Source organism: Pteronotus mesoamericanus, unplaced genomic scaffold, assembly GCF_021234165.1.
Source record: "Pteronotus mesoamericanus isolate MK-2021 breed Mesoamerican mustached bat unplaced genomic scaffold, CSHL_Meso_final contig_105, whole genome shotgun sequence".
Classification (NCBI taxonomy): Eukaryota; Metazoa; Chordata; class Mammalia; order Chiroptera; family Mormoopidae; genus Pteronotus; species Pteronotus mesoamericanus.
Genome location: NW_026555006.1, coordinates 891,307 through 1,012,402, shown reverse-complemented (window position 1 = coordinate 1,012,402; position 121,096 = coordinate 891,307). Strand labels below are relative to the sequence as shown.

The 121,096-nt window shown below is 38.2% G+C and overlaps 2 protein-coding genes and 1 pseudogene across 2 annotated transcripts; 2 read left to right on the top strand and 1 right to left on the bottom strand.

Moving 5' to 3' along the window:
* Positions 1 to 14,246: 14,246 nt before the first annotated feature.
* Positions 14,247 to 39,820, top strand: LOC129069602 (putative selection and upkeep of intraepithelial T-cells protein 1 homolog). The gene is made up of 8 exons (XM_054572265.1): positions 14,247 to 14,322; positions 23,095 to 23,442; positions 24,781 to 25,062; positions 27,911 to 28,021; positions 30,688 to 30,777; positions 31,576 to 31,683; positions 36,171 to 36,293; positions 39,683 to 39,820. Exons 1-8 carry the CDS (start codon positions 14,247 to 14,249, stop codon positions 39,697 to 39,699), a joined length of 1,155 nt encoding a protein of 384 aa, XP_054428240.1. The 3' UTR covers positions 39,700 to 39,820.
* An 11,853-nt stretch (positions 39,821 to 51,673) lies between these two features.
* LOC129069267 (selection and upkeep of intraepithelial T-cells protein 1-like) lies at positions 51,674 to 111,122 on the bottom strand. The gene is made up of 8 exons (XM_054571904.1): positions 110,988 to 111,122; positions 108,322 to 108,355; positions 68,978 to 69,055; positions 66,064 to 66,408; positions 63,498 to 63,779; positions 60,353 to 60,457; positions 54,540 to 54,644; positions 51,674 to 51,804 (listed from the first exon to the last, which is right to left on the bottom strand). Exons 1-8 carry the CDS (start codon positions 111,120 to 111,122, stop codon positions 51,674 to 51,676), a joined length of 1,215 nt encoding a protein of 404 aa, XP_054427879.1.
* On the top strand, positions 58,410 to 58,536 carry LOC129071434 (uncharacterized; annotated as a pseudogene).
* Positions 111,123 to 121,096: the final 9,974 nt, after the last annotated feature.

The following is a 121,096-nucleotide window of genomic DNA, read 5'->3' as shown; positions in this document are numbered from 1 at the left end:
TTTTACCAAGGAGGTAAAATATTTTTACTCAGAAAAGTATAGGGCATTGAAGAAAGAAACTGAGGAAGATACAATTAAGTGGAAGCATATACCATGTTGATGGGTTTGAAGAACTGACATCATTAAAATGTCCATACTACCCAAAGCAATCTATAGATACAACTCAATACCATAAAAACAAAAAATCCAATTTTAAAAAATGGGCACAAGACCTGAATAGACACTTGTTCAAAGAGAACATACCAATGGCCAATAGATGTATGAAAAAAATGCTCAACATCACTAATTGTCAGAGAGATGCAAATTAAAACCACAATGAAATATCACTTCATACCTGTCAGAATGGCTGTTATCAATAAATCAAAAACAAGTGCTGCCCAAGATGTGCAGAAAAGGGAACCCTAGTGACTGCTGGTGAGAATGCAGACTGATGCAGCCACTGTAGAAACAAATATGGAGTTTTCTGGAAAAAAATTTAAAATGGAGTTGCCTTTTGACCCAGAAATCCACTTCTGGGAATATATCCTGAGAATCCCAAGACACCAATCAGGAAGAATATATGCACCCCTATGTTCAATGGTAACATTATTTATAATAGTCAAGGTCTAGAAATGGACTGAATGCCCATCAGTAGATGAGTGGATCAAATAGATGTAGTACATTTACACAATGGAAAAAAGATGGAAAAAGCTGGAAAAAAGATGGAACTCTTACCCTTTGTTACACAGCATGGGTGGACCTAGAGATTATTATGCTTAGTGAAATAAGTCAATCAGAGAAAGACACATACCATATGATCTCACTTATATATGGAATCTAATGAATAAAATAAACTGATGGACAAAATAAAACCAGAGGCATGGATACATGGAACAGAGTGACAGATCTCAGAGGGGAAGGAGAGGGGGAGACTGGAAGGGATTAGCCAAGAAATACATATGCATATATGCATAGCACATGGCCATGGACAATAATGTGCTGAAGGCCAGAAGCAGGGACAGGATCAAAGGAGGGCAAAATGGGGGACATCAGTAACAGTGTCAACAATTTTTTTAAAAAAAAGAGAAAATACTCATGAACATGAACAACAATTTGGTGATTGCCAGGGGTCAGGGGTGAGACAGCTGTAGAGGGGATAAATGTTGATGGACAGAGACTTGATTTGAGGTACTAAATATACAATATAGTGTACAAGTTATGCACCTGAATTCTGTATAACTTTGTAAATGAGTGTCACCCCAATAAATTCAATAAAAATGAAAAAAGAAAAAAAGGAATCAATGACTGAAGGAAAATGGAAAAACTCAAAAATATGTGGAAATTAAACTACACACTCCTGAACAACCAGTATGTCAAATCTAAAGATAAATTTAAAAGTTTCTTGAAATAAATGCAAATAACACAACACACAAAAATGTGTAAGATACAGCAAAATCAGAATTAAGAATGTTTTAGGGGGGTGGGTAGGGCAAGGGAGAGTAATGGGGGGAAATGAGGGCAACTGTAATTGAATAACAATAAAAACATGTTTAAATAAAAAAAGAAAGATTTCAAATAAACAACTCAATTTTATACCTCATAGAACTAGAATAAAAACAGAGCTTAAAGTTAGCTGAAGGAAAGAAATATAAAGTTTAGGGGACAAATACATAAAATAGAGAATAGGAAAAATAGCAAAACTATAATTAGGTTTTAGGAAAACCCAATAATATTGTCAAAACTTTAGGTGGACTAAGAAAGAGGAAAGTCTCAAATAAATAAAATTAGAAATGAAAGAGAAGACACTACACCTGATGACACAGAACTGTGAAATATCCTGAGAATTTTAAGAATTTTATACTCCAAAAAATTGAATGACTTAGAAGAAATTAATACCTTTCTGAAAATATACAATATACCAAGTGTAAAATATGCAAGATATTAATAATTGAGAAAACTAGGGTAGGGTTTGAAGGGGCATCTGTCTATCTGTACTTTCCTATTTGTAGGTTCCTAATTAATGGTAGAACAAATATAAGAAAGGAAAGCATCAGTGAAATTAAAGAAATTAACCAATCAGAATGCATAAAAAAGATTAAATAAAAATAAGTATAATATCAGAAATCTGTATGACATATGGCCTAACATGCATGTAATTGGAATCCTAAAAGTAGAAGAGACGGAATGGGATAGAATTATTTTTAATTCAGAAAAATATTTAGTTACAGATTTTAAAATCTCATAAAAACCTAGCAGTATAAATACCAAGGAACTCACATCTAGAAACATTGTAATCAAAATATTTAAATACAACAGGAACAATGAAAATAGTCAAAGTAGAAAAAAACACATTTCAAATAGATAAACTGAAATGATTACTGATTTGTCCTCAGAAACAAAGGACACCAGAAGACAAAGGAGAAAAATTTTCTGTGTTAAAGAAAGAAAACCTGTCAACCATTAATTTTTTTCATATTATTTTGGTTTTTGTTTAATTACTATCCAGTGATATTTACTTTTTCCTTTTGTGGTATACAGTTATATTAAACTTAACACATGTATAGACTACAAGCAAAATATCAAGAAGTTTCATCAACCCCCAAAACACCTTTATGTTGTCTCCTCACACATACCCCTAATTCCTAGCAGCATTGTGATGTTCTGTTTTTGAGAAAGTCACATAATGTAATCATGAAGTATGTAACCTTTGGAGAAAAACTTTTTATTCAGTATAAAGCTTTGAGGTTCAGCCATATTGTTGTATATTAACAGCGCATTCCTTTTTAATGCTGAGTAGTATTCCATTGAATGTACCACATTTGTTTATTTGTTCTCCCATTGAAGGACATAGGAATGAAAGGGTATCTCATTTCTACAATTTTGACTGATTGATTCCAGCTTCATTGAAGTATACTTGACAAGTAAAAATGGTATATATTTAAAATGTATAATGTGATGTTTGATATATACATATATATACACATTGTGAAATGATTACCAAAATCAAACTAATTGACATATCCATCACCTCACATAGTTACATTTGTGTGTGTGTGTGAAAATTCCAAGTATACAACACAGTATTATTACCTGTACTGCATATTAGACCTCTGGAATTTATTCATCCTGCATAACTGAACTTTTGTAGTATTTGATCAGATCTATTTCCCCCACACTGTCAGCCCCCAGCAATGAGCATTCTACTCTTTACTATGACAGGCTTGACTTTTTTAGATTTCACATACAAATGAGATCATACGGTATTTGTGTTTCTGTGTCTGGCTTAGTTCATTTAGCACAATGTCCTCAAGGTTTATCTATGTTGTCACAAATTGTAGGATTTTGCTTGTAAAGATTGTTTGCATAAATTACTACAACTTGGAAAAGCATTTGACAATATCTATTAAATGTGAACATATGTATAGCATATGAGCCAGCAATCCATGTCTAAGTATCTACTTAGTGTTTTTGTCCAAAAGACATATACAAAAACATTCATAACAGCATTATTTATGTATATAAATAAATATACATTATATCTACTAGATATCTTAACAGTTTTATTCCACAAGGGAGGAGAACTGGGTGTAGCCACCATCTGAACACTTTCATTCCATAAGGGAGCAGTGACTGGGTGTAACCTCTGCCTCTCCCACAGTACAGGTGACTCCCTCTCCCAAGCCTGATCACAGAACGGCTTTCTGCAGTCTCCTACCCTGCCTCCAGTCATTCTCATGAATAACCACTGTGATGATCTGGCAGGTGGCTGCAAACTCCCTTTACGACTGCATCTCCTAGGGACCTATATTCTCATGGTAGCCCACACTCAGCCTTTATCTACTCATTAGAATTTTAGCTCACCTCCCACCCTCAATCCTACCCCCGCTTTGGTTTTGTCCATGGATCTTTTATACGTGTTCCTTGATGACCCTTCCCCTTCTTTCCCCCATTATCTCCCTCACCCCTCCCCTCTTGTTACCATCAGTTTGTGGTCATTGAAATAATGATTTCAATGTCTCCAGTTATATTTTGCTTGCTTTTGTTTTGTTGATTAGGTTCCACTTATAGGTGAGATCATATTTCTTTCACCACCCAGCTTATTTCACTTAGCAATGCTCTCCAGTTCCATCCATGCTGTCGCGTAGGGTAGGAGCTCCTTCTTTCTTTCTGCTGTGTAGTATTCCATTGTGTAAATGTAGCACAGCTTTTTGATCCACTCATTTACTGAAGGGCAGTTAGGCTGTTTCCAGCACTTGGCTATTGTAAATTGTGTTGCTATGAACTGGTGGCGGGAAAATGGAGATAACTATACTTGAACAGTGGAAAAAAAAAAAAAAAAAGAAGAGCTACATACCTTAAAATGAATAGCAGTTAAAATAAGTAAAAGCACACTTTTTAATAAAAAAAAGAAGTTTAGCTCAAATCTTCATACCAGTTTCAGCATGGGGTCATAGTGTCTTCTCTTCTTCCTATGCTCTGCCCAGGTAAGTCAGTGCTTGCATCTCTTCTATTCTTGGAAGTTTCAGGCTACATTTTTCCTTGCAAATTGGGGAGTGTTCAAGAAAGAAAAGTTATGATTTTGTTGATCATTCAGGTTTTCTTTGTAGTTAGTCTTCAGGCAACATTCCAACTTTATGGATCCTAAGCAGAAACCAGAAATCTTTAACAGTATATTTGAATGAAAGGAAATTATAAATTTTAATAAGGTTTTATTCACCATTCTTTTTCTTTTATGGTTATTGCCTATGTGACCAATCTGATAAATAATTAAAGATCATGTAAACCCTCCTACATTATTGAGAACAGAGTCTTTCCATCCATCACGTTGAAACTCTGACTCTAAACAGAGAGTGAGAGCAAGTGTTCTCATTACTGTAGGCAAGAGATGGAGATAACAACATATGAAGTCACTTCTCCTTTGCAAAATGAAGCTTGTTCTTCCATAACAGTATAATCCCACTCTCAGAACTAGAGAATAAAACTTAGTCACTGAACAGCAGAGCTAATAGGATTTGGAAGATTCCCAGTACCAGTCCCAATACCCCCAGCTGAGAAAACTTCATTACTCTGCCTCTCAAACACTTCCTGTCAGAAGCCCTGACAAATTGTTAGGACATGTCAGAAATAGCCATTAGCTATAGAGGCATAGTTTTCAACATGGTTTGCACAATGCAATTACCTGGGGGAACTTTACAACTTGCCAATTGCATCTACAAAAACAGAACTTGTAGAAATAGAATAGAATGTTGCTTCCCAGTGACTGAGAGTTTGGGTAATTGGTGAGATGTTTAAGGGTACGAACTTGTAATGGTAGATAAATAAGTTCTGGAGATCTAATGCACAGCTTAATTCTTATGGTCAACAACTCTTTGGTATACACTCCAAAGTTTCTAGGAAACTGTATTTTAATTACTCTCACCACAAAAAAAGAAATGACAATTATAAGACAGATAAAGGTGTTAGCTAATGCTATGGTGGTACCCATATTGCAATATATAACTGTATCAATAGACATATGTCTTAAATTTATACAATATTATGTTAATGATACCCCAAATTTTTATAAAAGAACATCACTATAATGAGTGATGCAGAGTTAAAATGAAAAAAGATGAAAACAATAAAGTTTGTAAACTAGTTAACAGTTTAAAAATGTATATTCATAAATGGAATACTATTCATCCATAAAAAGGGATAAAATGCTGATACCTGCTGCAACAGGCATGAATCTTGAAATCATTTTTGCTATATGGAAGAAGCCAGTCACCAAAGCCACACATTGCAGGATTCCATTTATGAAATGTCCAGAATAGGAAGATCAGCAGAGATCGAGTAGGTCAGTGATTGCCAGGGAATAGAGCGAGGGAGAAATTGAAAAGCACAGGTTTCTTTTTGGGGTGATGATTCTACAGCACTGTGAGTATACGAAAATCCATTGACTTGTACACTTTTTTTCAAAAGAAACTTTTGTTTATTGGTGAGATTGGTAATAGTTATCTTTTTAAAAAATTTATTGTTATTCAGTTACAGTTGTCCTGCCTTTTTCCTCCTTGCTAACCCCAACCATCTGCCCCCCCATTCCCACAGTCGATCTGCCCCCATTGTCCATTCTCATGAGTCCTCTATTCGTGTTCCCTTCCTTGCCCCTTCCCCTTCTTTCCCCCATTATCCTCCTCTCCCCTCCCTTCTGGTCACCGTCAGTTTGTCCATTACCAAGTCTCTGGTTCAATTTTGTTCATTTGTCTGTTTTATTGATTAGGTTCCACATAAAGATGAGATCATATGGTATTTTTCTTCACTCCCTGGCTTATTTCACTTAGCATAATGCTCTCCAGTTCCATCCATGCTGTTGCAAAGTGTAGGAGTTTCTTTTTTCTTTCTGCTGTGTAGTATTCCATTGTGTAACTATACCACAGTTTTTTGATCCACTCATCTATTGGTGGGCACTTAGGCTGTTTTGAGCATTTGGCTATTGTAAATATTGCTCTATGAATATTGGGGTACATAGGTTCATTTGAATTGGTGAGTGAGGATTCTCATGGTATAGTCCCAGCAGTGGAATGGCTGGATCCAAAGGCAGTTCCATCTTTAGTTGTTTTGAGGAAATTCCATGCTGTTTTCCATAGTGACTGCACTAGTCTGCATTCCCACCAACAGTGTACTAGGGTTCCCTTTTCTCCACAACCTCACCAGCACTTGTTTGTGGATTAATGGCGGTCATTCTGACTGGTGTGAAGTGGTATCTCATTGTAGTTTTAATTTGCATCTTTCTAATAACTAGTGATATTGAGCATTTTTTCTTGTGTTTATGGGCCCTCTGTATATCCTCTTGGAGAAGTGTCTGTTCAGGTCCTTTGCCCAATTTTTAATTGGATTGCTTGTCTTCCTGGTATGGAGTCATGTGAATTCTTCATATAATTTGGAGATCAAACCCTAGTCCAAGGTATCATTGGCACATATGTTTTCCCATATGGCTGGTTCCCTTTCTGTTTTTTTGATGTTTTCTTGAGCTGTGCAGAAGCTTTTTAGTTTGTGACTTGTACACTTGCAAATAGTAAATTTTATGTTATGTGAATTATTGTCAATTAAAAATAGATATGCAAAACAAAAATAAATAAGTAAATAAACAAATAATTAAATAATGTCAATGGTATTCCCCACTCCAAAGCAATTCTAAAACATTTCCTATTTGATTCAAATGTGTGGTCTGGTCGAGCCCAATACAGGGATATATCAGAAGTGCAAGGCAGATGTTTTGGTGAGGCAAAGAAGGAGTTCCTGCCCCTCACTAAAAAGGGGAGCAAAGATAAACCATGAACCCTAGAAACAACCAAGTGCCTCTTGAACTTAACTTTCTTAGGATTCCAAAAGTACTTTAAAATAATTTTTTTCCTTACCAAACTTATTTGCAACCACCACATTTTGCCCTTACATATTGCTCCTCTTCCCTTAAGCCATATCTCAGATAATATTCTCTCCATTCACCTAGTCAGATAAATGCTGAACTCTGGGGTACATCCTGAAATTCTTCATCTCTCTCGTGCAATCAATTCTACCTTCAATTCTATGTCCAAAATAGATCTCAGATCTTTCCAATTATGCATTGTCTGCTCTGCCACTACTTTAAGTTCTCATTGTATTTGTCCCTGATTATTGATTTACACATGTATATATGTATGTTTTTATTTAACATATATCTGTATGTTCCACATAGTCCTTATGTTTGTGTATTCATAAACATAGTCATGTGTGTTCATATAGATATATATGCAAACATCATATATACATGCATTGTACATATATACACCATTAGGATAAGTATACATGTGCATAAAATACATAAATATGTATAATTCTTTATAAATATATGCATGTCATTATGCACACATGTCAATGCTTATATATATAGCTATATATTTTGATACTCATGTATGTATATTATCTATATTACATGAGAATTAGGTATTTATATGTATGTATATATACTTAAGTGTATATTACCTAATACTTCTTAAAAGTCAAACCACAACTTTACCTTTGTTTCTCTGTATAGCTCACCTACCTCATTCTCTGATTATGTCTCCCATTCTATTGACAGTGAAGTACTTGAAGTTTTCTGAATTGAACAATTTTCTCTCTCAAATGCCTTTCAAGCTGTCACTCCCTCAGCCTGGAAAACCTATTCTGCTCCTTCTGCTCCTCTTCTTAAATGGGCTAACTGTTCATTTTATTGCGACACTCCTCTCGGCCATGATCACCTCGCAGCTTTCCGTGAATGCCTGATCTGAATTTAGTGCCTTTTATTTGTGCTTCCACAGTTCCCTTCCTTTCCTTTCTAAGTACAGCACACCATTCAAAATATATTTCTTTACCACAGCTTTGTTATTCAGCACAAGTTACATAAAATACATAGATCAAATTGTGTGTTGCTTCCTTCCAGAGCTAGGCACGTCATGTTGGTGCTTGTGATACTAGCACCATGGTGCCAGGTGCAGTCACTGGAGCTGAACAGACACACCCACAGCCTGGAGCAGCCAGTCTCCTTGGAATTCCCCTTGGAAAGGAACACAAGGATCAGGCTGGAAGAATCAGGTGTCCAGGGCTGGAAGGCAGCTGTCAGAAGGAGCTTTGTTAAGTAGTCTGCCTGGTTCTGGTACTGTCAGAACTTCAGGTGACTCACCTGGAATTCATTCTCTAGGTACAGCAGTGAGCTGCCTCGGGATCACTGGTAAGTGTAAGATTTAGGATCCGTTCTCTCTCCACAGACGGCCATCGCTTCTTCCATCCCTTCCTCTTCCTATGCCTCCTGGGAGACTGCCTGTCCCTATATTTCAAGGGACTTAGATACATTTACAGATTAGTGAGAGGGTGTGAACAGAGAAGTCTCAGTCACCTCTAAGGAAAATCTTTTCTCAATGTTTCTTTGTGGGTCATTTGAAACTCACTCTGCGGTATTGTGTCACAGCAAATGTTGGGCTCAGTTTCTGGAGTCTGCTTTGTTGAAGCATAAGGAAAATACTATTCTTATGCATGCTATTCCCCAGTCTTCTAGTAGTTCAACCAGTCACCATCACAGTATTCTTTGCATCCTGAATTCCTGTTCTTTATTGTAGCTAGCCGAGATTAACAAAATTAGATAAGGAGAAATATCTCATTGTGGTATGTTTATGAAGAGTTTTAAAATATTAAATATCTATAAAATTATTGGCTATCAGAATATAACATAAATAACCTTCATAAAAATATTTTAACTCACATTCAACAGGCTAGGAGGGTATATCAAAAACACTTTAATTTTGTTTAAACTAGAAACAAAATCGACAGAAAATGGTTGAATTAGATACCACTGTTTCTATAAAAGGAAAATCGCTGTGATAATACTGGTTTAAAGGCAAGCATCTCTTTTTTTTAAGTTTATTCCTCAATTTTAATTTTTATTCTTGAATAAAAATTAAAGTTATCGTATCAGATGAAAGAATATGATGACCTAGTCAAGGTGATTTTTTTTCCTTGTGGTAAATATTTTTTTATTGTCGGTCCTATTACAGATGCACCCCATCCCCGCCTTCCCCACCCCTCCAGCTCTTGCACCCCCTCCAGCCTTCGCCATATTATTGTCTGTGTCCATGAGTCTAGGCATATATGTTCTCTGGCTAATCCCTTCCAGCCTCCCCTTCCCCCTGCCCCAAGATCTGGCAGGCTGTTCAATGTATCCAGGCCTCTGGTCCTATTTTTTCATTAGTTTATTTTGTTCATTAGATGCCACATATAAGCGAGATCATATGGTATTTGTCTTTCTCTGACTAGCTTATTTCACTTAGCATAATGTTTTCCAAGGCCATCCATGCTGTCGCAAAGGATAAGAGATCCTTCCTTTTTACAGCTTCATAGTGTTCTATTGTGTAAATGTACCACATCTTTTTTTATACCCTCATCTACTGATGGGCACTTGGCTGTTTCCAGATCTTGGCTTTGTAAATAATGCTGCTATGAACATAGGGGTGCATAGGTTCTTTCTGATTAGTATATATCTGTTCTTTTGTGATAGGATTTGCTTGCCTGTGAGGTCAAATGTGATTTGTATTACCTTTTATAGTTCCTTATTGGCATATTTGCTTTTTGTTTGAATATTTACATATTTTATATTTTGTTACAATATTCATAACAAAATTTATTATTTTAACCATTTCTAAGTGTATATTCAGAGTCATGACAATCATATGGCCGAGCAGCCCTCACCACCATCCACCTTCAGAACTACTCTATCTTCCCAAACTGAAACTCTGTGCCCAATAAACACTAAACCTTCATTTTTCAAATGTGTTTTAAAACTATTATATGTGTACACTGTATGAAATATGTACCTGATCATTTTCATTTGAGTGAGGTTAAAATTTGTGCCAAATTTCAAAAGACACTTCCTATTGTAAAATTCACTCCTGTTAACCCCCATTTCTAACATCCATATTAGTTTTCATTCCAATTTTCTTACAAATTCCCTTTGGAGAGGTGTGGAAAATGGATGTGGATGGGCAAAAGGAGCTATCCGATACAGCCCACCACATTTGCCTCTTAGCAAGAGCCTCGGCCACAATCTAGTCTTGTCCTTCAGCTCAGTAAAAAGTTTGCATTCTTACCAAAGACAAGCCCAACCTATAGCTACCATATGCTGATACTGGTTTGACCAGATTTCCTGCCTGGGACGCAGACCATCAGAGTCAATATTATTTATGTAAATTATTTGGGAAAATGAGCAAAAGTCATGGTTAATAAACATAAAACATTGCTGTCATAGACCCAGGTGGTCACAGAAGGCTAAACAAGACCGTTGCAGCTGCCTTCCTGCCCTGCTCGTTCTGTGTGCACCCTCCCTTCCATCAGTATCTCAGCTACATGCAGTTCTTAAGCGCATGGAGCCCTCAGGTCTTTGTTTCTATGGATCTGAGCCTTTAGTTGTCTTACCTTTATTTGAGTGGCTTCAACTTTTATTGACTGGGACACCTCTCTAGCCCCTGGATTCATCTCTCCAACCCTCCAGTGGCCCACTTTCCTGATCTTGATTCTGTGGTATAAGAAGACCCCAAGTGGCCAAGGGATAGTCTCAGCTTCCAAGTCTGAGGAGCATTAAGTGAGGAGATTATTTACAAATGTGTGAGCAAGGTGTAGAGAAACCCTTAGGAGTAATGCAGTACCCTGGAACTGAAATAGAGGGGTTGGGACCACACCTAGGCCAGAAGGAACAGGGGCAGAAAGGAGTAATTAAAACCTGAGGGCAGAGAGGGCAGCACAGTGAGGGTGGGTGTGTGTGTGTGTGTGTGTGTGTGTGTGTGTGTGTGTGTGTGTGTGTGTGTGTGTGTGAATGATGACTTTTAGTTGGGCACGCAGCTCACCACAGCAACCCAGAAAAAAAGCAAGCTGAGACAACAAATACTCCAGCCTCACTCTCTTTCATTCCTGCAATCTCCTGCTTATTATTTATTCTTACTAAACCTGCCCAGAACCCAGAGGGAAGGGACCAGTTGTTCAAATCATAAGCCAGCTCTCTGGGAAACAGAGCAGGGAGGAGCAGAATACAGATTAGATCAGCAAGAACGAACAGGAGATGTCCAGAGCACCTAGCGTACGTTAGACATACTGCAGAATTCCATGACATATTTGGGGATGAGAAAATATACTTCCAATATGTAAACACTTAAAGACATAATGGTGAAGACATATACACATGACCTAAAAACTGTAATGGAGTATGATGTATATAAAAAAGTAAATATAGTAAATTGAAACAATTGCATAAAAAGCTAAAATTTGACCTATTAAAATTTTGCTCAATTGGTTTTTTTCCCATTTCCTGCCAAGACAAATGACACAATTTATCCACATGATCACACATTCTGAAAACCCAGGAAACATGAAAATACATCCCTCTCATTCCTTACATTCAGAAACTCATTAAGTCCTAGCAGTTATATAATTGTTGTGTCTCTTATATCCTGATCTTTCATTCCTTACCCAACTTCACCCACTTGGGCTGAAATATTTGTTGCAACTTGCTCTGTGGTTTTCCTTCTCTGGCCTCTCTCTATTCTCCAGAATCATTTTTAAAATATGTAAATCTGAATATACTATGCCTCAAATTTAAAGTCTTTCTTAGTAGCCAGAGATAACATTTCTTGTGCTTTTGTTATGGTCCACTTTTTTAATCTGGATATTTAGCTATTTTAACCCTATGGAATATGCACTTTTATTGTCTGTGTTTTCCAGATAGTAAACTGAGGCACAGAGCAGCTACATCAATAACCCAAGGTGACAGGCCTGGTAAGTAGCAGAGCCAGGACTGGAGGCTGATCCCAACACTCCCCTTTCATTACTCTAAAATACCAAACATGTGTAATACTAGAACTGCTAACAAATATTATATGTTCCTCATATAGTTTATGGTGCTTTTACTTTAGTACTTATCAAGCAGAATTCTGACCACTTTAAGAACAGTAATTCCATTAATTTTAATAATAAATATGATGAGCAAGAAATTATTGTCACCTATTGACTGATGAAGAAAAACAGAATCAAGGAGAGTTTTAGTAATTAAACTAAACTCATGTAACTAAATAGTAAAGCCAGGATTTACACTGAAGCAGCGTCACTCTAGAACCTGGGTTGAACCACCATGCATACTACCTCTCAGACTTAGGAGTTCCCTGGCCTGGAGAACAGAGTCTAAATTCACTTTCTGGGCACATAAACTGCTTCACTATCAGCTTTCTGCTTTCCTCTTAAATCTTACTACACATGTGTTTTCCTCTATTTCCCTTTTCAGTAGTGCTTCCCTATTCTGAATCTGATGAATGTTCTCATTGCCTTTATACTTTAGGAGACAGCCACCTCATTTCTCAAAACATAGACACCACCTCATTGGTCAAGCCTTCTTGGATCTTCTTGCTGCCTTGAGGGTCCACACTGAATTGCTCTCTCCAGGGTCCTAAGAGCTGTTGCATGCATAGCATGGCATTTGCACATTATTGTAACCATTCACCTGTTTGTCACGTCACCATAACCCTAGCACTTTCCAAATCTCTTTATTTTTTGGGAGGGCAGAGGAGGGGTAGGAAAGGATGATGGTCACATCTGTGAGCTGAGCTAAACGCCAACCATTATAGAGCTGACAAAGAGCCTTCTTCACCTTTAACTGTGAAAGATGATTTCCTTCTTTCCTAGTTTTTCCTGTCCATAGGGATCAATCCATCGGTGTGTTATTATGATTTCTCCAGAAGCAGAAAATTCAGAGGGATTGTGCCCACTAAAGAAAGAAAGTCAAATTTCCTTCTAAAATGGTCACTAGGGTCATCCCTCCAGGAAAATAAGACTATAACTCTGTCTTTAAACTGTTCTATCTAACCCAATATAACTAACTGTGGCATATGCTTGAACTACTGAGGCTTGGGGGTCGGGGGGGTGGTTGGGACCTATTTCCTAGACCTTCTGCCACTTTCTCTGGGGCAGCACCTCACCTGATGGAGTTTATAGATTGGAAGACAATCAACATCTAGCCTGGAGGAAGCAATGCTCTATCTGGTCATGATAGTGGACATTTTTAAGAGTAAGGTTGCCAGATCTAGCAAATAAAAGTTATAGGATGAAAAATATTACATGGGAAATATGTATACCAGAAAATTATTCACTGTGCATACAGATAAAAGGGAGGTTCTATGGAAACCTTCCAAGCTAATCTGATCATAAATTCTTAACTGGGTAGGTCATGGTGGATAGTCACACCCCAGACATAACATTTTAGTGAAAGGTTTATCTTTTCCCCTTTGTTCATTGTTTCTGTGCATTTAGGTTAACACACCTTTAAAATATGCTACAAACATCAAGAGAGCCAATGATTTAGTTGGCTATCCTATAATCCAATCCCCACTTTGCTTTTGCCAACTTTCATGTAATCTTCTTAAATCTCCTCCTTAATTTCAAATGCACATAAGAAGATGCAAAATTATTATTCTCGAGAACATTTATACTCTTGCTCCCTGGTATATGTTATCAGTTTGGCTCAAATAAACTCATAAACTTTTTCTACAGGTTTGGACGTTTTTATATGAATAACTATTTGATATTCAAATTTAACTGGGACTCTTAGAACACTTTTTGGCAACACTGATTGAGAGTTCATTATTGCAGAAAAAAGATGTGGAAATATGTGATTTCTGGAACTTTTTGCTCCTGTTATCCCTGGTTCTGAATCCTCCTCACTTGTTATCACAGGTGTAATGGAATCTACAGGACTCTCTCTCCCCAAACACTTCGTTATCCTTCTCCTCCTTCAGAGGGTAACACCAAGTTCAGGTATGACTGTCTCTCCTCTCTGTATGAAACAAGGTAATATCAAATGTACAGAAAGTGCAAGGAGCAAACAAAAAGGTCAAGCTCTTTCGACTATTGTTCCGCAGGTTTCATACCTACTTATGTAATGAGGATGTATAGTGTAGGATCCACCTTATAGTTGGGAAAAATTATTCCTAATCAGTAAGTCTCCTTTACCACATACCTGAATTTGTGTTAAATTCCTGAGAGAAGCAGCAAATGAAGAACTAATGCTTGTCCTTGAGAACCCAATATTCATATTGAGGAGACATGGTTTATGTGGCACTTATACAATGAGGAAGTGGTCCAAGATATGGATCTATATCGGAATCCATGTGAGTTATCAGAACAGTAGGGCATCTGATGAGGAAGGAAAGAATGGGCTGGTGGGAGCTGGACAGGTGATAAAATTTGCATGTGTAAAGGGATCTGTGCAAAAGAGGAATAATTATAACTTATTTAGAGACAAATGAAAGAAAAGCCAGAAAGAACAAATGGCATGGAAGATACAATTTTCTAGCAAAAATAACTGGTTAAATGGCAGAAGCCTTATTGATGCTTATATATATATATATTTTTTTTTTTTTTTGGTATCCTGTCTTTGTTTGATAAAAGTAATGTTGCCACAAATATCTTGCACATGTGTTTTGAGCAAACCTGTGAGCACATATGTAGGAAATATCCCTACGAGTAGAATGGCTGGTCAAGGTTATGTGATATTTTATTATGCTGAAAATGTTCTGAAATAGTTACTAATATACGTTTCCACCACCAGCATATGTGAGTTTGTCAGGCGGTATCACTATTTCAGGTATTACAGGAATTACAGGTATTAGAGCTCTTTGTTTTTTCCAAAGTTACAGATGAGAAATGAATCTTATAGTGATTATATTTTACCATGTTATTAATGAGTGAAATTGAGTATCTTTCAAAAAAATGTATTTCTTTTTTCCAGAACTGCCTGCATATATTGATATGTTTGCACTGTTAATCTTTCTTATGTTGGTTTTTAAGAATTCTTCAATATTAGGAATTAGTCTTTCATCTATTACATTTGTTCCACCTCCAAAAGGCCAGAATAATTTTCTGGAGGGGGTGCCCTTTATAGTATAGTCTTCCCCTGCTCGGTGAGCACTCCAGAAACCCATCTTTGTCAGTGTACCAGCTGACATCATTATGAGAGGCTGTGTTCAGCCTCAGTGAATTTTTTTGAAGACTTTCAACGCATTTGCCCATTTCATGATGGGTGATTTGTGAGCCCACCTGCCCCCACTGTGCTGAGTGAGTGTTCAGCACTTTTTGGCCAAAAACAGCATGACCCCCACTCCCCACCCTCCCTACTCACCCGATCTTGCCCAAGCGACTTTTTTTGTGTGTTTGTTTACATGGATGAAAAAGTACTCAACGGGAAACATTTTGCTGATGCGGAAGAGGTGAAACAAAAAATGGCAGAAGCACTAAAAGGCTTCAAAATTGATGGGTTCAAAAACTGTTTTGAGCAGTGAAAAAAAGTTTCACTAGGTGTATTGCATCAAATGGAGAGTGCCTAGAAGGTGACTGAAGTTTAAACATGTGAGAATAAAGACACAATTTTTTATAAATAAATTCTGGGGTTTTTTGGGTTCCCCCTCATACCTGACCAGTTTATAGCTCAATTTATTGATTTGTTAATTATATTTTGGATATGGAGAATTTTATTTTATTTTGTTTTGACTTTTTATTTTGCTTTGTGGATTTAATATTCACCACCACCACCCCAAGTCCTCCTTTTTCTCCTCATTGACTTTTTAAACTTTACTAGTCTTTACTTTTTAGAGCAGTTCTAGATTTACAGAAAAACTGTGCAGAAAGTACATAGTTCCCCTATAACCCTATTCTCTCTTCCTCATCTCCCAAATTTCCCCTCTTATTATCTTACATTAGTGTGGTACATTTATTATAATTAATGAACCAAAATTGATAGAGTATTATTAATAAAGTACAAGTTTCCTTTAGGATTCACTCTGTGTGTTTTACAGTTCTCTGATTTTTAACAAATTGTTAGTTAAGTGAACTCAAATGGCCCTGGATATTGACCCCATGTTGCTTATCCCTTTAAAGCAGTCTGAGACCCATTAGCTCAAAAGTCTGCCAGAACAAAATTCAAAGTTTTACACATTCAATTGTTTAAATATATCTCCCATAAACATATTTTTAGCAATTTAATGACTGTCTGCTTTGTATACCCTATGAAATTACATCCAACAGTTGCTAGCCATAGATAAGCAAAGCCCTGTAACTATTGGGTTGGTCAAAAAGTTCATTTAGTTTCTTCTGTAAAACAAAAGACACGTTTTTCATTTTCTCCAATAACGCTTCTGATTTGGATATTTTGAGTATGTAGGCTATCCTCCACTACTTGGCCAGGGGTGCTGCTAAACATCTTCCAATGCGTGAGACAGCCTCTCAACAAAGAATTATTTGGCCAAAATGTCAATAGTACCAAAAAATTTCACAAACCACTTTTGACGTGTTTGATCAGTCACAGCACCTTCTCCATACACTGCACAAATCTTTTCTTTTGCGTTTCAGTTGCGTTTCTACCTTTCTGGAAATAAAAAAGCATAATACAGCCAAAAATGTTGCTTATCTTCTTCCATCTTCAATATTAAAGTGGCTGCACAAAAATTCACTAATTTTGTTAAGTTTTTTTTAATACTCACTGATATGACAACCTGTCATAACACAACTTACCAAAATTGCTTCAAATGAAGTTAAAGACAACTAAGTTTCACTACAGCCAACTTATGGAAAAAAACTAAAGGAACTTTTTGGCCAACCCAATATAAAGACCCCAAGCCACTGCTTTTGTTCAGAGCTCTCCGCTCCCCACGGTGCTGTGAGCGACATTACCTAGACGCAGAAGCCCCTCTCCAACCCACTTCTCCCCTGGGAGTTCCCTTGTCCTCCTCCCTTCTGGGTGGTGTTCCCTGGGCCTCTAGAGGGTCTCATGCTGGGAAGACTGGCACCTACGCTGCCCTGTCAAGCGTTGCTCAAATGAGCGTTCATTGTGTGACACTGCCACCCTGTGGTTGTCTTTTTCCTGTATCAGCCCTGAAATCCTCAATTTACCACCTGCATGCATGTTACATATCCACTGGTAAAGAGTCATACAGAATCATTTACCACTTTAAAGATGCCTTAAGCTTCACCTACTCATCCCTTCCTCTCCCTGAAGCCCTGACAAATATTATACTGCCTGCATATTTTTGCTTTTTCCAGAATGTCACATCGTTAGAATTAATACAAGTGTCTTTTCAGACTGGCCTCTTTTACTTTGCAATATGTGTTTAAGCTTCTTCCATGTGCTTTCTTTTTTTCCTTTTTAAATTTTCAAAACAATTATTTCCCAATTTCAGTTTTTGGTTAGCTTTTCAAAGAACCAGCACTTAGTTGCATTGATTTTCTTCCTATTATTTTTTAGATTCTCCGCTGTTTTTCCACTCTAATCTTTATGTTTTCCTTCCTTTTACTGACTTTGGGATTTGTTTTTCGTTTTGGAGTTCCTTTAGGTGTAAAGTTAGGTTGTTTATTTGAAATTTTTCTTGTTTCTTGAGGTAGGCCTTTATTGCTGTGAATTTTCCTCTAAGAACGCTCAGGCCTTGTCCCATAGAATTTTGAGGCATCATGTTTTCATTTTTATTTGTCTCAAGGAATCTTGATTTTCTTCCTAATCTTATTGTTAACCCCTTTATTGTTTAGTAGCATATAATTTAACCTCCTTGTGTTTTCCAGTTTTCTTTTTGTTAGTTTTGGGGCATTTTTGTTGTCATTTTGTTTTTTCTTCTTGCTATTGCTATCTAATTTTATACTATTTTGCCAGAGAAGATGCTTGATATGATTGCAGGTTTTTTTTAATTTATTAAGACTTGTTTTGTGGCTGAACATGTGATCTATTCTGTAAAATATTTTATGTGTGCTTCAAAGGAATGTATATTTTATTACTTTTGGGTGAAATGTTCTAAAAATATCTGTTAAGTACATCTGCTCTACTGTGCCATGTAAGGCTATTCTTCCATGTTTTTTCATGGCTGGATAGCTCATTTTTTAAAATTGCTTAATAATATTTCATTGTATGGATGCACCACTATTTATTCATTAATCTATTGAAGAACATCTTGGTTGCTTGCAATTTCTGGAAATTAGAAATAAATATACTGTAAACATTTGTGTCCAGGTTTTGTATGGATATAATTTTTAACTCACTTGGGCTATATCTAGGTGTATGATTGCTAAATCATATATAAGCATTTCTTTAGCTTTATAAGAAGCCGTTACATCATCTTCCAGAGTGGTTGTATCAGTGCGTATTTGACAAGCAATGAATGAGAGTTCCTTTAGATCTACATTTTAATCAGCATTTGGTGGTGTCAGTGTTTTGGATGTTAGCCACTTGAGTAAGTTTGTGGTAGCATTGTATTGTTGTTTTAATTTGTGATTACCTGATAACATATGTTGAGCTTCTTTTCATATGCTTGTTCCTAAATCCATATAGCTTCTTTGGTGAAGTGGCTGTTCAGAAGTTTTGTCCATTTTTAATCGCATTGTTTACTTTCTTCTTGTCAAGTTTTGTGTTCTCTTCATATTTTGGATGCAAATCTTGTATCACATATATTTTTTTCTCAGTCTGTGGCTTGTCCTTTCTTTCTTTTAAGCCTCTTTAGAGAAGACATTTTAATTTTAATCAATTAAAATTTTAAATTTAGTGGATTAATGTTTGATTTGTTATACCTTTTGCATATATTCTTGACCTGTTTATAACTCAATTTATCCACTTTTTTTTATGTTGTTTAATTCAACATTTTCTTCTTATTGTAATTTCCAGGTACTCTGTTTACTTAGAAAGTTTTCCAGACAACATTCCAAGATTATAACAATCACTTTTTGTATTTATTTTATACTTTCAAATTAATCCATGAAAAACAATTTCTTTTATAAGGATTGACACTGAACTGTAACATTACTTTTTTTAAGAATACCTAGTTATCCTTTCCATTTATTAAATAATCCATCTTTCTGCACTGATCCCAAATGTCATCTTTGTTATAAACTAAATTCCCCTATGTATTTAAATTATTAAACTCTCTCCCATTGAACTCTCTTCTCATGGGCCAATTTCAAATCTTAAAAGAAAAAGATTGCATTTATAAAATACATTTTAATATCTCTTAGAGATAATTCATGATCAGTACTCTTTTTTAAAATTAATTTTCTGTAAAAGTTTAAAGATATATATTTTCAAAATAAGTAATTATTTTTACTTTGGTGACTTCAAATTGCTACAGTGAGTTATGCTTGCCATTCTGTTGGTTGTAATAGAAAATGTCCCAGTACTTTCAATTACACTTTTCAGAAATTTTTTTTTTTGTAAAATTGTTGTAAGCCTGAATATTTATTAAAGTGAGTATTATATAACCTTAAAATGTATCAGATTATATATTCAGTTATATATATGAACTAGTACAGAATAATAATTAAATAATTTAACCCACATAATTATTATATATATTAAAATAAATACAAAGGTTCATTTGATGATTAGCTTGTAATCACTCTGTGATTTGTTTGTTATCTAATGCACTTAAAACACACTAAAAAAATTAGTATTTTAGATCTGCAACTGAAGTTTAATTGAGGGAATAAAATTAACTTCATTGACAATGCTCAAATACTTCAAATTATTTTCAAATATTTATTATATAAGCCCATAATAAAATGAGAATTAAACTATACATAAAATAGTATTCCTTTCTATATACAAAATAATTTTCAATATTTAAAAAATAATTGATTAATCACACATTGGTACTGAGACTCTTGAACCTCTCGGGGTGAAAAAAGACTAAGTTGTCTAAATTTACTAAATTTAAAAGACTGAAGACTAAATTTAGGCCATCTATACCAACTGGAAATATAACAGAAGAGATGGGAGAGGCAAAAAGCCATTGCACAGCCAAAATGAAGAGTCCTCAATTGTCAACTTTTTCTGCATCCTTCCCTCAAAGAGCAGGGCAGGGGACAAAAATGAGAGCATTTTATAAAGTCTCCTATTCCCACAGCTTTTCTAGTCAGGAACTAAATATCAACTTTGAGAGTTTCTGTCTCTAAACTGAAAGAACATCTGTTGTAGCCCTGTTGTACCAGAAAGATAAAACAAAGAATACAACATCTTAATGTGGGGACACTCAGAGGAGAAGGTAGTGGTGGTCTAAGACATCTTGCTGGCAATACCCAAGAGTTGTGAGCCTACATATTGAACAAAAAATTCATATAATAGAATATAGAGCATAAGAGAAGTACTGAAATTAAACCCGTAATTGGTCAGAATTTTTCGGTTGAAGAAAATGAGGATTATCCAATTCAAGAACCACTGTGAAGCTTAAGCCAGAAAAAATAAATAAATTTATATATAGATTTATTGTAGTTAAAATGCATTAAATCTTAAAAGCAACATAATAGAAAGTTTATCAAGTAAGGAGAAACAATTAGAGAAACAATTTAACAACAGTAAAAGAAATTGTATTGAAATTGAGAGAAATTAATCTCTCAAATTAAGCTGTTTTCAGGAAAACAGGAAAATTCATCCTCAATAAAGAAAAATTAAAATGGACATGAGCTCAGAAAACTAATTATGAATGATCAGTAAAAAAGTGTTTCATGAAACTAGGGAATCGTAGTAAATTAGATGGTTTAATGTTAAAAAAAAAGAATTACAAAATTTTGCTCGAAATAAAGAAAACCTTTCTATGTCAATGGCCATTTAAGTTGGTGAAGTGGAAAAAATCTTATCAAAGAACTGTTCTAAAACAAGTTTAAAATTTTAGTTTATTGTTGCTCTTTTCAAAATTTTAGAGTTCATGTCCCTGCTTTGTGAGGAATTCAAGAGGATAAAGAAAACTAGGAAGAATTTTAAATGATATAACAATGACCATTAATCCTGACATCACAATCTGAAAAAGAAATGCTAAAAAGCAGATAAATTTCATCTATGAGTGTGAATTTAAAGCTATAAATGGAATATTATTAAATGAACTCAGAAACTTGTTTAAAGTAATATTTAATAATTCCTATATTGTACTGATCTCCAAACTGCTAAACTTTATTGTTAGAAAAATAATAATACCTCATATTAAATAATTCTAATTAGAAAAAATAGTTCAATTTATATTAAAGATTTTTAATATGTTTCAAACTCCATTTTTTCTCTTTTTTCTCTCCTCCTTTTTTATTTTAATTCCATCTTTTTAATTCTCATGCATTTTTCCTCTCTTCCTTTTCCCTGGTTGTGCTTTGGCACTCCTTCAGCCTTTATTCATCCACATTGATTTGTGTCTTGTCAATTTTTATGAAAAAATTTTTGGGATATCGAACTATATCGAACTTATACTTTATTGGGGGAGGGATATTTGAAACTTTTAAGGGATTGATTTTTCCCATTCATGAATATGGTATATTGTTTTTCATTTATTTATTTTTTTAGGTTTAGAATATTGCCATGTATATTGTGAGTGCTTAAAATATTTTAGCAATTACTAACTACTATTACTTTCTTAACAGTGTCTAAACTTATCTTTAATTTCTTCCCTATTCTGTTATTGGATATCTTGTATCTAAATGTGGACAATATTTCTCTAGCATGTAAATTTGGGACACCTTTATTTTCTTACTTAAATAATTCTGTATTAAAGTCTTCTCATATGAACCTATAATATTGCATAGTTACAAAGAAACCAACTTAAAATGCATACATGAATAAACAAATATATTTTGTTCTTTATTACATAAAGGTATAACATACATCCAAGCTTTATTTTCCCTTTCAAAGAGTTGTGGTGTGTGGCTTTGCATTGAAGGAAACAAAAAGCTAACAAACTCATTTTGGAAGACATATATAAGGACTTAGTAAATTTTTACACTTTTTTAAGTCCAAAGATTAAAAAACCCTCTACCAGAAGTGCAAAGTAACATAGTCTAGATGGTGCAGAAGTCTATTACAGTGAGATATTATCTTTTGAGAGATACACAGATAGTGTCTCTTTTGAATTAAAAGAATTTTCCTACAGAATAATTTGTGTTCAAAAGAGTTAAAAAGAGTAATCTGTAAAGTACTGAAGTCAGTGCAGATTTCTGCAGTCTAAGCAAGAATGGTTGGTGGTTGGCCTGAGGGTGAGAGAGAGCAAGAGTAATGGTTACAAATATTTTTTGGGGAAGATTTTATTCTCTTGTGCTGGTCAGTCAGCCTACATTATTTGATTAACCACTTAGTATACAGAGTCCCTTGTTAAGGCCTGGAGGAATGCCCCTTTTAATTGCTTTTTTCTATTTTCTTGAAATTTTCATCTTAAGCTTAAAGAGACTCAAACTGGGAGTCTCTGACCAGATACTAAAACAGTAAGGTAATCCTATAGGTGGTATTGGTAGGGGATGTTCAGAACCCATTGCTACCTAGAATGGTAGAAACACAAATTATCCTTATAAGTCAAGTTACAACATTAATGTGGAATTATTAGGAATAGAAATATATAATATGTATATATGCATATTTGTACAATATATAAATGTGGTAGAATAGCCTCCAACACCTCACTGAAACATCTGGAATGTCATTTATGTGTGTGTAAATAGTGTGCATGATTATATATACGTATATAGTGATTCAAATACAAAGTATGACATCGCTCATATTCTCGGTCTGGTTACCATCTCCCTTCCCAGAACAGTTTACAGTGTCTGGCTTACAGGGGATAATCTTGGCTCAATTGGGTGAAGTAGTTGAGCTCAGCTGTCAGCTGTCCCCGCCACAAAACGCAGAACACATGGAGATACGCTGGTTCCGGAACCGCTACACACAACCTGTTCACCTATACAAGAATGGTAAAGACCTGTATGGAGAAACTATCTCCAGGTATGTAGAGCGGACGGAGCTCCTGAAAGGAGATATCAGAGAGGGTAAAGTGACCCTCAGGATCCTCAACGTCACTGTTGATGACGATGGGCAGTACCACTGCTTCTTCAGAGACGGTGATTTCTATGAAGAAGCCATTGAAGAAGTGAAGGTTACAGGTAACGGTGGATCCCTTTGAGGCTTCTGCATCCATGATTCTCAAAGCATCTGAGGCTGAATATTAGGAAAATTCTCCGTGTTTCTGACAATTTTTATATCGCATGGTTTGGTTAGCAAGTTCAAATCCATGCATTTAGTCTTGAAGCTGAGAAGAGTGTAGGATTAAGAATGCAGATTGTGTCTGCACATGTTACTTTTATCAAGGTATGTTATCAAAGATAACATATTACCTTTATGTTTTCCCTGCTACATAAACTGTTAGATCTGTAAAGTATCAACGGAATCCTTTCAGGATTTATTACTGTCCTTCTAATTATATCTGAATACATTTTCGTGAAACCTTTCTTTGTAAACTACCTAAATCTTTACAATGGCATACATAATGGTGATTTTTATTCCCATTTCTCCCTGACTCAATTCACTGACTATTTAGTTTCAGACCAAGTTTTCTTAAATCTATTTCAAAAAGCCTTCGTCTACAATCTTTAGTGTCCTCCAGTATATATGCCATATTTGTATTGTATGCAAAATATGGTATTTAAATTAGCCACCTCACCCTTGAACTATTCTGAATGACAAAGGAACAGTGGCGAGATGGAGGACTTGAAGTAAACTGGAAGGTTTCACAAATGTGAGGGCCCTAGTGAAAGGTGCAAGGCCCACTCACTAACTTAAGGCGGTCATTGGGTAATACGACACTCAGTCCTATTGCTTAGAGATGACCTATCTGATATGACAGCGATTATCTGCATGTGGCTATTTAAATTTATATTTAAATTAGGTAAAGTTAAAAAGCAACTCTCAATCTCACTGGCCAAATCTCAGGTGCTTAACAGTCTCGTGTAGCAAATATCTACTGTATCAGACAGCACAGATACTGAGTATTCCCATCAGTGTAGAAACTTTTATTGGACAGAGCTGTTGTCATGTCACATGTTAAATCTTTATTATTCTTTTTTTGCCCACACATTTAGTGAAGTTCTTATGTCCCAGGCAATGTCTTGAAATTTCTCAAAAACTAGTTTATTTTCTCTAAACTGATATGTGCTGCTTTATTTTGTATAATAGTAGGATGTTACATATTTTTTAATTAATAAACAGAACAAGCAGACATTTTCTCCCCTGCACTGTTAAAGTGCACATCTAAGCCTTCAGTCCGGCTCATCCCGTTTCCCTCGTGCTTAGTTTGTAGTGACAGTTAGAGCGGCAAGCCAAGAATGCTTGGCTATCACTATACCTAAAGGGGAAGGGATGGGACAGGGGAGCTTTTCTTTCTCTGTTCTGTTTTCCCTTCTCTTCACCTAAAAATACTGTTTTCTCCTTTTCTTTCCAACCAGCTACAAGCTTGCAAGTACAGATCCTTGTGCATCCTCCTAATATCAGAGGTCTTTTGGTGGAGTGTACCTCAGGAGGTTGGTTCCCAGAGCCTCAAATGGAATGGAGAGACAGCAGAGGAGGGGTCATTCCAGCTGTATCAAAATCCCACTCACAGGATGTGAACAAATTGTTCAACATGAAGATAGCCCTTCTATTTACACAGAGCTCTCGGGAGAATATCACTTGCTACCTTCGAAACCCTATGACTGGTCAAGAGGAAAGGACAAGCATCGCCCTGTCAGGTGAGACCTGTGTGTTTACTCTTCAAATGATGGCCGTTGTCCTAAAATTTATAAACTAAGGAGAAAAAAATAATATGCTCTCTTCACTTGGTTTCTAGGATATTACACTTTCTTGGTTTTATTCATCCTCTCACTCATTTTCTTTCTAGTTTTCTCCTGCTACTTTATCTTTTATCTCTGCCTTTTCGACATAGGCATTCTCCAAGGCTTAGTCTCGGAGCATTTTCCCTTGTACCTTAGTCCCATCTCATGGCTTTATGTGCCATCAATGTGACCGTGGTTCCCTGGATGGTATCTCCTGCCCAGGCCTCTCTTCCATGGGTTAGAGAGGGAGATAGAAAAGGGACAATAAAATAATAAATATGCATAATGAATAATAAAAGTTATTATTTATTAATATTTAGTAATAAACTAAACTCAGCATCTCAATGTGGAAGTGTAATAAATATCCCAAATCAACACAATAAACACTACACTCCTAATCACCTTCAAATTTGTGTAATTTACTGCCTTTCCAATCCCACCTCATATTCTCAGTTTCAAAGAATAAAATCCTTGAAGTCTTTCTTGAATCCCATACTTTTCTCATATTCCATGTCACACCTGTCGAAAGGTAATACTAGTTCTACCTTTAAAATAAATGCAGACTCACCGCTTCTCTCCACTTTACTTCTTCCTTCCAAGTCCAAGACACCATCACCCATGGTCTGGATATTGGCAATAGAATCTGAAAAGTTCTCTCTATTTCTACTGTTGTCCACTATGCTGTATTCTCAACAAATAGATAGGAGAGCCCACTTAAAATATGAAGCATATAACATCGCCTTTTGTTCAAAACCTTCCAATAGTTCCCCATTTTATTCAGAGTGAAATGCCCCACGATGTCCTGCATTACCTGTGTCCCCATTACCGAACTAACCTCATCCCCTAAAATTGTTTTTTCCATTCTATTCCAATCATATTGATCTCTTTGAAGTTTCACAGCCATGCCAGACTAGCTCCTGATGCTGGGGACTTTGGTCTAGTTACTCCCGCTTTCCAGAACACGGTAGTTCCACTAAATTTCCTTATCTCCTTTAAGTCTATGCCCAGTTCTCACCTTTTTCATAAGGAGCAGTTTGACAAGCCAACTTAAAAAATGCAACCTGTCCCACTATCTGGGATTCCTTATCTTCTTACCCTGCTTTAATTTTTTTACATAATATTGTATCCTTTTTCTGTATAATTTATTTATTATTTTTATTCTCCCTTCTCCATCTCCCTCTCTAACACATGAAGGTAGAAATCTTTGTTGGTTTTAAATACTTGATAAACTTCAACTGCTTTACGTATGCATGGCCCATAGTAAATAAGCAATAAATTTTTGATACTCAAATGATCAGACTAAAACAAAATGAGTACCTTATAAACTGCCAAGTAAATATATATGTGTTAATATTTGTGTATGTCCATGAAACTAATATTTGAGCCAGGTGCTGAAAGGAATATTCTAATTCAAGAATATTATAATAGGAAAAAGTCCCTTAATAGGCTTAACAATTTGCTACTTTTAGATTATTTTTCTGTTTATTAGCTCATTTGATCTTCCAGAAAACAACCAAAACTTCATTGTATGGTTGTGTGAGGAACAGTAAGACACTTCTATAAGACAAGCAGTTACATGAGATAAAGAAAGACCAAACTACTTACCCTCTGCCCCCAGAGTTCGTAGCAGGATATACATTCTTTGTGTTCTACAAAGAAAAGAAAATGAATAAAATCTTTATTAACATATTTACAACTTCAGTAAATAACAAGAGGAATGTTTTTCTGAGTTAATACAGTCCCAAAGTAGCTATTAACCTTTTAAAAACATGTATTAAAAAAATATAATTCACACAAACTTTGGGGATTGAGTTAAAGTTCTGGGAAACAGAGACATCTGAGGGAGATCTTGTTTTCCATTCACTGAACATCACAAAAAATAAATAAGATTCAAAGCTTATGATAAAGAAAAGGTCATAATCAAAATTCAGTCTTGCTTAGGACTCAGTCCCTGGCTGACTTGTGAGCTGACAAAGCTCTTCTTCAGCTCAATGGGTTGCAGTGTGGGGAAGCTCCCCTGGATATAAGGTTGGCTCCAAAGTCATGGGGTTCTGAGACCCATAAATTGCACCAGCTCAATCCAGGTTCCTGCCCACCAAACAACCTGAAATGGTGCGTAGCAGAATTTGTAACTGGCTCACTAGCAACCTCTCGGTTTTACTTCTTTGTATGTAATGGGATGTTATAAGCAGACTAGAGATTTTTCTCTGGGAAGAAAGAATTGATTACCAAACAAAATGATGTGCCCATGCTTAGAATATGCAAGCCAGCAGGAGAAAGATATTTGTGCACAGAAAAGAAAAGGAGAAAAGTTTATATGAATATATGTCTCTCAACGTATTCTGAAGCATAATGCCTGAAGTGAATATGTTGGAGAATTCAGGACTGCACTTATATCGATTGCTTAGATAAAAGGGCTGAAGGACTGAGTTGGGTCTAACACCTGGGGGGAAAAACTAGCTCTGCCAATTCCTGTTGAGCCAGGGAGAGCATGAGATAGAATGGAGGGGAAGGCCTAGGGCTGGTTGGGGAAGGCGCCCCTGCACTCGCCTTTACTCACACGGTGCTCAGCCCCACTGCAGGCCCTGTCTCACTTTTCAGTCATCCAGTTACAACTGTCTTCCCAGACTGGCTCAGGGCTAATATCCCTGGGTCATGGGGACTTCGATTAAAACATGCTTTGGATAAATTATCATTCCTGGTTTGAGAGGTCCAAAAACTCCAAGTTTCCTAAGTGGTAAGATTTGTGGCTCTTTTATTTCAGCTAAATTGTTTCCATGGAACACTTTATGGATACTGATTCTGACCATGATTCTGGGTTTGCTGCTGCTTTTTATCATGGTGCCCAGTGTCGATTTACATTACAGGTTGCAAGGTAAGAAGGGTAGGGAATGCTAAAGGGGGCAGGGGAGCTAAAGCTGTAATCAATTTGGTTAACATCCATCACTATAGTTACATTTTTTTGTGATGGTAACTTCTAAGTTCTACTCTCTTACCAACTTTCAAATATGCAATTCAGTGTTATTAATTATAATTGCCATGCTGTATATTATATTCCCATGACATATATTTTCTAACTGGAATGGAAGTTGGTATCTTTTGACTCACTTATCTTTGGGTATCTTTGACCCATCCCCCCATGGCTCTGGCAACCAACACTCTATTCTCTGTATCTATAAGCTCTTTGCTTTTTTTAAATTTTTGTTTTTAGATTCCACATCTAAGTGAAATCATACAGTATTTGTCTTTTTCTTTCTGACTGATTTCACTTAGCATAACTCCCATGTTGACACAAATGGCAAGATTTTATTCCATTGTATGTGTGTGTATATCTCACATTTTCTTTGGTCATTCATTCATTGATGGACTTTTATGTGGTTTCCATATCTTGGTTATTGCAAATAATTCTACAATGAACATGGTATACATATACTTTTAAGTTAGCATTTTTGTTTTCTTTAAGTAAATATAGTCAAAGTGCCACATAATGACAGGGATACCTTCTGAGATGCATGGTTAGACAGTTTCATCATTGCACACTTACACAAACCTAGATGGTATAACCTACTACACACCTTGGCTATATGGTGTAGCTTACTGCTTTGCAGGCAAGAGAAAATAATTTTCCCTTTACCCTTCTGGGTTCCTAGCAAAGACATCATAATAATTTTAAAAAAGAAGAAGAAGAAGAAGAAGTTGTTTAGCAGGAGAAAAACAAACCAGAGGCAAATATCCTGTATTTTTCTTATATACATGGGAGATACCCAGGAAAACTAAGTAACTCAATAAAATGTCTGAAGCAGCAACTTAAATACCATCTTCAGCTAAAGACTAAAGAAGATGTTGTCATTGGTGGAGTCAGTTATGTGGGATTTCCAGCACAGTAAACAAGTGTAGGGTGGTTATGCATATTTAAGTCATTTTCTTCTGCACTGATAAAAGTTTGCAGAGATAAGGTCATTCCCCTCTTCTTGCTAAAACCAGGAAGACATCCTTACAAAGGTACATGCATTTTACAAAGGCTATCTTCTACGTGTTTTTCAGAGCTTCTCCAATGTCTGCTGTTTCTTAAAATTAACAAGCCTAAAATAATTCTTATGCCAAATAGACATATTTTGGGGGTGATACATCCTGTTCCCCTACAGCTCCTAGGCTAGAAACCTGTACAGCGTGTTACTCTACTCAATACTGTTGGCAATTGTAACACGATGGTAATGTACTGCACTACCACATTATGACGGCTAAGACTCTAGGAGGTAAAAATTTTTCAGTTCCCTTATAATCTTATGGGACCACCATCATACATGTGGTCTCTTGTTGATGTAAATATTCATGTATGGCACCCAACTATACCCAGAAGTCGAATTGTTGGATCGTATGGTAGTCCTAGTTTCCATATTTGAGTAAGCTCCATACTGTTTTCAATAGTGGCTGTACCAATTTACATTCTCACCAACACTGCACAAGGCTTCCCCTTTCTCCACATTCTGGCGAACACTTTTTATTTCTTGTTTAAACAATAGCCATTCTGACAGGTATGAGGCAATGATTAATTGTGGTTTTGATTTGCATTTCCCTGTTGATCAGTGACGTTGAGCATATTTTCATGTACCCATTGACCATTTGTATGTCTTCTTTGGAAAAAAAAGTTTATTCAGACCCTCTGCCCATTTTTAAAACTGATCTTTTATATTGAGTTGTATGAATTCTTTGTAGAATTTGGATATTAAAACCCTTTTTTGGATACATGGTTGCAACTGCTATAGATCCTGAGTCTGTCTCAGACTCTGTATGGATACACCTGCCCCACACTTGTACCCTTTTGTGGCAGAATTCTTTAGCTTGTGCATCTTCTCTTCATTTTACAACACACAATGCTGGCTGCTCTCAGTCTTTTTTGTTTCCCTGAAGGTGACTGTATAGTTTTCCCTATCCCACACACCCTGGCCTGCTTTCTTCTCCTGACCCCTATCTACCAGTGCTTGCTCTCACTGAAGCCTTCCAGAGCAAGAACTGGGAGCCAGCCACAAAGTGGAGGGAGGTGTAGATTTGGCATATGGTGTGCCAGCAGGCCAATTTGGAAGGTCCTTGGGTTAGGTTTATCCTGTAGCTAATAGGCAGGCTTCTTGATGGAATCCAGAATGTAATCAGCAAGAAACATATCCCATTAATGCCCTCCTTAAACCTTATATGCGCTCCCTTGATCTGCTCCCTCCCCACCCCTCACAGAGCTTCCAGTTGAGTACACTGGTTACTCTGATAGATGAATGAGTCTTTTGGAAGCCTCCTGCACAGCTGGGGAAGCCAGGCATTTATTCACTGGCTTTCCCATAACCCAAGGGAGACATCACAGCCATCTCATTTAGCCTTAAGCTCTTCCTACTTGGGGAGGTGTCGAGCTGATCCTCATGCACTCCAATGCATCCACAATCTCTCTCTCTCTCCCAGTGCTGTAACTTCTTCTGGGGAAATATGGACTTCCACAGGACCCTCTCTTAGGTGGTAGGTAACTGCTTAAGTCAATGTTCTCATGTGTTTCAGAACAAACAGAAAGAGTCAGATGCTGTTCACAGGCTCCTTTATCTTCCAGAGTCAGTACCAGAGACTCTCGGCCTGTTACCCGATGCACAGGTGGGCAAGACTCCTCCTAGGCCCCTTGGTATAGGGCCCTGTGTCCCACAGTTCCCTCAGAAACACTTCTTTTTGTAGATGGGTGCCAAATTTTGTTGTTGGGGGGAGGCAAAAACGAGGGACCAGTTATGCCACCAAAAAACTCATGAATCTTTGTATGCTATAATTTAATCATTAAGTAAAATTGTGTTTACAATTTTCCGGCAAAAAAAATGGGCACCACCTATAGTAGTGAGCCCCCACACTGTAGAATATTTTCATGGAAAGACTAGGTAACCACACGACAATATAATAAGATTTCAAACAATATATTGTCTGATAACCCTTTGACTCATGAGATTCTTAGGCAGTCAGAGGTCTCCAGAGCTATCCTTCTTCTGGCCTCTTTCAAAACTTGATAAAGTGATAATGGCCAATGCATAACCCTTGTTTTATGCTCTCTAATGAGGCACATTGATTTATGGGTTAAATGGAGGGGGGGAAAAATAAGTTGCTTTTCTCCAGGTCTATTGAGCCTTAGACAAAAACCTGTCCCATTCTAGAAACAGCTCTGCTTCTTGTCCTGGTCACCACCAGCTTTAGACTGAATGCTTTAGACCCTTTAGAACCTTTAGGTCCTTGAACTAACTTCTTTAGACTACATCTTAATTGTATTGTCTTTTTTTCCATTAGTCCTATTCTAAATTAATACAGAGGGATGGCATTAAAATAAAGCTCTTGCATGCTTGGTGCATTTTTCCTCAATCCAAAGTACCTCCAAACCAATAACCAGTGATCATTATATCTCTTTTTCTTCAGATTGCAGCTGCAAAATGAGAGATCCAATAACAGTGGGCACAGGAATAGTACTGCTTTCGCTAACTGTAGTCATCTCACTCATTTCCTATTTGTATCACAAAAGCAGAGGTATGTGGGATCAAAAAGGTGGGCACTTCCTGAAAATATTTCCTTTTCCAATGACCAGTGTTTGGTGAACATTTAGCCAAAGAAGAGTAATATTTGTTTAAGTTATAAGACAAAAAAAGTGGTCTTCGTGTCTTAGGGTATCCATTTCAGCCTCCTGGATATTTGGGGTTTAATGATACAAACTGCTGATGCTTCTGATCCCTCAGAAAAGAAAATATTGTCCTCAGTTTTAATAGCTCCAGGCATCACTTCATCTAGTAAAATATGCCAACTCTTTTCATACTTTTAGCCTAGAGGAAGGAGTAATTCAGTATATCTTAAACTGTTGGGGTGTCACAGACTTCTGTTAGAGATGGAAGCAAAGCAAAGGACCTTCTTCTCAGTATAATCCATATGTCCACACATATTTTGCTCAATTTCATAGTGTGCATGGATACCTGAAATTTATCCTTCTCCTCTTGGCTCTCTTTGAGGATGAAATTATAAAGGCAATTGTGTAAGTATTGGAATAACTGAAACTAACACACTTGAAAACTGCCCTCAGCTCTATCTTTGATGTCCCTATGGAAATTATGTAAGGTAACGAGCAGCCAGGTAAGGTAATTCTTTATTGCAAGCTGGAGAGACAGCTATAGCCAAAAAAATTACAACGTAGAAGTCAGAAAGTAGGGTTGGACTCTTCAGGGGATTTTATTTATTAGTTTTCTCCCTTGAAATGAAGACACAAATGACCTTATGTCAAACCAAACTGAAAGTGGTTTTTATATTTCTCGAAGAAAGTGCATACCTGAGTCAGGCATATTAACCACGTTAGCAGGTTCAGTGCCATATCCATCAGTGTCAGAGGAAATAAGCAAAATGCTATAATAATGGGAAATATATATTCCATACCTATTAGGTGCTCTATGGATTTTATATAGATTAATATACTGTTGATTCTTGAATAACATGGGTTCACTGCATGGAGCTACTTATATGTAAACATTTTTCAATAAATATATTGAAAAATTATTTGGAGATTAGCAACAATTTGCAAAACACACAGATGAAACTTGTAGCCTAGATATATTGAAAAAATAAGGAAAAAGTTAGGTATGTCATGAATGCTTAAAATCTGTGTCTTTGATTTCTCTTCCTATGATTTTCTTAATAACATTTTCTTTTCTCTAGCTTTCTTTATTGTAAAAATACAGTATATAATACATATACATACAAAGTATGTGTTAATTTTTTTTTAAATGTGATCAATAAGGCTTCTGGTCAACAGTATAGGCTATTCGTAGTTAAATTTTGAATGAGTCAAAAGTTACACTCAGATTTTTGATGGGTCATTGGATCTGTGTCCCTAACCCCCAAGTTGTACAAGAGTCAACTGTACTTGCTCTTTGGTGAATTAGATTTTATTGGTGATGAAATCTGGTACACAAAGAAGTAAGTTAGATGGCTTATTTACATAGCCAAGTGATAGTGGAGCCAGGGTCCCAGCTCAGGCACTCAGATCCTTTAGCTCCCTGTTTCAACAACTGAACTGTTCCTCTATGAAAAGAAATTAAAAGGAAATAAAAAGAGAGAGATTTGTCAAAGCTTTTGTGAAAAGTAGTAGATCGCCACAGGGAAATACACCACGGGCGCTTAGTTATTTATGAGGCTTCCAGGGGAGAACCAGAGGCCTCAAGATAGGCTTTAGGTCATTGTCATTGTCAAAACTGACTTGAAATCCTTACAAATGAGTCATGAGATTAAAACTTCATTTTTGCTTGCTCTACCCTGAGAACCTAAAACTGAGTCACCACCTCTACTTCACATGGCTGACAACTCCTGATAATAGGCAGGTAACCCTGGCCTGCCCACTAACCTCTTCTCTGATTGCTACTGACCCTTCTCTTTACTTAAATTGTACGTTCCCCTAAGACTATTGCTCCCTCTATAATGTCTCATTTAGCAGCCTTCCTCCCTAGTACAGGCAACATTCTATTTGCCCTGCCTTTTCTGGACTAATTTTTCTTCTTGGTGCTTATCAATTGAGAAATCACTTATAAACTCATTTAACAAATATTAATTGTCAGAAAATTCCATAATCACTGCATACTTTAATTCTGTAACATTCTCTTGCAATGTCTATCATCTCTCCATCTTCAAGATACAGATACAGAAGAACATAAAATTTGATTAACTTGTATCAGTTGATCTAGCAAGTAGTGACTGATTATTCCTGGGATTCAAACCATGTGTCTCTTACTCTGAATATTTCACTATATTCTGATTAGATTACTTTCCTAAATGTAGGTAATTGTTTATTCTAAAAAGTGAGAGCCAGCATTGGCCTCTCCATCAGACACATTGGGCTGTGTCTGTTCTCTGTGGAGTTTATGCACAGAGAACCCTTCAAGAGATGTACCCCACTTATTTCCAAGAATCGGTGCCAGATGAAAGCCAGATTTCCTTGGTTATACTAGTAATTGCATGAATTTGGGGAAGTTATTTAGTCTCTGAATTACAGTTTCTTCATCTGTGAAATACTGATGATAAAATATACATACTACATAATGTTATTGTAGATTAAGTTTGTCAATGTATTAAAATCATTCAGCCTGGCTTTGCACATAGTACAAGCAATATTATTATTTGCTATTATTATGATTGTTATTAACATTAGTCAGGAATTCTATCCTGAATCCCTTTCTAGTGACATCATCTAGTAGGAAAACTGGACTACATGTGTTTGCCATCCTCCTTTTTCCCTTCTGCTCTGAGCTCGTGCCATGTCTTTCTTCACTTGCATTCCCTCTATGACCTTAACTTGCCTTCTCCGCGTGGGACAGCTCTAGTCATGGAGAGAGGAGAGAAAATAAAAAACAGTTTAGTGTAAACACACTTACTCCTCTGAGTTAATATTCTTAGCATCTTTGGACTATTTTATTTCCAAGTTTTTTCTTCAATTTTGTTTTAAATTATTTTCTATGCCTTATGAGGAGAGGCTTGAAGTTCTCCTAAATGTTAATGTTTGAAAAATAGATATATGTGACTGAGAGACTTGCTGACTCTTCACTCTGATTCTTTTTGCATGCCTACCCAGAGTAATTCTGCTATTTTAAAAAATTTATTCTATTAACATTGTAAAAGGAATCTCTGACCTCATCAATGGCAAATAATTTACCTCAAATTATAGGGATAAAGTAGATATTAATTAGGTGAATGCTTTACCCCGCATTTGTACAGCCTCAGACCATAAGGAATATTTTAGATCCTTTATCTCCACAACATGGGAGCTGAGGCCTGCAATCATAATGCCTTATAAGTCTTTTCTTCTTTAACAACAATACCATCAGTTATTTCAACTGCTATTTCAATGACATGGATTTAAGACTCCCTGAGTCCCGCTTCTCCATCCTCTCCATCTCGGCTGTCTTTCTTTACAAGACAGAAATGTTAGGGGAGAAAGAAATTTTACTCTACCATTCTAGGCTCTTTCAGCTGATCTAATAATTAAATCAACATGAGACAGATTAACAAAAGAAAGTAACCAAATTTAATTGCATATGTGCATATAAGAACCTCACACACAAGAGTCAGAGACTTCACATACCTGAGAGGTTTAGAGACAGAATGGCAAAATGACATGTATATGACATACTGACCTAAGGAATAAATTAGTACACCTGGGGCTTCAGAGGGAAGAAGGACAGTTCACAATAAGAGCAAATGGTAAGTAACTAGACCTTTGCCTTGCCCTATAGATAGGTCATAAAAGGTTATCTCTGGTAATAACTCTTATAATGGGCAAGGCCTTATTTAAATTGCTTGAGGGAGAGGCAAGAATTTCTCTTGAACTCACAGGGCCTTGACAGCCTTCAGCTCAAAATAATCCACATGCCAAAGTAGCACATCTTGGGGAGGCCTGTTCTTGAACCTATTCCATATGAATCAATGAACAATCTCTGTCAGTGAGGCAAATTACAGTTGTTATAGGAAAGTAGGCATAGATGTCCAGTAATAAAGTGGATATCCTGTCGGCAGTCATGTTCCCATCACGAGATATATGAATCAATGTTATGAGATGGGGATGTTTTCTACTTTATAATCACCCAAAAAGGATAATTTAGAGAAGACATCTGCTCCAGATAAGAGGGTGACTGTTGAGAATTTTAAGATCTCCTCCATCTCAGAGCTTCTGCTCATTTTAGGCTATTCTTGAAGGCCTACAGCATCAAATAAAAACAACAAAGACATAATGTGTCTGTTGGTACTGCAAATTCTGGCCAAACAGAAAACAAGTGTCATGCTGCTTGAGTGGAAAAATGTGTATCTGTGTCTACTCAGCCCTCTTCCAGACTTGGCCCAAACATGCTCAATTCGATGATCATCTTCATAACCCAGCCTACTTCTTCCCCACCCTCATAGAAGCCCAGCGGTAGAGAAGAACAGGAATTTGAAATGTAAATCTCTTCTAAATCTGTGACCCTCTTAATTCTTGCATCTCTCTTCAGTTCCTCCTTCAGATCCACATTTCCAATTGGATACTATATGGCTGGAAGATATAACCGTGATCCTGTGTGTTCTCACTGTCTTCATCACCACGATCATTTCCTTTATTTACTTTAGATTCAGAGGTAAATGGAATGGGAAGGGTGGTAACTCAGAAGGTATCAATTATCTGACTGATCTCTAGGTGTTCTAAGAAGTGACCTTCCTGTTCTTGTGCCTTAATAGCTAGAAAAAGAAAAAGAAAAAAAAAACAACAAACCACAACCTATGCTCTATATAAGGGCTCTGTGTAGACTCCTTGGGGCTCTGGCATTTCTATAAGTACCAGTTTTAGTGCCTTAGATTCCAATGGCAGTCTCCATTCTAACTTCACAACTGTGACAACTATATCAAGTAAACTTGGAAGGCCCATCTTTTTAATCCAGAAGCATTTGCTAAAGCTTTCTGTATCCTGAGCCCTTCACAAGGTTTAATTGTTTTCTTCTATTTTGATCTTAGAGGCAGAATTGAAAACTTAATATTATAGTTTCTCTTTCAGAAAATTTTAAGTGTCCATAGAGGCTGGACCAGGAACATTTCTAAACCTACATTCACAGGAAGACACATAACTTTGAAACACATCCTAACTAATGCCCAAAGATGAAAGTCCTGGCTTTATTGTGCTAATATGACCTCCTTATGAAAAGGGAAAGAAATGAAGACTTATTCATTCAGGAAAAAAAAAATGTAATTGCTGATACTTGTGCTCCCCTAGTAATCTACAATCCTAAAAATTTACATTTAAAAAGGTAGGCAAAGTAATGCACATATATACTCTTAATTATCAGCAGACTCCCCCCTCCCATATACAACGCAAACCCATGGTAGATTATTATGTATAATGTAGAGTGTCAACAGTAAAAAAAAATAATAATAATAATGGTAAGCTACCTGCAAGCTTCCAGATGAAACTTGAAAACCACAGCATTGTATAATGCTGTTTAAGTATCACATGCCAATCAATTGTACCACCAGAGAACTTCCCCTGCAGGCCTTCCTGATTCTTGTCTAAGTTAAGTTCTGTGTCATAAATTTTGAAATAAGAAATTACATTTACTTAAGGAAAAAAAAGGCTCTAACCTAGAACCACCAAGGGGATGAGATGGGGATGTTTTCTACTTTATAATCACCCAAAAAGGATAGTTTAAAGAAGACGTCTGCTCCAGATAAGAGGGTGACTTTTGAGAATTTTAAGATCTCCTCCATCTCAGAGCTTCTGCTCACTTTAGGCTATTCTTGAAGGCCTACAGAATCAAATAAAAACAACAAAGACATAATGTGTCTGTTGGTACTGCAAATTCTGGCCAAACAGAAAACAATTTTCTTTTTAAAATCATTGCATCCCTTGACTCTTGGTTTTCCTTATACTACCTGTGGAAAGCTCCCAGATGTTAAAGCGATCAATTAGGACAAGCCAAACTGATTGTTCACAGTCCAGCCTTTCCCTACTATTGTGGTATAAGCCAAAAAGGAAAGTAGTGCTGGCTCCTCACAGTTCCATTTGCCCCATAGAATAGCACTGGGCAAGTCAGGTGACATGCAGTGCCAGTGCCTCACTACAAAGGAGCACTGAAATAAAAGACTTTGCAGTTTTATGGACTGAGGGATGGGTGAGAGTAGAAAGAGGAAAGAGAGAGAGAAGGACTAAGAGTAGAAAAGCACTGAGTCAGAGTGGAGAAGAGTATTTTACTCAAGATAACTGCCATCCCCCTCCTCCAATAAAACGGTCTCTGCAGAGGTGACCAGAAAGCATTGCAGCTGAGGCCCCCAACAAGAATGTCTCCAAAAGGAGGTCCTGGTCTAGGGTTGCAGATATGCATAGAGCATGGCCTCCCAAGGGTGAGGGACTGTGTCCTCCACAGCAACTCTCTCTGGAAACTGCAAAGCATTGATCGGCAATGTACCAAGCCTGATGTGGAGAGGACCACCTTCCCACATGGGCCTGCTAGGCAGAGGCTTTGCAATGTCCTGTAGACAGACAAGGGATCACACATAGGATTTTGGCCTGGAGTCAGAGTCCTCATCACCTCTGCAATACTGAGAAACAGTCTACCAGTTCAGATTAAACCAGTGCAAGGGACAAGTGTATGCTTCCTGTAATATAGACTGATGCTTCTCATTTCTAGTTTCTGCCACCAAGAACAACCACCCAATCATTATTCCTACATCCATAGGTAGGGGTTAATGAAGGGGGAAGTAGTAAGAAGCCTGTGGCCAATTTCTTCCATTCAAGTCACATTTATCTGTTGGCCCAGTGGGATTAAAACAGGGTTAGACTCAAGGAGAAGTTTTAGTGTCTTTCACAGTAGAGGTGACTATGAGCAAAGCTGCTGAAAAACAGGTCCTGTTTTCAGGTTCATGGGGCTGCAAGACCATTTCTTGATGCTGCTCCTCAGATTACAATGAGACCAATGAAAGAGGTGCTTTAGCCACTTAGCAATTTTGCCAAGTGTCTTTTTTGTTTTCTCCAGAACTCAATGGGGAAAAAAGGACCAAGACAATACGTTAATGGATTTGAGCTAAAGATTATACAATGCAGTGAACTGAAAAGACCAAATTTATTCTATTTCCTATCATTTATGTTCTACTAATATGTCTCACACTGTTAATACTAGGCTTTTATAACCTCGTGATAGCATCCAAATTGAAAACAGTCTTAACTTGAAATTGAAATGCTCTAAATTAGTGGCTAGATTTTTAAATTAAAGAAATTATCAACTACCTCTCATAATTAAATCAATTTTTTTTACAAAGACAAAAAATTTCCCCAAATATATTTCCTACATTTTTTAATATTTTCTCTAAGTCTACCAAGGTTGTGTTGAGGTTTTATGATTATTTCCATTGCTTTTCTAGTAGATATTTTCTTTGCTCATTTATAGTTTAGTATTTTTTATATGTTGAAAGTTGATTATTTCACTTCCATGACTCTTATATTTCACAAGTTCCCAAGTTCCAGGAGATTAAGAGAATGCATAAGAATATTTAGAAAAATGTAAAAAGCAAATCCACAGACCCACTGGAACTTCTGACACGTCTTGTGTATATGACATGATGTGTCTCGTGACATACACATCAGTTTCATTGTGTAAAAGCCTTTTCCAGACAAATACTGATTTACTATTATCTGAGTTATGAGGATGCAGAGAGAGAGAATTCTTGATTAAAGTTTCACCAAGGTATTCATTTACTTCAGCTACAAAGAGAGAATACACAAATTAAATCAGACTCCCTTCTACAATGCCTTTATTCCCTGCAGGCTTCCACTCTGAAGCAATTTCTCTCTCATTGATTTAAGCTAGAGAATTTAAATTCATAACTTCTAAATAACAGTTTTTTTCTCATGGGTTTTACAAATAAGTCTTTGGCACCTCGAAGAAGATCAATATGTTCTCAAACATATTTTCATTTGAACTACTTGTCTTTAGTCAGATGTGAATTTAAAATGCCTTGACTAAATTTTATTTTCTGACAGGCATCCTACAACATTAAGGGATTAAAAAAGCATCAAACGACTTATCTGGAACTATGGATGAAGAAAAAGCGGTGGAACAATATGCTAAAAGTTCAGAAGCAAATAACAGTGGCCCTACAATTTTATACATAACCAAGTAATTCCAAGTGGAGGGCAAATAAAATCTATTTGTACATTCAAATTTGCATTTCATTTGTAGCTTTTGTACAAAGTATGTTAAAAAGAAAGAAAAAAAGAAAGAAAGAAAAAAAGAAAGAAAAAGGACAGGTGAAAGGAGGGAAAGAAAGACCTTAGAAATATAATTGGAAGACAACAAATTGGGGGAACTGGAATAAAACCATTAATCTACATGGCAAAATGAAAGTAACTCTCTGAAAGTAGAAATAAATCTACATCAGTAATTAAATGTCATATCTAGAATTAATTAAACAATTAAAAGAAAGCTACTCTCCAGTCTATATTATAAGATACTTAACCAAAGCATAATGACAGAGAAAAGTGGAAACCACAAAGATGCAAAAACCAAAACTATGCAACTTCTACCAAACAATATGTGGAAAGATATATTAATATTGGTAAATATATCATTAAAAAGGAATTCGTAGGAATAAAAAGGTCACCCACAAAATAAAGTTAAGAACCTTAAACCAGAGGAATCAAGATGATGGAGGAGTGAGTGAAGTCTCATTGACCTCCTCCCAGGGCCAACCAGGAATGACAACTAAATTGTGGAGAAATCACCTGGAACAAACAACTGAACAATAGTGAGAGAGGAGCTCTGTAACCTCAGAGACAGAAGAATCAGCTTTATCACAACCTACCTGGTAAGAAGTGTAGTACAGACTTGAGAAGGCAGGCGGGGCGGCACCAGAAGGATATTGAAACGGCCAATTGGATCCCCCTGAGAAGAGTGGGGTCTAAACCATAAGCGGGGATCTCCAGCCTACAGCACCAAAGCCCAAAAAGTACACAGAAAACAGCCAGCTGCAAAAAGCGGCAGAGTTGCTCTCTGCCAGAGATAGGTGGCTGGAGACGCAAAAAGCCCTTTAAAGGGCCAACGCAAAATTTTTATTTACAGCCACTTACCCTGGTCTCTGGCAAAGATGGGGGCAGAGTGGACTAGGTACACCTGAGGAGTGACTGGGGAAGGAGGCTTTGGGGAGAGAACGGAGAGAGTAGCTGGTGGGATCTCAGTGCTGATTCATCCCCCATGCGGCAGCAGCCATCTTGCTCAAGCAGAGACCACTCCCCCTGAGCGTCACCAACATCAGAGGACACAAGAGCCCCGCTCCAAGTGGGATTCCACCCCGTCCTGTGCTATCTAAGCCACCTGCTGAGTACAGAATGGCAGCCACAGACAGTAGATCCCAGACTAAAGGGGGAACAGAGATATCTGGAGACACTTGAGGAGAGACTGGGGATGGAGGCTTTGGGGAGAGAACTGAGAGAGTAGCTGGCGGGATCCCAGTGCAGACTCCTCCCCCATATGCCTGCAGCAAGAGAGGGCCCAATAACCCCACCCCCAGGAGGGACCCGCCTTGCCCTGAGCTATCTAAGGTGGCCTGCTGAGTGCAGAATGACTGGATTAACAGCTGAAGGAGACAGCCACAGACAGTAGATTCCTGGAAGTCTCGAACAGACTGCCTAAGGTCAGACAGGGATGACATCTGACTTTGTCAGAGGCAGATCCAGAAAGTAAGAACAGTGGTCTCCTACCATAGAAGTTCACACCACAAAGTCAGGAAATCAAGACAGACCAACTTAAGAAGCAGAAGCAAAAGAGAAGAGTCTCACAAATAATGGAAAGACAAAGAAATACCCCCCGCTCAAAGGGAAAGGAGGAATCTCCAGAAAAAGAACTAAATGAAATAGAGACAAGCAAACTCAGATATTGAGTTCCAAACAACAATTCTAAGGAAGCTCAATGAGCTCAGTGAGCTCAGAGAGAATTAAAAACAACTACAGGGAAGCTACAAGGAACTTACAGCAACCTATATCAGCATGAAAAAGGACATAGAAACTATCAATAAGAGACAAGAGGAAATGAAGAATATAATTTTTGAATTGAATAACACAGTAGAAGGAATCAAAAGCAGGCTAGATGAAGCTAAGGACTGAATCAGTGAGCTGGAGGACAAGGCAGAAAAAAGCTCCCAGAAAGAGCAAGAAAATGAAAAAAGACTCAAAAAGAATGAAGAGGCATTTAGGAAAATGCAGGACAACCTGAAATGTAATAATATCCATATAATAGGGATATCAGAAGGAGAAGAGGAGGAGCAAGGGATAAGAACCTGTTTGAAAAAGTGATGATGGAAAACTTCCCTAATTGGAGGAGAGAAAAAGTCACACAAGTCCAGGAAGCACAGAGGATCCCATTCAAGAGGAACCCAATGAGGCCCAGTCCAAGACACATCTTAATTAAAATGACAAATATCAAAGACAAACAGAGAATCCTAAAGGCAGCAAGGGAGAAAGAGGTAGTAACATATAAGGGAGCCCCAATACAGCTAGAAGCTGACTTCTCAACAGAAACACTGCAAGCCAGAAGGGAATGACAAGAAATATTCCAAGTCATGAAAAGCAAAGGCCTGCAACCAAGACTGCTCTACCCAGGAAGGCTCTCAATTAAAATGGAAGGCGAAATAAGGAGTTTCCCAGACAAACGACGGCTAAAAGAATATACCTCCACCAAACCAGCACTACAAAATATGCTAAAGAGACTGCTTTAAAAAAATGAAGAAAAAGAGTCTATGAATACCCAGTTCCTTTCAAAGTTGCCAATACCTGATATTACCAATATTTTTTTAATACACATTAATCTGATTGTGACAATGATGTGTTATTTTAATTATTCCTTTATTATTTGTTGAAACTAAACATGTTTTTGTATATTTCTTGTCTATTTCTATTATTTTTTAAAAGTTTTAAATGACTTTGGTATTCTTTATCCATTTTTTGATTAAATGTTTGTAGAATATTTTCCCTAAAAAAACCTAGTAACCTTTTTTCAGTTATGTTGCAAATACTTTTCTATTCTATTACTTGTCTTTTAACTTTTTTCATATGTATATTACTGTATAGTCTTGGTTTAATATAGTCATATTGTCAATACTTTATTTTATAGCTTCTGGGTTTGAATATCATTTACTTCAGGGTAAGAAAAATATTATTTAGTATTTTCTCCTAAAACTCCTTAGATTTTACATACTGATTTTTAACTCACCTGAATATTTTTTGTACAATGTGTGAAATAGGGCTCTATATTTGTTTTATTTCAAGTTATAGTGGTCCATGTGCCTTATTTGTTGAATAAGCCTTATCTTACCCATTGATTTGAAATATCAACTTAATCATATATTACATTGTTAGACAGATATATACATTTGTCTCTGTATTGCTCATTATATTTCATTGATCTCCTTGATTATTTCTGTGCTGGTGTCATGTTGGTTTAATTGCTGAGACTTTATAATGGTTTTAAATTTTTTAATATTTTATAATTAACTTTGACATTAAAAAAATAAATAAAATCAATCTGCATTTAAGAATGAAAGAAAAAAAGAGAGAGAGAGATGGAACTCCTACTTTTTGCGACAACATGGATGGAATTGGAGAATATTAAGCTAAGTGAAATAAGCCAGTTGATGAAAGACAAATATCATGTGATCGCACCTATAAGTGGACTCTATCCAACAAAATAAACTAACGAAGAAATTAAACCACAGGCATGGAAACATGGAGCAGAATGAAAGTGACCAGAAGGGATGGGGAAAGAAGACAATGGTGGAAAAAAGGGGAAGGGACTAGACAAAGAACATGTGTGAATGACCCATGGACATGAATAACAGAGTGGGAATTGACTGTGGGATTGGGGGGCAGGGTGGGATTGGTGGAGGGGGGTAAAGGGGCAAAAATTGAGACAACTGTAATAAAATAAACATGATTTATAAATTTAAAAAAATAAATAAGTAAATTTTTTTAAAAAAGAAACTTATACCAAAACTTTCTAAATTTAAGTGCAAAATATATATACACTAACAATGCACTATTAAACCTATAAAGGAAATACTTAAAGAAATGCAAGTAAAAATATACAATTCTAGAAACACTAAGATTTTAATGTGCCTCTGGGCTTCAGAAATTAGCAGATTAAATAATAGTACCTGCTTCATAAGTTCCTAATGATAATGAACTGATTTAATATTTGTGTAGCACTTTTCTCAGGATATGGCAGTAAAGAAATTTTATTTATAAAATAATATGTGAAAAGATTCGTAAAAATCACCATTCAGGGTAATGAAATCCAATACAATGAGTCTTCATCTTATCTCAATCAGACTAGCTACATTTAAAAGCATCGAGTTGTGATGATTATTTGTGGAAATGGGAAATCATATATTTCAGCCTTGAAAATAAATTATTAAAAACAATTGGTATAGAAAATTGTCAATAAGTAATAAAAATTAGTATAGCACAAAAACGAATTAAATTTTTACATTTCCACTTAGACTAGGTATTTGTTGTGGTCCTGAATGAAATTATAAAGAGAAAGAGCAAGAGAGAAAACATTTATTTTTCAAGGTGGAAATAAAATTCAGCAAATAAATGCATTTTCTTTCAATAACTTGAATGTCTCTGAAGCAGATGCCATAGTCCAATCAGGCTGCTATAACAAAATGCCATAGACTGGGTGGCTTATAAACCACAGAAGTTTGTTGCCCCCCAGTTCTGGAGGCTGGGAAGTTCAAGATCAAGCCTCCAACAGTTTAAGTATTTGCTGAGGGCCTACTTCCTAGTTCATAGACAGTTGTCTTTTCACTGCGTCTTCACTTGACAGAATCCCTGAGGGAGCTCTCCAGAGCCTCTTTTATTAAGCAAATGATCCCATTCAAGAAGGCTCCACGCTCATGACCTATTCACATCTTAAAACCCCACCTCCAAATACTGCTACAGTGGGAACCAGGTTTCAACAGATGAATTTTGGTGGGGGGGAGGGGTGGGGGTTAAAGGGACACAAACATTCAGTTCATGGCAACAATGTTGAGTACACAGTTAAAAATTAGAAAGATTTATATCAAAACAGGGAATGTTGAAACACAAGTACATCCTAGAAATTGAGTAACTTAGGTTTAGTAATAGTGATATAAATTTGAAATACAATGAGATATTAAATATATACTTATAAATACACACACACACACAATACCTACAAAAACAATCTGAACATTGCATCTGGTTAAATACAGTGGGAATCTGTGGTCATTTTAGCCAAGGGATGCTCCCAGCTCCTGCATGGTAGATATCAAGGAGACAGGCTTTCTGAAAAACTAGAAATCTTAAAGCAGAAATGCTAGTTTACAGAAATCCAAGCATTAAGTGAGCTCTTCACACAAGGGTAAAGGTATACTCTTGTTTTTAATTTGATTCAATAACCAGGTCTTGGTATTTGTAAATTTCTTAAACAAGTAAAATCATTTTTCTCATAATGTGATATAATCATTTTTATTAAACCTACATTTTTAAAGGACATTGTCACCTAAACAAAATCCTAATATGAACTTATTTCCTTCAAAGTGTTAAATAGGTTATTTGTTTTGTACCTTTTGTATTGTATTTTATGTTGAAAAGTCAGTGATCTGTTTTATTATTGCATCTGTGAAAACAATGATGTGTCTTTATTAGATTGCTTTAAATACTTTTGCTTCAATTTGGTTCTCATAATCTGTTTATGAAGTGTTTGATACAGTTTAATTTACATTTATCCTATTTGAGTTTCACATTCCTTTTGGGATACATGAATTTAAAAATTAAATTCCAACCATTATTTCTTCAAATATTATTTCTTCACTTTACTTCATTATGCTCTTTTTCTTTTGGGTGTTTAGTTACATGTATGTTAGATCTTTTCAGTGTGTCTCTTATCTCTCTATACTTTTTTCTTTATATCTATTCTTTCTTCTTTCTGATCTTCAGTTTGGATATTTATAATTATAGAGCCTCCCAGTTCATAAATCCTGTGTTCTCCCTGCCTTATATGCTGCTAAACTTTTTTAATGAGTTTTTTATATAAGAAATTTTATTTTCTCCTAGAAATGTAACAGGGTATAGCCAAGGGCCCTCAAAGGGGATTTGTAATGGGGCCCAGAAATTGGGGTGTCCAAGAAAAATATAGGATATTCTCACCCCACCACGAAGGCAGGCTGCCATGGGGGACGGGAGACATGGAGCAGGGCCACTGAGAGTGATTTTGTATGTCCATAACAAGGGAAAGCTTCATACTTCACATCCAAAGGCGGTTATTTTGCATATCAACAAGGCTAACTAGGAAGGTTTGCAGAACTTAAATTCAGGGTGTAGCTGGGAAAGGCAGCAGCTGCTGAAGAAGTTGGAGATGCGGTTGCGGGGGAGGATTCGCGCCAGGGATTAAACCCAAGCACAGAAGCCATACTAGAGGCTTTTGACCACACAGTTTTGGAAGCAGAGTGGGGACTCCCTTGACCAGGTGGCTTAGGAAGCAGGAAAGCAAGATGTAACAGCCATGCAGACGGCTCCCCGCTGGTTACAGCATGTGAGCATGAAAGCTCAGAGATTGTTTGCTCCATGCTGTGAGGGAACAATACGGAGACCATGTGGGAGGGAAAGGGGAGAAAGGACTCTTGCTAGTGGGCCATGAGAAGGTGCCACGTGGTTCTGAATTAAGAACTGGAGATCGCAGCATCACAATGGATGGTGCTGGGAACAGCAAGCTGAGCTCTGGACTTCTTTTCTTCTGAAGGACGGTACCCCTGACGGGCAAAGGGGGGAAGGCAGGACTGTGTATACTGGTGGGTGTTTTAAGTGATGAGTGTTTTAAAGAGATTTTGAGATTTAAGGGTAACATTTAGCCTTTAATCAAACCCTGTATAACTTCTGAATAAATAGTTCCTTTCCTTTTCACCAAATTCTGCCATCAAAAGCCATAATTTTTAAGGGCGATGGGCCAACGAACCTAGAACAGGGGGACCCAGGGGAAAAGGAGGTGTTGTTCTGGTAATAGTATCTGAGGCTCCCCCCACAACAGGTCCATGTTCGGTAACAGAAATCCCAAGTATTTTTCTTAGATTCCACTTCTATGGTAATGCTATGTAACTCTTCCTCTACATGGACAATCAATTATAGTTATTTTAAACTTGTCGGCTAATTTTACTGTCTCAGTCAACTGTGGGACTGTTAGGTCTCTTGTTATTGTCTATTTTTTCTCCTAGTTTATACTCAGATGATTTTGTCCTTTCTCAGATATGAAAATTTTGATTTAAGAACATTGTGGTAGGTTTATATTGATTCCATTTGTCTAGACTGAACTATACTTTCCAGAATGCCCTTTCTTTTATGTTTCCAGATTCAGTGGCTCACAAGGGATATGTGCAGATAGGCCTACAATTGCTTTACTTCCCCATGAATTCTCCTTCAACTTCTCTGACTCCTAAGCCCAATGAGTGTTAACTCTGTGATGAAGGGCCCTGGATTCTCCAATATAGTGTCCTCAACAAGGTCAGAAGCAATAACCCTGAAGTAGTCAGAAGCAATAAAAATAGATATGGATTTTACTCCATCTTTGTGAGGTTCTAGATCATCCAGGAGGGTTCTAACCTATATGTATCTCTGCTAATGAGGCCCGTTTTACTCCCTCTTCCAGTATTCGCAAGGGACTACAGGCTGTTATTTGCAAGGTAACCACTGAGCTGAGAAACAGAATATAAGAGGTTAAGTTAAAATGCTGAAAAGCTTACTATTCTTACCTAAATTCAGCTCTTTTTTCTAATCATTGTTTTCCTGGTTGTTGTAAAGCTTTTGGTTAATTTCCAGAGTTCTGGAAAAAGTTGATTTCTGACATTTTTTTCCAGTTCATTTATTGTTTTGTAGAAGAAATGTAAGAGTTGGCTTGGAGTACCATAACCAAGTACCATAGACTAGGTATAGCTTAAACAACAGACATTTATTTTCTCATAGTCTGGAAGCCAGAAGTCCAAGATCAAGGTGACACATGGTCAATTTGTGTTGAGGCCTCTTTCCCTGGCTTGTAGGTAACCATTTCACTGTGAGCTTTCATGATCTCTTCTTTGTGCACAAAGAGAGAGAAAGAGAGAAAGTTCTCTTATCTCTTCTCATACTAAGATTAATCCTATCAAATTATGCTGAACAGCACTTAAAACCCCACAACTCATTTATCTCTGTAACTCAGTGTACTGCACACCAGGTGTTCCTAGTTCTGATCCAACCACACAGATCTCAAAGAGGACCTTTTCAAGTTAACAAGAACTTATGAGAGAAACCACTTAAAAACAAGTCATTCTTCTAAAAATTCTATTTCTTAGCTTTATTTAGTGTCTCTCTGATTTATTTATTCTTATTTTCTAAGCCCAAAATGTTGACTGTCTTAAAAGTCTAATTTTAAACTCCACATTCTCCAAAAATTTTTCTTTGCTGTATTAGGCCCATATCAAACTTTTCTTCCTCTGACATTTTGGATTAATGTATATCAGTTCACTCCCTTAAAATCTCATGTAGACACTTACACATTGCCTTGGATCATTTTGTACTGAGTTAGACAAGTGCATGATGTCTAAATGTGTTGCTTTCCCCTATAGTTTATACTAATTTATATATAGTTGTCATCAAAGAAATATAAATTAAGTCCTTAGTATGATAGCACTGCACACCAACCAGAATGGCTAAAACTTAAAACACTGACATCTATTATTATTATGTAGAAACAATTATGTTTTCTGTAAAATTACTAGTATTAATGTAGTTATACAGTTATTATTTTCCAGGTATTTATTTTTCCATCCCTTTACACTGAAACTGCTTTCCAATAGAATAGAATAGATAAATAATAGATAGATAGAAAGAAAAAAATTATTATAAAAAATGGCTCAGGTGGTTTTGGAAAACAAGAAATCCCACGATCTGCCATTTTCAAGCTAGAGAACCAAGAAGGCAGGTGGTATAATTCAGTGCAAGTCAGAAGGCCTGAAGACAAGGGGAGCCAACGGTGTAACTCCCAGTTTAAGGATAATGGCCTGAGACTCATGAGCTCTAAGGTCCAAGGACAGAAGAAAATGGACATCCCAATCCAAAAAGAAAAAAGAATTTTCTCTTTCTCCACCTTTTTTTATTTGGGCCCTCAGTGGATTAGAAATGCCTGCCCACATTTGTGAGAACCTTCTGCTTTACTCAGTCTACTGATTCAAATGCTAATTTCTTCCAGGGACACACTCAGACACACCCAGAAATAATGGCTTACTAGTTATCTGAGCATCCTTCAGCCAAGTCAAGTTGATGCATAAAACTAACCATCACAGCATATGTCATGAAAAGTCAAACATCCTCTGTTTTGTAATTTCATCCAATTTGAGTCTCAGTTTGAAAATAAGCAATTGTAGTCCATTTATAAATCTGATTATGGTACATTGGGATTATTTCAGGAAAATATTTAGATCTTATGGTACATTTATCCATTTCTTAGCTTATCACTTTTCCTACATATACATATTCCCCTTGCTTATGATCTTAATTATGGTGAAATTACATTCGGCCTAGGTAATTTCTCACGTAAATTTTCAAGGAAGTTGCATATGCAATAAATATACTCAAAGGCTGGAAACTATGAATACTTTTATTTTGCTTTTACATATTGGTAATCATTTGGCTCTGCACATATCCAGATTCTTGGTCCAAAGCGCCTTTTCCTCAAGGTTTTATATCATTGGTTCTGTTGTCCTCAAGCGTCCTGTGTTTCAGATGAGTAAGTAGAGATCCATAATTAGCGATAATCTGTTAAGAAAGCAAGGAGTGCTCTCTTTGGAGGTATAAGGATTCAAGTCTAATTAAAGCTGAGACATGGTGGGATTGTACAGCAGAAGGCATGATGGTGCTCACTGACCAAGCTCAAAATTGACATTTTCTAGACAAAACAAAATTGAGGAAAGAAAAAAATACCTTTGATATTAATGTTTTGTAGACTTGAGTTCAAGAGCAGAAACAAGCATCAGCAATCATTTTTGTGTAAATTACATGTGTCATTTAAGGAGCTTTGGGTGGACGAAGAGATATCTGTAGAGAAGTAAAGATAATGGCTTAAATATCAGGCAAGACAAAACATTTCAGAACTGCCTGCCATAAGCTTGGGGTGTGCCATGTAGAAAAGGGACTGGAGTCTGTCCCGAGACAGAAATAGTTCAAATCCGCACTGGGATAGTTAGAATACATTTGTTCAGTAAGTTAAATGATATGGTTTGGAAGTAGAATGTTCACCACGTATCGCAGGTATGATTCATTTCTTGGGCAATCACAGTCCAAGAAAAGGAAGCCTGTGCAATTGCTTGACTTAGAAACAAGCTCAGACAAGACACTTACTTTGGCCCCTCTCAAAAAAGAAAATTCCTGATTCAACGGCTTAAGGCATTAGTGGATATTTGGACACCACCAAATTATTACCAATTTGGAATTTATCTGATTCTTTTTCAGACAGAAGGGAAATCCGTGTCTAATAGAATGAACCTGTATTGGAATGAGTACACTCCTTCTCTGGATGTTAATGCAGTTATTTTGCTCTTTTCCATTGGCATGCAACTCTTAAATGGAAATTGCTCATTGTTTGGATGGTATGCTATGTCTTCATGTACTTGTGCCTTTGTTATCATCTCTGGCAGGAAGCAGAGCCTAAGTATAAACCTCTCTTGGGGCAAATACACATTTGTCTGACTTTTCATGCCCTTGTTCTGATTTTCTTTCTGATAGCTTGCCCTCTTTGGATGATTCTTTCACAATGAGAGTGGTACTGTCCACAGGGTAAGTCTTTGTTGAACTTATTGATGTAAGTTATTTGGTGCCATTTTAGTTTATGGTCTGAGGCTTAAATTTAAATAGCAGCAGGACCAATCTCCACTTATTGATGTTAACTTTTTTTGGAGAAAGTTTTTAATACTAAGGAGTGGTAATTTCCTTAGGCATATCTATATTCATCATGTCCCTTGGGACTATTGTTGGTGTTATAAGTGGATAGTAAATAACAACACGCAAGAATTCATATTCTGTAACTCTGCCCAAATGTCTTCACCTTTTTTTGTTCCAAATATCTAGAATGGAAATAAATCCTTACAAAAAAGACTAAAATTTAGGTATCTATGACCCATGTGGTAGGAAAAATCTCTGGAATTAAATATAAAACTTCAAGCAAAATGATTTAAGTTTCATTAAGTGGAATTTTTCTTGAATTTTTACTCACAGGCCTAGAGGGGCAGAGTATGAAGCTTAGATGTGGTCTCCATTCTTTCTCACTTTATAACTCCCCATGCCCTTAAATGGACTACATTGACTTAGTCCCAGGCAAGTACAATGATTGATTATTAATTAAGGTTTGGAGTCACAGCATTTAGAAAGGTATGAAATAAGTCTGCCTTTGTTGCTCTAGCTCTTAGGCTATGGCTCCTGCTCTTTTTGCTCATATTGATTCTTGCATGAAAATTGCTCACGATATACATGGTATGGTATCCCACCTTGTATTTATATCTTCATTACCATATTTTAAGTTTTACTTGAAGGAAAAGTTCCATTAAAATATCAAAGAGAACTTTCTTTGTGAATCTGCAGCAAACTTTCAACAATTAACTGGTCAACAGCTGGGCATGGTTGGGCTGAGGTCTTTATCTCGTGCCATTGAGTCTTTAATGTAAATGGTAAAGCTTCTACTCCCACTTTGGGTTCTTTTATCAGCAAAGAAGGATTTGGGAATTTAGTGGAATGAGCACAGAGCAAGGCATGAGGTAAATCCTAAAAAGTCCCTGTTCTGCTTGCTGATGTAGAAAAAAATGTGGGTAACCCAAGATGCCATTTTTTCTAGATCTTATTCGACCCTATAATAGAAATTTGAGAGTAGAGGATAAAGACACAAGGGATTTAGGGGGAGGTTTGGATGATAGCATCATTAGAATTCTCAACCTTGCCGCCTCACTTACCTTTCAGGGTATAAAATAGGTAAAAAATGAGTATGGTGAAAAACGTTATCAGTGTGCTCACGACTACAGATATATCACACATCCAAGTATTATATAACGGGGCCAGACCTTCCAAAACAGAGCCTGGAAAAGAGAGAAAAGCTTTAAAATATATATATATACACACACACATAAATATATAATTACATAATTATAAATATTAAAATATATAATTTATATACATAAAATATATATTTTTACTTATCATGCCTTTTTAGTCTTTATTTTTATTGTTTACACTATTACAGATGTCCCAGTTTTCCCCCCTTTGCCCACTTCCCACCTGCCCTCACTCCACACAAAATGCACAAATAAAGGAGACATATCCCACTTAACAAGGGAGAGAGGGAGCATTGATTAAGGAAAACCTGCCTCCTAGCCCTCATTGACTTGTTTTGTTTTTTCTGGGCCTACTTTGGGAAAGCAACTCCAGGTCTGTGACTGGATAAGACTTGTTAGTTTAAATGAGCTAGAGGGTACATGGAATTGGAGCTGAGCCATGAGTGCAAACTGTGAGGCATCTACTTGTGTATCCACAAGGCAACTGAGAGGACCCTCTCATTTGCTCCCATGCCCTTGGTTAGGAGCTATAGAGGCAAAAATGTTCCAGCAGTGTCATAGAAAAAAAAGAAATTTGGCCTCTGAGCATCTGGATAAAACAGAATTGTTTGTAATTATACCTCAGGGGTAGAGGACAAAATTTGAATATGTAATGTGCACTGGATATGATCATGACATTGAAGGAGCTCAAATTCAATCCATTTAAGTAACAAATGGACAAAGTAAGATAAAGAAACCGTGATTACTAAATTCAAATCTTTAAAATGCTGTCATTGTGATGAGACTCTAGAAGGACCAATATAGAATTTAGAGACAGTAGTTTTCATTTCATTAATGCAAAACATTGTCACTAAAATGTAAGCTCCAGAAGGTCATGATCTTTTGATTTTTTTGTTCATTGTTGAATCCCTAGTATTTAGAGATGGGCCTGGCACACGGTAACCCCTTATTAAATATCTGTTAAAAGAATTAGAGCTACAAAGACATTAAGCAGAAATCAGAAACAGTTGACAAACAATTTTAGATATTTCATTTATGAGACAGAATCTTATAAAACACTTATACATTTTCAAAAATTGAAAGAGACAAGCTAGAAAATATCTGTAAGACAGAAAATAATTTTTTAAAAAGTAACATGAAACATACAGCACATTTGAAAAAGTCTGACATACAAGAAAGAAAAAACCTTTTATAATTGTAAACGTATGGATAAGTATAAATGAATAATGCTATATAAAACAATAGTTATAATAACCTCCTATGAGGTTTACATAACATAGAATTAAAATCTCCAATGATCATAGTATGTAACTCAATGGAACTAAACATTATTAAGGTATTTCAAGGTACTTTTTAAAGTATTTTCTGAGATTATTTAAGGTATTAATTTACTTTACCCTTAATAAGTTATGCTTATACTTTAATGTTCCTCTTATGAAAAGCACATAATTAGATTTTAATTTTTCATCTATTCTGTCTGAAAGTAATTGTATTTAAAGATTCACTAGATCATTTATCCCCTTTGCTTATTGATATTTCAAATCTCCAGCATTATTTTGTGCTTATTTAACCTTTACATTCTATCTATATATTTCTACTCTTCTTTAATTTTCATTTTATTGAGTATTTTTAATACTTTCATTTTCATTTTTCTTTTTGTAATTTTAATCATCTCATCTATTGTCATAATTGAGTTCATTATGTTGTTTATAAGCTACCCCACCTATGGCTTTTGTTACAGTACCCTGCATGGACTAAGACACCCACTTTGCTATACTTTTCCTGTGTCTGTTCTGTGTCCAGGGCCAGATAATGTATCCAGGACAGCATGAAAAGAAATGGCCATCTGGGGTTTCCTAAGAACGTAAGAGGAGAAGACTATTCTCATAGATTTACCGAGCTGTTTACCACTTCTCTTACTCTACCTTAACTCCTAATGGCCACACTTCCCTCTGGTATTATTTTCCTCTGCCTGCAGAATTTCCTTTAGCAATGCTTCTCAGAAGCTCAAAAATAACTTGAAGTTCAAATAACTTGAGGTTCAAATATATGTAATGGGCTTTGTTTGGGGCCAATTTAGAAATACACATAGATTTGAAAAAGCCCCAGGAAATAATAAAGTGGTCCTTTTGCTTACTTAGTCATTGTCCTATATAAATACTTCACAGTGGCTGCAAATAAATGAAAGGTATTGCTAAATTTTCAGATACTATCATACTAAGGTTCATGATATAGTATAATCATACTTATAAATAACATCTAAATATATGGTCAAGAGGGTAAAATGATAGCTTTCAATAGCATTGAAACTGAATAGAAAATAAAATAAGTAAATTAGGCTTTTGGAGTTTTTCATTAATTTTTTAAAGAAGATCTATAACTCAAAAATGTTTTTGAATCATGGCTTTAGAGGCAACCTATCAGTTAGTGACATCAGTAATTGTGTTTTGTAAATGAGCGGCTGGACTTGATAATTTTGAATGAAATATCCCAGACTGAAGAAATATATATTTTCCCTTGGTGCACAAGCAACTATCACCACAAGTACTGATGGCAGAAATACAGACATCAGTACAGCCTAAAACTCTGGGCTTCAAACAGTTCAGAAAAAGAATATGAAGACTCTGAGATGTCACCTAAACCCAGACTTCTGTTTCTGCTATGAAGATTTCTCAGATTTCTTTAAATACCTCCTAGTAAAGAGGGCACCAACCAGAGAAGAGATGACCTGAAAAACCCATTTTTCTAGTTCCACTTACCTCTATTCCATAATTTCCAGTAGATAGGAAAAATGCTAGCATGTGTGAGGAATGGTAACCACTCAAATAAAATTTCAAAAAGAACGGGACATTTATCTTGTACAACTGAAAAAGATCAAAGAGAAAGAGGACTTTAGGGATATATTGGAATAACAATGAAGGTGCTAGATACAGAGAACTTTTTTTTAGAGTCTCAGAGCTATTCAACCTATGTCTGAATTCAGGCACAAAAGGCAGGTTTGTAGGTGAACATAAAGCCAGCAATCAGGGCTCACAGTCATTAGGCTGAGGATAGAGCAGGGTCAGGGAGAATGATCCCTTCTTACTACTTCTCCCCATATTGTGCAGCATGTAATCAGCCTGGACATAAGATCTGGAAAAAGTAGGGCTCTGGTCACTATTATTTGTGAATATTTAAGAGTCTAAATTTTATAGGACCAATAAAGTGGTAGTTTTTGGAAACTCTGAGGTAGCTAAGAGAACCAAAGTGCCTTTGAAGCCAAGAATTTTAAGTCCTTAAATTATAACACAAGGCTCTTCTCTATCGCATTCCTGCTATTCAATCTCTGCTTGAATACTTATTTTTATTTATAAGTATTTATAAATAAGTATTTATTATATGTAATTAATACTTATTTTCATACTACAGTGTGAAAAAGATCACTTCAAGGCTGACAACTCTTCTTACTAAACCACAATTTCTTATGTTAAGCTAGATTAAAGAAAAGATTCATTTACTGATTCATTACATTCCTAGAGGAAAATGACAAGATTGTTGGATAATTCTGGGACATATAATGCAAGGAAAATAACTAAGAATACTTGGCTTAGATGGAGAAGATGCAGAAAGGAACATGGTTTTTGTTTCTGTTTTGTTTTTGTTCTTTTTTTATTTTTTAAATTATAGTCAACATACCACATTTTAATAGTTAAGTGCATAACACAGTGATTAGACATTTACATACCTTACAAAGTGATTACCACAGTAAGTCTAGTACCCATCTGGTGCCATACATAGTTATTACAATATTATTGACTATATTCCCTATGCTGTACTTTACATCCCATGACTATTTTACAATGGGCAGTTTGTACTTCCTAATTCCCTTCACCTTTTCTACCCAACTCTCCACCTCCTCCCATCTGGCAACCATCAGTTTGTTTTCTGTATCTATGAGTTTGTTTCTGTTTTGTTCTTTGTTCATTTTTTTTGTTTTTAGATTCTACATGGATGGATCTAGAGTAGTATGCTAAGTAAAATAAGTCAGAGATTCCAGTAAAGATGGCAATGTAGGTAAATGCAGTATTCAAATCCTCCCACAAACACATCAAAATTACAACTAAATTACAGAACAACCATCATTAAAACCACCTGAAATCTAGCTGAACAGAAATCCTACAACTAAGGGTATAAAGAAGAAGCCACATAAAGACTGGTAGGAGGGCAGAGGCACAGAAGTGGCTGGTCCCATACCCACATGTGGTGGATAAAAATTGAGAGGAATATCTTAGCTGCACAGGTACCCTGTGAGGAGCAAGGGGTCCCAGTCCCACTCCAGTCCACCCAGTATGGGGTTCCAGTGCCAGGAAGAGAAGAAGTCCCCATAACTTCTGGCTGTAAAAACCAGTGGGTATTGATGCTGAGTGAGAAGGAGGGCTTGTGGAGTCCCAGGCATTCCTCATAAAGGGCCCACATACAAGGTTTACTCAGACTGACTCACTTGACTCACTTTGAGTTCCAGTGCTGGGGCACCAGGGACATACACAAAGAACCTGAATTGTATTGAATTGTGGTGAGAGCTGGAAGGGCAGCTTTTTCCCAGACAGAAGTGCTGGCACAGGCCTTTGTTCCTTTCCTGGGACTTCCTTTCACAGATCAGGCAGGTGGGCACAATATCTGAATCCCCATCAACCTGGCTCACAATGTTTTCCCACACTTGTGATTACTTGAAACTCTGCCTCATCCCAGTGGCTTTTCCATACAAATGGCTTATTTTGGCTCATACTTCAGACTTTCCTAAAATCTCTCAAACAAGCCAGCATCTGGCCTTGGCATGCTGCATACCTCTCACTAAGGGGCACTAGGCCGAGCATAAGCAACAGCTAGTCTGTGAACCTTTGGTTCACAGCATGGCCTCACATGGGAGGCCCAGCAGATAGTAGCCAGCTGCAGATCTCTTTGTAGCTCATGGAAGGTGGCTCTGGGAAGGGTACAGGCAGCAACTGTCCTTGGCTTCTATCTCCTGGGAGACCCCAGAACCAGCACATTTGGTGGACATCTTCAGACCATGTCAAAATACCACCCAACTACTTCCACTAGGGACACTCAAAGGGTAAACTCAGCAGGCACCAGAGACCTGCTGAAGTAAGTTTTCCTCTGTGGGGTTGGCCTCTGCACCTGTGATCCACCATGGTGGTCACAGCCAGTTCTTGCAACCAAATGGCCTGGGGGTAAATCTTTCCCATTGACATGCTTAGAGCAATCAAGGCTTAACTACAATAGGAGGGTTTACACAGTCCATGGCAGGGGCAAGTGCACTTGAAGTGACCAGCTGGACTTGGGTGATTGGGGAGGCTGTGCCACTGGACCCTACAAGACACTTGCTATATAAAGCCATTCTACCAAACTCAGGGGATGTAGCAGCTCTACCTAATACATAAAAACAAACAGAGGGAAGCAGCCAAAATGAGGAGGCAAAGTAATGTGTCCCAAATGAAAGATCGGAAAAGGAACAGAGACTAGAAATCTACTAGATGCAGAGTTCAGAACACTTGTTATAAGAATGCTGAAGGAACCCTAAGGGAAGAGTAGATGAACTTAGTGAGAACTTCAACAAAGAGATAGGAAACATAAAAATGGCTATTAGAAACAAAAAAAAAGATCCAGTCAGAAATGAATACACTAACTGAAATGAAGAATGCATGATGGAATCAACAATGGAGTAGATGAAGCAGAGGATCAAATCAGAGATTTAGAAGATAAGAAAGCAGGAAGTACTATCAGAACAGCTAGAAGAAAGAAGAATACAAAAAAATAATAGGGGCAAGGGATTGAAAACCTATGTGAAGAAATAATGACAGAAAACTTCCCTAACCTGGTGAAGGAAACAGACAAGTCCAGGAAGCACAGAAAGTCCCAAACAAGAAGAACCCAAAGAGGCCCACACTAAGACACATCATAATTAAAATGCAAAGGTTAAAAACAAAGAGAATCTTAAAAACAGAAAGAGAAAAAGCACTTAGTTACCTACAAGGGAGCTCCCATAAAACTGTAGCTGATTTCTCAACAGAAATTTTGCAGGCAGATGGAATTGGCCAGAAATAATCAAAATGATGAAAAACAAGGTTGTACAACTAAGATTACTCTATCCAACAAAGATATCATTTAGAACCAAAGGACAGATAAAGAGCTAAGAAAAAGCTAAAGGAGTTCATCACCACCAAACCAGTATTAGATACATAAAATGGTAAAGAGTCTTCTTTAAGAAGTTCAAAAATATGAATAATAAAATATCAGTAAATACATACCTATCAACAACTACTTTAAAAGCAAACGGATATGTTCCAGTCAAAAGACTTACAGAGATTGAATGGATAGCAAAAACGAGACCCTTACATATGCTGTCTACAAAAGACTAACTTCAGATAGAAAAATGCACACAGACTGAAAATAAAGGGATGGAAATGATATTTCATGAAAACAGAAACAAACAAATAAAAAAAAGCTGGAGTAGCAATACTTATCCAAGACAAAAATAGATCTAAAAAGCAAATAAACAAATAAGCAGAACAGAAATAGTATCATAGATACAGAGAACATTTTGATGGTTGCCAGATAGGAAGGGGGTTTAGGAGGTTAAAATGAAGGGGATCATTTCTCAGCTTTTTGGCCAAGGTCAAGTGTAGTATCTGTTCTTATCAGTTTAAAAGGTGAAGGGATTAAGAGATACAAACTGGTAGTTACAGAATAGTCCTGGAGATGTAAAGTACAGCATATGGAATATAGTTAATATTATAATAACTATGTTTGGTGTCAGATGGCTACTAAGTTTATTGGGGTGATCACTTAGTAAGTTATATAATGTCTAATAATTTAATTGTACAGCTGAAACTAATGTAATATTGTATGTCAACTGTAGTTGAAAAATAGAAAAACTTTTTAAAGTCAAAAAATAAAAGAAATAAAAATACTGTATGGTTTTTTGTTAAATCAAAAAATACCAGCAATTACCAACAAGAAATTTCCAAAAGGAAGAATTTCTCACATTACACTATAAATAAGGTCTATGAAGGCAAAGACTTTGGCTTCCTCTCCCATTACTATATTGTCAATATTTAGAACAGTGGCTAGTACCTAGGAGATGCTCAATATAAATTTGTTGAGTAAATGAATAAATAAGCCAAACTGCCTAATGAGTTAGTGACCTCCCCATTGCTGCACGAATGCAAGAGTGGTCTTGATACTTGTACAACAGGAAGAACATGATGGTTGGTGCAAAGTGTTAACCATTTGAAACATCTAGGTGCCCTGGCTGGTGTGGCTCAGTGGACTGAGTGCGGGCCTGTGAAGCAAAGGGTTGCCAGTTGGATTCCCAGTTAGGGCACATGCCTGGGTTGCAGGCCAGGTCCTCAGTAGGGGGCACTTGAGAGCCAACCACACATGGATGTTTCTCTCCCTTGCTTTCTCCCCCTCTTACCCTCTCTCTAAAAATAAATAAATAAAATCTTTAAAAAAAAAAATCTAGGTTCTAATCCTGGCTCTATATTTATAGGTTGTTTGAACTTGAACAATATACCTGAAAATTCTGATCTTTAATTTCTTCATCTGAAAAAAAATGATGGAAATAAGTAGAACGTACCACAAAGGATGATTTGGATAAGTTAGTAAGATATTTACTACAAACCATGTGTGACATCTGCTAGTACATTACAAGTATAATAATTCAAAGTTATAGAGGTCTTTATAAATTGGGTAGAGGGCTAAGTCAAATTTTCTGATCTTTTTTTGGCCTGATGTTTCCCAAATCACACATAAGTCTTATTTCCATGAGAGTTCTCAAAAGTTGCTTTGTCTTTTGAGTTGTATATATGTTACTACAGGGAGATTTGGGTTTTGTCCCTAAATCTCCCAGTCCCTCTCTTCCTCCATCCAGAAAAGTCAATGACAGCTCTTTTATTCCAGGAAATATTTTGTATGTCAAGTATTTGATGTCATAATCTGTCACTTCAGTTATTCATCTTGCATAGTCTGAAGTCCCTGAAGTCAGGTACTTAAGGAGTCATTTTCAAGGGTATCTGATACCTACTCTGCCCTCTGCTCTAAGTTTCCTGAAGTTGAAGCTTCACTTTCTACCTCTGATGGGAAAGAAAGAAAATAGATTAGTTTCATAGGAAGAACAGAAGAGAATTGAGAGGAGATTTGGGAGGACCAGTAGTCTGATTATTGGTTCATCTATTTTTCTCTTTCTCTTGTTATCAAAGTAAAATACTCTGGACAATTTGAGTGATAAGCCTAACTACCCATGGTTGCCTGTGAAAGAGGACAGAATTATTATTAAGATTCCAAGTGCTGGGAAATGAGCAATGATGGCTCTGAAAGGATCAGGAGATCTGGGTGGTGATAGGCACTATTGCAGCAGCAGTGCTTGAGCCCTGGAGAGCCACATAAGGAGGGAGGATGGCAGCTTAACCCGAGGCATAACTCAAAACATTGAGACCTTCTTTGGCAAATACAGCAGTGGGATACATTAAGATGCAAGTTTACACAGTTTTGTATAAACCTTCTCTAAGCATTTAATATATTAATGAAATACCTTTTGATCTGAAGTACAGAAGAACATGCATAATGAATAAATATATCAGGAGCCATGAATTTATGCATGTTATTGTCGACATATACTCCAATTTTATCAGGATATCTGAAAGAGAGAGCAGAAAATCTTGACGAGTAGGGCAGCAGGATCACAAGGCTCCAATGGGTATGGAATATCGCTGATCAGGTCTCCAGTTACGGCCCCCATTACACTGTACTGTGTACTCCAGGATCTGACAAGGGCTACTAGTCAATGAAGCTGGACTATGGGAAAGCTCAGGATTTGGGAGTTATTGGATGAGAACGGAAGAGGATTGAGAAGAGAAATAAGTTTCTACTTATTTTCTTACATTCCAAGGGACAAATGTGAGATGGGGAAAATTATAGGACATGGTCCGAGCACCGCAATATATGGAGGACTGGGGGAAGCCACGGGTTGTGGAACTGTATCAGATGTGCCCCTGGTAAGGTTTCAGGAAGTTTAAACAAAATGTAAGAGCTCTGAAACTCCATAAGTAAAACTGAGAAAGTCTTCTGACATCCAGTGTTAAATTCCCAGCAAGTTAAGACCAATGTGACAGAAAAATTCTCCCAGGAGTGAACACCCAATATCCTGATAAAAATATGCTTCTTAAAGAGTAACAAATTTCTGAGTGGTGGTAGAGTAAAAAACTCCTCAAACTCCTCAAAGTTCAGAAAATAGGGAAAGTGCACTATCAGCATTTGCTCTTTGGTTACTACCAATCACTGGTGACTTTGGTTTAAAAAGTGTTGCGTATGAGATATTGTAAAAAGAGATAAGCATTGTTTCTGAGGGACTAAAGAAGGTGAACTTGGAAACAGACAAGCAAACTACAGAATCATATAGGTAATGTCTCCATATATTGTAATTTTCAGGTGCAGAACAAAAAATAAATAATCTCAATGTAATAAATTTAAAAATGGTTTGAAGTTAAGCAGGCTGCCTTGGGGGTATGGCACCAAACTATTGGAATTTAAGGGACGCATGAATTTTTGGGTCAAGAAAAAATAACATGTAAAACTAACAGCTCCATTGTCAAGGCATCTCACTTACCCCTTACTTGGCTATCACCAGGACAAAATCTGCTTTTTCATTTTAAGAAAGACTTTTATTCAAATAAAAAATCACCAAGGAAAGGGCATGGGCTAAGGCTCTACATTTACACACCAGCTTCAACAACACTAATTATGTCAGCCAGTCCAAAATCCGTCAATGACTCAGACTAGAAATGCAGGATTGAGAGGGAAACCAAAAGTAAGCCTCCCGTGAAGTTAAACAGAGGATCAAAATTGTGAGTTGACTCATGGAGTTAATTTTGGATTACAAGGAGCCCTGAGCACCTCTTGTCCTTTCCATCCACCTTAATTTCCCTCGGGACTGCACCTAGTCTCAGGCTGAAGCACAAAGAGCACATTTTACAGTATTTGCCTCTGACATCTCTGATCACAACCACCTTTCGCCAGAGAAAAATGAAGTGAGGTTTTGATGACTAGGAGAAAAGGGTTTCTAAGAGTTATTTATTAACTTTCTAATTATTCTTCCATGGCTATGAGAAGAAAGAACATTCTGTAATTCCCTGATACTCAGCTTCTGTGAACTGGACCTAGTTAAAGTTACCTTCTTTTGCTCAGGAATCCTCTTAACAATAAGGCTAAATTTCATCTGAGATCACATCCAAAGACCTTCTGAGAGACATTGATGATGGCTCTCAGGAAATGCCCCTTCCTTTTTCTTTTCAACAATAGTTCTCCTTGAGAAATAAAACTAAAATTATTCCCTGTCCCTATGTTAAGCAATACTGGGCCCAATCAACTTTCTGTTCTTGCGGTAAACAATTTTGGGTCTAGACACACTTTCCTGCCCCTATACTAAACAACTGAAAGTGAACAGCAATAACTTGGCTACTGGTTCAAGGAGATACTTGTTTCTGGGAAATAAGACTATGAGCCAACTAAAATAACTTATTCAATAAAATGAATGACGGGCTCATCAAGACTCACTTCAATATCTTCACCTTACTGTGCTCACCAATCCAAAGCTATTCTCTTATAAGCTGAAAATTCTAACTAGTTTTTCACCTTGAAAAACCTATTTTAATATCACCCCATAGAGGCTCTAAAACTATAACTATCTTCTCCTAATTACCCATTTTATAATGCTATTAATACTCTGTTAAGATAATGTTCTCTCAAACTGCATTAGGTCTAACAAACTTAGTTTTGCTTCATCAACAAGTTTTCCAAATCTTTAAGAAGATTGATGGTCAACAATCCATGTGAACCTGGGTGTCTGAGTTACCCCAAAGAGTACAGCCACATGAACTATGCGTTTTTATTGTGTTTGAACTGGTGATGGGGGAAGTCTCTTAGTAGAACAATTGAGCTGTTGTCCTACTTGAAATGGACCCTTTCATTCCTCCTACCTCTTGTCCTTTCCATCCACCTTAATTTCCCTCGGGACTGCACCTAGTCTCAGGCTGAAGCACAAAGAGCACAATTTTACAGTATTTGCGTCTGACGTCTCTGATCACAACCACCTTTCACCAGAGAAAAATAGCCTTGGATAATGGGCAGGGAACTCAGATCTAATCCTGGATATATCACTTATTGGTTGCCAAATCTTTATAACTGGCTTCTTTATCTGTCTATTTCTTCACAAAGTAATAATAAAGTCCACTTGTGACATCCATAATTTTTAAACCAATCTTAATTCTGATTATTGCTTTATATCATTTTACTTGCACTATTTTATTTCAAATTCAAATGAAACATTTCCAAATGAGAAAAATCAGTGGTCTAGAAGGTTAAGTGATGTCCAAGTTCACAAAGCTAGAAATAGTGGATCTAGTACTCAAATGATACAAAAAGCTTTTGAAGCCTTGAGATGCTGAACAGAATAAAAGCTTTTTTTCTAATTATTGTGATAACTTCCATTCTTAAACACAGCCCCCTCAGCATCTAGTGCTTTCCTTGTTCCCAGACACTTAAAGTTTAAATTTCACATGTCTATAACAGTTCACCATCTACAAAGCAATTTCACATTTATTTTCACTTAATTTTATCCTTAGTCTGCCACACTAATGAAGACCATTCTTCCTTGATAGAACTAAGTCACAAGCACTCACCTGGTAGGACAATACCTGCCCTTTTCTCTTGTTGAGTAACTGGGTTAAGCAAGCAGCAAGTGACAGGGCCATGGGTGCTGGTTTCGAGAAGAACACTCATCTTAAGGTGCAATAATCCATTTCCATCCTCAGAGAAGACTTTTGACGAGGCTGGAATTACATTCCCTCTGCTGTCTCTCCATTCCATGCGGGGTTGTGGGAACCACCCTCCTGAGTTACACTCCACCACGAGCCCTTTTGTGTCAGGAATCTCAACATTAATCTGTATATCCACTCCTACAGCTGGAGGAGGAGAGAGAAATGACATCAATTATTGGTGCAGACTCAAGAATTAAGACGTAAGTGTACCTTCTCATTCTCTGTGGTCAATAAAGTGTGCCGTAAGTTTAATAGTGATGACCACAATTAGGGCAGGGATAATACTCCAATCTAACCCAAGTTAACAGGACATCAAAAATATTAAGCATAGAAAAAATGAATGATAAATTAGACTTTATGGGAGTTAGTAATTTCTCTTCATCAAAAGACATGTAGAAAGCAAAAAAACAAGTTACAGAGCAAAAGACATTCACAATATATCCAAGAAAGGAATTGAATCCAAAATATATTTTTTTAAATATTAGAAATCAGTAAGACAGCCCTTGCTGGTGTGGCTCAGTGGACTGAGTGCCAGCCTGCAAACCAGTCACAGGTGCGAGTCCCAGTCAGGGCACATGACTAGGTTGCCGGCCATATGCCCTGGGGCACGCAAGAGGCAACCACACTTTTATGATTCTCTCCCTCTCTTTCTTCTTCCCTTCCCCTCTCTCTAAAAATAAATAAAATAAATAAATAAAGTCTTTTAAAAAAGAAATCAGTAAGACAGAAAACACTGGTTTTTAAAATGGGCAAAAAAAGTTGGAGAGGTATTTGATTTAGTATATCTACATATCCAAATGACCAACAAGTATATGCAGAAATGCTCAATATCAGCAACTATCAGGGAAATGATAGTATTAATTAGTACTAATGTCTACCAGAAAGTATGTTCAAGAATATTCATGGCAGCATTATTCATAATAGCCCTAAACTGAAAGTAACTGAAATGACCAGGCACAGCACAGAATAGTACAAAAATTGCACAAGAACAAGCTTTTGCTATTCACAATAACATAAATGAGTAGTGATGAGCAATTTTATATTTAAATGTATAATCTCACTTATATCATGTTCCAGAAGAAGCAAAACTAATCTATTGTGATAGAAGTTAGAGCAATGGTTACCTCAGGAGGAGGAGAGTGGTATTGACTAGGAAAGGGGAAGATGCACCCTTCTGGGTGCTGGAAATAATCAATGTCTTGATCTGAAGGGTGAGTTAAAGGGGGTCCCCGTGTATTAAAATTCACTGAGCTGTACATTTAACATTTGCACACTCTACTAATTGTAAAGTATACTTCAATTAAAAAAAAGTTTTAATCAAAATTAAAATCAAATTCCACTGTGTGTCCCCATCTACATTAGTTATTTTGACATTTGTATCATCTCTTTTTGAGCATGGAACCTGAATCACATTATTTTGGGGAGTAGATAACTATACAAATAATAAATAAACACAATTTTAAAAATAGAAATAATGTTTAGAGTTTTTGGCTGCCAGTAATGGTGACGAGATAATTTGACCCCATCTACCCACTGAAGACAACCCAAGTGTGGATGAAATACAAATAAGTATCTCCTAAAATTCGCTCAAAGTTCTAACAAGATAAAAAACAATTACAGGACCTGAAAAGGGACAGGATTGGGATTCAGGGAGGCCTTAGCCATTTCTGCCTCTGCACATTTGCCTGTAAGGGAGGACAGCTAATGATCCTGAGTTTCTTTAATAGAATTTCTTCAAGAAAAAGGATTGGAACCCAGACGCTTAAAAGGGTAAGATCCTGATCCATTAACCCCACTGCATGTCTAATTTGTTTTATGAATTCAGTAAAGCCAAATTAAAAGCCTAAAGACGTGTGTGTTTGTGACTTAGCAAACTGTTAAAATTTTCAAATTTTAAAAGTTAAAATTTTCATATAGATATACACTTGCATATGTGTGAAATTACACGTGTAGTAATTTACTTAAATTATTAATTAGAACACTGCATAGTTTGCACATCAAAAACTTGAAAGCAATCTGCATAATCTTTTTGTTTTTTTTGAGAGAGAGGGAGAAAGAAACACCGATGTGAGAGAGAAAAACATTGACTGGTTGTCTCCCATATGACCCCTGATGGGAGATTGAACCCGAAATCTAGGCATGTTCCTTGACCCGGGATCAAATGTGCGACATTTGATGCATGGAACAAGGCTCCAATTAACTGAGCCACCCTGCCAAAGCCCTGTATATTCTTTAATAACTACATATTAAACACATATTTTTTCTACATATTTTTTCTATAAATTATATTATTTCATTATATTTAATATTATACTTTTTTTTATATGCCAGGAGATCTTTTCCTCATTGCCCAGAATTCATGAATTCTGGACCCTGAGTTTAGAATAGCACTAACAAGGAAACCTGGAGATGACTCCTCTGTCCTTACCTGCTACCTTCAGATCCACAGTGGCCTCTTCAGTGGTATCATCATCTTTAAAGAAACAGTGGTACTGCCCTGCATCAAAAACACTGACGTTGTGGATTCTGAGGGTCATTTTACCCTCTCCGAGGGCATCCTTCAGGATCATTGTGTGATTCATATAATTCTGAATGCTTTTTCCAGAGAGTTCTTCCCCTTTCTTGTAAACGGAAATCGGTTGGTAGTGATCCCGATACCAGCCCACCTGCATGTGTTCTGCACTCTGTCGGGGGGAGAGCTGGCAGCTGAGCTCAGCATGTGTGCCTAGCATGACCACCTGGTGTCTCCTGGGGCTACTCACAGTGAATTGCTCTGTGGATAAAGTCAGAGACCAAGGTTTTAGTCTGAAGGTCACAGAAGAATGCTTTACTTATCTCCTTCTGCTCTAGACACGTTGGCCTTCTTTTTGGTTCTTGATGCCAAGTCCTTTCTGACTCAGAACTTTATTCTCAGAGGTATCTTTACTCTGAGAACATTATTCCAGTCTGTCTCATTACCTCTCAAGTCCCAGATTAAATGGGAGGATTTGTAATCTATTTGTTATGACCACCCATTCAACATTTCCCTTAATTATACCTAGGCATGTCTTCATAGCACATACAACTAACTACCTGATATTTTTTATTTCTGTCTTTATTTTCTCTCATGGTTCACTGATATACAAGTCATGCAGCTGCAGAGTTTTGTCTTATTCCCTTTTTAATTTCTCTTTATTATTCCCAGTGCATAAAACATTACCTGTACATATTAGGCACTTTAAATATATTTAGTAAAGGGATAGAAGATACTCTGATTGTCTAGAGATGGGATATGGACCACTATTGTTGAACAACATACTTTACTTATCCAATCCACTAGCTGCTTTTTTCAGCATCCATTTTTGGTAGATTAAAGATGGCCACAAATTTTTTGATGTTTCTTCCATGAAGAGAAAGGGTCTATGTCTTCTTCTCCAGAAAGTGTGTTCTAAGAGTGCTTTGCAAGTAGAATACAGAAAAAGAAAACACACAATAATTTCTGAGCCCAGAAATTATTAGGAAATGAGCAACTCTCATTCTTTGTTGTTGTTGTTGTTGTTTTGTAACACTCATTCTGGAAGCCGTGAGCTGCCAAAATGAAGTCTGACTATCCTGAATCTACCACGGCAGAAAGGCCACATGTTGACATGCCATTTGACAAGCTGATCCCAGCCTTCCAGCCTACCGGATGCCAGATATGAATGAAACCACCTTGGGCCCCTCAGAGCATCCTACCCACCAGGTGAATACACCAAGTGATCTTAGTCTATATCACATGGAACAGAAGAATGCCCTGGCCAGAATTCCTGACCCACAAACTACGAGATATAGTAAAACTGTTGTTTTAAATTACTCCTTTTGGGAATAACTTGTTATGAAGTTATAGGTGACTGAGGAGGAGGATGGACTCTGTCCTGCACAGCATGCTCCGGGTCATCACGGATAGTGAAATAAAATAAGTCATCCCAGACACTTTTCTCTAGGTCTGTCAGGGAAAGGGGTGGCACTTCCCTCTAGTGGAGAAGGCCCCAAGCCCTTCTCTTGAAGTGACGTTTATTGAGAACCATTTGTGCAGGGATATGGATGTAAAGCTCATCAATCATTGTCAAAAGGCTATGTTTACAGAACACAAATAGAGATCATAGATAACAATTGAGGGAACATAAGAGATTTGCCTCAGGTCAGGGTCTGGTAGACACTGTGGCACTCATTCAACCCTGAAACCTGGGAAACTGATCACATTCAATGCTCAACCCCAAACATCAGTACTCATTAACTCGAGGGAATTCTTAGCAAAGTAAATTTCATAAGATTTCATGCATTCTTTTTCCAGGCCTAATTTCCCCTAGGAACTGCCTGATCCAGTTTAGAGCTGTACCTGCCTTTAGTATTGTTTCAAGCCTGAGCCAGGTGGGTGGGGTAGAGCCACCAAGAGCTAAGGAGAATTCTTTCAGATAGAATGAGGACCCCGGCCATATCAAGGCTGAAGGGTGAGGGTCTTTTTCCCCTTTTCTCTGTGTGCCCCAGTCTTTCCCTGATGGCCCCTATGGGACTTGGCCTGTCTTAGGTTGCCCCTGCCATTAAGGGGTCTTACCCGTCATTGACTCATCAGCCATCCTTCAGGGCCAAGCAGAGTGGTGATATGAGGGAGGCAGGGGCTATGCCCCTGCCATGGGGACAGGTTTTGTGTCCTCAATGACCTATTTTCCCAAGGCCTCCTTCCTCAGCTCCAGCTTTGGAGACCTCTTGTTTGTCAGCATGGCTACAGTCCCTGACTCCAGGAGGGATGGTTCCCAACAGGTGACTATCACACTGCTCCTTCCATACTCTAAATTTTTGCTCCTTTCAACTATGCCAGATTCATTCCTGTCTCTGCTGACGATGTTTATCCCTCCCACTGTAAGGAACCTGAATCATCACATTCAAAGCCCATTGCACAAAGAAAAACTTGTGGACAGATCCAGATCACACCAACTTCTTTATCTGAGGTCCTATTAAACTTATAATTCTAAACTAAATTTATAGTCACATAAATGATTATGGTTGGTTCTTAAATATAAGGGATATATTCATTTTAACTTTTGCCTCCCAGGGGAGATAGTAGGCATTTATCTGTCTCTTCTCCAAGGCACATCCATGCAGCTCTGTGGCATGGGGTTGGGGCTGAGAAAGACAGTCACTGAAATGGCATTTCTTAATCATAAGTTGTTTTGAGACTCATTTCTACCCTCAAAACTTTAACAAAAAGGGTGAATCTGAGCAATATCAATGAGAAAACTTCCTCCTTTCCTTCAGCATCATTTACCTCCATTGTCTTTCTTTATAGATGTGATACACCATGAAAAAGAAATAAGTGTCCGTACCTGAGGTGAGCACCATCTGTAAGAGCAGAATGCTCACAAAGTATCCAAATGCACAGGAAAATGAATGCTCCATCACAGCTGGAAAATGAAATAGCAATTGTGGGATCAGGCAGCAAGAATCATGGTAACACACATACACACAGATAATTTTGAAATCCTGGCTTTCAAGAGAATTACCTGTGATATGCAATCAAATAAGTTAGTCATACCACGAATGTCAAACACATTGAGATGATCTCTTTTTCTCTTTCCTTCCTGTGCTCTTACTATGGCTCTTTGTTTTAGGCCAGAGCACAAAAGTATACAGAACCCTGCTATGCACATCCCCACATTCACTTGGTCCCTACTGCCTTTTGGCCTGGGCCACTTGCTCAATGGAGAGCCCTGGCTACTGTCTTTGATATTGCTTCATTTTCTAAATGGAGTATTTGGGTGCCTTCTTCTGTGGGGGACAGGCCAGCTTTAGCAAAACATTGATAAACTCACTGTTATGGGCACGGTCTGACCAGCCTGAATCCATGGAATGTGTAGCCTACTTCCACATTCAAAGGAAATGTCCCATTAAGAGAAGTAGGATCTAGATTCCTCAGTAGCTGCCCAAAAGGCCTAAGTAAAACACTCATATATGAAGAAATGTTAACAGGTAATAAGAACAAGCAAGCTGATAAATATCACTTCTTTCTTGTTGTATTTTGTAATGTCCCCCCTCACTTATGCAGCCTAAATTGCATCCCCCAAATAAACTCTCAGTAACAAGTTTGGGCTCTTTTTCTAGAAATCTTATATTAAAAAAAAAAAAAAGACACTGCTAAGATAGGAAGATGGGCATTGGCATGCTGAATTGAGGGACAAACGAGTATATTTAGTTTCATATATTCAACAGTTCAGCAAAGCCAGATTCATGAAGGATCTTAACTATGTCAATAAATAAAAATTAGATTTCACTGGCTAGAATATGGAGTGCTTATATGCAAATATAAATGCTATGCTTCCATTCTGGTATTAGTTCTTTATAATACAAGAATATAAAATAATGTATTAAAGGAGAGAAAAGTTACAGATTAGATGTCTCATGCAATGGTTTGATTTACCCATTAAAAAGAAAATGGAGTTGGAAAAAATAATATAGATGAAAACAATGACATGGATTGGAGGTAGACATTTGTAAAACTTTAACTGATAAAAGAGCTCATATCCTGAATATATGTTTTAAATTTTTTAATTACACAAACTATTTTTAAGGCAGATAAGTCAAAAGAAAAATAGTCAAAAGATCTGAACAGTTTCAATATAAAAAAAAAAAAAATCCAGATAGCAGTGAAGGGAGCCCCAGTACAGCTAGCAGCTAACTCCTCAACAGAAACACTGCAAGCCAGAAGGGAATGACAAGAAATATTCCAAGTCATGAAAAGCAAAGGCCTGCAACCAAGACTGCTCTACCCAGCAAGGCTCTCAATTAAAATGGAAGGTGAAATAAGGAGTTTCCCAGACAAAAGACGGCTAGAGGAATACACCTCCACCAAACCAGCATCACACGATATGCTAAAGGGACTGCTTTAAGAAGATGAAGAAAAAGAGTCTATAAATACCTAGTTCCTTTCACAGTCACCAAAACTTGATATTACCAATGTTTTTAATACTTATTAATCTGGTTGTGACAATGATGTGTTATTTTAATTGTTACTTTAGTATTTGTTGAAACTAAACATGTTTTTGTATATTTCTTGCCTATTTCTATTATTTTTTAAATTTATTTTTGGTATTCTTTATCCATTTTTTGATTAAATGTTTGTAGAATATTTTCCCTAAAAAAAAACTAGTAACCTTTTTTCAGTTATGTTGCAAATACCTTTCTATTCTATTACTTGTCTTTTAACTTTTTTCTTATGTATATTACTGTATAGTCTTAAAGGTTTAATATAGTAACATTGTCAATACTTTATTTTATAGCTTCTGGGTTTGAATATCATTTTACTTCAGGGTAAGAAAAATATTATTCAGTATTTTCTCCTAAAACTCCTTAGAGTTTACATATGATTTTTAACTCACCTGAATATTTTTTGTATAATGTGTGAAATAGGGCTCTATATTTGTTTTATTTCAAGTTATAGTGGTCCATGAGCCTTATTTGTTGAGTAAGCCTTATTTTCCCCATTGATTTGAAATATCAACTTAATCATATATTACATTGTTAGACAGATATATGCATTTGTTTCTAGAATGCTCATTTTATTTTATTTCATTGATCTACTTGATTAATTCTGTGCTGGTGTCATGTTGTTTAAATTGCTGAGACTTCATAATGTATTTAAATTTTTAATATTTTAAAATGGAATTTGATATTAAAAATTAAATAAAATCAATCTGCATTTTAAAAAAAGAAGGAAGGAACTTACCTTTTGTGACAGCATGGATGGAACTGGAAAATATTATGCCAAGTGAAATAAGCCAGTTAGTGAAAGACAAATACCATATGATCTCACCTGTAAGTGGAATCTATTCAACAAAATAAACTAATGAACAAAATAAGCCACAGGCATGGAAACATGGAGCAGACTGAAAGTGATCAGAGGGGATGGGGAAAGAGGACAATGGTGGAAAGAAGGGGAAGGGACTAGGCAAAGAAATGTATGAATGACCCATGGACATGGACAACAGAGTGGGGATTCACTGAGGGAGCAGGAAAGGAAGCAAGGGGCGGGTGGAGAAGGGCAAAGAGGGAACAACTGAGACAACCGTAATAGAATAAAAATGATTTTTTAAAAATTTTAAAAAATTGTTTACTAAAAAAAAATCATTAAAGACCTAGGTTTCTTCCAGATATTCTGGATGTAACCCCTCCACATCCTTACACAGCCACACATCCCAAATATGCCTGTGTGCAGCTGCTTATTTTCCCAGTTGAAGATATATGTACATCCCCTCAAAAGAGAAATACAGAGGTGGCAACCCCATCCAGTGTGGAGGGCTGTGTGTTCAAACTCATTTTTACCATTAGTATTTAACACAATTCTTAAGCAAGTACAAGTTTCAGCTTGACTTGCCTCTCCTTGAAAATAGAGCACAAAACAATGTTGTTTATTGTGTATCACATGATTTGAATCATTTAAATTTTGTATTAAGAAAAATTACAATTTATTGTCTTAAGAATATTATATCAGGGAAAATTGTGAATAATTGTTATAGTACGTGAAAATGGAAATAAAAAGGATAGTCCTTATCTTGATAAAGGCTACCTGTAGACATCTCCATAAACATAGTGGGGGAAACAACTTTTGGAATCTTTCTCTTTAAGTCTGAAGTTTTTATCTAACACAATAATGAAGTAAAGATGTTAGTGTAGCATAGGTATTAGAAACGAAGGAGAAAATGAATAAATGTGGATGATAAGACTTACACAGAAAGTGATAAGAAAATAGATAAATACAAAGAGATTTTAAAAATAGTACTACTTTTCACCAGTTTGATTAAATTATTTTAATAATGCATGAGATCTCTGTGGAGTTTTAAAAATACTTTTATATACTTGAATAACTGGACAACTTCATAATGTTCAGGGAGGAGAAATATTAACATTTTAAAGCTAAATCACCTCATATTAATATATAGACTCAATATAATTCTAACACAATGCTAGCAGAATATTAGGAACAATAAAATAGTTTAATCTTAAAATTATGTGAAAGAATTAATGTTTGCTAATAGCTAGGATAATTATAAAACAACAAAATGTTTTTCAAATTTATTCTACCAGATATTAAAACAGCCATAGTAAAAGAAAACACACAGACACAAACACACACACACACACACATACACAGAGTGGTCTTGATGTAAGAAAAAAACAAATCCAAATAAAACATAATAGAGAAACAAGAAAACTATCTGTGGTATTTAATACATATGGTATAAATTGGTCTTTCTCTGTTTGTCCCCTCAAATCCATCCTCACCCTTCTTCTCCTTACTCTGTAGCTTATGGAGGGAACCTCTACCAAGTCAGTCATCTGGGGTCCCTTCCTTTCTGCTCTGTGGGGGCCAAGGGTGGGAGACTAAAGACTGGAAGAGAAAGAAGCCAGACTAGCCCTTCTAGCTCCCTTTTGTTTTGGACCACATTTCAGTTGGTGGGCTCATTCTCTACAACTACAGCTCCTGCTTGTGGCCCATCACCCGTGGTTCTGGATCTCTCAGGCGATGGCAACAACACTATTTCATCCTTTGTTGTTCATGATGAGGAGAGACAACTCCGCATTAGCCAGGCCTTTAGGATCGTGTTAGCCCACTTAATTCCAGTTACTCTTAAATAACCATTTTCTTCATTTGATTATCCTCAGAATTTCATCTGACTCTGCCTTTTGTCCCCTGCCACAACACTAAGACACATAGAATCACATATTAATTGAAAAAGGATAAGCTCCTATGGAAAATTGGCTCACTTTATGGAAAAAATGTAATAAAATTCAGGATAATGTCTTTCTGACATTGAGGTGAAAAGGATTTCTAAATAAGTTACCAAAGTACAAACAATATGGAAAAATTAATTTTACAACTTACAATTATATATCTATGCTAAATTAAGAGCATTAATAGACAAAGCAGATTTCTGACATTTTGGAAAGATATTTTCAAAGACTAATAAGGAAAAAAAGATTTACCTAGAGCCATAGAAAATAACTGTAAATCATACAGGACAAAGATAGAAAATCTAACAAAGAATTGTTAAATTGTGTGAACAGGAAATCCACCAAAGGGTAAAACTGAATTGTTAAATCTGTATAAAGAAATTCATAATCTCATTAGTAATTGGTAAATGTAAATGCATAAAAAAAAGAGGAGATGCAGTTTTTCACTCATTGAATGGGCAAAATAAAGAAGTTGAATAATATTGAGTATTGATGTGGATTAGGACAATGGGAGATACATTCACTGAAGGTAGGAGTGAATATAAACTCAATTATTCTGCAATGTATTCTATTAATTTAGCATTAAATTAAAGATTCATATACTTGAGACATACAAAGGAGATATTTAGGTATATACCTCACAAAACTCCTTCACAGCTGTCCATGCAGACATGTAAAAAATGGTTTTTCACAGTTCATTTTGTCAAACTGGGTAGAAATAGGACAAGTTAAATACAAAGACATGGAAGGACTAAAAATCTTGGAAAAAATATACCATCTCAAAAGCAAGCCTATTAATATCTCATTATATTATTATCAGACAACATAGACTTTACGACAAAATATTAGCAGACATAAAGAAGAACAATTTCATAATAATGAAAACACTGCTCATCAAGAAAACATAGCAATTGTGCATATGCTCCTAATTAAAGAGATTTAAAAGACATGAAACAAAAACTGACCAAACGAAAAAAAGAAATAGACAAATCTTCACTATAGTTGCAGATTTTAATTCTCTTTTTTCAGTAATTGACAGGAAAAGTAAGGATAAATAAGCCTTTAAAAATTCTATTAAAATTTAACGCTATATTTATAGAAGACTATACCCAGACACTAAAATACACCTGGAACATTCACCAAGATAAATCAAATATCAGATCACTAAACAAGTCACAATAAACTCCAAAGAGCTAAAATCCTATAGAATACATTCTCTTACCACAGGGAATTAAAATAGAAACCATTTGTTTTAATCTAGCAAATAGCCAAATAATTGAAATTTAAACACATTACTAGATAACCCATGTGTTAAAGAAGAATTTAGAAGACAAATTAGAAGATGTTATTAACTGAATGAAAATTAAAACACACCACTTCAATATATGTGAGATAAAACTAAGGCAGAGTTTAGACAGAAAATTGTAGCTTTAAGTGTCCATGTAAAAGAAAAAACAACAAAGGGATTAAATCCATGTCTAAGCTTCTACCTTATGAAGATGGAAAATAGAAGCAAAATAAAATTTAAGAGGTTAGAAGAAATTAAAGACAAAACTAGAAATCAATGAAACAGAAAATAAGAAATAGAGACAGTCAATTAAATATAAAGATGGTTTCTTTGTAAAGGTAAACAAAATTGATAATTTTTTGGTAAGAGAGCAAAAAACAAGTGTGAGAAAGCAAATTGCCAATATAATTTATGAAAAGGAGGCATTCTGACAGATATTATACAAATATTGTAAACATTTGTATACTAGTAAATTCACAATGTAGATTACATGGACAGCTATTTTGAAAAAAAACACAAAATGCAAGAAATATGAATAGTGTATATTTATTGAAAAATTTGTATTTATATTTAAAGTTTTCTTACACAGCCCACATAGCTTTACTAGAGAATTTAATCAAATCAAACATTTAAGGAATAAAATAAGAAAACATACAACCATCTAGAGCAACTAATTTATTATACCATCGTTACCCTCCTACTAAAATAAGTCAAGAACTTTACAACAACAACAAGTAATGGAACAGTAGGAGCCAGGCTTTTTACAACCTTAAAAAGGAGCTAGAGATATAGAAAGAGAGAAAACTAGAATAGATTCTATGACATTGTGTGGGAGTTAAAGTGATAAAAAGTCATGGATTTTAATATACATGTAGATAGATAGATAAATGACAGAGAATAAATGTAGGATATGTATGTATATGTGTATGTATATTTATCTGTCTCTATATAGGGATATTTATTTGAGGTTTAACATGAAATCATACCAATAAAATTTATAGAAACACACATCCAGATTTAGCCATAACACAGATAATAAAGGACAAAGTAAAAGCAATGAAAAGTATTGGTTGAACATAGCTGTTTACATAAACTTAAATAATATTCCCCACAAAATAGTTATTCATAGAAATTATGGAAATATGTAAAATATGTTTTTACAATGGAGAAATATGGCAACAACATTTTAATCAAGTGATCAAAATTCCTACAAGAAAGAGGATAATTCAACATCATGTTCTACCAGAAATAATGCAAAGAGAATAACACAGAATTTAAATTATGTTGTAATTCAGCCTAAAGTAATTAATCTGAGTCTAATCAGGAAAAAACACCATATAACCCTGGCCAAGTGGCTTAGTTGGTTGGAGCAGTGTCCCAAAAACCAAAAAGTGAAAGGTTCAATCTCTGGTCAGGGCACATACCTAGGGAGGGGGTTTGATCCCTAGTCAGGGGGCATTTGGAAGGCCACTGACTGATGTTTGTCTCTTATATCAAAGTTTCTCTCTCTCTTTCCCCACAGATGAAGATTTTTTAAAAAGAAGAAAAAAAATCACACAAACTCAAATTGATGAATGTTCTACAAAATGACTGTCTCATAATTATCAAAAATGTCCAGGTCATTGGAGTGAAGGAAAAACTGAGGAATTTTGCAGATTTAAAAAGAATAAAGATACATGAAAAGCCAATACTATACATAATCTTGGATTGGATTCTTTTGCTATAAAGAACTTTATTGGGACAATAAAACTTTTATGGAGTCTTTGGGTGTATTGGTTCTTGAAACACTGATGAAAGTTGGAAACTGTTTCAAATTTTACGTAATAAGAAACTGTCACTTTCACCCTAAACCTAAGAATGTTGATAAGCTATGGAACGATAGCTTTTTAAAGCCCACAAGAGAGCTAAGGACTCATAGAAATCTAATGAACTAAAATTTCAGGAAGAAAAATCTTCCTAGGTAAAGAGACCTATTTCTAGCTTTTTTCACCTCTGGTGTCATTTTTCAGAGGAGGAAAAATCTGCATCTTCTATAGATAGTAGTAAGGCAAAATAAGCTAAACTTATTACAGTCATGCGTGGGCTGAGCTGACAAATTAAAAGAGCTCTTGCCACAGGGCAAGTCTGTATACATCTCCAGTTCTTTCCCATGGGAATTCAATTAGTGCCTAACAGTGTTGTACCAAAGACTAGGGACGGGACTTAAATGGTGAGAGAGATCCACTAAGGCATTGAGAGAGAATGTCCCTCAAGTACAAGACAGTGGCTGCTGACAATTGAGGGAAAGGCAGCAAATATGAGAGAAATTCTTCCTAGAGACTCCTTTAGCAATAGCATTACATTGGCCTTCTGACAGCTGGGGGCAGGGAAACAGGGGAGTGAAAGATCTCCTAAGAAACAGAACAGCTAATTATGACAAGAGAGCAAAAAGACTTCCCAAGTGAACCAAAAAGCTGGCTGTGGAATGTAAAGCAGAGAAGGATTTCTCAGAGGTCAGGAAGATGACAACTGGCTGGTAGAGCATAATGATATCCATACTACTTGCTCCCAGGTGCCTGTTAAAGGAAATCCCTGACCCCATTCCCAAAGCACTTCAAGTAAGTATTGAAACTGAATGAACTAAAAGCTGAAATTGCCCTGATGCACCTCAAATACAAATTAGGTTAATTTAGGCCCCCATATCTTTTTATGATTAGAGTTAGCATTCAGTTCTTAGAATTAGCATATCATTGTCTGATACACAATATATTTTCAAGATGTGAAGAAGGAATAAAATGTGACACATTATTAAGAGAGGAAAGAACCAGTAGAAGCAGATCCAAAGACGGCTCAGGTGTTTAATTTACAACTCAAGAACTTTAAGACAATTTTGATAAATAAAATAAAGTATCTAGTTAGAAAAGTGACAATATGCATGAACAGAGGGAAATTTCTTCAGAAATATGAACACTAAAAACCAAAATGGAAGTGCTAAATATAAAATATATGATATTAGATATAGAGAGTTAATTTAAATGAGTTGGCAACAGACAAGACACCGCAAAAGAAAGGAGCAGTAAACCTGAAGAAAAATTGCTGGAATCCAAACTGAACTTAAAAGATGAGGAAAAGTTTTTTTAAACGGAACAAGACACTTACAATATTAACAAAGGGCAAAAATGATATGATCATCTCAACAGATGCAGGAAAAAAATATTTCACAAAACTCAACATATAACAAAAACTCATAAAATAGGAATAGAAGAAAATATTCCATTCTGACAAAGGTTATCTACAGAAAACCTACAGCTACTGTCATAGTTAATGATGAAACATTAAATGCTTTTCCTTTAAGACAGAGACTAAAGCAAGGATGCTTGTCCTTATTACTTCTATTTAACAGTGTACTTTTCTTATCCAGTACAATAAGGCAAAAGTAAAGGCATAAAGATCACTGATTACATGAGAATATGTATAGAAGAACCCATGAAATCTACAAAAGACCTTAAAGCTAATAAATAAATTTAATAAGGCTACAGAAAATAAAAATTAAAAATAAAAATTAAAAAACTACAGTTATAAAATTAAATTTTAAAATACAGTGGAGGGTAGAGGGATTGAACAAAAAGAAAAAAGGATTCATGGACATGGACAACAATGTGTTGATTGCAGGGAAGAGGGAGGTATAAGGGGACTAAATGGTAATGAAAAAATACAATAAATTTTTTTTAATTTTTTTATTGCAAAGACCTTTTTTATTGTTGTTTATTATATTTGTCCCAATTTTTCCCTATTGCTCCCCACTTCACCACCCATCCCGGCTCACACAGTCAATCCTCACCCTGTTGTCCATGCCCATGGGTCATTAATACATATTCCTTGACTAGATATTTCCCCTATTTTTCCCCTCAACCTCCCTCCCCCTCTCTGGTTGCTGTCAGTCTGTTCTTTGTTTCCATGCCTCTGGTTCCATTTTGCTCATTTGTTTGTTTTGTTCATTAGATTCCACTTATAGGTGAGATCATACAGTATTTGTCTTTCATCACCTGGCTTATTTGAAACTAAAAAAATATACAACTAACCTGAAATTCCCATACATTTAAAAATGTAAAACAAAACCACCTTCTAAATAGCCCATGCATCAAAGAAAAAAATCATAGTGGAAAAAATACAGTTACAATAGAATAAAAATTAAACATATAGAAATACATCTAATAACATGAGTGTAGATTTTCACAATGAAAATTACAAAACATCTTTAAGCATTATTAAACTTATATGAATAGAGAGATATATTATGGCCAAAGATTGAAAAACTCAGTATTGTTTACAGTCCTTACTTTCAAATTTATCTATAAACTAAACAACCTAAAAATTCAAGCAGGTATTTGTTTGTTTGTTTGTTTGTTTGTTTTGTAAAAATTACATAGGGCATCAAAATTATATGGAAAAAAGCCTAGTAATTTTCAAAAGAAAAAAGTTGGCAACATAATTCTATTTAATCTCAAAATGTATTATAAAGGTATAATAATCAAAACAGTGTTGTATTGACAGAGGGATAGATGCATATATTGATAACTGATTTTTGATGTTTCGAAGTGCAGAAAAGTTGGTCTATTTCTGGACTCTGTTCTATTTCATCTATCTATTAGTGCATCTTTATAGCACTAGCACACTCTATTAGTGTAGTGTATATTGAGCTTTGAAATCAGACTGTCCAACTGAGTTCTTCATTTTTAAGAATAACCATGTAAATGGCTACAGATTTGAGGAAAAGTCACACCATCTTCCAAAAATACCTATTCACCTTTAGAAAACCAGCTTCTGGGTTGCTCTTGGGTTCTGGTAGAGACTGGATGCCTCGGAATGAGATACTGGTTGACCCTAAAGATCTAGACTGGTCCATGAACACCAGATGATAGATTGGCCAACTGGTCAGAATCTTGAAATGAACCAAGTAGGAAGCTTAGTGACAGGCACTCTGGTAAACTTCATGTGCGAATGCACCTCTCACAATGAGCACAAAGTATGAACATACTCACGAGTTATTTGCATGATTATTCAACGTGGGCAATTGCAGAGAAAGCTGTTAGTAATCAAGTGGACAAGGCATCCCATTCTGTGGATGTGAATCAGCCTTTTTTTGTGAGCGACGCTAGTATTTGTTGAATGGGCTTATATACAAAATAGCCATAGTGGTAGGGTGAGGCCTATGCATGAGCTCAACAAGATGGATTTTTCCCTCCCCATAGTTTCTGCCTACTGGCACCACTGGTTGCCCAACTGCCAATGGCAGGGATTAAACATTAAGCCCCATGTTTTCAACTATTCCCCTTGATGAGAATCTATTCTCCACTAATTGATTATATTGGACTTCTGCCACCACAGAGAAAATGGCGATTTTTCCTAACTGGATCGGATCATTGTCTCGTATATGTGTTTGCCTTCCTTGGCTGCAGTGCTTCGGCCAGCATCACCAAGAACAAGTTTATAACAATGCCTTATTGTCATCACGGTGTTTCATACTAGTGGTTTTTGGTTGAGGAACTAATTGTACCATAAAAGGTGCAGTAAAGAGCTCCCACTTACGAAATTGATCATACCGTATATTCCTTTACACAGAAGCAGCTGGTCTTACGGACCATGAGAATGTCCTATTGAAGACTCAGGGGTGACGCTAGCAGGAAAGCACCATCTACAAGGCTGCAACTCCACCCCATAAGACTGGTTCTTCCCCTTAAGAATCAGCATATCTTTCAATCAATGATTTACATGTGGTGCTATTTAATTCCATTGCCAAAGTACATAAGCTCGAGACTAAAGAGACAAAAGTGGGAGAGGTTCTCTTACTATCACACTCAATAATCCATTCATTGTACCCCGGCTTCCCATTCCCATAATTTTGAGCTCTGTCATTTTAAAGATCTTCTCAAGGGAGGAATAACTTCACAAATATGAGCAATATTTGCCTGGTATCATGGAAGCTCAGACTGCCATCTGGCCAACTTATGCTTACTCATTGGTGAAATCTAAAGAACAACAGTTAAAAAAATAACAAAACTAAAATAGACTCATAGACTCAGAGAAAAGACTGGTGGTTGCCAAAGAGGAGGGATGTCGGAGGACTAGGTAAAAAAGGTGAAAGGGTTAAGAAGTACACATTGGTAGTTACAAAATTGTCCTGGGGATGTAAAGTACAGCATAGAAAATACAGTCCAGAATATTGTAATAACTCTATATTGTACCAGGTGGGTACTGGAAATATCAAGGGGAACACTTTATAAATTGAATGATTATCTATCTACTACCCTTCACACCTAAATACTAAATACTAAATAATATTTAAACTATAATTGAAAAATAAAATTTTAAAAGAAGCCAAAAAATAAAAATAAACAAAAAGCATGCCCCTATTTTATTATATATTTCTTACATATACAGTATATATTTTATATTTTTATATATATTTCTTTATTATTCATTTATACATCTCCACTAGGAGAGCATGAATGTATCTATAATGACCTGACTCTAAATCATACACTGTGGCACATTGGCATTTGGCCTTTTAAGTTTCTGAAGATGGCCATGCCTTAAATCTGAGGGAGACCTTCAGGAAAAATCATAATGAATCATTGTCTTAAAGAGGAATATGTATCTCTTGCTCTTATCTTGAACTTGGACATACTTCCAAGCTTCTGTTAGTGTCTATAACCTATTTGACAAAAGAGAAGGCAAAATTTTTTTCTCCATCTGCTTTTCCCAGAAAGTATTTGCTTCTGAGCTCATCGTGGAAATCAAATAGTTTATCTCTGTGAGCTTTCCTAAAATGATCCAGTAGCAAATTTCTCTTCTTAGAACAGAGCACGAACCAGCATAGTTTAAAAAAAAGAGGGGTTCATCTTGTATGTTTTAATTATTGTTGTTCTATTACAGTTGTCCCAATTTCCCCCTTTTGCCCTCCTCCATCCACTCCCCCCCGCTCCCACAGTCAGCTCCCACACTGTCCACGTTCATGGGTCATTCATACATGTTCTTTGACTGACCCCTTCCCCTTCTTTCCACCATCATCCCCCGCACGCTGCTGCTCTGGCAAAGTCAGTCGGTTCTATGTTTCCATGTCTCTGGTTCTATTTTGCTCTTTAGTTTATTTTGTTCATTAGATTCATCTTATAAAGAGATCATATGATATTTGTCTTTCACCGGCTGGCTGTGAAAAAAAGAGATTTAAAAAAAAATACAGAATGGAACCTGAAAATGGCCACTGCTAGGTTGGAAGAGGAGGATTAGACTACTCACCTATATGTGACTTAATCCATAAAAAATTTGAATAAATCCTCACTCCTTTCCCGTTCCCAGGAACACACCATAGTTGTTGCAGCTACATGATGAGAACGAAGCAAGCTCACTTGCAGCGGTGATTCAAATGAGCAGACTCAAGTCAAGCCAAGGCAAGTCACCACCAGCAACAGAAACAGCAGCAGAAGTACATCAAAGTATCAGCCAAATTCCTAAATGAAGGAAATCCCCTGTCAAATATCACATTACAAAATTCAATTTTGTATTTTTTTCTGTGATAATGATTTCTTCTGTAATTCCAAGTATCATCAGCTGTCATTGTTTTTCTGAAATCCTAAAGAAATTAAAATAATCCTCACATTTGGGTAAAAAGAAGGAATCACTCAGAGAAGAGACTTGAATCCGACCCCCTGGAAATTATGATCAAGAGGATAGCAGAGATTAGTATTTTGTGAGTTAGTGTCCAGAGTGAGGATGTCGTTTTTCATCAGCCACTGAGGGTGGGCACTACGCTTGCCCAGCAGGCACTCCCAAAAGGAACTCACACTTTAACATCTCAGTGTATAACATAGTCACACTCAAAAACACAACTCCCGCCTTTGCAGCTTGGACCAGTATCTTGCTTGTGTCCAAACAGGATGCCCCAGTCTCTCAAAAGTAACTTATTAGAGATTTCTACTGTATAAAACCCCAGACTATAGACAACAGCCACCCACAGTCTCTTGCTCCACATATCAAAGCTCTTTTGGGGATGAGGTCAATTCATCATTGGTTATTATTATCATTGGGAATTATGTCTCAATGAGATAAAAAACCAGTTATAGTAGAAAAGTGGGTAAGAAAGACTGAAGGTAAAAAGATATGGTCAGAAGTTAATATTTTTTCTTTTTATTGTTGTTGAATTACAGTTTTTATTGTTGTTTAATTACAATTGTCCCTATTTCCCCCCATTACTCTCCCCCTGCCCTACCCACCCCCACCTCCCACATTCAATCCTTCCCCCTCCCATTGTCTTTGTCCATGGGTCCTTCACGCATGTTCCTTGATGACCCTTCCCCTTCTTTCCTCTTTTATCCCCTTCCCCCCTCCCCTCTAGTTACTGTCAGTTTGTTTTTTATTTCCATGTCTCTGGTTCTATTTTGCTTGCCTGTTTTGTTGATGAGATTCCACTTACAGGTGAGATCATGTCATCTCACCTGTAAGATATCAATATTTTTTATCCTAAGATTTTAGACACATGACATAGTTTTTGGTAATGACAAGCGAGGTCTAAGAGGGCTAATAAATAACAACTCCTTATCGCCAATAAAATTGCTGGCTTGGTTTAAGAACCTAATGGGCTTGTTAACACTCCCTGGTCACCCATCCTTCCCACTCCTGTTATCCTGAGACCACCTGAAAAGAAATTGGTGCTTGAAGAGTAAGTATATTGCTTAGGATTTTATACTAGTCTGAGTTTAGAAAAGAAATTGAATCCCTGTGGTCATTGACTTTTGACCAATTATCTCCGAGCAAATGGAGAAAAATTTGGGCTAATACTGTCACCAACTAGCCATACAACTTTCTTTTCTTTTGATGATGGAAATACAGTTGTGGAGCAAGAGACCAGTCTGGGGAAGTTTTCTTTTCATGGAAATCACAGGAATGGTTTCCTTAAGTAAGTCTTTTTTTTTCTGGCTGAAATATGTAAAATGAGTTTGTGGTAAGTGGCTGGGGAGTTTTATGGAACATGTTTTTCTCTTAAACTAACAGGATAAAGGACATTGTTGTGGTGTGAGCGCCCAAAGAGGAGTTCAGGTGAAAGTTTTTGGAGTGAAGGTCAAAGAACTTTGAAACTAAGGGTATTGGATGGCTTGTCCTTATGGTCACTGGAACACCATCTGGTTATACAAGGAACTGTCCTGAATAGAAACAGAGTAAATGCTAATAACTCCTATGTATCAAGAGCCTACCATTGTTCTCAGAGTGTTAGGTATTTTATAAGTATTGGCTCTAGTTCCAACAACTCTCCTTCAAGATAGATTACACTGTCCCAAATGCATAGGTAGCCAGACTTTTTTATCTTAAATGAATGAGGGGAAGTGATGTGAAAGTTGGTAGATAGCAAAGTCAAAAACATAAAAGTAGTAGTGTCTTGTTTGGATCGCAACAATAACGAAGAAAGATGGAGTTGTACTTAATAAGAAAAGAACATGACTTCTAAGGAAGTATATGGGAGGTTTATAAAGTGCTGCCTCTCTTCCTGACTCTGTGGTCTTTTGTGGGAGAGAAAAAAGCAATTAGTGACACCCACTTGGTGGGAGGTAGTTTCCATGCGGCTGAGTCAAGTTTTCTTTAAGGGAGTGCATTAATTAAGATTCTCCAGAGGAAAAAAGTCAGTAGAATGTATATATACATATTTATTCTACATCATGAAAACGTGGGTTTTGTCAGGTCTATGATGTATGGGACTGGCCAGGAGTATGGAAACCCAGGAAAGGGTTAATTTTCAGTCTTGGATCCAAAGGTAGAATCTTTTCTTCTTCAGGGGACCTCAAACTTTTCTCTTAAGGCTTTTAACTGATTGAATGTGGGCCACCCACATTATTGAAGGTAACCTGCTTTATTCAAAGTCTGCTGATTTCAATATTAATAAAATCTTAAAAATATCTTTGGAGCAACATCTAGTCTGCTGCTTGAACAAAAACTGGGAACCATGACCTACCCAAGTTGACATAAAAATTAACCAACAGAGGGAGGAAGAAAGAATTATATAAATAAGGCAAAGCTATGGATAGAGTGAATTTACATAGAATGAGTATCCTGGGTCAATAGATAAAATGGGTAGAAAACAAATGAAAGAGTAAAGGTATAAAAAGACACATGAGAAGAGGATATTGCAGGAGTTTGAATTTTGAAGTGGAATGTAATGACAAAGACAAGAAGCATGGTGAGATTAATATTTTTCAAAAGAGCTAGGGAGGTCTCCCTACTGTTGGAAGCCTGAGCAGGTTAATAAACTGGGTCTTTTTCACTGTTGAAATGGAGTGTTGCTCAGGCACCATTCTGATTTCTGGGTGAAGATCTTCTCTTACTTAGGAGCAGAAAGTGATAAACCACCTTAGCTGCAACTCAATGTCAGTCCCTCCTTGCAGTCAGGAAGCCCTAAGCTCTGTAAATAGATTTGAGAAAAACAAAAGTCTTTCTATGCTACTTAGTTGAAATACTAGCTATCCCAGCCTTTTCTCAACCCTCTAGCCTGCATTTTTAATATGTGTATTATCAGATTTGAGATGCCTTTGAGATCAAAGTAGGCATGGCAAACATATCATTTCCCTACTTTATATTTCTGAGACTCACCCAGTCCATTTCTCCCAGTTCAGAACCCAACTGGCTTCACAAATCTTGTCTAGAACTGATTTATGGGAGCTGTTCTTCACTGGAATTTGGTCTGCTTTTGTCTGTGTACCTGCATGTGTGAGCATTGTTTCTGCCATGGTTCCTTCTAAATTCTTGAGAATGGCCCAGACCAGTGTGACTCAGTTTGTTGGGCATTGTCCCACAAAGAGGAAGGTCACAGGTTTGATTCCCAGTCAGGGCGCATGCCTGGGTTGCAGGTTCTGTCCCCCGTTAGGACACATATGAGGGGCAACCAACTGATGTTTCTCTCTCACATTGATTCTCTCCCTCTCTTTCTTCCTCCCTTCCTCGATCTCTAAAAATAAATAAATAATATCTAAATAAATTCTTGAGAATGATGCTCTAGCACTGCTCCTTGCCTTGGTCCAACCCAACTTTGTTCCAGAGGGCACTTCATGCAGCATCACAATGAAGCATATTCTAAGCCTGTTCTGAGAGCACTGCTGACAATAGCTTTAGGTAGGGAGGCACATACATAGCAAAACAAAATAAAGAAAACCCAGCAATAATAAAACCTCCCCTGCCCATTCTGCTCTTTCAGGCTATTTTAGCTGATTCCCTGAGCTCTGGGATCCTGATCCCTGCCAGTCTGCTGATTAACTGCCTGCTCAACATGCCTCACCTGAAATAGATCCTGGATTCTTCTTTTACTGACTGCCCGGATCCCCCAAAAAAGGGGAACTCCAAATTTTGATGCCCTCGTGGTCTATGTGATAACCCCCGCCACTCACACTTTGTGAAATAACTGTGAAGTAACAGTCACACTGGCCTATGTTATAAAACCTGCTTTTGCTGTGTGCTTCATGACCTGTGGCAAGTCTTTATGCAAGAGAAATATTAAACTTGATCTCAGAGTATTACTGTATGTATTAAATGGAGCTAAGTGTCATGTTTTTGAAACCAAACTACCACACTGCTGAACAAAGGGCAGTGCTGAGTCAATTAAACACAAACATGGTGAATGTGGATATGACTTTGACATCCCACTTGTATTTATCTGGAGCAAGGGAAACTTAAGGACCTTGGTCCTGCTTACCAATGAACCAGAAAAACTTGATTATCATAGCCTTTGTAGCAGTCAAACATGATAATTCTGCACAGGTGTCACTCTGCGCGGCAGCTCTAGGGGCGCGCCACTGCGGGGGAGCGCCGGGGGGAGCGCAGTGCGCCCTGAAACCTGAGGGAAGCCGGCTGGGGCCCGCTGAGGTGGGAGCAGGGCTCTGAAACCTGCAGAGCCCGTCCCGGGGTTGTCACAGATGAGCGGGAATAAACACAAAACGTTGCAAACACTTCTCTGTTTGCCATGAGAGCAGACGGGGGCACTTCCCTCCCACTGGAGAAGGCGGTGACACATCCCTCGGGAAGCCCGTGGCACATCCCCTAGTGGGGAAGGCCCTGTCTCCCTTTGTTCCAAGGCTCTTATTGAAAAACTTATCAGTGGGCTAGGCGACAGGAATGCATACATACACTCATTACATTAACATGTTAAGTTTCACAGAGCATAGATACTATTAAGAAAACAAGTGACAGGAATTCACTGACTTACATGGGTCCAGGAGGAGACCAGTATAAACAAAAGAGAATGAAGATAAGGGCAAGTGCCTTAATTATAAAGGGTAAGGGGTGCAAATAATGTGAAGGTCCTTCGCAGCATGAGCTGACCAGAGATCCGGGGAAAGAACAAAGCACACTTTAAAGAAATTATTTTTAGGCCTGATTTCCCTGGCAACCGCCAGACCTGATTTAGAGCTGACTCCCGCACTGCTTCAAGCCTGAGCCAGGTGTGGGGAGGGGACCAAGAGATAAGGAGACTGCTTCTCGGCTGCAATGAGGACTCTGGCCGTGTCGAAGCCAAGCCGAGAGGTGTGGAGACCTTTTTGCCCCTTCTCCATGCCCCCTAATTTCTTATCTGCTGCCAATATTGGCCAATACCTGTCTTAGGTTGCCCCTCCCCCAAGGGATCTTACCCATCATTGGCTATTTGACCATCTGTGGCAAAGCAGAGAGGCAGGGGCAGGAGGGGACAGACCAAATCTCCTCAGGAGCCTGATTCTCCAAGGCCTCTTGATTATTTCCAGCCATGGGATCCTCCAGCCTGTTGGCAGGGTTACAGCTCCTGAAACCAGGTGGGGTGTTTCCCAACGTGCAGGCATGGAGGCATAGACCATTCACTAGACAAAAGGTTTCTGAAAAGAGGAAAAGGTTCTTCCTCTTGCAATTATATCTTGTAAGATACTATCTAGCTATCAAAACTGTTGAATTTGGGCATGTCAGAGAAATAGATTTTTTCAGTCCTGCCACTCTTTTACCCACTCTACTACTCGAGCTGAGTTCTTGTTCCTGAATATTTGAGGAGAAAAAGAGAGGGAAGAGTGAGAAACATTGTTCTCTTATACTGCCCCCAACACACGTCCTCTCTTTGTAGGTACGATTTATACGGCAGACAATTCATAAACTGGAAAAGCAGGAGTTACAGTTTCCATAGGCTCTCAGTAGATATAGCATATGTAGAATTATGTGTGTTACCTTAAGTAAGGCCTTTTCTAGCTGAAATACCATAGAAGATGGGATTGTAGATGGGGAGCCACAGCAGACACCCACAACCTGAAACACCGAGGGGACAACTTTGTAAAGTAGATGATTGTCTGACAGCTTTGCTGTACACCTGAAACTAATACAAAATAATGTTGAATGCAAACTGTAACTGAAAATAAAATTTTTAAAATAATAATAAATGGAATTCACACACACACACACACACACACGCGCACAGAAGCATGACAGAAACTTTTTTTGCCAGATAGGAGTTTGGACTGAAAAGAAGATATGAACAGAAGCCTCGGAGAGAATCCAAGTTATTCTGGATTATACTCTACTGACTAAATATAAAATAGAAAGAATAATTGACAATAGCATCTGCCTTTCCTTGCACTGCCATTCCATTCTTTAGATATGCCGTTTGATTCCTTCAGTTGAGATCTCTCTCCTGGCCCTGCCTGGAGCTGTTTTCTCTAGTCTGGACTACTGCCTTGTTTCAGTAGGTTCTGATAGGAGATGGAAGTCAGGAAGGGAAGAGGGGTGGCCAAAATGAAAAGAAGTCTGTGTCTTCATATGACTTTTCTTTCAAATTAAACAACTTTGCTTCTCTAAAACAGATACGGTTGTGCATTATTTTAAGCAACTGTCTTATACTTTCTAAAGCCTCGTTTACTTATTACTAATATGGTAAGAAATAGCTCACCAACCTTCCTTATAATCATGATGGTCCTTGAAGCAGGTAATGTGAGAACACCGCTTTGTTTGAAAAGAAAACAGCAATGGACATAGTCGCTAAAGAGATGACAGTGTTCTTGCATTTATACAACATAATATTCCAGAGAGCCCCTCCATCCTAGAGATTTGTCTTTTCTTCCCATATTCAACCAGAATGTCTGGGGTCTAGGAATCAGCAGCCAGCCAAATTCTGTCATACTGTTTGTTTTTTTATAAAGTGAAGGGCATCTGTTGGAGCCAGAATTCATAGGAAAAAAATGAAGGAATCCCAATGGAAACAGAAGCTGATATAGAGGCCCAGTCCTTAAATACAGCAAATGCAGAACAAAAGGAGGATATCTAGACAGAGTTCATACAGGCCACTTGGATCTGCTTGGTCCTCAGAAGGCATTCTAACAGATTGTGGTCACTAATGTTAGTGGGAGGAGGCAGAATCCAGGAGCAATTCTCTTAAAGACTACCAGGTCCTAGATTACAAAGACTTGGAAATCTGCTAGTTAATGATAAGCAGCCAAACGCCAACTTCTAGGAGAACTGACAGAGGCAATAACTTAGGATCAGAAGCACTATCTCTATCAGGGTGAATTAGAGCCAAGCAGAAACTCTATGCCAAAGAAAATAGGGTTCCAGGCAGAGCCAGGGCCAACATTAGGACTAAAGAAATCAAGCAGGGATTTTTAAAAATATAATAAAGCTTCAAGAAGTAGATGGCGTTGTTAATCTTCCCTTGTAATAACCTGATCTTATTCCTAGCATCTCAAAACCAGTCAAAAAGAAAAATCTCTCCGGTCATCTTAAATTTAGGAAAACTAATGCTCAGAGAAGAGTAAAGAGCTAAGAGGGGACATAGTAAAGCTTCACAAGTCACATCTGAATATTGTGGAACTTGAAAGATTGTGTGTCACACCAGGACTAAGCAGTAGGATGGATACCCTACAAACTCCCGAAAGCACTAGGAAGCCTCTAACATTCATCCTCCATTTCCCACAGTGGTAAGTCCCTCGGCAGAGGCATTGTCTTGAGAGACAGCAGGTATGAGAAAGAGCTTGGCCTTTGAAATTAAAATCCTAACTGTGAGCCAGAAGGTTGAAGAGCAGCAGTCATGGGGGCTTTGATTAACTGGTAAGGATAAAAGGAGGCTACAAGCGGGAGTCTCCCCCTTTAAGGCAAAATTGGAGACTTCTGTCAGTTTGGGGATTCCTGAGGGGTCATAGGCCAGAACCTGGGAGCATAAAGGAGACAGAAAACTCTTCTGGCAGCTTCAGAAATAAGAGCTAGATATGACAGAATGGGAAACAAAATTTACTCAATGTACATGTGATCCAGATCTCATTTGTGTATCTCCTTCCTTAATGTCCTAGATGAAGAAGAGCCCTTGAACCCTAACTAGTTCCATATTTTGGGGAAGTCCGGAAACCTCTGAAATTTCTATAGAATCAAAATATCGATGTCACCTGTATCTTTAGCTACTACAGTAAAGCATTCTATCCCTGTTTAGTTTCCACATAAGCCCAAAAGCAGACCTCAGTGACTTTAATAATTTCCACAAGTGACTGAATATCCCAAGCCTTTGTAATGTTCATTGCTCTACCAGTGACTTGCCGTTCATGGAAGTGTTACATGGCCATATGATACTATTGTAATGACCTCCTTTTCTTCTCTCCTTTTCCTTTCAGATTCTCTATCCCATGCAGAGAAAATACTTTCAACGTGTCTGGTGTGTATGATTTTCTCACCTTTCACAGAAGTCTTGGCCCTAGCTGAAGCCTAGGCTTATCTCTATCTGCCTACCTAAAGATGGTTCAGCAAGTCATAGTTTCAAATAAAAGCAATATGCTCTCTGAGATAAGATGATCAAATATCTCACCACCGGCAAAAGAGAAACATATTTTCTACTTAATTACTTTTTCCTGAGAATGATATTTATAATGTGATTTTTTTTTTATCTGAGTTTGGCTAGGTCACATACAAGCAAACTAGAAATTAAAAAGAAGGACCAATCCCCTGGGTGAGGCAGCAATTTTGGCACAGGCGAACGGGATCATGCAAGCTCAGTTAGGCAGATCTTAATCTCCAAAATATGTTATGAAATATTATAAGAAGGATAGGACTGTAAACCGGACCAGTGTCCTGTTTAAAAAGTCTATGAGGGCCCTGAAGGGTGTGGCTCAGTGGGTGGATCATCATCCTGCAAACAAAAAGATTGCCAATTTGATTCCCGTTCAGGGTACATGCCTGGGTTGTGGTCCAGGTCCCGGGTTGGGGGCGTGCGAGAGACAGCCCATCAATGTTTCCTTGTACATCAATGTTTCTCTCCCCTTCTTTCTCCCTCCCTCCTGCTCCTAAGAATAAATAAATAAAATCTAAAAATAAAAAGCCTATGAGGTATGTGCTCATGCTATTTATTAGGTGATAGTGTCAGAGGAAGCTGGAGCCTTGTGGGAACACACATAAAAGTAGAAAGAAAGTCAGGCCCCAGATGGCTAGAAACAAGGGTAGGGATGCAGACACCAAACCATGGACCCCAGAAGAATTTGTGAAAGCTTGACAAGGGCCTCATGCAAAGAGAACAGAGGTTACAGAGAGAAGAAAGGCAGGCACTCTTTTAGTCAATTCAGGCTGCTATAACAAAGTACTATAGACAGGGTAGCTTATAAACTCAAGAAATTAATTTCTAACAACTCCGGCGGCCGGAAGTCTGAGGTCAGGGTGTCAGTGCAGTCTCGTCCCTGTGAAGGCCTTCTTCCAGGCTGCAAGCTGCTATCTTCTCGTAACCTCACATGGTGGAAAGAAGGAAACTGAGCTCTCTGGTGTCTCTTTAATACGAGCATTCATCCCATTTGTGAGGACTCCACTCTCATGACCTAAATTACCCCTCAAAGGCCCCACCTCCTAATCCTATCACATTGAGGGGTTGGTTTTCAATATATAAATTTTAGCAAGACACAAAAATACCATCTCTTACAGGCGCTCAGACAGGAGAACATATAATTGGACTTTGTTGCTCATTCTTGATACATAAAAGGATGGTGAAATGGGAGTGGGGGGTATAAGATTAGTGTATATACCTATATATATTATGAATTTGATGTGTTTGCGCTAGACATCTTTATCATTATGTACCATTATAAAATCTTCTTCTTTATCTCTACTAATGCTTTGTGCCTTATAACATATTTTGTCTGATACTAGAATAGCTACATTACCTTTCTTTTGGTTGCTTTTTGCAAAGGATATCTTTATCCATTCTTTTACTTTTAAATCATTTTGTATTCTTATAATGAAAGTGTCTTGCTCCGCAAGCACATCAAAATTACAACTAAACTACAGAACAGCCATTCAGAACCACCTGCAATATGGTTGAGTGGAAATCCTGCAACTAGGGAATTAAAGAAGAAACCTCATCAAGACTGGTAGGAGGGACAGAGACACCAAATAGGCTGTTCCCACCCCCACAGGTGGTGAATAACAATTGGGAGGGATATCTTGGCTGCAGAGGTGCCCCACTGAGAAGCGAGGGGGCCCAGCCTCAAACCAGGTCCCCCAGCCCAGGGTTCCAGTGCCAGGAAGAAAAGTCCCTGTAAGTTCTGGCTGCAAAAACCAGCAAGGTCTGAGGCTGAGGGAGAGGGAGGGCTTCAGGAGTCCCATGTGTTCCTCTTAAAGGGCCTGCACACAAACTTACTCAGACTCACTTCCTCTGAGCACCAGTGCAGGGACGTCAGCTTAAAAGGCATCGGAGGTAAGCCAAAGACCAGAAATTGGAAAGGCAAGTGACATTTTGATACAATAACTATCTGTCTGGCTTGCCCAGGCCAATCCATAATTATGCTGGTTGTTTCCAGAGTAATTATTAACACTCCCTTTTATTTTCAGAAGTGCCCTAGCTTGGATGACGACAGACTTGTGAGAATTAAGCCATTTGTTCAAGGACACACAGCTCAAGTGTGGCAGCACTGGAATTCAAACCAGGCTCCCTGGCTCCGCATTCTGTGTTCTTTCCACTGCTATTAAATATTACTAATCTGGACTAGCAGGCTGAATCAGTAAATTTTCACAAATGAAATTTAAGAAAAGTGAATTATAACCATTACTTTCAAGGCTGTACCACATTTCATACTTAAGGCAATAAATGTTGGCACATAAAAACCCTTAGGGATTGGTCTTAATGAATAAATAAGATGTACATACAATGTAAGCATCTGGTGTTAAAGAGATTGAAATATGTATTTTCTTAAGTACGTCAAACACTTAGGATTTACATTTTCCATTTGCCCACATGTTTTCCCCATTACCAAACAGAGATAAAAGTCGATGTTTAAATGGTCATGAATTTCAATGAATTTCAAGTCAGTAGAATTCAGATTAAATTGTTTTATGTGAATTAATAAAACTAATGAAATCGATCACTATTCATAAAAGGTTAAAATATCAGGTAAAAATTTTAATACCATGTAAAATAGCATAAACTGTAAAAATTATATATCACTTCCTTTTAAATATCAAATTACAAAATGGTGGTTCTTTTAAAAGAGAGAGAAACTTGAGGGTGTATTTGCAAAGAATTTTTCCTTAGAGAAGTATTTAAAAATATTAAAAATGTCTCTAGAAAAAAATAAACATAAAAAAAGGAAAGTGTGTCTTATGGAAGAAGGATTTTGAACTTTTTAACCGTTGTGGCAATATTATTCTTCTATTTGAAGTATTTAGTCCATTTATTTTTAATGAAATTTCTAATACAGCTGCATTACTATGCACCATCTTACTATTTATTTTCTATTTGGTCTGTCTGGGTTACAGTATTTTACCTCCTTTATTTTCTTCTTATTAATTAATCAACTTTGTATTATTTTATTTGTGGTTCTTTAAATTAGATAATATTCTTTTCTCATTTTCTCCTCTTTCCTGTCTTTTTGTGAATTAAATAAATGTTTTCACTTTACTCTTCCATCTATTAAATTTTTAGTTTTACATGCTGTTGCTCTTTAGTAGTTACCCTAGAGATTACATCATTCATCCTTGATTTATTACCATAATACAAATTACTCTTACATAGATTACTTTTACCATGTAATAATTTGTAATAATACATACCACTTTTAATATGTAATATATAATAATATGTATTTTACCACTTCCTAATACTGCTTGATCTTCAGAACTTTTACATTTCAGTTAGTTCCTCCCATCTTTTGCACTATTATTTTATTCATATTAGTTATACATATGTATTCTACAATATAATACATTTCAATTCTTAAGTCATAAATATCATTTATCCACATATTTATCTTGTCTTGTGTTCTTTATTCTTTCCAGCCCTTTCATATTTTCATTCTTCTGCTTGAAGAAATTTCTTTAGTGTTGTTCTAGGAGCAAATCTACTGATGACATATGCTCTCAGCTTTTATGTCTCAAAAAATATTTTATTTTATCTTATTTTCTGAAGAATATGTTTACTGGGCATAGAAGTCTAAGTTGTTATGGGTGTGGGTGTGTGTGTTGTTCAGCATTTCATAGATTATCCCACTGACTTACCAACTCTATAGGTTCTGTTAGGAAGTCCTCTAACAACCTTGTACCTTCAAAATTAATTTGCTTTTCTGGATATAGAAATGTGTTCAGAACTATTTTGTAGTAAGTCAGAAGATTATATTATCTTTGTGAAATCAGTAAACCCACTGAAAAGTGTAATGTGATAGCTCAGAAATGCAGCATTTCAAATCAGCGTGCTACATCAGAGAAACTCCATTTTCCCCCATGGACAACAAGAGTGTAGCCTTTGAATAGCTCTATTCACGGCTTGATAATCTTTGTGCTAGAGCTTCCCAATTAAAGTGCAGTAGATGAATTTTAGGTGAGCCAAGGGATACTTACCCCTTAGTTTTCATAGTGGCCAGGCCAGGCAAGGGGGCTGGACTTCTCGGAAGGGTCTCCTCATGCTAGAAGCTGACAGGAAGCCCTCAGATGGTGGCCAATGCCCAGTGGGAACTGATGGGGGGCATAAGTCCCTACAATCCACTGAGCGGGTTCAAAAGTGTTCCTTTCTGAGCTCCTCAGGAGTGAGGCGTGTGGCCTGAGGATTGACCATTGGGAGGAAGGATGGGCAGGCTACACAGAGGTCCTAGTGGTCACAGCTTCATATGGTGACCCCAAATCTCTATCTTAAAATTTTTCATGTATTTTCTAACATTTTACAACTGAAATTCTAAAGGGGAAAAGCTATCGGTGTGTCCAAAACACCATTCATGAAGTAAAAAGTCTGTCAAAGAAAAATAATTGCAGTGAACATGATTTTTAAAGAGGTACTTTTTTCTCCATGTGGTGAAATGAATTCTAAATCGGCCCCCAGGGATCTCCACCACTTACATTCACTCCCTTGTGTAATCCCCTCCCTTTTGGTATAGGCTGGTCTATCAACTGATAGATTTTTCAACCAATAGACTACCTTAATGTTGGGACATTTACTTCTGTGATTAGTTATGAAAGATTCTGACTTCTATTTTGCTAATGCATTCTCTCCTTGCTGGCTTTGATGAAACAAGTTGCCATGCTGAGAAATTTCACGTAGCAAGGAACTAAGAGTGGCTTCCAGCTAACAGTCAGCTAGGACATGAGGCACCCAGCCCAACAGCCCAAAAGTTGCTGAATCCTGCTGACGAACACGTAACTGATTTAGGGAGAAGATCGTTCTCCATCAAACCTTCAAGTGAGACCCTTACCATGGCTCATAACTTAATTAGATCTTCATGAGAAACCCTGAAACAGAGAACCCACAATAAGCCATACCCAGTTTCTCAACCTACAGAAACTATAAAATAATAAATGTGCATAAATTTTAATCTGTCAACATTGAGGTAATTTGTTATGCAGCAGAAGTTAATTAATACATTCACTATGAAAGAGCCCTTGTATAGCAATTAGAAAAATGCACACCTGAATGGGAAAAAAATGGATGGCAAAAAAGTAAATCAAAAATTCATAGAAGGATATATATATATATATATATATATATATATATATATATATACCTTAAAATACTCTGTGTCTTCTAATTTCCTTAGAACATAAATCAGGTTTGTGTTGGGGGTTGTTAACTACAGTATTTATAATGGTAAAGTTTTAGGAACAATCTAAGACTCTCTTACAATATATTTTCATAATCCAAGTATTTCTCTAATATACGGTTTTTTTCCCCCTTACATGGCATGAAGATGAGAAAGAGGCAGTTCAGGTGTAATATGCTGACTTGACTCCATTAAATCATCAGGAATGAAGACCTTTTATTATTTCTGCCTTGTCATCCTGAATTAGTTGGCTTTGATCCTCAAGGTCAGTTCATGATCATGATAACTTGTAGAGCTCAAGCCATTATGTTCTCTTCCCAAGCACAAAGAATGAGGAATAGGGAAAGGTTAAATGGCACATGGCAGCCACATCAGGGCTCTTAAAAGCTTCCATCTAGGCCCACCCAACATCCCATTTGTAATTCCTTTTCTGCAAGGGATGCTGTGGATTGTAGTATCTAAGCTGAGCACATTGCCACCCCCTTGTAAGTACATCAGTCAGGGCCAAGTCAGGAGACTAAAACCATCCCAGATTTTCAATATGGAAACTTTAACATAAATTACTGTTGCCTAGAGCAGTCAAATGTGGCCAATTGCTCAATAAACTCTGCTCGGAAGTAGTAAATACAAAAGAGTAACCCCGAGCTAAGAACAAATATGAAATAAAAAAACTAAAGAGTAAAAGAGTGTTCTGCACCAAGTGAATATTTACATCTCTTTGAGGAAGGCATAGCCACCACCGATACATGTGTTCTGCCATTGGCACACATACTGACAGAGGAGATTGGCCAATTCTGGTCTGTAAAGCAGCCTACTTCTGATGAGAATTTGGGAAGGCTGGAGATGCTCTGTCAAAGTTTCCCAGTGTGGCAGAAGGGTAGATGGATCAGAACTGTTCTGTAGAAGTAGACTGCCACTGCCAGAGGGCGTAGGAAGGCTGTAGTTTCTCAGGAGTGGCTGCTAGCTAAAGATTGTGATCTGTAGACACAGCTGGAGCTCTTCCACTTGGCTGCTACTGTGCTGGGTGGGACTTTCTGTAAAAGTGAACCAGGTCAGGTTGATTCATAATATTGTTGAAGTCTCCTACTGACTTCCTACTTATAAATCAATTGTTGAGGGAGAGAGTTTTGAAATCTCCAAATAAATATATGAATTTGCCTATTTCTCCTTTTAGTTCCATCAGTATTTGCTTCGTATATTTTAAAACTCTGTTATTAAGTACCTAATGATTTTAAATTCTTATGTCGCCTAGTAGAATATTCCTTTTACAGTTATGAAATGACTCCCTTATCCTAGGTAATATTTTTGTTCTAAAATCTACTTTTTTGATATTAATATAGCCACTTTAGTTTTCCTTCGATGAGTGCTAACATCATTTCTTTCCCCACCCTACGACTGTGACCTAACTGTGCCCTTTTTTTAAAGTGGGTTTCTTGTAGGCAGTGTATAATTGCTTTTTTTATATTTGATGATCTCTGTCTTTTAATTGAGATGCATAGACTATGTACATTTAATATGATTAGGGATATGATTGGATTTAAATCTACCATCTTGCTCTTTGTTTTTATTCATCCCATTTGTTCTTTTTCATTTTAAATGCAATATTATTTTATTATGGAAACTTGTAAATACACACAGAAATAGAAAGATTAATAAATCTATTTCTTTCTATTAATAAATAGAAAGATATAATAAAACTCTTACGCTTTCAGAGAAAGTATGGCCCTGCTGTTGGCTTTGTTTTGGCTTTCCAGCCTCTAGCAGTGTGAGAGAATGAAGTCCTGTTGTTCTAAATTACATGGCCTGTGGTACTTCGTTGTGGAAACCCTGGAAAACTAATGCATTGGGGAAGTTCTTCAACTTGTAGAAAGAAGAATATCAACAAAAAACTTACAGACAGATAACATCACAATCAATAATGAAAAAATGGATGCTTTTCTCTAATAAGTTATTTTTTTTCTTTTTATCTCTGAATAATTTTCTCTCCATTTTTTTCTCATCTTTTGTGGGAAATCTTATTTCTCAGCTGTTGAACCTCCTAGATTTATCCACTACAACAATTTGGATTTTTAAATCTTCATTAGTATGTTGCCTTTTAAATATATTGGAGGCATAGGAGAAGTTATTTATTTTTTGTTCATTCATTTGTTTTTATTACTGTTTGATATTATTCTATTCTCTAAATATATCTTTTTTCTGTTTTCTGTCTTTTTACCTTGGTCTTTCTGTACCCTTTTCTCATGTACTTTGTAATCATTTTACCAATTTATATTTAAGACTGAAGAAAACAGAAGGCAAAGTTAGTTCAGTGAGACTTACAGACAATGAAACTTTACTGGCTACCAGGGAACCGGCCATTTATCTGGAGCACCTCCCTCCCTGGAAAGCACCAGGATATGGAGGGCTTTACTGGGTAGAAAACAGCTACACTTACTTTTCTAAACTTTCAAATATAGCTTGTTCAATGTCTTTTAAAAGAATCTTTCTTTTGTTTTATTTCTTCGTTTTTGTGTTTGATTGGTGGGCTTTTGCCAAGGGATAAATACTGGCTAACGTCCATTCTGTGTCTGAGGTTAGTTGACTGTTGCATGTACAAAGTTTGCATGTAAGTTGACTGTTGCATGTACAGCTTGTATGTACAAGCTGACTGTTGCATGTACAAAGCTTCAACTAAACCCCTTGTTTCCTTCCCCACTTTTCATTTCCATTCTTTTTGATGCTTGAAGTCTCAAGCCTTTCTAGGATTTTACCAGGGCGGTCTTCTGCTTTTAGCTGCAGCTTTCATGGAATTAAGAATGCCAATACAGAATATAGCCAGCAATAGTGCAATAACTATGTATGGTGTCAGGTGGGTACTTGAAATATCAGTGGATGCCTTTGTAAGTTATAGAAATGTCTAACTGCTATGCTGTAAACCTGAAACTAATATAATATTGAATGTCACCTGTAATTTAAAAATTAAAAAATATGAAAGAATGTCAAAACAGAGCTGATTCCTTTTCATTGCTCAGGTTTCAGCACCAATGTCCCTCCAGAAAACTGCACTATCGCCCTCTTTATCTAAATAAAGTCCACCTCTAATCACTCTCCATCACGGCGCCCCATTTTGTCATTTATTATAATCTGATCTTGTTATTTATTACTTATTTCCCCTACTAACATGTAAGCTCAAGGGCAGGAATTTCGTTTGTCTTCTTCATAGGTACACCCTCGGTGCCTCTACCAATTCTTGTACCAGGAGAGGTGCTCAGACATTTCTGAGTAATGGCATAGTCCTGGGATACTGAACAGGGAGGAAAGAAGGACAGCTGCTTCAGGTTCAGCTCAAAATTCAACTTGCCTGTGCTCAGCCTCCTTCCCAGAACTTACCCTCATCCAAAGTTCATCTTCACTCCATGGACAGAAAATTGAGGATGGTAGGATCTCTCTTTCACCAGCTCTCACCTCAGCTCCAACTCCCATATTCCTAGTTTGTTGTTTATTACATCTCTTTGGTACATTGCAGATTCACTGTTTCTTTCACATGATGTTCCCAAACACAATGCTTATGATTTGACCTTGACCCTGCATACCTTCACCCTGTCATTTAACCGTGTTTCAGAAGAGTAGGATAGTTAAGAGCAAACAAAGGGTAATAAATACGGAATTAAAGAAGACAAAGATCCTCTGCTTCTCATTTGAGACAAAACAGGTACTTTACCCCAGGGCAGGGCTCTTCCAGATCTTGTTCCTTCATAGACTCACAGGCCAAGACCCGACCCTCTGCGAGGACCCAGAGAGGACAGGACCTGCTCTAGCATCAGAAAGACTGTCTCAAGGGCACCTGCAACATCTGCCTCAGATATGTGTAAGACAGGATGCCAGGCTGTTTAGCCTCAAGTCCTTTTTTAGGCTGAGAAGAGGTGTACATGGCTGAATTAATAATACATAAGATAAAAACAAGTTTTTCCTCTTATGTTTTGTTTACCATAAGTGGACACCTGGACCTACAAAAATGCAATGAAGTTGGATGAGCTCTGGACTGAACCTCTGGCTGAGTTTCTTTGAGGGCTAAGACGTCAAAGCTATAAAAGTACGTGAGTGCCACCTAGAGGTAAAATTAGTATTGCAGCCTTTTAAAAGGTTGCCCATGCAAAGAGATCACAGAAATTTGTTCCCAGAGACTGCTATTCACAGCCTGATGAACATCGTTGCTATTGTCAATGAGGCAATAAGCAAGTTTCTTTACATCTGAATCAAAATCGGCCTCCACCTTCCCTGACCATTGCAAACCACAGTAACCTCCCCTTCCCTGATAGTTCTAGTATGCTTTCTTATCGTGTAATCAGCCCAGGGCCAGAGCACTATCTTCAATGATTTTTAAATTCAATACATGTATTTTATTGAGCTTCTACATATGACATAAAATTATAGGCACTAACTTGCACAGTATATAGGGATGATATATTTTCCAATTTCAGGGTAGGCCGCGCTTAGTCAACACATTTTTTTTTTTAACATATTCTTTCTGCTCACTGACGGGACTACCTGCTGATTCATGGCAAGTCAGTCCTTGGGCTGGAGGGGACATTGTGCCGCCCCCTCTTCTCAGTGGGAATACCTTGTACAACATCTCTGAAATGTGTTTCTTGCCCTTGCTAGGACAGGATCCTTTGGAAGAGCACCATCTTCAGGACAAGTGAACATTTGCAAATCATGGGCTTGGGAGTCAGTGAGATGCTCTATTGAGTTCTAGCTCTGTCATGGAATGTGCAAACTACTGAATCTTGACTTTCTACTTTGTTAAGTGGACTGATAATACCTACCCTGTGGTCTTATGGTAAGGATCAACAGGAGTATTTATGATTTACATACAACGCAGCCCAATTCCTGAAACGAAGAAGGTGCTGATAAAATATTAGCTTTTACTCTCATTCTGATAATAAGAATTCTAACTTTCAAGATTAACTCGCCTACCTGGCAGAATTGCTGCGAGGATTAAATTAGGTACACGTGTGTGACAGACTGCCAAGTGAGACAGCACTTAAAATTTTTTTCATCAAGAGCAGCTGCCAGTTGCTTCTGTCTGACAAACATTGTAAGTTTTTATCACCTTGAAGTGGATCTTAGATTTCTCTCTGAACACTCTAGTTGCACCTCTTAGTTAGTTCAAACAGAAGACCACAAAGTACACACTGAGATATGGAATAGGTGTAATAGGATTCTTTGAGATTTACAAAGACTGTCCTTTGCAAACCCTCCCAAGATCTGGCTACTTAGGAGAAGGGGCTAAATTTGAACAGGGTTGAGGAATCTTTAAGAAGAAAAGGGTTTCAAGTCAGTCCTTTCCTTTCTGAGAGTCAACAAGATTAAGACCTCTTCGGTAGATTGAGGGCACATGGGCGCATCACCAAATCCCTTTAATGATAAGATGTTCTTGGAAAAGTCAGAGAAGGTAGCTATTATAAGCAGGTAGACCTTGAACAATTAAATAAGAAGTAAAAGCCTTGTAACCCTTTTTTTCATGCCTCAGACTGGTGAAGGGGGTCATTCAAGCATTGCATCTGGAATATGGTAGCACTCAATCAATAGTGGTTCTTATTACCGATATTGTTTCACATGGTTTCTTGCTAATCCAAGCCAGAGCTGCGTCATCTGGCAGCAGCCTCTCTGTGAATGCTCGCTCAGTGGCTAGGCCAGAGCCCCCTAAGGATGGGGGTGGGCAGGGAGCCTCCAAGGCAGGGGGACCAGGTCAGGCTGCCAGACACAGACAGGGCTCAGAATTCTAAAATATTCTTCACATATTTCCCCCTTTTGGTGCATGGTTTTCCCTAACAGGGAGACATTCGAGAAATGCCTTAAAATAATGCTTGCCCTTTGAACATTTCTAATAAGAACAACTTGCTGTAAGTGGCGTGTCTAAAGACCACTGCCCAAGTTGCAGATGTGCTTTTTTCTTTTCCCCCACTAGTGTTACATTTCTTGCACAGTTCAGCGCAGAATAGAGAGAGAACAAACAGGAGAGGGAAAAAAGTAATAGTTCTTGTGGATGTGACAAAGTCCAGAGGCCTTGAATTATCTCTTGAGTGGGTTGCATTTTCTCTCCCAGTGGACTTCCTGTGTTTGCTCCATGAATAATGCACTTTTCAGGACTTGAAACCACATGATGGTAACCTCAACAAAATGGCAATGGGAAGGTAAACTGCCATTACTAATTTGCATCTCGATATGGCAGCTTTCTTTATAATGCACACTTAATCACATTAGAGGCCTGGGAAATAAATCATATTCCCATGGTCTATTGTTGGGATTACCTTATAAATGCAAACAGCCAGATTTATTTTTTAGTTTATTGGTGACAAATATCAGCCTGTTGTCCTAATGATGCCGTAACGTCATCTACTACTATAGGATACAAATTAAATTTAGGGAAATTCCTCAAAAACAATCTGGGAATTGCAGGCAATGGGAACTTGAGGGATCCAGAAAATACCCCACACCTTTCTCAGCCTCAGCAGCATATGTAATCACCTGGATTTAAAAAATAGCAATGCACAGGCCCTACCTCATACCTATCAAGTTGGAGTCTCCAGGGATAGGATCCAGTTATCAGGATGTTTTAAAGCTTCCCAGGTGATTAATAAGTGCAGCTTAGAATGAATGTTGTGGATGTAAATCAGCCCCCTGATTATGCAGGCGAGGCTGAGGCCTGCCCTGCAGTGGAGGTGGCCGGTGTGGGACTCCCAATAGTGGCTGGGAGCGCTGTGTCTCGAGCTCTGCTCCGTTGGCGTGTTTCCCGGCTGGCTGCCCTGCCTGAGCAAGTCTTTGCTTTGGTTCCCTCTCCCCAAAGAGTCCACCTCTGTCTCCATGTCTCCATTTCATCCCCTGATTCATGAGATTTGTATGGTGCACCTACTATGTGCCAGAAAACTCCATTGCTGGAACACGCTCCTACCTTTAGGTGGCCAAACCTTTTCCATTGCAGTGGTTTTCTCAGCGTTCGTGAGAGGCCATAAGCCACAGCTCTTGACTGTTCCAACCACAAGAGGGAGCCAAGGACCCCACTCTTCTTATAGACCCACAGATCAAAACAGAGGGCGAGCATATTGCAGGACAGGCCATCCAAGGACTTCAAGAAATGACCTCTGATGACCTTTAGGGTGTGAAGCACTATGCTGCCCACTGTGAGGAAGGCAGCAGGCTACCCAGAACAGAGCAGGCTTCACAGCCAGGTGTCCCTCGGGCCTTACTGGTTGATAGTGCACCTCAGACCTTCATCTGTAAAAAAATATCATAGAAGGTTGTGCAAGGATTAAATGTTACCAAGTGTGTGAGTGTGCCTGGAACATAGTAAGTTCCCAATGAATAGCTGATGCCGTCTTCTGATATCCCTTCCCCTGCCTTTTCTCCCTTCGTTTTTCATTCTCATCTGCCGCAGATCAAATGTTTGTGTTCCCCAGGATTCGTATGTTGAGGTCCTGACCTCCAATGGATGGTATTAGGAAGTAGGGCATTTGGGAAGAGATGAAATCATGAGGGTAGACTGCTTGTGATGAGGTTAGTGCTCTTATAAAAGAGGCTCTGGAGAGCGCCCTCCCCCGTCCTCCATGTGGGGACACAGTGAGGACAGCCGTCTGAGAACCAGGACGCTGGTCCCCGCTGGACGCTGATTGTGCTGGCGCCTTGGTCTCGGACTTCCAGCTTCTAGAACTCTGAGAAGTAAATGTCTGTTTTGATATGCTACCCCCTCGATGTTATTTTGTTCCAGCAGCCCCAGTGGACTAAGAAACCATCCTGTTCTTTTTCCCTTTTCCCGAAAAGCCAAAGCATGCAGGGAAGGCCTGAGCCACAGAGTGCCCACAGCTCCACTGTGGGTAGGAATTCACTTTGTAGCCTCCCCTAAGGGACTGTCCTATAAATTTTAAACTGTAAATTTTACACTCCCCAATTATGAGATGAACCATGCCTTAAATGGCCCTGTTTGGGCCAGTTCCTTCCACCAGATAATTAGTCAGGGGATCTGCAGTATCACAGCTTTCCCCTCCCCACCCCTCCCTGACTGTCCAGCCCCACTAGGGAGGAGTCCTTGGCCTCCAGACTTTGTCAGACATGCCCAGGTTTGGAACTCACTGCTCCACAAGGCAGCCCACTGATAGGATGCTGTCTCCCCTTTAAGCTAAAACTTGGCCCTCCACCAATGCTTCTGCCTTAGACCCAGCAGAGATTTGGAGTCAGAGATACAGCCCCCAGAGTCCTCTCTCCTCCAGACTTTCACCAACAAATCCCTCCCCCGATCCTGGTAAAACCTCCCCAATTTGTGGTTCCCACACCTGAAGATGACTGGCTCAGTGTGTTCTGACCAGGGTTGGGGGCAAGGAGACTCTCCCCTGTCACTGCTGGCCAAGGCTGCATATGCCCGGGAGCAGTGGGTCAGCCTGCCGCTTTCTGCCCCCCGGGGCCTGCCCCCAGTGCTCAGACTGTTCCCACGTGAATGCAGCAAAACACTGAGCTCCTTAAGACTCAATGTTTATCGTTGGAGACTTGACCATAAAGCCAGACCAATTCTACCAGCCCCTTCCTCCCTGTCCCCCGTCTTCATTCTTCCCCATCCTTCTCGAGATCAGCTCTCTTGGTTTCAATAACTTTGTCTTTTAACCTCATCCAAGGACACATTTATTGATTTTAGAGAGAGGGGAAGGGACAGAGAGAGATGGAGAGAAACATTGATCAACAGAACCCGCAACCTCAGCATGTGCCCTGACCAGGAATCAAATCCGTGACCTTTCGATTTGCAAGATGACATTCCAACTGAGCCACACCAGCCAGTGTGGTCTCAATAACTTCTTACTGAACTATTCCAACTCTTAGTTTCTTTTCTGGCCAAATACAAACCAGTTCCCAAATGAAAAGTCGTCTCTCCAATCTTAGCCTGGCCCAAGCAGAGTGGCTCCTGACCTGTAAGTGGAATGACTGGTCCTCCCAAGGCTGCAAATGAGAATAAACCTCTTGTATGGGCACATCATTCCTTCCCTTTCTTTCTCCTTCCCTCCGAATACACACACACACACACACACACACACACACACACACACACTCACAGAGCCTTACCACCTAGTTGCCGAACTGAAAATCTCCTTAGGTACGGGGATTGTCTCTATTTCATCCCTGTCTCCCCAGCAAAGGCCTGGCACCCAGTATATTCTCAATAAATGAGTGCTGGAGTGAAGACACCCACCAGGGAGCAGCTACTTAGAGAAGTTATGAGAAAAATGAGTCCTGTCTAGATTTCCTGCTGATTAAATCCTGCATATAAAGTTCTAATGGGAAGGTTTTAAATTATAAAAACATTTCTGTGAGATCTTCCTCCCTTCCTTTCCTGCAAAGCTCAGACTCTACCTTGGGCTCCAGCAATGTGGCCCCTTATCTCTTGGCTGCAGCTTCTTTGGAAGATTCCAAGCTCCTTCTTGGCCTACCTGTGTGCTCCCCTAAAACCTGGGATCCTGGGAAGCCCCATCCTCAGACAGTATCATCCTCACTGTGTGTCCTTCAGTCCGAGGGTTTCCTGTGTCACCCAGGTCTGACTGTCTCCTGAGCCTGTGCTTGTAGCCCCTGGGCCACACAGCCTCTTGTGCTGTCAGTAGTTAGAGCTCCCCTGCAATGAAAGCCGTGTAAGTCAGCCAGCCTGCGGGTCCCCACGCTCTGTGGAGCAGGCAGTCACAGGAGGAGCTAACCCAGGTTTGAGAGGAGGCAGTCAGGGTTGTTGGAAAAACTTCGGAGGTTGTATGACTATATGTCAGGGAATTCATTCATTCATTCATTCATTCATTCCTAGAAAAGAGGTAAAAAGAGGCATAAAAGCAAGGGTTCTAGAATCAGACAGAACTGGGTTTAAATCTTGGCTCTGCCACTAAAAAAAAACCTATGTAACCTTGGGCAAGTTGCTTGAACTCCCTCCCATTCTCACTCAACTGTAAATTTGAGAACAAGTATATCCCTATTTCAAAGGTTGTTATAAAGATGAAATGAGATGATGTGTATGATGTAGTCATTTAATCCTCATAAAAGCCTGGCAAGGTTGATATTGTTATTCTCATCATGCATATGAGGAAACCGAGGCACTGTGAAGGGAAGGAAGTTTTCCAAGTTTGCACAACTTACCTGGCAGAGTGGGCCACAGCATACAATTCCTGCCTGCCTGGTCAGCCTGGGTGACTTGCTGGCATGTGTGGGGTGCCTTGCCATCTGGGTGCCTATCCCCTGAGGAGCCAACACCACCGTAGCCCAGAAAAACCTGCCGCAGTGCCCTTAGAATCTGCTTTCTTCACAGGAGTCCTGTGCAGCACCAGAAATGAACTTGTCCCTGCCCCACGTCCTGCTGGCAACATGCCCCTCAGTAACAGCTGCCTTGCTCCCACCGGCCATGGGCAGAAGGCCCTGCCTTCCAGGTTAAATCTCTCTCTGGCTTCAAGAAATGTCCTGTACATCTCTCGACAGCTGGGGAAGCCCACTGTTACAAGCCAGGGTAAAGGGAGAGAACGAGTGCTCCAAGCAGGTGCCGTCCATCTCTGCCCCAGCTGTGGCGGCAGGAGACACTGTCCTAGTGTGAGCCCACAAGGCCACTCTCAAGGGGCCCTGGCCCACCTCTCCTCCTCTCTCTGTCTCTCTCATCTCAGGACAGGGGGCTCTTGTTTTCACAGTTCTCTTGTTCCCTTACCTAGAAGACAAGCTCCTCCACCCCCAAGCACTTCTCTTGGAGTAGCTGTCTCTACATCATGAGCAAAAGGTAGATTTTATGACTCTGACAGATGGTGAGTGCATAAGAATCACCCCAGACAGTTGTTTAAAATAACCCCCTTGCAAGAGATCTTGATTTGGAAGGACCTGAGGTAAGGCCTAAGAAGCTGCAATTTTAACTGTGGGGACTCCAGGCCCCAGCCCTGTGGAGCACACTGCTTCAGTGCCCCTCACTCGGGGTCCTGGGGCAAGACACCAGCCATTGAAACTCAGCCAGGAGCTCTGAGGTGAAACTGACAAAGCACAGGCTTCCACGGCAGACAAACCTGGTTCACATCCCAGCGGCACCACTTTCTAGGTATGCAGTTTGGGTCTAATGACTTCACATCTATAAGCCTCAGTTACCTTGTCCCTGGGTCCCCCCACTCATGCTTATTTTTGGAGTTCTTGTTAGAACTAAGGGAGGTATTATTCATCAACTGTTTGGTCCAGCATGTAAAATCAGGTTCTCTTCTATCTCTGCTTGCACCTGGACCCCTGGGATCTCACTCCCATGTCTCTGCCTTAGCATATGAGGTAACAGATTGAGAATGTCTATCTCTCTCTCTCTTCTCCCGTGAGCTGTGAGCACCATGAGGACAGGGTTCATGATTAAACCCTCTATTTCCAGGGTCTAATGCAGAGCCTGGCACGCAGTCGGGTCTCTGTGAATTGAAGGAACTACTAAAATAAAGAGAGAAGACTTCCAATGTCTTCTTCCACCCATGGATCCTCAGTCAGTTCATTCAAGGAACACAAAACCTACCACTGCTTAGTGAACAACTACTGGGTACCAGGCGCAATGCTAGGTAATTGACATACCTCACTTCTAACGCTTACAAAATCCCTGAGGGTATGGCTTATTGTTAACCCTGATCGCCATGCCCTTTCTTTTGTCCTTAGGAGATGATAGTGATTTGGAAAAGTAAGGTACTTGCCCAAGGTCATGCAGCTAGAGGATGTCAGAGTCAGGACTAGAACCCTAATCCCTCTCACCCCAAAGCCAGCGCCCTCCTCACGGCAGCGACGTCATCTGCCAGCATCATCTTTCCTGTCCCCAGGACTCGTGGAGGTCAGGGTGAAAGGCACAACAGAAGCCGAGCAAATCCACAGCGTGCCTTCAGAGCTCGTCTGATACGTCCTCATCTAAAATTTTCGGCAGGGTGAACCCATAAAACCATAGCCTTATTTAGTGTTTCTCCAAGTCTAGTTCTGAGGCAGCTCCATAACTCTTGGCCGGGAATATTATTTCAAATAACTCATGCGGACAGCTGTGTAACCAAGAGGAGAGACAGATGGGTCCCGGAATGGCCCTTTGCGGTAGATCATAACCCCCCCACTCCCACAGCCTCCCCCAAGCTGCCCAGACAGAAAGGGTCAATGATTAATTATGCTAAGATAAACAGAGTTAATTTTCTTCCTGGATAAAACTAATTACAACTGTGTTTGTTTTGGTAGGACACGGAATTACTGTCCCCGGTGACAAATCTTCCTAATTGAAAAGAGTGTTTATTTTAAAGGGGTGGGGGCTGGGGTCGCTAAACAACAGTTAGCTAGTGTTTTCCCCATTTTTCACTTGAAGAGGGACAGTGATTAGGTGTTGGCCTCAAAGAAACACGCAAAATCCCTTTCTCTGGGTCCCCCTCCCTCGGGCCTGCTGGAAAGCCTCCTGGGCAACAGCGCCGGGGAGAGGCATCTGACAGTTTGGAAGAGGTTTCCTAGAATTCCTGCTCTGTGGTCCATTAGCTCTTAGCGCTGGGTGAAATCAGGTAGCGCCCTCTTCTGTGACAACCCAGTGAGGAGCGAGGAAGGAGTGTGTTGAAGCCCACCACCCACCACTATCATAAACTGTGGGAAAACATGTGATCAAACTCAAAGAAATTCTTACAGCATTCCACTCGGTCAGATTCAGTACTAAGACACTGGGGAGAAAGAAAAGAGAGAAACAGAGTCCCAGCTTTCAATGAGTCCAAGACCTAATGTGGGAGCCCCAGGAATCACTGCAAGGTGCTGCAGGACCAGGGGGGAGGGGCCATGGGGAAGACATGGGGGTGCGTGCAGGGGGACCAGCAGGAGCACATATCTGGTGTGTTGAGGGAGCTGTAAACAATCCAGGATTCAGGCACGGGACTGCCGATGAGGCTGCAAAGAGAGTTGGTATTTGGTTGCTGGCATTTGGATCATGACATGTAGTATTAATTTGCTAGAGCTGCCATTAAAAAGTACCAAAAACTGGGTGGCTAAGATGACAGAAGTTTGTTGTCTCGCAATTCTGGAGGCTAGAAGTCCAAAGTCAAGGTGTTGCCAGGGCCATGCTCCCTCCAAAGCCTCTAGGAAAGGATCCTTCTTTGCCTCCTCCAGCTTCTGGTAGTGGCTTCACACATTCGCTGGCTCATGGCAGCATAATGCCAGTGTCCATCCCCGTCCTCACAGAGCCGCCCTCCTCTGTGTCTGTGTCCAAATGTCCCCCTTTTATAAGGACGCCAGTCATATTGGATTAAGGGCCCACCCTCCTCTGGCAAGATCTCATCTAATTACATTTTAACAACCCCATTCTCAAATAAAGTCACATCCTGAGGTACTAGAGGTTGGGATCTCAAAACAGCCTTTTGGGGGACACAACTCAACTCTTAACACGGGTTAAAGAGGGGACCTTCAGGAGCATGAAGCTTCCCCTGCAAGCAGAGGGCAGACACTGAAGGGCTGTAAGTAATGGAGTCATTTCGTTTGTTTGGTTTGGTTTTTTGTTTCAGCAGAGTTCTCTGGACCCAGTGTGGAGGACGGACTGGTGAGTGTGACCAAAGGTTGGAAGACAAGTTACGTCAAAGTTGTTAAAATACTCTGGGTGAGTCTCCATCCCACGCAAAGTTTGACAGTAGCAGAAAAGATGAGTTGGAGAGAAAAGAATCTGTGACAAGGATGGTTAGAACTCTAAGATGCTATAATTCAAAGAATGTCATAATTACTGGGGCTGTGAAGTGCAAGGGACAGCAAGAATCAAGAGTGATTTCCAGGTCTCTGATGGAGCAGCTGAACTGAAGAAGAAGCCTGTTGACAGGGAAATGAGTTGCTTGGGACAAGTGGTATTTGAGGTATCTGATCAGAGATATTCAGGATGCAATAGAATGTGAGGTTTAAAATTCAAAGACACTTCCCTCTGGAGGGGCAGATTTAGAAGCCATGAAGAAAGAGATGATCACTGAAACAAGGAAATGGATGGTAAAGCCCAAATAGCATGAGAAGAGAAGAGGGTTTAAGTCAGAAGCCTGAGGAACCTGGCACATAAGGGGTTAAAAGAGGCAGTCAGGGACTAAGCTGGGAGAGCACAGTCACAGAGGTGGGCAGGAAGCAGAACAGTAGCCAAGGGCTGATTTCTCAGCTGTTCCAACCCCACACCAAACTCACTTTCTGCCGCTGTGGCACAGGCAGCAGAACTGACATCCCCTACACTCCTGCTGGGCGCTCATTATCCTCAAGCGGTGGGGTAGGCAGGGGATGGAGGGGACTGTGTGAGTGCTCTTGTGTGTGCATGCACGTGTGTATCTCTGTGTGTCTCTTGTGTGTCTATGTCTCTATGTGTGTGCAAAAACTCTCCTGAAAAGAGTTTTGCAAGAAGCAAGTGCTTATTGCTCAATATGTAAATAGATGTAAATACGTAAACCTCTCTCAAACACTTCTCTAGCGCCTATTACCTAACAGCAACCTAACACAGGACCCCACGTCAGACAGGTCCTCGCTAAATGTCGATGGAAGGGAAGCAGGAAGAGGGGCGAGGGGAGAGGACCAGCTGTCAGTCAGCAATATATAAAACAACATGAAGCTCCACAGGAGCCAGGCACTTGTGAGAAAAGGAAAGACCTGGGGTCTGGGACTGAGGACCCCTAGATCCCAATCCCCCTCTCACGGCAGCTCAGCTTTTGGGGCCCAGTTTGCTCTTCTATAAGGTTCGGAATGTAGCCTAAAAGTTTTCCAAGGTCCTCAGCCTCTGTGAAACTGGAATCCAAATTAAACACGTTCAAAGTCAGAGAGGCTATAGAGAAGAGAAAAGCTCTATTTGGTTGTTACATTACACACAGGGATGCTTCTGTTTTCTCACAATCATTATCCCTGTCTCACAAAGGAGGAAACTGAGGCCCAGAGAACTGTGATTTGCCCAAGGCCTCTGAGGAGACAGGAGCCAGAGTAGAGGGAGGCCGGGGCAGAGAGAGGCCTTGCAGGGCCATTGGGAATGTAGCCTCCGGAGCCAGGGTGCCGGGATATGAATCCTGATTCAGGCAAAAACAGGTCCCACGCAGTTTCAAATTGTTTGGGGCTTGGAGGTGTTCCAAGAGCAGCTAAAGGCACTGGCTCAGGGAGGGAGCGTCCTTCCCGTAGCTTCTAAAAAAAATGCTCTCAGATGTCTGGGCTAGTAGGGAAATGATAGCATTGCAGCCATAGTGGGCAGGGCTCCGACCAAGGGCACGGCCTCCCCCGCCTCAGCCTCCTCCATCTCAAGTGCTTCATCAGTGAGCAGCACAGTCCCTCTCAACTCTGACATGCTGTGAAATCTCTCACTCTGCGTTCCAGGAGCCTGGCGTGTGAGCTGTACTGCACCGTTACACACACGTTCTTGGGCGTGGCTGCCACGCCCTGGAGTACTGTGAAGCGCGGCTTCCCAGAGCGGGTCCCTGCAGCAAGCTGACTCATCATTACCCGTGGAGATCTGGGTGGGGGGGCAGGAACTGGGACAATGTAATAGAATAGTAATAAAATGATAAAAATAATAATAAAAGACTAAATGAGGTTAAATGTGCATGTTGAGGGCTTAGCACAATGCCTGGAACACTGTCAGGCATCAACCACGGTCAGTGAATATTACTCCAGTCAGAAGACCTAAATTTTTTCCCTAAGTAGTGTGTTACTTTGGACAACTTATGTAATTCCTTTGTAGCAATATCTAATCTGCAAAATACATTCATGTTTTACCTTTTCAGAAAAAAAAATGTGTATGCTTGGGCCCCTCACCAGACTCATGGTATCTGAGATTTCAGGGCAGGGCCTCTGGGGACCGTGATGTTAGAAATCTCCCAGGCTATGCTGGAGCCACCAGCAGAGCCTGCTATGCTGCGGCCTCACCTGCGTTTCAGATGCAGCACCTGCCTCCTGGTGTGCATGGAAGGTACTGCAGGGACCACACGTGCCCATGAAGCTTGTGCAGAGGGTGGAACAGGACTCTAGGTTCTTATCTGGGTAACCAGCCATCAGACAGAGCTGGGCTTCACTACTCACCCTGACACCCTCCAGCAATGTAAGCAGAGGTGTCATTGAAAATCTGGGCAGAAACCCAGTGTCAGATACGGGTTCTCTCCAGGAATAGAAAAAAATGTTCCCTTTCTTTCTCTTGTGAGTGGGAAAAGTGGTTTTTCTTAGTAATGTTTTCAGGGGTGGTGATAAAGATGGGGTAATGAGAGAGGAGACAGTGAAGATGTAGAGAAAAAAGAAATGCATAAGTTTGGATTTATTCAGACCTTCTCTTTCAGCAGTCGAAGGGAACGCACCAGTAATGAAGGGCAGATGACAATATGGCTAACCCTTAGGAAGAGCAGACAGTGTGCTGGATCCTGGTCAAGGGCTTTGTCTATACTAACACCTTGTTCTTCACAACAGCCCTATGAAATGGGTATTATTATTGCTATGGTCTAAATGTTAGTGCCCCTCCCAAAGTTACACACTGAAACCTTAAACCCAAAGGTGATTGTATTAGCAGGTGGGGGCCTTGGAGAAATGATTAGGTCATGAAGGGAAGTGGAGCCTTCACAAATGGGATTAGTGCTGCTATAAAAGAGGCTGGAGAGGTCCCTACCCCTCCCACCATGTGAGGATACAACAAGAAGTCTGTGGTCTGGAAGAGAATACTTCCCCAACTATGCTGGCACTCTGATTTCTGTTGTTAGCTAGCTCCACAGTGTATGGTATTTTGTTATGGCAGCCTGAGTGGACAAAGACAGTTACTATCCCCACTTCACATATACGCGAACAAAAGCACAAAGAGGTTAAGTGACTTGTCTGAGGCCATGCGCCTGTTTAATGCCTCTCATCCTAGTCTAACATTTTAGCTGCTTAAAATTAGTTTGCCCATAATGTCCCTTTTTCTCATCTACGACGTAGCTGTCTTGGTCTCATTAGGAGATGGACTGACAAGAAATAGTCTAGGGAAATGGAAAAAAAAAACCCTGAACATAGGCAAAGTGTTTGTGAAAATATCATGAGTACAAGCAATAAAGTTAAATGTTTTCCCTGGGCTGGAGTGAACCACATGAAACTACTACAATCAGTATTTCAGATATGAAATTTCTACACCCCAGCCCTGACTGGTGTGGCTCAGTGGTCTGGGCATTGTCCCACAAAGCAAAAGGTCACTGGTTCGATTCCCAGTCAGGGCACATGTTTGGACTGTGGGTTCAGTCCCCAGTTGGGGCAACCAACTGATATTTCTTTCTCACATGGATGGTTCTCTCCCTCTCTTTCTACCTGTCTTCCCCTCTCTCTAAAAATAAATAAATAAATATTTTTAAAAAATTCTACTTTTAAAAAGTCCAAATTCAACTGTTCCTCAGTTTACCTCCTCTGCCAAATAGAGGAAATAAAATAGTAATTATCAGAGCAAATGAGGTGACTTACATGCAGCACATTGCCTGTCTCATTATTTGGTAGCTATTATTAGCAAATCAGATGTAACCATTTGCTTGAGAAACTTCAATTCATTGGGTATAAATAAAGACCACTTTATGTTCTCCATTCACTGCAGTTAACCATACTCTGTCCAGGCTAACTGACCTGGGCAGATCCCATTGCTGTCCTATCAATGTCAGTTGTTCAAAATCCAGTCTAGTCCAGTTCACATCTTCAACATCATATCCAATTATTCTCCCTTCAGAGTGTGCCAGACTTGTAACTCGGGTTCTAAGAGTGTGAAGGGGGTTTGATCTTGTCTTTCACTTCCCTCCTTTCTCTCCTAGGTCTAGTGTCTCTCATGTTGGGGAAAAGAGGGAGGCTGGGGGGAGAGCAGAAGTTACATTAAATAAGTGGCTGCCTGTGACTGGTGGCAAGAGGTCTCTCTTCTCCCATCAGCTTAATCCATTTCCTTATGTTGCTGGTGGCCTCTGCCAACATGTTGTTCTCTTATGAGATAATGTGGAACATGGAATTAAATGTTTTTAGAGAAAGATGTTCATCTTCCTGCCAGTCCTTTCTATTATTGAGAACGGCACAAATAGGGGAAGCCATGCTTACCTTTATCCAATAAGCAGTCTTGCCCCCAGTTCCTCTCCGCTTGGACATCATCTTGTTTGGTTCACAGCCATCAGAGCTCCCCTCTCTCCTTCCCTTGCCGTTTTTTCTGGAGCCCTGAGGCACATGGAGGTCTTCTTCCTGTGCTTCCCAAGGGCTGATGGGAAGCTGGTGAGGCGGGCACAGAGCAGAGCATATTTTTCCTCCCAGAAAAACTTCTCTAGAGTGTCTACTCTCCTTCAGTGGTAAGATGTCCTGTCAAGTCTGGATATAAGAAATCTGTGGTAAGAAGCAGATGCCAGGCGATTTCCACTTTTGTCCAAGATAAAGATACAGGGTTTGAATTTACCCTCCTGTCTAAAATAGACAAACAAAAAGAAACAGACAAAATATTAAAAAACAAGAGTTTTCAAGATACTTGACAACAAAGGATAATGATCCCTGGGAGACAAGAAACAAATGAGGTAAGCCTTACGATTGCTCCAGCTTGCTGTCTTGGGAGAGTTTCCAGGCTTTGGTGCAGGGAAAGAATATCCGAGTGAAGGAGATGAAGCTGAGAGTGAGCGGACCAAGTGGGCTGGAGTTCACAGGACCAGGCAACAAAGACAAAGAGCTGTATAAAAAGAGCATCCCAAGAGCTGCAAAGGGTCCCTCTCTGATACTCAGGAGAGTACTGGTTGATGAATTCGTATAAGGAAACACTGGAGTCCAGGGGGAAATAATATGAAAAGATTAGAGAACAGTGTCCAACACTCCACCCAGGGCTGAAAACATTGCCTCTTCCCCCAGCCAGACCAAAAGGAACCGTAATTCCTGGGTCTTACATAGAGTACTCAAGAAGTCTTTGTTCAGTTGTGGGAAATAATTAGCGCTTGACTGCTGCAGATATGCCAAACAAATCATAAAACAAGACCCAAAAAGATCAAATTGTTTTCAAGTAACAAGATCTCAGAACAAAGCTCAAGAAGATTTATAGGAATACAAAAGATCCACCGCTCAACAAGGTAAAAATCACAATTTCTGGCATCTAATCAAAGATTGCCATGCATGCAAAGAAGTAGAAAAACACAGCCCCCAATAAACAAAATAATTAATCTATCAAAACAGTTTAAGAACTGAAACCGATATTGAAATTAGCAAACTAGGATGTCAAAATAATTGTTATAACTGTAGTCTATGTATTTAAAAAGTTAAGTAGACACATGAAAAATATCAAAAAGACTCGAATAGAACTTCTAGAGATGAAACTACAGTGTCTTAGATGAAAAAAGTACTCTGGATAAGATTCAGGGTAGATTAAATATGACAGAAGAAAAGGTTAACTTGAAGATGCAGCAGTGAAAAAACAATAAGAACAAGTTAAACATAAAGTAAGAAGAAATAAGATAATAAAGTTCAGTATGGAAATAAATGAAATAGAAAACAGTAAAACAGTAGAAAAAATCAATGAAACCAAAAGCTTGTTCTTTGAGAAGATCAATAAAATTAATCACTCTGTTGGCGAGCTTGATCAGGAAAAAATAAAGAAGACAGCAGGCATAAAATCAGGAATGAAAGAAGCAACATCACCACATATTCCATATATTTAAAGGACAATAAAAAGATATATTTTTAAGATTTTATTTATTTACTCTTAGAGAGAGGGGAAGGGAGGGAGAAAAAGAGGAAGAGAAACATGGATGTGACAGATGATGCGATCAGTTACCTCTAGCATGCACCCCAACCGGGGATCGAACCTGCAACCCAGCCTTGTGCCCTGACCGGAAATCCAACCGGCGAGCTTTCGTTTTTCAGGATGACGCTCAGCCAACCGAGCTACACCAGTCAGGGTGACAATAAGAGAATATTATGAACAACTTCAGACCTATAAATTTGACAACTCAGATGAAGTGGACCAATTCCTTAAATGACACAAAGTATCAAAGCTTAGTCAAGAAGAAACAGATAAATAGCTCTATGTCTATTGAAAAATCAAACGAGTAGTTTAAAAACTGTCCACAAAAAGAAAAAAACTGTGGACCACATGGCTTTCCTAGTGAATTCCACCAAATGTTTAGAAGAGAAACAATACCAATTACCCAAACTTTTCCAGAAAATCAAAAGGGAAGGGAATGCCTCCCAACCCATTACTTGCTGCCAGCACTACGATGATATTGACACCAGAGAATGACATGACTGGAAAAGTACAAGTCAACATCTTTCAAAAACACAGCTGCAAAATTCTAAACAATATTTTGGCACATCAAATCCGACAATATATTAAAAAGATAATACATCGTGGTCAAGTGAAATTTCTCCAGGGAATTCAGGGTGGATGTGTCTAACATTAAAAAATAAGTCCAAGTTCAGGAAATCAGTTGCACAATGATGTGAATATACTTAACAATTTAAAATGGTTAAGATGGTAAGTGTTATGTCATGTGTTTTTTACCATAATTTAGAAAAAATTTAAATTAACCCAATTCACCATGTTAACAAACCAAAAGATAAAGACCACATGATCATCTTAATAGATGCTGAAAAGCATTTAACAAAATCCAGTGTCCTTATAAAATTCAATCAATATAGGTAAAGACTCTCAACAAACTAGAAATACAAAGGAACTTCTTCAACCTGAAAGGGAATATCAACAAAAAAACTACAGCTAACAGTTTATTTAATGACAAGAATTAAATAATTGTCCCTCTGATATCAGAAACAAGAAAAGGATGTCTATTCTCACCATTTTTTTCACCGTTGTAGTAGTAAATGTTTTAATTAATACAATCATTAAAGAAAAAGAATAAAGGGAATCCAAATTGAAAAGGAAATAATAAAATTCTTCTTATTCCCATATGAGTGTCTACGTACAAAATCTAATGGGATGTACAAGAAATTAACTAGAATTAATAAGTACATTTATGAAGAATGCAGGGTATAAGATCAATATACAAAAACCAATTGTATTTCTATAGGTTACCAGCAAATAATCCAAAATAGTATTTTCTAAAAAATTTACAAAATTATCAAAAACACTAAATAACTCAGGATAAATATGACAAAAGCTATAATAAAAGACATTGAAAACTACAAAGCAGCACTGAGAGAAAGTAAAGATGACCTAAATAAATGGAGATATAGCTTGTTTATGGGTCAGAAAACTGATTCATGCAATCTCAATCAAAATTCCAGGAGACTTCTTTCATAAATTCACAAACTGATTCTAAAATTCATGTGGAACTGCAAAGGAGCTAGATACCAAAAACGATTTTAAAAAAGAAGTGTTGGTGGGGTAACTCTACCTGATTTCAGGACTTATTACAAAGCTACAATAATCAGAAGTATGGCACTGGAATCAAAATAGACAAATGATCAATGGAACAGAATACAGAGTCCAGAAGTAGATTCACATGTATATAAACAGCTGATTTTTGACAAAGTTATAAAGACAATTCAGTGGAGAAAGAACAGTCTTTTCAACAGATTTTGTTGGAACGATTAGCTATGCATAAGCCAAAACCAGAGGGTGTTCAATCCATAACTCACACCATATATAAAAGGTTAACAAAATGGGACCTAAATAAAGACCATAAAATTATAATATTTTTATAAGAAAATATAGGAGAAAATCTTTGTAACCTGAGGATAGACAAAGGTTTTTAGGTTCAGCATCGAAGTACAATCCCTAAAAGAAAACTTTGATAAGTTAGACTTTTTAAAAATTTAAAACTTTTGCACCTCAAAGGACACTCTAAGGGGATGAAAAGACCAGCTAAAGACTAGGTGAAAATATTTATGGAGCATATATTTGAAAACGACTTGTATCTAAAATCTATAAAGAACTTTCAAAACTCATTAAGAAAACAAGTATCCCAATAAAAATGGATAAAACATTTGAAAATATTTCACCAAAGAAGCTATTTCGATGGCCACTAAACACATCATTATATAAAACATGATCATCATTAGTAATTATAAAACCATAATGTGATACCACTACACGTCTGTAAGAGTGGCTCTAAAGAGTGATGATGCCAAGTATTGGCAAGGATGTGGAGAAAGTAGAAGTCTCTTACACAGCTGGTGGGAATGTAAAATGGTCGGACCACTGCAGAAAACAGTTTGGCAGTTTCTTAAAATGTACAGTTACCATACAATCTAACCACTCTCACTAAAGATATAGGAAATCATATGTCTATAAAAGACTTGTACATGAGTGAACATAGCAGCTTTATTTGTAATAGACAAAACCTGGAAACAACCCAAAGTTCCATCGACTGATGAATGAATAAATAAATTGTTGTATATACATACAATGGAATGCTGCTCGGCAACAAAAAATGAGCTAATGATACATGCTGCAACATGGATGAATCTCAAAATATTTATGCTAAGTGAAAGAAGCCGGGGAAAAAAGTATGTACTGTATGATTCCACTTATGCATAACTCTAGCAAGTGCAAACTAATTCTATAGTAACAAAAATCAGATCAATGGTTGTCTGGGGAGACTAGGTGTGGGATCAGATAGGGGGAGTAATTTACAAAGGGGCACACTTTTACAAAGGAAAACTGGAGATGATGGATCTATTCACTACCTTCACTGTAGCGATGGTATACATATGTCAACGCTTATGATATTCTATACTCTACGTGCAGTAGGTCAATTATTCCTCAATAAAGCTATTTTTTAAAGAAGCAAGTATCAATCTCTAGTTCACGTGTACCTTCAAATTTCAGTGGTCAAGCTGTTCCTAGAATTTTCTCTGCTGCTCTGGTGTGCTCTCATAGCAGGCCTGGGATGAGCCTGCAGATTCGGCACCTCAGCAAGCATCCAACCAATGAGAGAACTGCCAGCCCCCTCTTCCTGTAGACACTCCCAATCTCTAGGGGTCTCTCTCTTGGAATCTCTTTCCTCACTCCGATTAGGTTAGGGGAGAAGTCAAGCGGAGGGAGTATCCTCTCTATGAACATTGCACTTCCCACTGTAATTATAACAAATTTCCTTCTCTCTCCTGACCTATCTTCTTGTGCTGATTTGGGGGTGGGGTGCTTCAAAGTTGCAGTGAAGATTGGGTTTGGCTGGGATGTTTATTTACCTGGGAAGGAAGTATCTGATCCCAATTGTTAGCAGCTGCACGGCAATCTCTTGTTCAGATAGCAAAGTCCAGCAGAGACTCTGAATGAGGGGAGCCTTGCTGTTGGCCCAGACCATAGGGGGTGGGGAAGAGGCTTATAAATGGGGAGTGGGTAGATGCAGTCGCGGGCCCAGAAAGCTTCAGGCTGCATATTGAGCTAAGTCAACAAGTCTTTAATGACGTCTCTCTTGGGGGGATTAAGACTTGGGTCAGCCAGATCTTGAAGTCAGCAGCGTTTTGTCTCAGGCACTTCCCCCACATTCTTCCTCCCTCTTTCGCTCCTCCTTTCAGCATGTCAGCATTGCTGAGCAGGAAGAATAGACAACTCTTACACTTCGTGTTTTCCCACTATGTATTCTTTTTAACACCAATTGTTTAGCCTTGACCAAAAACAATTTAAATATTCAAATCACATATATATGTCGATTCTGGTAGATTTTAATGATGCCTACTGTGCAGTGAGTTCCGTTCTGGATGTTCTGAGAGAAGGAGAATGAGGGGAAATCCTTGTAAGGATCTCATAGGAAGCTCCAGGTTTTCTCTCTGAATGGTATCTCTGGTCTATCCTTTATTCTCCATGCCCACAGACTGACCTCTCACTTCTCATCTGACCTGAAATTCTCTGCCTCTTCTTTGAAATTCTTGAGCAGGCCTTGCAAGGATATCTGAGATCCTGACTCCCAGGCAAGCCGGGGTTAATGTGAAACTTTACAAGCATATCTGTGAGGGAGCATATCATTCTTCTGAGTTCCCAATTTTGCCCAAATGGGCCACATCAATCACTACTGACACTTCATTCTGAGGATGTGAAAATAAGGGCCTGCTCATTTATGACAACATCCTGAGGACTTCTCTCTGCCAACTGGGTTCCCCAGGAGAGAAGATGGTCCTTAAACTACCCACCTCTCTTTATAAACAAGATCCCATTCTTTAAGTGCGTATGAATGCCAAGAAAGGGGTGAGCTTAGTGGGGGAGGGGGACCTAGAGAGGGGAATACAAGGGGCAGATAAGCTTACATTGTGCCTTTGAGCTAGAGGGAAAGCCACATTGCCCACTGTGTAGCAAGGACCTTAAGGGTCTAAGAGCCTACACAGATAGAGGGGCAGGACTGAAACTAGAAGCCAAGTGCCCCATCTCTCAGTCAAGTGTCATTTTCTGAAGTCATTTTCATTTTCAAAGGAAATTTCTGAGAACTGAGAGATATCTCAGAATCCTGCTCTGGATATTGAAACTTCTTGCAAACTTCTTTCTCCTCTCTTGTGATCAGGATGAAATGTCACTTTCTGTAAGGGGGTACATCAAAATTTTCTTCTGCAAGGAAGAAGAAGGGATCACTTCTCAGAATGTAGGTAAAGACAGAGTGAGAGAAACACTCACAGCAACCTTGGTGAGGTCAATTTTATTACCTCCATGATGTAGATTAGCAAACGAAGGACCAAAGACTTAGAGCAGTTTTGCCTTGGTATTTGAATCCATGATTAATTCAATCTGAATCGTTTAATAAATGAAAGAAAATATAGAAAGAGGTCAAAATGGTATCTTTATTGGTTAGAGTTGGAAACATGTGTCTTATGACAGACGCTGCTCAGCAAACCTGCTTAGTCTTCTTCCCAGCCAACAGCTGGACTACATTTCCCAGCATTGTTCACTGTTAGGTGTAGTCATGTGACTTAGTTCTAGCCAGTGGACTTTGGGCAAAAATATTGTACATCACTTTCAAGAAAGACCCACAAACTCTTCCCATGTGTAATCCTCTGTTCCCATTCTCTCCCTATGCTGGTTGGATGCCCCAAGATGTTCCCAGAACAGGATTTTTCAATTAGCACTATTGATATTTTGGGCCAAATAATTCTTTGTTGTGGGGACTGTCCTATGCATTGTGGAATATTTAGAAGCATCTCTGGTCTCTACCCACTGTATACCAATGGCATTCCCATTTGCCAGTGTGACATCTAAAATGTCTACAGATACTTCCTAATGTTCCCTAGTGGCACAGAGAAATCATCCTTGGTTGAGAAGAATGGATCTAGAAGATGTGAAAGCCACACAGTGGAAGGAACTTGGATCCCAAATGAGTACATGGAGCACTTCCCACACTTGTCAGTATCATGACCAAAAAACTAAGTTTTACTTCACAATGCCACTGCAGAATGGGAGTTCTTGGTTCAAAAGTTAGCTTCCCCTGACTTACACAATAGTACTAAATGATCCCTGTAAATAGACAGACTTACACAACTGGGCAGAATACACAAGACCAGGGACCACGCCAGCCTCCAAG

Coding starts and splice junctions, on each gene's coding strand:
- LOC129069602 (XM_054572265.1), top strand. CDS start 14,247: ATGGAATCTACAGGACTCTCTCTCCCCAAACACTTCGTTATCCTTCTC. Junction 14,323..23,094: donor GAGGGTAACACCAAGTTCAG/GTATGACTGTCT, acceptor CTCCCTTCCCAG/AACAGTTTACAGTGTCTGGC. Junction 30,778..31,575: donor GCCTGTTACCCGATGCACAG/GTGGGCAAGACT, acceptor CTTTTTCTTCAG/ATTGCAGCTGCAAAATGAGA.
- LOC129069267 (XM_054571904.1), bottom strand. CDS start 111,122: ATGATGAGTCAGCTTGCTGCAGGGACCCGCTCTGGGAAGCCGCGCTTC. Junction 63,780..66,063: donor TGTGGATCTGAAGGTAGCAG/GTAAGGACAGAG, acceptor CTCCTCCTCCAG/CTGTAGGAGTGGATATACAG. Junction 51,805..54,539: donor CTGGAAATTATGGAATAGAG/GTAAGTGGAACT, acceptor TCTCTTTTCCAG/GCTCTGTTTTGGAAGGTCTG.